This window comes from Simochromis diagramma, unplaced genomic scaffold, assembly GCF_900408965.1.
Source record: "Simochromis diagramma unplaced genomic scaffold, fSimDia1.1 OVJJ01000343.1, whole genome shotgun sequence".
Taxonomy (NCBI): Eukaryota; Metazoa; Chordata; class Actinopteri; order Cichliformes; family Cichlidae; genus Simochromis; species Simochromis diagramma.
The window spans coordinates 14,739,611-14,861,506 of NW_024386831.1; the positions used below are offsets into that span (position 1 = coordinate 14,739,611).

The 121,896-nt window shown below is 40.3% G+C and overlaps 10 protein-coding genes and 1 long non-coding RNA gene across 16 annotated transcripts; 5 read left to right on the top strand and 6 right to left on the bottom strand.

Moving 5' to 3' along the window:
• Positions 1-2,117: 2,117 nt before the first annotated feature.
• hat1 (histone acetyltransferase 1) lies at positions 2,118-21,083 on the bottom strand. Its single transcript, XM_040028112.1, has 11 exons — positions 20,974-21,083; positions 19,154-19,225; positions 18,948-19,023; positions 15,257-15,377; positions 8,329-8,505; positions 8,058-8,179; positions 7,366-7,470; positions 6,885-6,991; positions 6,174-6,325; positions 5,129-5,245; positions 2,118-2,394 (listed from the first exon to the last, which is right to left on the bottom strand). Exons 1-11 carry the CDS (start codon positions 20,978-20,980, stop codon positions 2,224-2,226), a joined length of 1,227 nt encoding a protein of 408 aa, XP_039884046.1. The 5' UTR covers positions 20,981-21,083; the 3' UTR covers positions 2,118-2,223.
• Positions 21,084-25,905: 4,822 nt separating this feature from the next.
• Positions 25,906-47,723, top strand: LOC120731209 (calcium-binding mitochondrial carrier protein Aralar1-like). 2 transcript variants are annotated; one of them, XM_040028113.1, is made up of 18 exons: positions 25,906-26,093; positions 26,601-26,654; positions 29,258-29,400; positions 29,818-29,933; positions 30,631-30,770; positions 33,767-33,913; positions 34,103-34,241; positions 35,131-35,224; positions 37,226-37,310; positions 38,533-38,614; positions 39,906-40,064; positions 41,051-41,103; positions 41,346-41,426; positions 44,584-44,724; positions 45,822-45,960; positions 46,148-46,306; positions 46,968-47,058; positions 47,144-47,723. In XM_040028113.1, the coding sequence occupies exons 1-18, from the start codon at positions 26,082-26,084 to the stop codon at positions 47,349-47,351; spliced, it is 2,043 nt and encodes a 680-aa protein (XP_039884047.1). In that variant the 5' UTR covers positions 25,906-26,081; the 3' UTR covers positions 47,352-47,723. The 2 variants fall into 2 exon arrangements, with proteins under 2 accessions (XP_039884047.1, XP_039884048.1); XM_040028114.1 differs by lacking the exon at positions 25,906-26,093 and adding an exon at positions 26,311-26,500.
• Positions 47,673-69,505, bottom strand: dync1i2a (dynein, cytoplasmic 1, intermediate chain 2a). 3 transcript variants are annotated; one of them, XM_040028115.1, is made up of 17 exons: positions 69,318-69,505; positions 67,730-67,841; positions 65,676-65,787; positions 64,423-64,510; positions 63,253-63,342; positions 62,820-62,929; positions 57,919-58,008; positions 57,577-57,739; positions 57,386-57,485; positions 56,147-56,272; positions 53,879-54,025; positions 53,681-53,794; positions 53,029-53,162; positions 51,877-52,021; positions 49,175-49,315; positions 48,886-49,011; positions 47,673-48,605 (listed from the first exon to the last, which is right to left on the bottom strand). In XM_040028115.1, the coding sequence occupies exons 2-17, from the start codon at positions 67,829-67,831 to the stop codon at positions 48,492-48,494; spliced, it is 1,902 nt and encodes a 633-aa protein (XP_039884049.1). In that variant the 5' UTR covers positions 67,832-67,841; positions 69,318-69,505; the 3' UTR covers positions 47,673-48,491. The 3 variants fall into 3 exon arrangements, with proteins under 3 accessions (XP_039884049.1, XP_039884050.1, XP_039884051.1); XM_040028116.1 differs by having other exon boundaries at positions 63,283-63,342; positions 69,318-69,503; XM_040028117.1 differs by lacking the exon at positions 63,253-63,342 and having other exon boundaries at positions 69,318-69,493.
• Positions 69,506-70,282: 777 nt separating this feature from the next.
• LOC120731216 (cytochrome b reductase 1) lies at positions 70,283-72,212 on the bottom strand. Its single transcript, XM_040028123.1, has 4 exons — positions 71,910-72,212; positions 71,183-71,391; positions 70,726-70,880; positions 70,283-70,625 (listed from the first exon to the last, which is right to left on the bottom strand). Exons 1-4 carry the CDS (start codon positions 72,094-72,096, stop codon positions 70,346-70,348), a joined length of 831 nt encoding a protein of 276 aa, XP_039884057.1. The 5' UTR covers positions 72,097-72,212; the 3' UTR covers positions 70,283-70,345.
• A 1,975-nt stretch (positions 72,213-74,187) lies between these two features.
• On the bottom strand, positions 74,188-91,853 carry dcaf17 (ddb1 and cul4 associated factor 17). The gene is made up of 14 exons (XM_040028118.1): positions 91,662-91,853; positions 91,484-91,587; positions 90,601-90,691; positions 90,371-90,507; positions 90,188-90,266; positions 89,743-89,832; positions 89,521-89,628; positions 89,074-89,176; positions 88,565-88,707; positions 76,477-76,586; positions 76,295-76,379; positions 76,008-76,091; positions 74,557-74,712; positions 74,188-74,473 (listed from the first exon to the last, which is right to left on the bottom strand). The coding sequence occupies exons 1-14, from the start codon at positions 91,830-91,832 to the stop codon at positions 74,366-74,368; spliced, it is 1,569 nt and encodes a 522-aa protein (XP_039884052.1). The 5' UTR covers positions 91,833-91,853; the 3' UTR covers positions 74,188-74,365.
• LOC120731213 (cingulin-like) lies at positions 77,759-80,296 on the top strand. The gene has a single exon (XM_040028119.1). The coding sequence runs from the start codon at positions 78,771-78,773 to the stop codon at positions 79,986-79,988; it is 1,218 nt and encodes a 405-aa protein (XP_039884053.1). The 5' UTR covers positions 77,759-78,770; the 3' UTR covers positions 79,989-80,296.
• On the bottom strand, positions 80,338-83,997 carry LOC120731217. Its single transcript, XR_005695315.1, has 2 exons — positions 83,255-83,997; positions 80,338-80,371 (listed from the first exon to the last, which is right to left on the bottom strand). It is a non-coding gene; the product is annotated as an uncharacterized LOC120731217 (long non-coding RNA).
• LOC120731215 (paramyosin-like) lies at positions 81,691-83,260 on the top strand. Its single transcript, XM_040028122.1, has one exon. The coding sequence runs from the start codon at positions 82,035-82,037 to the stop codon at positions 83,052-83,054; it is 1,020 nt and encodes a 339-aa protein (XP_039884056.1). The 5' UTR covers positions 81,691-82,034; the 3' UTR covers positions 83,055-83,260.
• Positions 91,764-98,386, top strand: mettl8 (methyltransferase like 8). The gene is made up of 10 exons (XM_040028120.1): positions 91,764-91,878; positions 93,332-93,488; positions 93,956-94,047; positions 94,142-94,503; positions 94,624-94,673; positions 94,958-95,018; positions 95,707-95,846; positions 96,253-96,359; positions 96,490-96,555; positions 96,849-98,386. Exons 2-10 carry the CDS (start codon positions 93,337-93,339, stop codon positions 97,001-97,003), a joined length of 1,185 nt encoding a protein of 394 aa, XP_039884054.1. The 5' UTR covers positions 91,764-91,878; positions 93,332-93,336; the 3' UTR covers positions 97,004-98,386.
• A 540-nt stretch (positions 98,387-98,926) lies between these two features.
• tlk1a (tousled-like kinase 1a) lies at positions 98,927-113,288 on the top strand. Of its 2 annotated transcripts, none has more exons than XM_040028124.1 (22): positions 98,927-99,258; positions 104,054-104,175; positions 104,267-104,338; positions 104,721-104,759; positions 105,200-105,275; positions 105,391-105,434; positions 105,672-105,767; positions 105,860-105,946; positions 106,038-106,130; positions 106,280-106,390; positions 106,488-106,624; positions 107,001-107,189; positions 107,381-107,447; positions 108,615-108,712; positions 110,128-110,209; positions 110,289-110,380; positions 110,478-110,567; positions 110,649-110,818; positions 110,947-111,082; positions 112,426-112,537; positions 112,615-112,722; positions 112,810-113,288. In XM_040028124.1, exons 2-22 carry the CDS (start codon positions 104,059-104,061, stop codon positions 112,978-112,980), a joined length of 2,187 nt encoding a protein of 728 aa, XP_039884058.1. In that variant the 5' UTR covers positions 98,927-99,258; positions 104,054-104,058; the 3' UTR covers positions 112,981-113,288. The 2 variants fall into 2 exon arrangements, with proteins under 2 accessions (XP_039884058.1, XP_039884059.1); XM_040028125.1 differs by having other exon boundaries at positions 98,957-98,981.
• An 849-nt stretch (positions 113,289-114,137) lies between these two features.
• On the bottom strand, positions 114,138-121,386 carry LOC120731219 (Golgi reassembly-stacking protein 2-like). 2 transcript variants are annotated; one of them, XM_040028126.1, is made up of 10 exons: positions 121,161-121,386; positions 119,557-119,637; positions 119,279-119,494; positions 119,093-119,179; positions 118,869-118,999; positions 117,654-117,786; positions 117,421-117,550; positions 117,136-117,219; positions 116,884-116,997; positions 114,138-114,859 (listed from the first exon to the last, which is right to left on the bottom strand). In XM_040028126.1, the coding sequence occupies exons 1-10, from the start codon at positions 121,347-121,349 to the stop codon at positions 114,651-114,653; spliced, it is 1,374 nt and encodes a 457-aa protein (XP_039884060.1). In that variant the 5' UTR covers positions 121,350-121,386; the 3' UTR covers positions 114,138-114,650. The 2 variants fall into 2 exon arrangements, with proteins under 2 accessions (XP_039884060.1, XP_039884061.1); XM_040028127.1 differs by having other exon boundaries at positions 119,279-119,482; positions 121,161-121,384.
• Between the last annotated feature and the right edge of the window lie 510 nt (positions 121,387-121,896).

The window sequence follows — 121,896 nt, forward strand, 5'->3', positions numbered from 1 at the left end:
TTGTGTCCTTGGGCAAGACACTTCACCCGTTGCCTACTGGTGGTGGTCAGAGGGCCTGGTGGCGCCAGTGTCTGGCAGCCTCGCCTCTGTCAGTGCGCCCCAGGGTGGCTGTGGCTACAATGTAGCTTGCCATCACCAATGGGTGGATGACTGAATGTGTAAAGTGCTTTGGGGTCCTTTGGGACTAGTAAAGCGCTATACAAATACAGGCCATTTACCATTTACTTGTGGATCTGCATGATGTCAAAGAGAAGGGATATCCTTAATGTGGTCAGGCACACGGCAAACCTAACGTTTGCCAGGGTTAGCCGATCAGAAGAAATTAAGTTTCCATCAGAGGCTGCACCAAGGTCCAAAATTACATAAATATGCATTATTTTGATCAGCAGTTCATGCAAAGCCATTCTAGTAGAGTGAAAATGTTTCAAAAACAAAAGCTACCTGACTAACAATGTGTGGGTTAGGGCATGGGCACTTATGTTACAGTGATGGAGGGCAAGTTATCTGTTAGGGGAGGTCCCAGCTGTAGGATAGTGGCATTTCCCCGTGGTAGTGGGTGTGTTGGTCTGCAGCAATGCTTAGGACTCAGGTGGGTGCTTCTGTACTTGCCTGGATCTAGGGTTTTTAAAGCAGAACATTGTATTCTAAGGATCACGAATGGTTAATAATTATAGGCTAACAATTCGGGTTTGGCTAATCATTGTAGATCAGCCATCTGGATGCTTGGAGCCAAAAGTTATCTTGTTAAGGCAGGAGTGTGGAGCACTGAATTATCAGCTAATGCTAACAAGCTTAACTAGATACCGACATCTCGTAACTAACACGTAAATAAATCACTAGACTTTTACTCACCAAAACTGCAGCACAGTTAGTACAATTAAAAACACGAGACCACTTTAGAAGGTCCAGCTCAGTTTCTTCTCTTAGCAGAGGCCACACCTAGCATACGGCTACACCTGTCAGTTAAAGTGACCACGCCCCAAGTTTGCACATATTTAAACCCTATTATTTAAATAGGCGAATTGTTTTTACTTAAGTAAATGTTAAAATCCTACTTAAGTAGCTTAATAGTACATAGATTCTACTAAATATATTTAAAGTACTTGCAGTAACTCATTCATATATTGTAAGTTAAAGACCCTACAATAATATAGAGAAAACCCCAACAATCAGAGGACCCATCTGAGGATGTGGCGATAGTGGGAAGGAAAAACTCCCCTTTAACAGGAAGAAACCTCAGGCAGAACCAGGCTCAATGAGGGGCGGGCTATCTGAAGAAACTGGTTGGGGGGGTACTTTGACATACAGAGGAGCCCGGTATAGAACCACTGATCTTCTAATTAGTAGCCCACTCTACTTCCTGTGCCACAGTTGACCAGTGAGTACAAAGTGCAATCACTGCATCCAAAACAAAGTGGAGTGAAAAAAGCAGGAGGAACAATGTAAATACATCAGTGAAGTACACTGAATCCAAATAAAGTAGTTCTAATCCTATTGGTGCTATTCATATTCTAACCTGATAATCTTAAAAAAGCCTGCAGCACTAACAGTGCTATAGACCACGTTTTAATTTGTCTTCTTAATTTGCTTTCAAAAATATTTTTTATGCTAAATTGTTTATTTCAAACAGTACATTTGTATTTCTGAGCAGAAAATCATTATATCAAATAAAGCTCTTAACGACCAAAAACAGAAACTCAGTTGCTCCATTTTATTTTCTTCTCAATGACAAGAATCACACCAAAAATACAAAAAACACTTTTCTTTTTTAACTTTCAGTATGAAGTGCTTCAAAACACACACACACACACACACACACTGGGAACTGTTTTGACAAAAGCTCTTAAAAAATGTCTATGATGGAAAAGAAGCAGGGTTTCTCTGCAGGACAGTGTACCTCTGATCACCTGTGAAATATTACGTGTCATTTCATGTCAAACGTTGTGATTTAAACACATGAAGCAAACAGGAAGCCTCTGCCCTTGGGCTGCACTACTCACCTCTACTGTATCAACACCAGCTGGGAAACAGAAAGGCCCTTTTCTACTACAGCCTATCACCAGCTACTATACATTTGTGACGCTCTTCAATTAAAACAGTGATTTCTTTTTTTTTTCTTCCTTTTTTTTGCTGCATCAAGAGGTCTTCTTCTTGGTTGCTGCAAAAAGTCTGTGGTAATGTGGGAGCGGGTACGCTCCAGGTCAGGAGCCTCTCACAGTCAGATCAGGCCTGTGATGCTAGCCTCTCAATGATTCTCCTGTAGTCCTCCACAACATCCTGGTAACTCTTCTCCAGCTCCTCGTGCTGTGTCTGAGTGTCCATCTGACTCATGTGGGACACCAGCTCCTCTGGCCGTAGGCACTTCCTCATCTTCGCCAGCTCCCTCTGATTCTTCTGCACAAAATAAATGACATAAATCAGTGGCTGAGGCCGCATGCATACAAATTCTTCTGATTTCAAATTTTGGCTCAAACGCCTTCCTGTGTCTTCAGCACATGTTGGATAAACTCCTAAAGAAGGCTCTCTTGTCTTTCCAGCATAGTAGTTGCAGTTTTTTTGTCTTGTTTTTGATTAACCACAAACTCTGTATAGAGGAAGAGTTCAAAGCTGCTGTCTGGCATAGAGAAGAAAGACTGCAGCCAAAAAGTCATCAGTTTAAAATGTTTACTTAGCATAATTTTTCTTTTAATTGGTTTATGAAAAGATTTGAGGGTTTTTTAACCCTCCAATACCAAAAAAGACTTAAACTTCAATGCACTGGAGTCTTTTTATATGAAAAACTGATTAAATATCAGAAAAATAATCTCCATTAAAGTCTTTGTATATGCTACTCTCTCATCTTTGGAGCAATCTCTTTATTCGGTCTTTATTGTGTAACACACATTCTTCTTTCAATGGCTTTAACATCATGGTTTTGACTGCATGGCTCGTTATTGGAAAGTTAGAGAATGAGTTACTCTCTAATAAAGGGTTCTTAGTGTACAGTAATCCATCAAACAGTGTCTGAAATCCTCCTCATGACAGAAGACGACGGCAGAAGTTTACAGTCGTTAAATAGCTCAAAATGTGAACAATGGAGATCCATCCATCCATTTTCTCATGATTATGTGGGTCCGAGTTGTGGGGGCTTTACCAATTTCTGTCCTTCATCTACCCAGGGGCTGCCTACAGGTAAAATACACCTGAACCATCTCACCTAGAAGAGGTCCTGCTTCTAGGTGAGATGGTTCTGCTGCAGGTTTACCTGATTGATTCAAAACCTGTGAAGCATAGACTAGAGTCTTTACTCCAGGGGTCTGGTCCTTTTTTTTGTCTCTACTCTCTGAACTGTCCTGTCTAACAAAGGAAAACAATGTTCAAAAGAAAATTAAAAACAAAAAAACATCTTAAATGCTAAGTAGCTTTTTAAGTTTAAAGATCTCTGTTACACATACTATACAACACAGAAATATACTTTAGGTTATTTTATACCTCTAGAGAATTAATAACCAGTGATTATCATTTATATGTCTTGACACCTGAAAAAGAAGTGAAATTGATCGCTGCTATTTCTGGACATGGGTGGTTAGATTAGATAATGAACATGCGACAGACACGTTGCAAACGCAGCATCAAACATAATAAATCAGACCACACACACGATGCCTTCCCCATCTCCAAACTCCAATTTAGTAATTTATTTTATTTCTGTATTTATTGGTAAATGGACTGGTTCTTATATATACCGCTTTTCTACTTGACTTTATACAACATGTGTCGTTCACATGTTCACACACACCTTAATAAAAGCACTTTTTTCTATGTCTAAGTGCTTTCTAGCTAACATTATACACACAGTCTGATTCCTGATGAAGGCATCAGGAGGAATTCTCTTCCCTTTGGCACGAAGACTAGAGCAGCAACACCCAACCTTCTAATAAGAAGATGACCTGCTTTCAGTCACCCTTGGGCAAAGGGTACACAGTGTTTGGGGATCTGTGTTATCAGCACACCTGTTAAAGGCTACAGTTTTTGTTTATCACACCGTAACGTCGTGTTGAAAAATGTTATTGTGCATTTTCTCTTACATTGTTCAGTCTAATCGGCTGTGTGAAAAGCCTGCACACACGTGCATGCACACACAGTCGCTGGGGAATTGGCGGTAAGAGCAGAAATGCAAAATCCCCCTTCACGTTCACAGAGCAGCTCTGCCATTCAGCTAACTACATGCAAAATCTCCTCAGGGAAGGAAAATCTGGCTCTGCATCTGGCCACCAGATCCTTCGTTGCCACTCTCCCAAGGAATTCCTCCTTCCCACTTCGCCGCATAGGTCTTTTCCATGTCACATTCTGCCTTTTTTGAGACATGCGGTTGCCCTGATGACAGCAAAGTCTCTAATGGATAGTATGCAAAGCCTCAGCGAGCAGATCGGACATAAAATATCACAAACCAAACAGGATGCAGGGAGTTATTCTGGTGCATAGACACAGCATTTCCCACTGACAAGAATCAAGACGCAGAATAACGGACATTTTCGATACTCTGTTCACTCAGTCTCTCAACCCCCCCTCCAAAAAAAAAAAGTCCATCAAGAAACCATTTGATAAGAATCAAATGAAAAGGAGTGAATTCTGAATAGTAGCAGCTTTCTGACAAAGTGCTTTAAACACACTTTCATGAAAATTATTTCCCTCAAAGAAATGCAAATCCCGACTAATGACATGTGCCTGAATAGCAAAAAGCTCCAGCGGCAGCAAAACCACAGACGCCTGGTGCGCCCTATTGTGGCTGTAACAATGCGGCACTAGTATTCTATCAATTTTCACAGGACTGAAGATCAATTTTTCTGCTGTTTTAAAAGGTAACATAATAAACAGTGACAATACGGGGCTGTAAGCTGATCAAGTGTGTGCAGTACACGGGCCACTTTTCTTCCTACACTGAATAGCTATAATGTTATGCTAACAAAAGGTGGAAGACTGCACACTGGATTCCTGTTTGACAGCAGCAGAGACAAGTTGACATTCAGATTTATTCGAATGCACCGAGGAATCACTTTGAATGTCACTTTGCAGGCACTTTTTTGGACCCGCTCCACACTGACATGTAAAGTACACCACGGCGAAGCTGTGAAAATTAAAACCTCACCCTGTAGGGTCCGAACAGCCTCTTCTTCACCTCTAAGCGGTACTCTCTCGCTTTGTCTTCATCGCTCATGTCTGTCGCTCTGAGGCGTAGGATTTCATAAACTCGCCTGGCATGTTTCTGCAGACAATAAAAAACAAGATAATTATTTTCATTTAATTACTTTCAAAATAAATCATTACGCCTCAACAGGAGTCAAACACACTTCCCAGCTGAATGGCTACAGGAAGTCCTAAGCAGTTACGGGCAGGTTGTAAAAGAAAAAAACTGAAAAAACAAAAAACAAAAATATGATATGATATGCAGCAGCATCAAAGAACAGAGAACTGAGTAGCATTTAGAGCAAAGGAACAAAATGAGTTGCTACTATGCTATATACTATACTAGTATAGGCAGTATTTATATATTTTTGGGAGGTAATTTCTCAGTTCGTAAATAAAGCGTGCAAACTGATTTGCTAACATTTGCTACCGCGCACATATTTAACAGCGGAAAAGAAAAAAAGCATATCTCAGTTTTTGTATTTGATACTGAAATGAACTGCCCGCGTCTGTGTTTGGAGCACTATTCAATATATTGAATATTTATCTGATACTGGACTGTGGCGCAGCCGCTTTTAAGCTCCTCCCTCTTTTTAACGCAACTGTCTTCGGATTTGCTTCCACTGGCAAATAGAAGGTTTGTGCATGTGTCTGAGGCTGCTGTGTTCCCACACAGATCTGAGAGTAGAGAAAACCCCCAGAAACGGAGCATTTAGTGCAGTCTGAAGTGATGACTTGTACAACGCTGACCACATTATTTTAATATTTTTCCCATCCATTATTGTAACAGTGCATATATGCCAGGAAACAGAGAATAGCAGGACTAAGGCACTAAACTCTGTGCTTTCAGAGACTTTTCCACACACCTCTGGTAACAACAAATAAAATCTTTTTGGATCTCTGCTCTAAAAAAAGTAATAAACATAACAAAGGTCATCAAACCTTTTCTTCCTCACTAATAAAACTCAATTTTGCAAACCTATCACAGCTGCACCCTCATACGGCACCTTGTTAATTTTCAGCTTGTCTTGCGCCTCTTTGATCATGTCAGCTGAGAAGCCGAGGTGCAGCTTGTCTACAGCGAAGGATGGCAGGCCCTGACAAAGCTTCACCAGCACGTAGTCTCTCAGCTTCACATAGTTCTCAGAGGGGTCTTCAGCTGTGAACAGACAAAAACCACAATAAGACTCAAATGAGCTGATGGTGTTAATCTCAGGATTTTTCAACACCCCTGACACAGATGGCCTGGTTCAATCCCAGTGTGTTAAGATAGAGGAGGAGTGAAAGAAACAACAATATACTTCACACCTTGGAACTTTTCAAAGTAGAAATATGGCAAAAAATACTCCTCAAAACCAGAGGAACTGTTAGCAGGAACCCTTCTTCCTATTCACTGCTAAACTTTAAAGTTCTGTCTTGAATAGGTTTTCATTCTGAAAAGAAAAGGCTGGGATGCCTCTTTAGTATTCACCCTCCATCTCCATGCAAAGCATCTATTTCGATCCAACTAGTTTCAATAGAGCACATTCTGGTATACGAGCCAGCCCTCCAAATTAACTCACCGTCTGGATCCACCAACTGCAGAGAAAAATCGTTTAAACTGTTCGTGGGTGACGCCTGGATCTTAGATTAAATGTTTATCCCACCTTCTTCAACATAGTAATTGCGTTTTAAGGGGGGGGGGGGGATAAATAAATAAAAATAAGTAAGATGCTCACCTGTGATGTCTTGCACTTTGGGCAAGCTGCAATAAAATCTGTGTACTGCCTCCAGAAGCTGAGCTCCGTGACCTTCTCCTTGGAACGGAGGCAGGATCAGCATTTGGCTGTTTAGTTAAAGGTCAGACACAGACACAAATATAAATGCCAAAAAAAGGAAAAGAAAAAAGAAAACAAGAAGAAAACAGGTTTCTTCAGAATTTGTTGTTTTTCTCAGCAGGAGCAGATTCGCTTTGATTGAAAGCAGAAAATAATACACGGATCCATCAATGCAACAAATCAAATCAAATCAAAAGCTTATCTATAAAGTTGTTTTCAGATACAAATCACCCTGGTTTGGTACTGAAACAAAATCTGGTTGAATAGTTGGCTATATAAGCCAGTAATTTGGGCTCTTTGGGAAGAGGATAAAGAAATGTATAATTTTCCACTCCTTTCTCGTACAAAAGAATGGGAAGGCACGTGCTGCCCCGGCAATTACCTTACACGTGGTCGGGTTTTGTCTGGGTATACGTAGTAATTATAAACTGTCATGTAGCCAACAGTTGCGTAGAGAGTCTCCCCATCTTTATTGTACTTTTCAAATCTGCAGATAAAACACAAAGGAAAACAGGTCAATTACAGGCACACTCCCATGCAGTGTCCATTTTAGCCTCTCTGTTCCCGTGCCCACCCCTGACCCCCCTGACATCAGCACGTTGGAGCAGCCAGCGCCGCGATTGGTACACCTGCTGCAACCTGAATACATTATGCACTTAATTGGAGTACTGCAACTTAGAGGAAGAGAAGAGGTTGGAGGACGGACTGAGCTCCTCAAACTCACTTCAGCCCATTTTCTCCATTGTAACCATTAATAGGTGCCAGGGTAAAGAAAACACTGGCAGAGGCTCTTTTTACTGTTAAGACATTGTTCAGTATTTCAAAAGACAACAGTATTCAATTCAGCTCTTGCCCCTGAAAAATCTGAAAAGGCCTTCTGGCACAAAGGAAGCTCTTGCCTGATCAACAATTCTCCTACTGGGGGGAAATATAATCAAACTGGCATGGTAATTGGTCACAAGCGCCTCAAAGGGGGGCTTTGTTTTTCAATGACACAATAAAAGCTGCGGGCTAGAGCTCTGTGTGCGTGCGTGTGTGTGCGGGGGGTTGATGTCAATTAAGGAGGGCACTCACACAAGAAAGAAGTCCCAACGATCGTCGTCTGCGTCAATGAAACTGGCAGTCTCTATGAACCACATGAGGAAGGTCTGCAAGCGCTCGTGGTACTCCCGGAATCCCGGGCAGGTAACGTCAGCCTGTGGGGGCGAATGCAGCGAAAATAAGAGGGTTTAAATCTCATCTGCATCGCTGTGATGCAAAACTATCCGCCAGATGAAAAAGCAAGCTGATTTTAAAACCTAAAAGGCTTTGCGGGTTTGCTTTGATGACTTTTTTGGTCCCCCACCTTATGAATCTGGTACGTGAGTTCTCCTGCCTCCTCGCTGTGGACCGTGTACGTGTGAAGCAGGGTGCCGAAGGGCTTGAAATTGGCCTCCTTCTCCAGCAGTGAGATGAAGTCATCGGTGTTGCAGGTGAACCCAGCAGGAATGATTTCCCGAATTTTCCCCTCGACGTCATCAGCCTGGAGAAAGAAAAAAAAAACCCAAAAACAATAAAACACAAGGTGAACCCATTTAGCGATTCAACACCTAATCTCGCCTATCTCTGCATCTTTCCCGTATTTATACATATATGTATATATTGGCGCTAAACCAGAGTGGTGTCGTTTATGTAGCTGAATACTCATAAAACTTCAGGAAAAAGTTGACGTCTACAAACACGTCGAGGGTTTCGAGTTTGATCCTAGGGGACTTTTCCGAGTGGTAATTTTTGCCGCTGAAAAAGAGTGCAATATATCCCGCAAACTCCAACCGGGAGCATACGTGTTTGGCGCCAATGAAAAGAAAACCATTAGGCAATTAAAACTGTCAGCTGAGCAGAGACCACAGCAGCACCCTCCTCCCTCCCGCCCCTCCACGATGAAAAGCCCACTTAAATCAGTACATTTACTACTTATGTTAAACCATGAATATGTGATGAAGTTGCCACAATAAACGCATTTCTGCTTCTCACTGGGAAATAAAATCTTATGAATTGATCTCAACTTAACAAACCTTTGGGCATCCATAATAGAGGCCTCTCCTCTAATCCTGCCAAGTGAACCCAATCAAATGAATTTGCCCCTGCGTTTTCAAAGAGCCTCCGAGACAAAGAGGTCCTACCCTTGGACTTTTTACTCAGTGCAACGTGTGGTTAGTTCAGCTGTAATGTTTGCATTGTATCCATTTCCACAAGGATTGACATGAGAACACTTTGCTAAGCAGCCCTTTCACACCATTTACATGTGTGATGGGCATTATTTCAGCACAGAGACCCTTGCTGCTCAGCATTGAAAACTGGGAAATGAAGAAGGTCTGAGCAAAATGCACTACAAAAGGCTAATACAACATACTGCTAATTCCCCCCTTTCAGACATCAGCTAATATCTAACTGGAAGTAATGCACCTGCAGCTGAATGCCTCTTAGCCATTGTAATTGTTCGGCCACATTTCTAGGGAACAAGGACCACACTTAAAAGGCCATGGACAAACAAGTCTCTTTGTGCTGGCCACTCTCTTACATACTAGACACTAAATTGCACAGCCTTCCAGAATAGATGCTTTAGTTTGGCATGAATATAACTTAATAATGTTCCTTTAGAACACTTTGTTAATGTCTTTGATTTCTAACAAGAAGCACAAAGGGAGCACAAACCACCTAATTTGTTGTGTCGGCATTATTCCATCTCTTTAATCCAATCCTGAGGCCGTGCCACGCTGAACATTTGCAGTCATTTTTCTGTTTACAGTCAAAGTGTTACACATTAACGTGGATTATGAGGCTAATATAAAACTATTAGAGGTATTCAGCAATTTCCTATAGTTACCAGCATGCGTGGAATAAACATCTGGTACTACATTTGTTTTTCTTCTGGGAAAAGTCCAGCAGTATGGCGGGTGGGGGGGGGGGGGGGGGGGTTGGACTGATTTAAAGGGGAGAAAGGTGAGTTTTGATCAGTCTTGTATCAGCGTGGCAGCTGCATCAACTCCATCTCAGCCTCCCCTCGTTTCTCACCAGCTGCACCGCACCCCGACCGTCCACACGCACTCAGAGACAAACACTCTTCAGATGCAGCCTGAACTCTGCTGCTCCCCTCGCACTCTGCCTCTACACCAGCTGCACTCAAACCCTTAACAAGGTGAACACTCAGGGGTCAACACCAAGTAGAGGCACACACACTGCCATCACATTTCACGTCTGAATATCGGCTTTAAAAAACAGGTAATGGCTGTCTTTTACCTTTAAAAAACGTAAATTGGTTGCCTTTTTTGGGGGGGTGGGGGATTTGCCTGAGATGAAAGAAATCATGTCTGTATATTCCATATGAGGTTATTTATAATTTCACCGCATGCACAGACACACCAAACTAAGTTATACCAGCACTTCCACTACCACCAGTTGAAGGCCACATTGTCCAGTAGCGAAGCCCCCCTGCTGCTTGCAGACAAGACAGATGTCCCCCAGTTGAATCATTTGACCTCAGTAGGGGCCCTTGCTAATTCTGGTATTCATTTTGCATGTTTGACAGCGTGAGGAAATATTCAAAGCTGTCAGTGGCCTTTTGTGAAGTCTCAGAGGAAGAAGAGAACCCAGGACAAGCATTTCGCTTTACTGTCCGCTTTTGTCCAAATACTGGCCGTTCATATGTAAATAACTCTGACTGGCAATTAAAAAAAAAAAAAGGGGGGGAAAAAAGAAAAAGAAATGGCAGGAAACTTTACATACCAAGCAGACGAGAGTTAAAATTAACTATAAAGTCATCAGCAGCCGTCGTTAGATAAAACAAGCATCTCCTTTTTTGATACGTTTACACACATTCGGCCTCAAGGAGCTCAACTGTCAATAACTCGAGCAATAATTCACTCCTACAAATACGTGTACGATACATCCAACCGGGTCACATTACTCCCCCTGCTGATTCCATTACAGAAAGCTCTAAAAATCAATGCCTCGTGTTGGACCCCCGCTTATACAACCATTCTCTTCAGAGGGAGGAGTGGGATTAGCGCAGACACACAGGGGACCGTGGTGTGATGAGATTTAGTCTAACAAAACAGGAGATCTCTAACTGGAATAATGTCACACTCTCCCCTCCGGGAGAGGCTGCGAGGACCCTCCGTTAAAGCGCCTTAGGTTTATCTGCTTCCCTTAAAGTGTAATCGATCGCACAATTAGGGAGGAAACGCCTCAGGGAAGCTGCCTCGTGTTGGTCTATGAAAATTACAGCCTGATTTGTTAAAAAGTTCAGATTAATAAGGACATCTTTTGTGCCATACTTTGATATGTTGAGCTGTTTTTTTGATATGTTTTGACAAATAAAATAAAATCCTGTTCCATTTACGCTTTACCCGTCACCTGCTGTTAGTTCAAAACACACAAATTATACGTGACACGGGGTATCGAATCTAACATTCGCAAAACTACTGTCAAAAATACAATACACGTCTCCCCCCCTTCTCAGATTAACAGAAATGCGTCGTAGGCGCTTCAGATCTTTTACACAGTTTTCTACTGTTTACCAAAGTGGATTCAGAGAGGAGCTGAGTTGACTTGTTTGTTTACAGAGGAAATTTAAGACTCTTTTAAGACTCTTGTAAGACAGCTTTAAATTTAAGACCATGTGTGATGGAAGCAGGCATCACAAATTAAACTAGAATCTAAATACAGTAAGGTGAAATCAAAGTTAACTTCGAGACGAAGTTTCAGTTTCAGCTATTTGTTTTTGCTATTTCAAAAAACGATAAACTTGTATGAATAAACTGCGAATGTGTATCCTTTTCATAAATTGAACTGAAAGAATCAGTTTGAATTTGATGACGTCATCTAGTTTTGTTCAAATAAAAATACAGTTGTTGTTCGACACGATGTCCCTGTTTTTCCGTGTGTCACACACACACACCTTCGCCCCAGAGTGCGGTTTACTTGGTACACATTTCCAAACATTGTTTTTAACCACAAAGAATAATCGCTATTCTCAAATCACTTGTCACTAAACTAGAATTTTTTTCCATTTCTATAAACTAAAGGGCAGGTTGGCTAGCAACACCTTCCTCTTTATCAGAGTTTCCATCAGTGGACTGCAAGCCTAGCTGGTCATAAAGTGACTAGGGCTGCCACAAACGATTATTTTGATAGTCGACTAGTCACCGATTATTTTTGCCATTAGTCGACTAATCAGATCATCATCCATTGGACGTACAGCTTATTGCACCAGCAGCATCTGCTCTTATATAACTATCATTAGCTTACAGCTTTAAGTGTTTAAGGTCTGTGCTAACTAAAAATAAAGACAAGATGGTAGTTTATTAAATTTTAATGAAATCTGCAGATTGTTTCGGTGAAGTTTAATAAACTCCTTGCTATCTAAAATATAACAGGACACCGGAGTAAATTCTCGAGCATCTTACACTTCTGATAATCAGCTGTCTGCTTGACGTTTATTCAGCTGTGTGAAAACTATAACTTTAATCTCAGCCAAACCGATTTACTCAGGAACAAATAAAATACTACAAAAAGCCAAACAATAACATTTTCAAGTTATCTAAGTGACTTATATATCATGTTTAACCTGAGTAGCGAAAGACGGCGGTGGGTTTGAAAACGATTTGCCGGGAGTCCGGTGTTCTCACGGCTCTAGTGAGCCTTGCCCCCGGCTAGCTATCAAGCTAGCGGGTAACAGACATCTCCGAAAACGTCGGAGCGCTTTTGAAAATATGTGGTGTCTTGATAAACTGAGCAGATATTTGAGGTTTACACAGCTACATTCCCGCCTGAAAATATGTTAAACGTTTATTTTGTGACCCAGAAAGAATAATAAGAGTAATATTAAAACTAACTAGCTGCCGCCATTATTGGAAACTGAGCTGGGCTGCGCTATGAATTCTGGGACACAGCTTCTTCTTCTTCGGGGTTTAACGGCAGCTGGTTCCTTGTACATGCAGTGCTGCCATCTTCTGTTTCAGTCCGTTATTACACTCTTAAATCCTACCACTTATTATTCCTGCGGCTTTTGTGATCTTACAAAGCTTCAAACGACGCATTGACTATTAAATCAGTCGTCGACGATTCTGATAGTCGACGTAATCGTGACTAGTCGACTAATCGTGGCAGCCCTAAAAGTGACCCAGTGAAAGCCTAACGCACAGAGGCTTTTTCTTTTATTTCTTTTTACATTTTTTTTGCATAAAATGTAACTAATGCATCTTATCAGGTAACTGTTACTGTTAAGGGACAGATCAAACTGTCCTTTCAAGCTGTAAGCAGTTTTGTACCACACCCACCCAACATGCTAAAGCGTGATTACCGCCTTAGCGTGTTCACATCCACCCAAACGAACCGGACCGATTCAAACGGTATACAGTGTTAATTTTAACAGCAAACTTTGATTTTGTTTTAGTCAAATTTTAGTCACCTAAGCTGTTCTACTTTTAGTCTCGATTTAGATGAGTGGAAGATTATAGCGGACTAAATCAACAACAATTGAGCCACATGGTTTATGAAGATTCTTATTGTAGGTGACATCAAATGCAAAACATTTCCATATGTCTACTCTCCTCCTCCCGGGTGTTGACATTGTGTCGTGCTTCCATGAAACAGGGAGCATGGGAGGTAGCAGTACCCACCCTGTTTGTGTGGGGGAAATCAAATGTGCACATCAAACCTTACTGCACAAGATTACTTCTACTCAAAGTGTTTTTGTTGAGCGATTGTGTATACAGTTTACAAAAAGGAAAAAGAATGGAAACACAAAAACTGGTTACATTGAATAGAGAGCAGAACTTCTCACGTTAGAGCATAGGCAAAAGAAAAGTTAACAAAACACCACAACCCAGAAGGGGTGATTGATACTAACAAGACCTTTCATTACAAACCACACAGAAGTTAGCTGCAACATCACTGAGCTTCACATTCCCATTAACACAGACACACATCAGACCTCTACGGAATAAGCAAATCTGTTAGTCAGCAGGAACATCCTTAAATTGAAGGTTAGAGAAGTTTGACAGAAAAAGACCCCAGATTTTATCATATGTGCCCTTTTGGTTCTGGATGGAGCAGTGGATCTTTTCAAGACTGAGACACGACATAAGATCAGCAAGCCACTGAACATGGATGGGCGGGGCAGTGGCCTTCCACCTCATCAAAATGGCACACCTAGCCAGGAGGGAACCAAAGGACAGCACCCGACATTGTGCGCCGGCAATATACTTATCATCCTCACCCACTGTACCAAAGAGAGCAAGTAGGGGGTTGAGAGCCAGTTTCAGGCCAGTAGCCTTGTTCAAAGTTTAGAAAACGGATAAGATTGGCAAGATTACTTCTGATTGGATCAATTCCAAACTTGTCCTGCCTTTCCACACAATTCAATTAGTTGTGATTGGACCTCGTCTCTCCTGAACATTTCCACCTTGCTTTTAATTCAGTGACAAAATTGTGTGTGTGTGTGTGTGTGTGTGTGTGTGTGTGTGTGTGTGTGTGTGTGTGTGTGTGTGTGTGTGTGTGTGTGTGAGAGAGAGAGAAAGACATTTATCACCTCCACACTAGACTTTCATTAGCTCAGTCGGCTTGTTTGTACACTTGAGCTGGATTAAGCTGAACATAGCGTTTGGTACCCCCCCCAAAGTTTTGGATCAGTACACTGAGCTGACTTGATTTGGACATTAAAAACATCTCTGGCTAATTGTTACTATATGTTGTGGCATGTTTGTTTACAGTGCTGTGTATTACATCGGTATGACTGGACTCCACTCACACAGTTGTACCAGACAAGCATATTCTTACGCAGACACAGGGTAACACGAGTTTCTCACTGATTATCTACCACCTGATGAATGAAATTCAAACTTTTAGCAGCTGGTATTTAGCATGTAAAAACTTTGTAACAAAAAAAATAAATAAATAAAGCAAGACTGTGTTGATGCAGGCGTCATGACTCAACAACACTTACACAATAAATGACTAAGTGAAAAATCCACTCTCGGGCTAGACTGTGTTTTACATAATTATTAAAAGCACAATAGAGCAGTTTTTGGAAAGAAAAACACTACTTTTCAGCAGGAGGCAAAGTTTTGTCATCTTTTCTTCATATTCAAGTATTATTTTTATGTTTATGTCTATACTGGCGGCCTCTGATTGTGATAAACAGTGAGCAGAACATGGGTATCTATCGTCACAACAAAGAGGCTGATGCAAGTACCGGTATGATAAAAGAACGGCATAAAGAAATGACTTACCTCCACACAGTCGAACGTCTCTGTGACTTTTGAGGTATATTTCACTTTGAAGAGGGTACTCAGGTTCCCCGCGGCGTAGAAGAGCTGAATCTGAAGACCTTTGTAGCCAAAAGCAACCTCACTGCACAGAAAGTGACTGAAATTACTAAAAATCCAAACAAGATTACAAAAAGTCGGGCAGTGATTTGTAAAAAGGACTGCTTTGTGTAATGTTCAGAGGGACAATAACAAACATCTGATTATTCCCATTACATAAAAACAAATATACACCTGGAGTTTATAATAAATGCTTATCACAGGTCACTTATTTCGCTGTGCTGCATTGTTTCTTTCATCGTTATATCACTGGCAGTTTATGACAAAATAGATTCATCATTATGCAACTGTGATTAAGGTTTACTAGCAATTACGCTTGCCGAAATAATTAATGCCCCAATTACAGAGTTCCCTTTGAGCTGATTGCAGCAAGTGCAAAAATAACCAATCCTAGTTTTGACTAATTTGGAAATGCAATTTAGAAACGTTAACGACGTGCTACTGTAAGTCTATGCGCCGACACAGGTGTCACTGCCAATAATGCAGTGTTGCTCCGGTTCAGTGCCTCTTTTGTGCATCACATTACAGTAATTTCGCAGCCCTACAATAACATGCAAGACCAATTATCATTTATGTTCGCACATTATGTTCCTTTCTGTGAATCCGACACTGGAAACATCACTGTGTGCTGTCCATCAGGAAGAATCACATAAAAAGATCACGTATATTATTTTTAAAACTTTCTGTCAGTGACGCAACAGCAAAGTTTTCTGCTAGTCATTAATAAAATCAGTTAACTGACTAAAACTAGGGGGAGTGGGGATGTGTTACCTTAAAATGCAAGTAAAAATCCTTAATCAAACCACTGGTGTGGGCAGTTTAAATGTGGAGTAACTCATGCACTCCAGGGCCACTTATCAGACCGAATCACACTTTATAAACCCTGACAGGGGCAAAGAAAATCCTGGACACCGTTCTCATAGTGCAAGGCTCAGGACCTTTACTATTACAACTGTATGGAGACACATTTGAGTCTTATAATGAAGATGCCAGAGGCTTTAAAATAAATTAGCCTATCAACATTACTAATAGGTGAAAATGATTCAAATCTTTAGCTATGTGACGACTCTGCAGTGGGCCATTTATGATTAATTGGTACTTCATTTTTGCATTGTCATAACATTTAACATCACTAATAGCATGCTTTGTTGCATTTCTGAAATGACTGAACTATTTATCATTCTTATTATCAACAAAGGAGAACCACTGTGACGTGGATGTATATACAGGCTGACTTTGAATTGGCATGTCCATGAAAATACGCAGGGCCCTCTGAGTCCTGCTGTGTTTTTGCAAATTAATCATCATAAAAGTAGCCCACTTTGATATTGATTAATACATACAGCATGTAAGACTGGATGTCTGGTAAAGTTTACTGCCACTTTTATGGCTCAGTCTTTTAAAGTATATATGGAAAGAGGTATATTTTAGTGCAGCATGTTAAGTCTGATGCTCCGAAACTTATCACCATCTGTGAAATGCCTTAGTCCAATAGCATCTCCTGAGCTGCTGTCAAACTAGCAGCAGTAGTGAAGTTGTAGATCAGATCCATTTCTTCTGCAACAGAACCACTCGCACAACCATGAACAAGCAGATGGATGGATCCAGTTCTTAACACTGGCTTTGCTCTGCTGTACTTCTGAAACTGTTCCCTTTCCTGAATTTTGGATCTAGACAGTCATGATGTAGACACTGATCCTAATGTTTAGCAGGGTTATAAACTTGCAACTTTGTTATCTGGTGTTTTGCTGCCTCTCTGCAACAATGTCCTGGATTCAGACCCACTACTGGTTGAGGCCTGTCTGTGTGGATTTTGTGCATTCTCCCTCTGCTTGCACAGGTTTCCTCAGGCACACCAGCTTCTTCCATAAGTGCTGGGTTAACTAGCAAATAAAAAAATGCCCATTGGTGTGAATACAAGCTTTAATTGTTTTCTGTCTCTATGCTTTGTGATTGATTGGTGGCTTGTCCCAGACGAACAATGTCTCTCAACTACCACGAGCTGTGATTTGCTTTAGGCCACCACTGTGTTTGCTTCCAGTCAGACTAAGAGACAAGCATGCGATATCACTCTTGTAAAAATATTTACTTTGAAAAATGGTTAAATGGCAAAGTTATTATGACTTCTAGAAGCAAAGTGTGTCAGTTTTAAATAAACTGGGATAAAGTTTTAGTAGATCTAATCTCGCCGCAGCTTGCAGAGCTTTGAACAAATCAATTCTCGGGAGGCAGCCAGTTTACACTGCTCAAAAAATATTATAGGACCACTTAATCACAGTATAACACAAACTCTGTTAAACTTCGGGGAGACTGATCTGTCCAGTTATGAAGCAGAAATGATTGTGACTCCATTTCAGCTAAATCAGTGCAAGCTGAAGGGACTGGAGAGGCAACAAGAAGACAACCCCCAAAAAGGGAAATGGTTTTCCAGGTGGTGGCCACAAAACCGCCACTCTTTTCTAAGCCAACCTGTTCGATTTATCTCTAGTTTTGCTTTTTCCTGGTGTCCTTGTCACTACTGGTAGCATGAGATGGTACCGGCATTCCATTCATGTTGCAGAAGCAGTTCAACTTCACCAGGATGGCACCTCCATGCATAAGTGGAGGAGACAGGCTGCTACAAGAGCAGAGCTGGTACGGGCTGTAGAAGAGACTGTTATCTGCTCCTTTGCATGCAGCAGAACAAAGTGTCAGAATCTGGGACGGTGACAAGACGTCCTAACGTTCTTTGGTAGGACCTGTGCTCACAGTCCAGCGCTGCGCAGCATTAGCAAGAGAACACCAGAAATCACTGATCATATGTAGCACAGTATCTGAATTTTGGACTCCCTAAAAAAACTTGTATCATCATCAGCTTCAGAACTCCAGCATCATGCTTATTATACATCTAAAAATTTGCTGATTTCTTGCAGACTCTGTGTCAGAGATCAACCAGCCACCATTCAGCTCAAACAGCAGTAAACAGTTACAAGCCATTATATCACCAATAACTTCTGTGAAAGAATTACTTGTTCAAAAGATGTTGAAGGTGAGTTTAATTTGGGTGCTGTTATTAAATGAACTTGTTGTCCTAAAATAATCCATAATTTCCTCCTCATAATGCTGCATTTGCAAGATTAATCTCCGAATTCATGCCACTTATAATTATTGCTTAAATCACAAAATGTAAACAGACAGTAACCACTACCAGTCAGCTCATGTATTGACTGTTTACTGCGTCTTAATTAAAGATTCATGAATATGTTTTCTTAAGGAGGCCAATTACTGTTAATGTCTTCAATACATCTTTATAAAGTCAACACAGGAACCCAAAAGGAACGCTAGACTTTATAGCCAAAGAAAGACAAGCTAAGGGAAATGTATAGTGAAAAACTACATTTATAGTCACACTGCTACAAGTATTGAGCCCTGTAGTTTTATTTTACTAAACTGTAAACTGACATAACACCTGAGTGATAAGAGGGCCTGAGAGCTGGATTTGAACAGACTTAGTAACTACCATTAAGGTGTCTGTCTAATTTTGTTTTTATGCATAGAAAAAACTGCATTTTTTTAAACATGATAACATTATGTTTGTATCATTATAAATACTCACTCGTCTCCAAAGACTTGGTGGCTGTACTCTGGGTGGAATGTGGTGCTGTCGTCGTCAACATCCTCTGGAAAGCGAACTGAGTGAAGGGGAAAAAACATGTTCAATTAAAGTGTGAAATTAGGAAAACGTACCACAAAATGTTGGAAATGTATACACGCATTTATTCATTAACACAACATGGGAAATGAAGAAAAAACAAAACCTACCCAGCTTCAAGGATATAGCTTCATTGGTGTCACACTTGTACTCAGCCAGTTTCTTTTCCATGGTGTTTACATCTGGGGCAACACAGAGGAAACAAAGTATGTTAAAAAATTGTTCCATTTCACCCTGAGAATAGAGTCTGAATCCATTTTGATAATTAAATGAACAATTAATGCTTTTTTCAAAAGGTTAGTAAACCAAATGCTTTTTGTTTGTTTTTTTCTACTGCCGTGCCGAAGAGTTGATTGGTCGGTTTCTGGCTGTAGTATTTTATTTCTATCCCACAGTTGACTCAAGCCATAAGTGCCTCTGGTATGAAAACTTATTTATACTCATGCAGCACTGGCTATTACTAAATGGTAAACTACTACAAATACACGAAAATTGTGATATATTTTATAGTTATTTTGGGGGGATTTTCCCCCCAAAGGCACATCAAAGAATATTTTCACATTTTTAGATGAAGGAACTGGGCTGCTCCCTTTAGGTGTTACTACAGCTGATCATCTGACCATCTGACTCCACCTCATCACATCACACCAACTCTGTCACACAAATCCACTGCATGTCCTCCTCCAGTACATCCATCAGTCTACTTTGAAGTCTTCCTCTTTATCTCCTTGCCAGGCAGCTCCATCTTCAACATCCTTTGTCCAATGTATCTACTATCCCGCCTCTGCACATGTCCAAACCATCTCAGCCTCTCCAACTTCCTCCTGCCACAATCACCCCAAACACTCATCTCCACCTCTCTCGTACAATCTCTTCCTTCACGGAGTTCATCGCAAGTATTTAAACATCCACCTTCATGACCTCCACTCCTTCCAATCCATCTAACTCTTATTCACGTACACACACACGTATTCTGATTTGCTTCCACTGACTTTCATTCCTCTTTTCTCCACAGAACACCTCCAGCCTCTCCTCCACCTGCTCCCTACTCTCACTACGGATCATAATGTCATCTGCAAACATCATAGTCAGCAGGGACTTCTGCCTGTCCTAATTTCTCAACCTGTGGGTCACTACTGCAAACAGAGTTTGCTCAGTTTATCAAGAGGGAAATAAAAAGTGACAGGTTTTAGCTCCTCGCCACTTTACACAAGGGCCACTGATGTGTAATAATGTAGTAAATTTAAATTTCATTATTACTTTTGCAGTTACAATAATGTCTAGTCGGCAGAATGAGGCTGGCCATTAGAGAGCCACTGCTCCAGCTTATGACTGATGATGTGAACAACCTCACCTGCCACCAAGAACCCTATTGTTGCAAACATCAACAGCTCTTTTAAACTCTGCCTCAAGCCCGACTTATACCTAACTGGACTATAGCTGTGCAACCCATGGACAAACAGATTTACCACGATGTAAAACTGTAGATCCTGTGCTCTGACCGGATGAGCTACTAGTGTGGTCCTATCAAATAAGCATGCCAGCCTCTTAGTTCAAAATATGTGTCAAGATGTTACATAAAGGCACGCAAACAGAATATAAACACCTGGTCAGCTACTCCACGTTACATAAAACGGTCTAAACTAACATTACATGGGCATCATCCCTCTATTCAAAGCCTATATTCAACCTGAAATCAAAGCCTTACAGAAGCACACAAGCATACAAACATTATCAGCTTGATAACGGGGTGCTAACGTTAGCAAACAGGCCAGCTGCTGCCTCCGAAATCTAACGTTGTGTTTTCGAAGACATCGCAAGCTGGTTTACAACTCCAGCGAGCTTAAAGCAGCACTGAAGTCCACCTGACAGTGAACAGCATTAAAACAAAGACAGGGAAACCCAACCTTAAAACGCTTAGCGACCTTACCCGCCATTTCTGCACACTGTGTTGTACGTAGCAGTGTTGTCCCAAAAGACCCGCGGAATTAGGAGGACTTCCGGGTCCGCGTGTTTCCGTGACAACAGGATGTGGATTTTTTTTAATTAATTTATTTTTTTAGTAAAGTGTAAAAGAAATTAAAGCATTTAAAGTTTTTCTTTCACAAAATATCAACAATGTATTATAAGTTATTACAAGATTTAAAACAGAATATCTAAAAACAGGATTAAACTAAAAGTTAAAAAAGTGAAGATTACGTCGTACGCCAAATAAAAAACAAAACACTGAACTGAGATACGTTCATCGTTTCATCAACGTGATTATCTGTTTTTTCTTTTTTTCTTAAAGGAACACTTTTCCGTTTTTTAGCTATTAACATGCTACACCGTATTGTAATTTCTCATAGCCCTTTTTTTCATAAACACTTGATGAACTTGATCAGCGAGTGTGTCCATCCCTATAAAAAATAGAACTTTTGGCATTTTGCTGGACTGGAGCATTCATGTGTGTGTTAACTCACTTCCCAGGAGTGGACATTCTATTAAATTCAAACCAATTTCAGGCTTTGCAATGCTCAGGAAAACTGCAGAAAACCCAAGAGTTCCATCTCAGACTGTACAGGACTCAGATAGTATGTAAAATGTTAAACATAAGATATTTGGCCATAATGCACAGCACCCCATTTGGCTAAAACTAAACACACATGATATACACATATTTACCTTTACCAGAAAATTATTGCTTATGTAGCTGTTTCTACAAGCTATTGTATAATGGGGGTATTCTTTTCTTTTTCACATGATTGTACCTTAGAAAAATGCAGGAGAAATACAAATGATAAGTAGTTATGCCACATATCTTTAAAATTTAGCAAATGATGATAATGAATGAAGGTAGCCTAACTTTATTATCACTAACTCCAATTATTTAAGTATGATATTAAAGCTGCATTACTCTAAGAGGCAAAGATATGATACTAATATTATTAAAATGACAAGAATGAGGTTTATTGACCAGACAGTTTTGACTTTCACCTATACAATTTCCCACTCAGATCAGTCACAAATCTTAATACTGAAATTTAAGTGGTTCAGATGTGTTATGTGATGACATATAAACAGAATTAGATGTTGATGTTTCAACATCTAAATATCTATCTAAATGTATTATGACTAAGAAAAAAAAACAAAACAAAAGAAAGTATTATCAGAGTTATACTTGTCATGTGAAATAAGAGTAAAATCCAGTGGACTTAAACACCCAGTTAAAGGCATTTTTTTACTGAGTCAAGGCAGTAATTTGCTGTGTTTAACTTAAATGTGTATTTTCACATTTTCTTTCTTCTTCAAAAAATAAAAAAAATCCAGTAAAATGAAAGCCCGAGGGGAAATCATCCCACACCACATGCACAGCTGATTACTGTCATACAAATGTGGGGAAACAGCACATTTTGGATAAAAGTCCGACATATTTGGACAGTGAAGTTGGTGAGAATAAAGAAAGTGGTTAGGTTAGACTACTGTGATATCTCAATGAAATAAACAGAAATTTACTCTCTAGGGGAAAGTGCAATTCTGAACATCCCTCTGAGCCCAGGTAATGTTGTGCTATCATCCCAGCCTAAGCTATTCTGTCCTCCAGGTGCACCAATGAATGACCTACCCAGTCATGTTTAAGCCACTGTAATTTTACCTCTACCACACTATCAGCACTAGATTATCCTTTTCCTGAACAATACTATACCTTTTACAATCCTTAGGTAACAAATTGTGTCTGCATGGAAGCAATGCATGCTGCTTGATCTCTGAACCTCAAACTACAGTCATTTGGACTTTTTTCCCCCTTTTTTTTGGAGAAGTCCTCGCTGTGGAGGATGTTAGGAAATATAACATTGCAGTATTAAAAAGGTTTTGTGCAGGAATTCCTCTTGTAGACATTTACTACTGTATTCAATAGTTTGCATTTGAATTGGCTGCGTTAGTGGCGTGGCAGTGGTTAGCAAAAGTAGCTCAGATAATAAAATGATATGGCCAAGTTGTAAGGTTATTAGTTTGAACCCTGGCATTTATTGATATGTTATAACTATGACTAAGCACAAAATAATAGGAACACTGACTAAACTATGTTAACTTATATCAGATAATACTCAGAGACTTGGGTGCGACCTACACTCGTCAGTAGTTTTCCTGTTCTAACACTGCTCTTCAGTTTATGGATGGTCTGGACATGCCTGGGCTTCACCTGCAGGTGGGGTCTCCTGTGCCTGCTGTATCAGACTCATCATCTAACTGAATTTAAGGACCAGCTCCAGCATTCCATCTCTGCCAAATTGCTGTTTTTTGTAGAGCGGTAATCAGGCTCCTTCGTGGTTTTAGTGCCCCCCTGAGTTTACGCAGTGATTACATCCTTACTTTCTTGTTTTCCAGTCGTTCTTGTACAACCTAAAAGCACACTCCCTCCAAGATACACTTACCTGTTTCCACAAAACTGGTCTATTTCATCTGGAAGATTCTGGCCAAACACTCACCTCTCTGACTCACCTGCTTGTTCGCCCTCCAGTGGTGCTGAACTCCCACAAAACCCTGACCAGTGGCTCCCCCCTTGTGTTCTCCTTCCTTCTTCCAAGTAAGAATACTGATCTGCACTACTAAGCAATCGATGACTCACAGTTTGGCCTGGACTAATTCTCTCTCCAGTCCCACCAATCCCCTACACGTTTCACTTGTCTCTCCTAATTAAATGCAAATAAAACTGTAGAACTATAAACTGTCAAGTCTCAGGTTCTGCTTCAGGGACTGCAAACTGCCATTGCCTTTCAAGGCCATGACACTTGGATAAAATAATGCATCAGTAACTGAAGGGAAATGTTGCATTTAACTGCATTTCCCTGTTGCACACGGAAATCCACCAGTCCTTTATGTGGAAAAAACTTTTTCAAAACTAAATAAACCTTATCATAGACCTTAAAACCAGAAAAACAAGACGCTGAAAGAAAAGGGCTTCTTGTGTATGTATAGGTTCTCAGTCAACCTGGTTGTGGTAGTCTCGGGTCCTTCCAAGCCTCAAGCACCAGGACTGACACATTATCATTATGAAATGGATAAATACATTCAAATTAAAGGGATCAGTTAAAGTAGTACCAATGGAAGACCACGGAGAAGGTTTATGGATGTAGTAAAGGAGGACGTGTAGAGGGTTGGTGTGATAGATGATCAGATTACCTGTTTTGGTGACCCCTAAGGTAGCCATCCAGAAGAAGAATTATAACAGCACCACAAGAAAGATAAAGACACACAATTACAGCTAAAGACTGCACTTTAAAAATCACTGTTATACTGAGTAACATTATAGAAAAACAAAACCTAGTCAGCCTATAAACCTGTGAGGAACCACCTTTCTGAACCTCCATTTTTGTCTGATTCCAAGTTGAGTCCAAAGCAGGACCTCAAACCCAACTACTAGCTACCAGCTCTCTTATCTGTGAGGGAGCTGGAGGAGGCAGCCTAACCAGAGCTGCTAAAATGATTCATGTTACAGTGAAACATGTTTGCCAGATGTTTTACCCTGAGAGTCCCAATGAGCTAGACTATAAGCAACTGTTGGCCGACCATCGATGACAGTTCAGGATGTATTAAATGTTGTTGGAACTGAAGAAGAACCAACAATAAGTGAAATGTGGTTTCATTAGTTTCTGCTGGTGACTTTTGATGTGGTTCCACCAATATCTCCTCACCCCCAGGCAGATGGCTGCCCATCCCTGAACCTTGTTTTGCCAGATGTTTCTTCCTGTTAAAAGGGTGTTTTTACTTCCCACTGTCATTTAATTCAAGTTCACAGGCAATCATGTCATTGTTGGAGTTTTCTCTCTAATACGACAGGGTCTTTATTTTACAGCGTAATATGCCTTGAGTATGGCTTGTTTGGAAGGGTTGGTGGGTTTTCCCAAAAAAGAACATGCCAGCACAGCTTAGGTTTGGAAAGCTGCATCTGAAAAACTTCTGGTAAAATGTCTTTTGGACAGACAAGACCAAAGACAAGATGTTAATAATGCAGAGCACCATGTTTGTCACAAACCAAACATAGCCTACTGACACCTCGTACTGTCAAGCACAATGGAGGAGTGACGATTTGGGCTTATTTTGCAGCCAGAGGACCTATAGAGCAGTCACTGAGACCACCTATGTGCACTAAAGTATTCTAGAGTCAAAGGCGAGGCTACGTGTTTGGCAGGTAAAGCTCGGACAAAACTGGATCATCCACCAGGATAACGATCCAATGGTCAAAGTAGAAAATTTACAACAGAATGACTGAAAAAGAGTCATAGTGCTGCAATGGCCCAGATACCAGATCCCAACCTGACTGAAAAGCTGTGGTGGGATCTAAGAGAGCTGTGCATAAAAACAGTGAACTGAAGCAATGTTCTTCAGTGATGTGAGAGACTGATAAGGATACATTTACTTAAATGTAAGTCCTGGCTTTGAATATGTTTTATGTCCTGACATATAAAACCTTAGAATTGACGTGGGGTGTAATTTTTATTTATTTTTATTTATTTTACCATGGCTACACACAAATATGATAGTTGATGTCTGAAACTGTATTTTTACGTGGAGGTTTTAAGCATATATGATCACTTTCGCCAAAATGATTCTCTCTCTTTATTTTATATTATCCTAAACCGAGTAGACTATTATTAGAATATGAACTGTGGAAAATTCTTTTGGGCATTTTTCATTTCACGATATGATTTCTTCCAATAATTAAAAAAATAACGTATTTTTTTAAAAATTAAGATATTCTCTCCCGGTTTAGAGACTTTATCCACATTTTTTCTTTACACCTCTCTGCCCTGCTGTTTGTTATGAGCAGGGCTACCACACAGTACAGCGTGTCCTCACTTGACCCCGTGCAGACCGGAAATGCTGTAACACATCTGCTGACCAAGTGTCTCTGTCCGGAGCGTCCGTCTCAGCTGCGCCTTGTTCACAGCAAAAGGACAACAATCTGGCTAAAAATAGTGCGCTGTCTCGGACCTCCGCTGTCATCCCGATGCCCAGCGCCTGCGCTAGTCCACTGCGGCTGACGTCACATCCAGCATGGCGGTCAAGGTGACTCCGTCAATATTTCTTATCAGATAATAATTTTTAAAGGCAATAAAACGGCCGCGAGCTTTGCGCTGTCGGATGCCGAGGACGACTCGTCTGCGCGGACGCTTGGGTTCAAATCCTCAGTCTGAAACGCAGCGGTGTCCTCCCCCCCTTTTATTTAAGCTCTGCATCTTTACACAGGCGCATCTCTCCCGGCCTCGCAGAGACAGCTGTAATTTCTTTTTCTCTGCTGCTTTTTTCTGATTCTGGGAGATTTGATGGGATTTTGCTGTCTGAAAGGATCGCAGCACGGCTACTTCCATATGCAGTGCCAGGCTGTTGCTGTTAGTAGCCTGCGATCGATGCGTAAAAAGGGGGGAAAAAATCAAAGCTAAACTGTGATAGACTGAACTTCAGCTTTATTGATGGTAGAGTTGCCTGCTGGAGCTCCAAAAACTACAGGCTTTAACGTGGTATGGTCAGTTTTTCAACTGCTTTTCATAACAAATTCCAACTTGTGTGTTACAGGTGCAAGCAACCAAAAGGGCAGACCCCCAAGACTTGAAGACTGTTTTTCTGAAGGTAAGGCTTGCTCCAGGATTAAAACTGTTTCTAATACTAACTCATATGAAATCAAACAAATACATTAAAAAGCCTACTGGTGCAGTGAGTGAGTAGTTAGTGTGGCGTCCACAGGGACACGTAGCTCTGTAAAGGTCACATAAATACTCTGACTAATTATGGATCAGCTACTACAGAGATTCGTCCTTGGCTTTAACTTTCTGCATTTGCAGAGTGTGTGTGCTTTTTATTTTATTTTTTTATCTTTAAAACTTAAAGAATTCCTCTTCGTTCTTCCGAGACAACCAATTCCCAGCATTAGGGTGTTAGTTTGTTTACCCCTAACAGGTCTTGTTTGGAGTGTCAACTTCTTAAGTCACCTTATGGTCCCTGAACATCTCTTCACTCTGCTAGAACAGGGCTGTGTAATTTGTGTTGCATATTCAGGTGGAAGAGTTAATTAGTGGAAGCTCATTCTGACTGCCTGTATAATTTGATTAAGAACTACTTGAGGCCTACTGCGCGGGTGAATAGATACACAATCATGTGATGGAGAAATGTGGCAATAAATTGCTCGGAATTAATATTTTCACTTAAAAAGATTAATTCAGCAGACTGCGTTGAATTGTCCTGAAAACACTTGGCGTGGAGGTCTCCTCCCACACTCTCAGCTGGGTTCATGTCGTACTCTCTCTGTCTGAGCTTGGCTCGGGCCCATGAGTGTGGCCTTTCTGTTGCCAGTTCATGTGGTGCTTGTGTTCCCAGAGCTATCTCTGCTCCAACTTGAAAACCAACCCGGGCTCTAAAAATGACCTTATGTCTTAGAGCGTGACCCAGATCTCACGTTCAGCACGGCACTGTATTGCATGCTTTGCGTCAGCAGAGTGGAGTAAAACACATTTGCAACACAAGGCTCTGTTATATGCATTTTATTAATTGCAAGTAGATGTGGAGGTTAGAATTGTATATCATGAAACAGCAAGGATTTACACCACTTAATTTTTTTTATTTTTAAAATGTTGGACAATTTTTCAATCTTTGCCGCTATAGGTTCTTGGCAGTCATCATTCCTAGAGTTTCAATCTGCATGTCAGGTGGAAGCTCTGGAATTTCTATGGAGCGTCCGAGTTGTCGTTTCTCTGGAGAAAGTTGGTGAGAGGCACTGTTGCATGGAGAGGATACTGATGGAAAGATGAGGTTCACTTTGGTTTTGGAGTAATACAGGCTATGCATCACCTTGTACTAAATCAAACTATCATGTGGTGTTGGAACACCTATGAATAAGGGATATTGCTTCTTCCCAAAACTCTGTTAACAAGCTGCTGCCCAAACTTGGACATTAAGTGTGTCTAATTTGCAGGTAATGAAAAAAAAAAAAGTAAATTTGGAAGGATGCAAACTGTCAGAGTTGCAGTATCTTTTGCTCTCCAGGCTGAACATGCCCTATTCAGCTGACTAGGTTTAAAAGGATGGTTATGCCATACTGGGGCATGTAAGGAGATACTAGAAGCCTTGCAGGCTACTTTTGTCTGAGTTGGTATTTGTGGGGACTTTAAACATAAAGTTTTGTTGAGCTAATTTGTCTCTGACTGCAAAACTGAAGAACAACAGATAGGAAAGGGGTATCTTTTTAACAGCTGAGGTCTCACGGAGTACCCACAGTGGGACAGTTCTTTATTACTTCCAACAAGCAAGGCCTCTCACATCGGCTGCCCAGTAGTATCACCTCGAGACCGGAATACCAAAGCAACCGTCCTCATTAGACTTGTGTTTAGCCCTGTAACACCATATACCCCCAAAACACATAGCATCCATAGATGTTCACGCTCAAATAAATCTCTACATAGTATACTGTGGCACAGCACGTTTCACACCACTGTACAGGATAAAACAACATAGAACATCATAGAAAAATGTATCCTGCTAACTTAAGACTTTGGATAAGCGGGCCTGTTCAAGTCCCTCACTGGTGAGATGAGTGAAACAAATATTTTCCCATCCCTGAGGAGCCCCTGAAAAAGGCCTTGAACCTCTCACACGGAGGCCACTGGAGCTGCTCAGCGGCCAGCAGATTGTACTGCAGCTTCCAGGTTTGAATGTGTGCAAGTGTGCGAGTGGGAACAGGGTGTTCCTGAAAAAGAGAGGGGCTGTCAGCAGCGTTGCTCTGAATGAGTAAGGGGTAAATCATTGTAATACAGTGTTCCTCTCACACAATAACACTTCTTTTTTTCTTTTTCTTTTTTTTTCTTTGCAATTTCAGTGGCACGGCATGCATCATTGTCTGTTATGTGTGTAGCAACATGTCTTTTGTACGAGAATGAGATTCATGGTTAGAATGAAGTCAAGAGATGACAAAGCTCAGAGATGCTTTTTCAATGCTGCCTGTCATTATGGCAAAGCTTTATATATATGCTTAAAATGCTCTATAGGGCCGATAAACTTAGATTCCTTTATGCTGTTAAAGGAAGCGGGATGCATCGTATTGTTACAGAGACAAGGGATATGTCCACACCTTCCTCTTTTTATGCACACAGTAAAATTTCAGCCTTACTGGTTCTCCGATTAAATGCACATATGGATCCACACTGAGTCTTGTTTATAGCTTGTCTGTTTCTTCTTTGCAGTATGCCAACGTGGTGCAGGATGGAGAGCATTACATGACCCCCAAGGACTTTGTGCAGCATTACCTGGGTCTGCATACACAGCCTCAACACAATCCCAAAACTGTGGAGCTGATAGCCGGAGTGGCTGACACCACCAAGGATGGGTGAGTAAGAACAAGTCGTGCGATGAAGGTTGCCATGAAGAGTTTGTTATGCTTAGATCTTTTATCTTTTATCTTTTTTTTTTGTTGTTTTTTGCTATAAGCAGATATTTATTTTAGTACATCAACAACCTGTCAAACTGTTTCTTTTCTTCACTGATAAATAAAGGATGGATGGATAGATGGATGGATAGATATGCGTGTATATATATATCAATGTATAACCAGTGTTAGTAACATTATTTCATTGGCTAGTTTGTGTTGTTGCTAAGAATGAAAACTGAAGCTCTGCTATAAAACGTATACCTTTAATGCTTTTTGTGCCTTGTCCTCAACGTCAGTCCGTGTCCTGGACACAGACTGATATTGAAGATCCATATATGTTTCATCATTCATTTTTTTTCTTTCTTCTCCAAACAGACTGATCTCTTTCCAGGAGTTTCTGGCCTTTGAGGCAGTTCTATGTGCCCCCGATGCCCTGTTCATAGTTGCCTTTCAGCTGTTTGACAAGACTGGTACAGGGAACATCTCATTTGGTATGTACATGGTAGTTAATGTCAGTGTTTCAGCACAGAGGATAATTTAAACTGGATAATATTATTATACCTACGTCTGACTTAAGATGTAGACCTGATGTAGATAATTAAAAGGAATTTAAAGTGCTTCTTGTTGAAAGAAAACATTGATGACATAATGATGAAAAACACTAAGAAACTACTGGGGTGGGGATGATTAAACACTGTAGAAGTTCTTTTTTTGTGTGTAAGCATGTATAGTCAATAAATATGGGAGTATCGGAGCTTTTGGGGGCTTCTTCTTTAGAGTATTAAATATGCTAGCAGTGAGACCTTTTTAAGGTCTCGTCTCTGGGCAGTGCTGCAATGAGCTGTGTGAAACATCACATTATACCCAGCTCCATTCGACATGAATCCAGTCTGTCATAAACCGAGAGAGTCTTACAAAGAAGCTGCTGTCGTGCTTTTTCTGTGCAATAGGCCTCCATAAAGGCAGCTGGAATTGAGAGTAGAGCTTATACAGAAAATTTCCTGGAAGGACTCACGACCCTCAAAATGTAGCAGCCTCTTCAGATTCGCCATCCAAACTGACTCTTTCATCTCCTTTAACTGGGTTCTCTGCAAAGGGAATGAGCACGCGAGATGGACATTACAGCTTCATCTTGCAGGTTTTTCCTTCTGTCTTTTGTTACTGCTCACTCGGGCCTCTCTCTTCCAGAGAATGTACGTGATATCTTCAGCCAGACTACAGTCCATCACCACATTCCCTTTAACTGGGACTGTGAGTTCATCAGGCTACACTTTGGCCATGAAAGGAACAAGAACCTCAGCTACACAGAGTTCACCCAATTTCTGCAGGTATGTATTTTTATCTTGGAGCTTCATGTCAAAACTGATGTGCAGCGTGTTAAAGGAATGAGCTAAATTTCACAGATGAGCATCGGTCCATTTTTAAAATTAAAGGAATGATTTTATATTTTGGAAATAAGTTCATTTGTTTAATCTGTGCTGTGTATGTTACGTCTACAGAAGCCAGATAACAGAAGCTGCATCTAGCCTTGTGAAATTTGTATCTCCTGCTACTGCCATCTTACTCGGAGGGGTGGGGCGGTGGGGTGGTTCATTTCATATCTCAGTTGGTAGACTGGTCCTTCTTTTTAGGCTGACTTAATATTAAATAACATTACCTTCTGTCATTTAAATTGGCTCTAACTCTGTTGGTGTTCTTCTGCAGCTTTCATTACATGTCTGACGTTCACAGTTCTGTCTTTGTAATGACGAGATTTGTTAGATCAATTTTTAATTTTTACAAACTTTTTTTTGGCAGAATATTACCGACAAGCAGATTGGTTAAATTCCTGCCAAATGTTAAGCAGTATGGCGGAGCAGTGGGTGGTAGTTTCTCATCTCACACCAAGAAGGTTTGGGGTTTGAACCTGCTGCCTGGCTTTGCACGTTCTCCCTGTGACTGTGTGGGTTCTCTCTGGGTAATCTGGCTTTGACCTCCAGTCCAAAAACATGCACGTTAGGCGTTTATTGGCTGTAGATGTGAAAGTGAAAGTGCAAGTGCGCGATTTCTCCCAGGATCACATGAGATATCGTCTAGGATAGGCTTCAGCCCCCATGTGACTCAAAGTTGACTAAGCAGTTGATGCTTAGTCAACTTTGGATGAATGGATGGAAACCAGTATTGCCAGTATTTTGTTATGGAAACAAATAATATTATTAATATTATAACAATAATATTATAAATATGGAATGGTGGACTGAAACAAAGTTGAAAACTAATGATGACCTGTGGCCTCTGTAGACATATATGCAATATATATTACGGAAAACTGCATTCCCTGTCAAACATGGCGGCCGCGTTGATGCATCTTCCAGTGAAACAGAAGTGACCCCTGCACTATCTACATGTGTACATCTGTGTTCAGAGGAGCCACTTTTCTTTTGCTTAGTCTAAAAAGTAGCATCTATCAAAAGGTTTTTAAAAAACACACAACAACGTCAGTATTATACATCTCATGCTCTTTTCATATGACATTTTTTTTAAATTTAAGAACATGTCCCCTCTAAATAAGTGCAAAAGTCTTTAAAGATAATACTTAATGAATATAATCCAACTTTCTCATCTAAATCTGATTAACCTCCTAGGACCTGTCGTCCACATATGTGGACATCACATTTTGGGTTATTTAGACCAAAATACTCAATTTTGCTCTACATGGGCCTGATACCCACTTACGAGGACATTATACTGCTGCTGTTCTATCAAAACTTTAAACAAATATCCTCATATGTGGCTCTTATTTTTCTTAAAAACAAAAATAAGGTAAAAAAAAAAAATAAATCTGGTAATTCTTTGTTTTTACATTCATCGGGCCCCAATATGCCCAAATATCAAAGAGAAATTAAAAAAGCATGTTGTGGAAGAGTTCGGGTCTTAGGAGGTTAATTTAGTATCTTCTGTATTTAAAGTAAACAGTTTGTACAGAAAAGCAGCCAAAAGTGCTTCAATAGCATCAGAAAACATGAAGTCGTTTCTCCTGTGGGGATTTCATCCCACTTGGGGTCAAATTGGACTATATGCCATGCATATAGTTGGCATGACTGAAAGGGAGGGGAGTGTAATCAGCAGTTCTGGGGGTTTGAGGGAGCCTGTTGTGCCATTAAGACAGTTAAAGTTTGGCACCAGTTTAGCCTATTTGTTGAGCAGGCGCCCATACAGTTACAGCTGACATGCAGTGGCCCAGGTTTCAATCCAGTCTGCAGCCCTTTGCTATGTGTCCTCCCTTGCTTTCTCTCTCCTTCCTAACTTCGCTTCACTGTTAAACTGTCAAAAAATGCCCAAAAATTGCTATTTTGCTTGATTGATTATTGCCCGGTGTGTGTGTGTGTGTGTGTGTGTGTGTGTGTGTGTGTGTGTGTGTGTGTGCGTGTTGTCAAAAAGAAAAAGCGGGAGCGGGGCTAGTGCAGCGACCTGGTTCAGAGTCGAGGGCTGTGGTCTGAGGCAGAAGCTGGGTGGTCCAAGAGTTATGCAGGCTGCACTCTGTCTCCACTTCAGTGTGGGATCTCTCAGAGCGCTTTGTGGTTTATCATACTTGACTGGAGCTTCCCACCGCTACACCAAACACTCCTCTGCGTGCGGAATTTCATCTATATGTATCATTTTTATTGTCTTGTTTTCTGTCATGTCCGAGCACATCACATTTCTTCTAAGCGTTACTTGAAATTGATGCAAGTAGATCCGATTGTTATTGAAAGTTAGGGCTCTTTCACAGGAATGTGAAACTTCAGTGAGTTCACAGAGTGTATGTAAGTCTAAAAAAAGTACATGTCTGTGTAATGAGTATCATGACCAGTTTTGAGCATTCTAATCAGCAAACATTGTGAGAATAAATCCACTGATTAGGTTATCAGAACAAGAATATGAGGATGAAGAAGCACCTCGGTGTTGGAGTTCCTCCACAGTCCTCTGGTTATACGCGATGAGCTTTGACAGCAGACACTGACCCGGGGTCAGCCTCCCCTGCATCCCCTTCTGATTGCACGGTTGTCATATTGAATCATCTTGTTGCAGACACACCTGCCAGCCGCCTCGGCAGCCGCTCAGCTCGAGTGCGGGATCAGACTACCCGGGACGTGGTTTTCATTAGTCTCTGGAGAAGCGACTGCTATTAACAAAAAAAAAATCTGTCTAACACGGTCACATCTCATGACTTTCACATCTGTTTAACACTGATATTATTGTACTTTCTTCTTCCAAGGTTCTGGGAACGCACTCTGCTTTTTTTTTTTTTTTTTTTTTTTTACTTTTTTAGCATCTTAACCTTGTGTGTCTGTGTGTGCAACAGGAGCTGCAGCTTGAGCACGCCCGCCAGGCATTTGCACAAAAAGACAAGAGCAAAAGCGGCACCATCACTGCCTTGGACTTCAGTGACATCATGGCCACCATCAGGCACCACATGCTGACTCCGTTTGTCGAGGAGAATCTGGTTTCAGTTGAGTTATTACATTTTCCTTTTTTAAACAGTGACACAAGAATTCACAGTTAGCATCTGTGTTAGTGATTTATGTCTTACTGAGCTGCTGTCATTTAGCTGGTTAAGGAAGATTTGAAGGAACATAATAAGATCCATCCGTAGTCCCTCCTATCCAGTAGGTCTGACAGGCTTTTGGTCTTGCTGTAGGCTGCGGGAGGGAGCACCTCCCACATGGTGAGCTTCTCCTACTTCAATGCCTTCAATGCTCTCCTCAACAACATGGAGCTGATCCGCAAGATTTACAGCACGGTGGCGGGCACGCACAAAGACACTCTCGTCACCAAAGGTACTGCCGAGCGTCTCCCGAAATAATCACGTCTGCATCGTAAATGTGATGTGAGATGTTCGATCATATTTTAACTTTCTTGACAGAGTGGTGTGAGTGAACACTCAGGAAACATTTACTGTAGCACTAAATTACTAAGGTAAATGAACATTTTCAATCTGGTAATCAGATCATCCCCTCCCCTCCCCACACATGTATACCTGAGTAACTGATAGTCGTTCTGTCAGTCACATCTGTTCCCAGTTGTGTTTCCCATTCAGATGCAAACTTTAGACTTCTGCTTCCTCTTCATTGGTATTTCGCCTTGTAGAAAAGACTTTGAGCAAACAGTATTTGCAAATAATTATTGTTATTTGTTGCCGAGCATGTCAAATATCATTAAGTTTAAAGCGAGCACTCGCATGTCTGTTGTCCTTCACCGAAAAGTATATCATTGTACACCTCGAGCATACTTGTAACTAAAGGTGTGGAGGAAGTGAATAACAAACTCTTTCCCCTCTCTCAACAACTACCATTAGGTTTCCTTTTAGAACGACCACCTGATGGCAATGGAGTTTCTCAGCAGGCAGCAGTAAAGAAGTGAATATAAATCCCATATAGCAGAGCCGTGCAGGGTGCTGCTGAGAGTGGTTCAGTTAGTGGTAGTCGAGGAAGAAGTAAAGCACACACAGGACTGGTTTTAATGGTTTTAAAGATTTTTCTGCAACAAAGAGCCACATAAAGAAAAAAATACAAGGAACATTATTTGCAAATACTATATAACACAAACCTCCAGTAGAAAATAACTAATGTTTTTATCCTCTCGGCCTCATGTCTGATGTTTGACACAGCGAAGCTTTGAAATCCAGTTTGTGTGACTGCATCGTCTCCTGTCTTTGTTAAATTGTAGAGGAGTTTGTTCATGCTGCAAATAAGTTTGGTCAAATCACTCCGATGGAAATTGACATCCTGTATCAGCTCGTTGGTCTCCACTCTCACTCTGGGTAAGATCTCCAGTTATTCTGTTGTCACCTGTGGAGTTGGTTTATTGGTCAGTGAACATATTTCAGGCTACAACACGTTTACACTAAAGAGTAACAAGACTTTACTGGACAACAGTTTATAATAAGGTGCTTGTATTTACCATTAGCTTATTTCCATGCTTATGTGAAATCTGTATTTCAAACATTTTCCAATTAGCAGGCATTTAAGAGATTACCTCTCAATAACTCAACTGCTTTATAAGTTCACTTAATATAGATTGATTAAAAACAATATGAACCCTAGTTTAGTTGTATTACGTTACACCAGTGATGCTCAAATAATAGCGCTAGTAGTACTTTCACAGTAACTAAAGGCTCAACTCATTTAAAACAAAACAACTACAAAAAAAGCAAGAAAATACAGTTAATTAAAGAACTGACTGACCTGGACAGGTTTGTATGGAAGCTTCCATAGGTTTGTGCAGAAAAGTTATTTTTAAATAAAAACAGGATTGCGTAAATGATAAAAATCGGTAAATAAACAAGTACGTAGGGAAAAAAGTTGTACACCCCACTAAAAGTGTTGTCCGCTCACTCAGACCTATCGAAAATTTAGATTTAAAAACTAGGAAATTCTTGACTAAAGGTGTAATTAGGTTGAATTTATTGAGCAAACATGAGCATATTAAGAAAAAACTAGTTAGCTAAACATAATGGAAGGAGTGGTTGAAATTAAAAGCTTGAATTTATAGATAAGCAGTTGAGACAGTTTACTAACCATAACTGATAAATGGTGAAGTGAATCTAATGGGAAAGAGTAAATGGTAACCTGGTCCAGTTCCATACTGAACACATTACAGTGCAATGACCCGGTTCTCGGGTCTGTGGGGGGACATTATTATAACAGCAACCACTGCATTTGACTGTATTTAATAAGTGTTATTAAAGAAGAATGACCGTCCCGACTCCTGAGTAAAACATACATTATAAAGAAAAACACTAGGAGGATATTGATGGAAAACCTTTAGTTAATGACCTACAAATTGAAGAATGTTTTCATGCATATGAAGCATTAATAAGTGTTTTATAATTATTCATATAGATTTACTGAAAAAGTAGTACACATGCTAATAAACAGATGTCTAATAGTGAATATTTGTACTGTAATATACAATATTTCTTTTATTTGTACCTGTTCATGTTGGACAAGCTGAAAAAGTGCTCTTGTGCATAGTGCGGCATTTAAATTTGTAACTAAATTATGAATATGTTCTCATTAAAAGGGCACAAAAAGAAACTTGGACAAACTTCCTTAATATTTTATTTTTTTTCTGTTGTGTTTATGTGTATAAATGGGGAAATAATTATTCCAGCTCCTGGATTAACTTGGGTGGTTTTTGACTGTGTAATTTTTTTAAATGTAGTTTGGATTTCTAGCAGACTAATGCTTTCCTAAATTGCCAAAGTCCGACCTGCATATATGTGAGGAATACATGAAATGGAACGAACCAAACTCGAGGTGGAGTCCAAAGAAGTGCAGAAATGTTCTTTTCCACTGTCATTAATGCAGTCGCCCAGGTAGCTTCTCCTGCTATTCCCTCAAATTTACATTTACGCAAGCTCGTGTTTTTATTCTAAGCCGACACGAATGGAATGAATATGTTATAAACATCTGTTTATTGGTTGTAAAGATAAAGTTATTGCTCATTCTGTTTAACAATGGTTGCTCCAGTGGCTGATTAACAAGACACACATAAAACATGAATGCAGTCTTTATGATGCGTCAGACCAGCGGGGGATACTTGGATCTCCAGCATTTAGTAACAAAACACTTTCATTTACTCATTGGGCCCCTTCCACCTTCGTTTGTCTGTTGTGTGTATAAGCTCGAGTAGCAGGAACTTTAAGTTATATGGCAGTAAAAGGTCTGTGGAAAATCTTACATCACTGGCTGCCGCTCAGAGTAGATGCACGGCTTTCTGCTTTTTCCTGGACTAAATCCCTTCCTCTCTCCCCCTCAAGGCGGCTGAACCACGCAGATATCGAGAGAGTTGCCCCGCTGGAGGAAGGAGACATGCCATACCACCTAGCAGAGAGCCACAGACAGGTAGCCTGAGTGACTCCTCTAATACACCTCACATCCTCCTGCCTTTCATCAAAGCCTTTCCCACTTCTTCGCCCTGCTTCCTTCTCAGAAAGAAGCGAGAAAAAGGAAGACTGTTCAGTCGCTGAATTAGCAGAGTGCCCATGTTTTTCTTCCCTTGTGAAGTGCATTTCTTTAACTCCCAGATAAAAGTACTCCAATTATAGTCATAGAGGAGGAATGGATTGTTGCGTTGCGCCTCTCCATGAAAGGCACTGCCTATTTTATTCAGTATGGCTGTACATACACATCAGCTGCAATCACACATCTGAGACGCTAATAAGAGGCTTTTATCAGTGTGGGGCTTGAGAAGTTTTAGGAGCCTTTAGCAAAGTCTGCTAATGGCAGGAGGGGAGTGGGAGTCAAGGTAGATGTGGGAGAACAAAATAGTTCCTGCCTCCACCGGATAACACGGCTCTATATCAGGCTGTGGTCAGAGCTTTCAGGCCACTCCTGGGACTCGTGCTCAGAGGTCTGGAATTTGATTCCTTTGGGGGGGATGCTGCAATTCTCAGCCTTGCCCTTCTGTGGAAGTAGGCTAATTGTTTAAACCCTTTGATCAAGACCTCGATCTTGTTAGCATGCAACTCTGGGTGGAAGCATCTGGGAAGAGGAAAAAAAATGATCTTCTCCACTCCCCGCTCATCTGGTGGCAGGAGAAGTTGCTAAATACATCGACTTGCACACACATTTGACGATGTCTCGCTTGGACCGTGTAATATTCATGTAGATTCTTATCTGGACATGGAAAAGGGTTGTGAGGCTAATCAGTTCCCAGTGAAAACAAAGGCATTTGCTTTCAACATCAAACACCAATCCTGAGATCAAGTGGATAAGGGAGAAATTATGCTTTGTTATAAAAATAAAAGAAGACCTTTTTAGCTTTTAGCGTCCCACATGTCGCATGCGTGGAAAACTCAGCCGCAGGTTCACACAGTCATTTACTGTATCCAGAGCTAGTCTGTCTGTGACATTTAATACAGGCTGATGATGAATCAGACATTATGTGACATGTCTGCATTCCATCGCCTTCCTCCGCCGTTGAGTACTCTATAGCATTTTTCTTTCCACAATGTATCTGGTTCGCTATAGTTTAATAGCCAGCCGATTCATGTTTAGTGTCTGATCCCCCCTCCTGTCTTTCTCCAGATTCATTTGACCGCTGGTGTCTTTTTCTCCTATACAGCACGCTCACGAAACGTCTCGGCCCATCTGGCTCCAGGCTGCGGAGTCTGCCTACAGGTTTTCTCTGGGCTCAATCGCTGGAGGTGAGTGACATGTCTGCGGCGGAGCCCCCGGCCCGCCCGAGCGGTAACCTTAGCCGGCTGGCTGCCGCGCCGAGGCCCCGGGGCCGACCATTGTCCTGCAGGGAGAAGGGCTGTGATGTGAGGCTCCGGCATTGTGCTGCCGTGCCACCGTGGCTCCAGGCTGTCGTTGGAGTCGAAGCTTTGGAATGACACAAATCTTCCGGAACCGCACTCCCTGGAATCTCCCTCTCTAATTACGCTGGGGGGAACTGATACAAGGAACTTCTGACATAACTGCCCCTCAGATAGGAACACGGTCTTTGTATGTGTGTGTGTGTGCACTTGTTCTCCCTAAATACGCAAAGAGTTTTCAGTCATCATTCAGCAGAAGCCAATTCAGGCCAGGTCAGAGAGAGATATACTGTAAGTCATGAGGCATACAGAGAAACCACCAGGAATGAGCTGTTTCTCACTCACTGTGCTGCTTTCTCTGTTTGCATGTTTGGGAATCATCATTACAGCAGGCCTTGATGCCAAACAAGACATGGCGAGTGTAACTGATAACAACAGTTTAGTGCAGTGTTGCTCAAACTTTTTCTGGCAAGCTTCCCTTCAGGAGTTGAGAAAGTTCACACCCGCCAAACCGCGATTTTTAACAGTTATTTACAATAACAATAAAGGCTCGAAGGTGCATTCTTTTGAAATAACAGAGAACATAAAAGCTTCAACACTCTTCTCTCCTTACTTTTCCACAAATCCTTCTCATTAAACTTGATTTCATCTTGTATTTTTCACCCAGTCGTCCACTTTGCAGGACTTCCTACTCTAAGCTTTATGATGATTTCTTTGAAGTGGTAAACCATCCCCAAATGTAGCTGCAGAATTATTGCTGTACATCTCAGTTGTGTAGGACTCTAGATAAATAAAGTGATGGCTTGTATGCACTAGAGGGCTTCCCAAGGGCTGTCCAATATCAACAGGTTATTAATTGAGTTAAAAATTAATTAAAAAGTAATAGTAATTCATTGTTAGGAGCACAAAGATCAAACATTTACTAGCTTGTCTAGATTGAAAAAAGGGGGGGTTTCTTTGTCATTTTGGGTTTTCTTGTCTGCCAGTTGCACAAATCAGAAAACAAACTGCAGCTCTTTTTGTCACATTTGTCACAAGTAAAATTTGAATTTGCTTTCTGAATTGTTTAGATGCTCAAAAAAAAATCTTTCCAAAATAGCAGAAACCCCCCCAAAACTAGTTCATTTTGTGTGTGTGTTTTTTGTTTTTTTGTTTTTTTGTTTTTTTTAAATGTTTGTAGCTGCCGGCGCTACGGCTGTGTACCCTATTGACCTGGTGAAGACGCGCATGCAGAACCAGCGCTCCACCGGCTCCTTTGTAGGAGAGCTGATGTACAAGAACAGCTTCGACTGCGCAAAGAAAGTGCTCCGTTACGAGGGCTTCTTCGGCTTTTACAGAGGTAATCAATTACAGATTTATTTTTTTCAGTAAATGAAAAGACCTGAAATCTCTGTGCAAGCCAACATGTGGGTGTCGTGCAAAACAAACCATCTGATGGGAAAGCATCAGCATTCGCCAGCGCGCTAATATCGGGAGCATGGTTCGCTAATTGATACCAGAAACCTTTGCCCTCCCTGTTCAGCAGTGAATAAAGCAACACCCAGGGGTCACGTTTTCATTATCTCAGTACCTGGGAGAGTTGCCCGAGGAGAATGACCAGCAGTATTCATGTAGCAACAGCAGCAGCGGTGTCTGATCTGCCTCTGCCTGAGTGGTGATAATGGTGCTGAAGGCTTGTGATATACAACACTTCTTTCATATGAGGGAAGTCAAGACTGCCATCTACTGCTGCCTCTACCGCTGCAGCGCTTTGTTGCTCTGATCTGCGTCCCCCTGCCCTCCTTCCTCATCTCTTGCACATGATAAGAGGGTGATTGACTCAGAGACAGACACGCTCGGCTGTTTTCTGGCTGCACACCAGCAGCAGTCACTCAGCAGCTCCTTCAGAAGTTTATCTGGCCTGATGAAGGACAGACGGTGAAACAGTATGGCAGTTATCGCCACTGTAGCACCCAGCCTCCCCCCTCGATCTTGTACGTGACCACACAGCTCTCTCTGTTCCCCACTAACAGCAGGATCAAGTCTCCGCGATGCTGATCCCATATGGAGCAGCCGTGTCATATTTTTGGGGACTTTTGTTCAATTTCAGTGGGACCTTTGTATGCTGGTGCATCAGCTGTATCAGGCACCATCTGTAAATATTTATGGGTTTGTTTTACACGCACAAGAACCCCGCAGCTTATATTGTTCTAGCTGTCAGTGAATGTATTCATTCAGCAAAGATACAAAAAAAAATGTGCATTCATTTCCAGCCAGACTGTCTCTCTTTCTCTCTCTCTGTGTGTGTCAGGTATTCTAATGGTATCTATGAATAATATTTTGCAGGTCTCCTCCCGCAGCTCATTGGCGTTGCCCCGGAGAAAGCTATCAAACTCACGGCAAGTCATTCCACTGCGTAGCTTAGAGTGCTCAAAAAGTTGTTCTGAACGATTCATTGTGAATGGGGAAAAAAAACATGCAAAGAAGAAGAGACACACTTTGCAATCAAGATGCGACTGCAACCACAAGTTAACATTAATGCCCTGCCATCAAGACTGCGATTGTGTCTCATCTGACTTTTTCTTCTTCTTCTTCTTCTTCTTTGTGTCTCCTTTCCTTTATTTTTTCTTCTTTTCTTCAGGTGAACGATTTTGTCAGAGACAAGTTCACCAACCAGGATGATACCATCCCTCTTCCTGCAGAGATTCTGGCTGGTGGATGTGTAAGCATTACTGAGGCGATCATCATTCAAATTCACTCTGTAGATGAACTCAAAACCGAGTGAAGGGACACCTTAAAGATAAGCGATGTATGCATGAGTAAAAAAAAAAAAAAATAGTGCAGTGATTGTGCGTTTTGTAGTCTTGGGTTCATAAGTAAGTACAGAAATGAAATGTGTAAGTATTTCAGATGCAAAGCTAAACTGATACTGCTCTTTTAGTGTTTTAATTTTTGTTTTAACATATGTGAAGGGTGAGAAATGTATTTAACATGCATGAAACGATCATTATATGCCGTGCGGATGAGGTATTCAACTTTACTTAAAGGTGTTATATGTAAGTACGTTGTTTTTTTTTTGTTTTTTTTTAAACATCCCTCCATCATGTCTGCCCTCAGTGTCATTTAGCTGCATCTCCAGTGAGTCTCTAAAATATCTCCAGTGGATGGATCCAGCTCCACCAGCTGCAGCTGGGAAGCCCAAGATGGGGGAGCTGGTTCTGCTCTGCATAGTAACACGGGAACCAGATCTCTTATTTGTTGCAAGTTGAGGTCGGCGTGTCAGATGAGAGACTGAATGTGGAGGCAGCTGAATGAAATCTAGGACTACCACAATATTAATCTTACCTGTCGGTAGTAAGGATGAGCATTTCAGGCGCATATTGCTTTCAGTATTCTTCATGTACTGCCTTGCTGTGCCAGGCTTTTGCCATTCTAGTTCAGTTTTTAGCTTAATGACCATTTAAATATTTGTAAATCATGACCATCCATAGCTATCAGGTAGGAAAACCCAAATATCTTTCAAAATAAAATACTAGTGTAAAGCCAATTAAAATAAGAGTATCAAAACATTCTACAAGTCCACATCCTGCATCACCATCCAGAGAGGTCAGTTAAAAGTACAAATATATAAAAAGTATATATCTTTATTGTTACTAACGAGGCCTGCAGCACTTGTTCACTTCAATCATGTATTTAAACAGACACGTATGTTAAGTTTCACTTAATGCTATTCTTTTAACTTCACTATATGAGTGTATATAGTCCATCCATTCATCAGAAACACAAAAGAAATGATAATATACACATACGTTTAAGACGAGGTAATCAATCAGACACTGTTACTATCACTGTTTGATGAACACTTATTAACAAATATGGATGACAGCACTTTCCAGTGGCCCCAAAGTGCCACTGCACTACAAATTGAGCAAAATGTATTTACAAACAATGCACACTTATCATAGATCAGCTACTGTGCATAATCTATACAAATTATTAGGATATAATTATTCCCAAAAGCTATAAACATGTTGATAATCCTGGTACCCTAGGCAGGTTGTACAGTGAGTTTCATCCAGACTGATCAATGTGTCTAAGAGGAACAGACATACATATGCCACAATCATAAAAGTAAGATATTATTGCATGATGAGTAAGTAGTTTTTGCAGGTGAGAACATTATAAATACATAGTACAGAAAGAAGTGTTTCCCTCTTTAATGTGGTGATGTGGAGTAATGAAAAGAGTAGACTACAGTCACCCTGTCTTTGCACCTAAGCAGAGTGCTTGATGCACTTTTACAGTCCCACAGAAGAAAAAAGACACTCCTGTTTTGTTGTAATGTTTTGTGCGTATGTTTCTGGTTGTAACCACACCATTTAGAGGAGAAGGTGCCCCGGCTTGTTTAAAGTTTTTGAAAGACAAGTCTTTCACCTGCGTTTGGATCTTTGTGAGGTGCCCGTTTTGGATTTGTAAACACAGGGAGACATCGTGGTTTTATTTCATTTCATTTCATTTACAGATTTTTGCTTTAAATTGAATCTGACTTCATTTGCCAGTGTGTTTACTGTTGCCATGGTGACTCTTATTAAGTGAGAGAGGTTGCTATAATTCAGCGTCTAATGTCAGCACATCGGAAGTTTCCCAAAACAGAAACTATGATTGTGAATCGTCTGAAATGGCGACTGCGGTCAGGTGTGATTCCTTTTTCTGTGTAGCAATTTGTCATTGCATCATCGGATTAAAGATGCCTCTGTGCCGGCTGTGCTGAAATAAAGCAGGAGCGCTGTGGAGCAGAGGCCGCAGGTTGGACTCAGAGGAGCTGAGGTCTGCGGGGTCGTGACCCCTGTCAGGGTGCAATTGAAGGAAGAGGCCCTGGAGGGCCCTGGATGAAGCGGGGTCTAGCTCATTGTGATTGAGTTTGACAACGCGGTACGAACCTGAGGCGTAGTCACCGTGCAGGTCTTTGCACAGGATGACGATGGTGTCCACTACAATGCTTGCTGCGAAGAAGTTATTCCATCTGTGGACCCTGATAGAAATGTATTTTATGACTTTCCCCATATTCTCGTGTTGCTTCATGAGAGTTTGAAGTCTGCTTAATCTGATAATTTGTTAAATAATTGCTTCCACCAGACAGAACTGAAGGAGATAAAAGGGAGCAGACGAGTGAATCAATCTTCAGAGAAGCGGATATTCCCCGTCCACTCTGAAGATGACTAAATATGCCTGAGCTTTTTTTAGACCTTTGCTCGGATGTTTACAGATAAGACCCCTGCCCTGAATGTCACCAGCAGGCATCCTGAGGCCTGATTAGATGTGGGGCGGGTGATAAATGTGCCTGAGTCAGAGGGTGCCGTGCCTTTAGGGCATCGCTTTCCTGGACTCTGAGCTGTCTGGGTGATTCAGCGCTCTCCCCTGGGAATAGGGGTGAATTGGGGAAGTGTGCGGGCCGAGGCCAGGCTGGGCCACTCACCCTGCCACAGGAGGTGCCTCGGGGGAGGCGAGGGGGCAGAGGGCTGGTGCCAGGGTCAGAGCCTCCCAACCATGAGCCGAGACTTCTCCTGCTCTATTGTGACCCCGGTTGTTCTTCTATCAATGCTTGCTTTTTCCTCCTCCTGTCAAGGCCACGCTCTGACAATATCACATCAGATTTAGGAGGAGGAAAAAAAAGTATTCTTTGTGCAAGAGGTTTACCGAGATGATTTTAGAATCCCTGTGGGGAAGAAATGCTTACACATCATTACCATTTCACCCAGAATTCACCCCTCACTTGTGCAGCCTCACACACCACTGAAAATCCACTTGGAGACCCTGATCCTTGCATTCTTAAGCCACAAGTCAGCTGTTTGTTTATTTTTATTTTTTTCCCGTTGCAGGCTGGAGGCTCCCAGGTGATTTTCACCAATCCTCTGGAGATTGTTAAGATCCGTCTGCAGGTGGCTGGAGAGATCACTACTGGCCCAAGGGTCAGTGCCCTGACTGTTGTGAGGGACCTGGGCTTCTTTGGCCTCTACAAGGTAGGTCAGCGCCATGACGTCTGCAGCATCAACCTCCTTTAACTGTCATACAAGGGCAGTGAAAGGTACTCCGATGATCCCGAGACACAAGCAGCCAACAACATGAGTTTATTTTTGTTTGCCATGGTGTTGTCACTTGTAAGTTTCTCATCTAACATTTTTTCCACTGATTTTTCTTGATTTGATGAATTGTTTGATACATTAAATTCACAACCAACATCCCTCTAAATAAGAAGGTGGAGACTGACATCTTTAATATTTTCTGCTTGTAATTTTAAACATTTGTTTGATTTTTTTTAACTATAATTTACATTGGGTCTGTCAGTTAATATAACTTGAGCAATGAAAGTGGCAATACAGTAATTTAACACCTAAAGGTTCTCGATGCAAAATCATATCTGTCCTAATATTCGTCTTAATTTCTAACCCTCTGTATCAAGAGTAAAAGGCACAATATTTCCCTCTTAAATTTAGGGATTTTGGTGTGAATTATAACATATGCTCTTATTTAATTTCCTGTAACAATACATAGATGAAACACTACTGTTTTTGAACAAACATCTTGTATGTGTACATAGACATAATGGAGATGGAGAAACAGAAATTTGAAGATCAAACATTGCTCTGCTGACTGTTTGCAATTTTCCAAAACAGTGTTAAACATGCAAACGGAACCGCAGCCAACAACCGACAGCAAATTACTGAGGGATTACGCTTTGCTACTGCTCCTTTCCAAATCCTTGCGGCTTTACTTACAGCTGGAGTCATGTGTTCATACTCCATATTTTAATGAGCGGCAGACAGTGTGCGGCTTGTTTGAAAAAAGAAAAGGGAAGGAGGGGGGAGAAAAAGCGGACTTCCTCTTGGTAAAAGAAGCCAGCACACTGAGGTCTGTGGTGTGATGGATTTTTCTCTGGAGGTCCAGTGCCTGGGGCTCTTTGGCTCCATCATCAACACTAAAGCCCCCCGTAGGTTAAAATAAATCAGATCCCAGACCATTTAATCCCAAAGACAAACCTGCTCCACTGCTGTCTTTGCTCATTCATCAGCCCTGTTACGTTCCTTTGATTTTTAAGATCTTCCTTTTTTTCTGTTAGGGAGCCAAAGCTTGCTTCCTGCGTGACATTCCCTTCTCCGCCATCTACTTCCCCGTTTATGCCCACACCAAGGGGAAGCTGGCAGATGACGATGGAAGGCTGGGGGCTCTGCAGCTGCTCACTGCTGGAGCTATCGCAGGTAACGAACATCTGGAAAGCTCAGAGAATCTGGACATTGAAACAGCGGCACGTTGAGTCGTTTTGTAAAGGGATCTGTCATGTTGTCTGCACAAAAAAATGCATTTAGGTTTCCTCCCGGTTTGTGCATAGCATAGCGAGAGTGCTTTATGATGTGGTTGTTTTTTTTGTTGTTTTATTTAAACAAGGTGTACCAGCAGCTTCTTTGGTGACCCCTGCTGATGTCATCAAGACCAGGCTCCAGGTGGCAGCCCGAGCAGGCCAGACGACGTATAACGGAGTCATCGACTGCTTTAGGAAGATCCTCAAGGAGGAAGGTTTTAGAGCGTTTTGGAAGGGCGCAGGAGGTAAAACACACACACACAATAAATAAATATATATATATATATATATATATCATATTTCACCTGAACTGAACAAATAGACTGTATATGAAGATAGAGATAGCCCAGTGTAAGTTTTGATGCCTTAGCTTTTTGTCTACCATCTTATTCGTATTTATATATGTGTTGGACAGTGACATAACTGATGATAGCAAACTTGGTTAGCAAAGTTTATCCATCCACAGCTGAGGTACATCAAACAGTCATGGATATCTTCTAATTAGTGAGACATAGAAATAAGCTACTGGAATTTCATTTGCCTAAACTGAGCAGAAACCTCTTGGATGGGCTGTACGAGCATACAGCAACACCACAAATGCGATCGAGGGATCCAGTGACTCAAATTAGCTGAGGTGAAGCGCAGCAGATCTGTCAGTCGTAATGACAAATGCAAGCTTTAAGCATTAATGAAAGGGTTTGTGGGGCTCAACTGTAGTGGCCTCCAGAGGAACTGAAGAAACTGCAGTTTCACGTTTCCATTAATTACCGACCCTCAGGGTTGCCGTTGAGCCCTAACAACCATAGAAGGCCTTTGATTTCTATAAATGAAACTCACACTCACATGATGCTCACCAGAGTAATGCTATTTCTCTGTAACTGTCATTTTTTAAATTTCTCCCTCTAGCTCGCGTCTTTAGATCGTCACCGCAGTTTGGCGTAACACTGGTGACCTATGAACTGTTACAGAGATGGTTCTATGTTGACTTTGGAGGACAGTAAGTACATTAATCGCGTCTCAAACAAGTCATGCCACTCATTAGTGCATCACGAGGCTCAGCATCTCCTAATCTTTCTTCTCAGTCGTCCTGCTGGATCTGAGCCCACTCACAAACCTACAATCAAGGACCTTCCCTCTGTGACTCCAGACCACCTGGGTGGTTACCGTCTGGCTGCCTCAACATTTGCTGGCGTGGAGAGAAAATTTGGCCTGCACCTGCCCAAGTTTAAGCCTTCCGGAGAGGTGACAATCACATCAGCGACGTCCAAAGCGGAGCCTCAAGCCTCATAAACAGTCACTTCTCATGAGGGCTGCATGCACTTTCAGCCCTCATTTCCTCCTTTACTTAACCACATTTCGATTCAATGCATAGAAGTGGTTGTCTTACTATAAATGCTGCATGGGTATGGCTTTAATTGCATTTTCTTTGCATAGCTTGCACAATTTTTTTGTACATCTTGTACTTCTCCACAGAGGGACATTATGGCATTACAAAGGATTGTCACTGCGCTTTTCTGGTGTGCATGTGTGACTTACATTGAAGAGACATGAGGATGTACAGATATTTTCCAAAGTATTTATTTTGAAATCACGACCAGGGGACTTGGGAAATAATTTAAATGTATTTATTGTATTTTACTGAAATAAATCATTCAAACTGTTGATTTCTATTGTGAAATGTACATTCTCTGTTTTGACACCAATCTCTATTCAGAGCCCATCACCGTACATGACAAACGTGGAAATCACCGAGCAGTTACAGCATACATAATCACCCTATTCAACATGCTGGGGTGATATTCCAACCATCCCGGATCCAACTTGAGCTGCGCTGATTAAGAGGCAAGAAGTGCAGTATAAAACAACATCTTGGTAGAAAGACTTTGACATTTCACTATTTTACAAACACGTGTTTATGTTATCCAGTCTAAAAGAACAGAGATGGCGACGTGGGCTACAGCTATGAGATGTTTACATTCCTGGGTGTTTAGAGATGTGATTGCTTTACTACAACTTTGGTGGAAATGGAGAACAGCTCTTACTGATTTTCCTGAATATGTTGAAAGTGGAGCACCGACTTAACTCATAATTAAGGCTGCCATGCTGTAAATAATGGTGGGTAAAGACGTGACAATCAAGATTTAAATTAAACTTTAAGGCATCTGGTTGAAGAAAAGATGACTGTTTTGTGAATATGGCTTTGGGTTAGTGTCTGAGGTTCGTAGCCCTGTCGCTTGGCTTATTCAGAGGAAGACAGACCACGGTGCAGCGAACTAAGAAGGCAATTGTCTAAATAAGAGGAGCGTTGGAAACCAAGCGATATCCGTACTTCTTTCTGATACAAACTTCATCTTTTCCATCTATCAAAACAGGTCTGACATTAACGAGCACATGACTGGTCCCTTAAATGCCTCGTCCAGGGAGATAAGCTCATGCGGCCAGACGCTGAGCTGCAAGCTCCTCTGCGTCATCCCTGTTCTCGTTGATTTCTGCCAGTGTGCGAACAAAACGGGTCCATTCGTCATTTCGCGGTACCGCAATTTGCTGTGGGGGAGGAACACGACAGAGGCGTGAATTTCAAACGCAGACGGGTTATGCTCTGTGCATTTTTTTACTCACAAAGAGCAGACCTAAAATGCACAAATTAGTCCTTAAGATGCTCTTCTAAAATCTCTATAAGGTAAATGCTTTACAATTAATCCCTCATTACTAAATTACACATTGTAGCAGGTGAGAGGCTGACTCATTTTTGCAAAATCCAAATTGGTTTTTTTTTTTTTAAAGGTACAGTCAGAAACTGAAAGGCTGACTCATGCTTGCTCACCTCTCCAACATCATAGACAAGGACTTGTCCATCAGAGTCTCCCACAGCGATTTCTTTGCCAGAATGAGCCCATCTGACCCTGTTCAGGGCTGGGTTACCCTGCACTGTGACGCTGGCGGTGGGGACCTGAAACAATAACAGCAATCAGGAGTGTACTTGCACGCTAAACCATGTGAAGGCACAGGATCTGATATGGTTAAAAAGGTCAAAATCAAGATGAGTATCTCGTCTACAGTAAAGTTGGTAACAGCACACAGCTGCTCTTCTGAGAAATGTCTATTAATATTACCTCTGTGTCATTGTTGAGGTTCCACAGGTCGAGATGACCGACTCCGTCCACGCAAGCAAACAGAGCAGGGTGAGTCGGGGACCACATGACATCATACACGTAATCCGAGTTATCCTCGAACGAGTACAGCGGCTTATTGTTCTGCAGGGGGGGAAAAAAACAGCTTCATTCAAAAAGGTTTCCAGTTTTAAATGTATAAATATCCATCTACACACTAATGCAACTCAGTGATGTTTTAAACTGTTAAAACGCACTGGCTTATGTTACTTAGCAAAGCCACTCAACATTATCACAAACTGCAGTGTGAAAGATCAAACATTACAAAGGTTTGTGTTTCAAAAAAAAAAGTGTATGGTTATGTTCATACAGGACACACAATAAGACACTGAACCCCAAGTTGCTCTGCAATGAGTCCATTAGAGTGTGAATTTTAAAAAGTGCTTGTGTGAATGGGTGAGTTTGAGTGCTCAAGTAGAAAAGTGCTCTATAAGAACCAGTCCATTTACAATACTGCTAAAAACATGCTTAAAGGTCACTTAGAAATGTTGTAAATGACAATTAATGATTAATGAAATCAATCAGAAGTAATTTATGATTTGTAATGGAATATGTATGCAGGCCCAATTCCAGCGACCATCATTCATGTTTTTCCCTAATGGGACACTGTGTTACCTAATGCAGCTTTATCATGTTAAAAGGCTAATTGATCATTAGAAAAAAAAGCCCTTTCCAATTATGTTAGCACAGCTGAAAACTGTTGTGCTGATTAAAGAAGTAATAAATTTGGCTACTTGAGTATCTGGAACATCAGCCTCTGTGGGTTCATTGTAGTCTTTAAATTGGGGGGGGAGAGAAAAAATAAATAAAATCAGAGTAAAATTTTTCCAAGAAAAACAAAACAAAAAAGTTATTTCATGATTAGATTTGCAGTGAACAGATTTCAATCATCTGTTCTATTCGACTCAAAGAATAGCACAAACCTCTAACCAGAATAAAATCAACAAGACTGAGACGCTGTCCCATAACAGACCAAGAAGAGACGCAGTCTCTAGTTTGAAAAACAAAAGTCTCACAAGCCTCAAGGGCACCCACAAAACACCCGATTCTACCTCGACACTGAAGTGATGACACCAGGATGGTGGGCTTCTAGACAGAGTTACTGAACACAAGGGAAAGATTAAGATGGGCGAAAGAACACGAGCGGCAAAAAAGTGCAGAGGGATCCAAATTTGAGGAGACAAAGAAGAAAATTTGACAGACGTAGAACAAACAAAAAGATAATCATTTGTCAAACTGATGGAGGGAACCTGAAAGGCCGCCTCTCTGCGATGTGCTCTTTTTAATCATAGAGTATAAAAATAAAGGCAGTCAGCTGATATCCCAGTCTGTAATGGAACGGCTGGGCAGAATCGCTGGATCTCAAACCCACTCATCTGTTGTGGGAACAGAATGACCGTATGGTTTGTAAGAAGTGTCCAGTGTGGGAGGTGAAATGTCTACAGAACAAAAAAAAAAAAAAGCCATCGGGAATTCTGTAACTGCTGCAAATGGATGAAAAAGACTTGCTTTGGGATGGGATGCAATGGGGACAGCCTGTTATGTCAGAACAGAGCTTTTACAGTTTGCCTGGCTTAAACTGGCCCTCTGGGACCTGACTGCGCAGGAGAGTGGGCCCAGAGGAGGTTCGCTAAGTCCCAGCCACCAAACACTCGCCATTGAGCCTCCCCATCCCTGGGTGTTGCTCCACAGTGGGGCCCCAGTAACCCTCGCTTGGGCAGGGCATCATATCATTCCTGTTCTCTTCAACGGGGGTTTCTGAATCACTCTTCATCTGGCCCCTCACTTAACGCTGAAATTGCCCCAGGGGACCCCACCGGGGAAGGCTGCCGCTGACAACCGAGCTTCTGGGATCACAAACCCCGTCCACGTCCATAAGCCGGCGATGCACGAAGGGGCCAAATGAAAAGAGGCTGTCTCCCAAAAGAGCTAGAGGAGGTGGCCGTGTATGTGTCTATTCATTGCCAAATAAAGACAACAGAGCGCAGGCAGGTGAGACTTTCACTTTGACAACACTTCTTATGAATTTTCATTACATGCCCTTTTCTCTCATTGTCTCTTATTTTTTTCAGTCTCCCGAGTTCAGTTCAAGAGTGTTCTGTATTATTCATTGTGATGTACAGTCAAGATGTCAAAAGTGAAAATTTTCCACTGCCACCACTAATGCATTATATCAAATGTTTTTTTTTTTAAAACAATCCTATATGTAAAAATGCAGGGTAACAACTCTCGTTTACCACAACAACTACAGATAAAAAAAAAAAAAGTAATCCATTTTTATATAAACATTTTTAAAATAAACATTAGAGCCTAACAGTCTGAGCCGACCTGTTGCTGTGGAAACCAAACTGTGGCAAATAGGAGGTGAAAAAATTAATTCTTTTGGCTAAACGGAGTCTGGTATTGACTGCTGTATCAGGACATCTGTCTACAAATTCAATCAATAGCCTTTTAACAGAAGTCTGTGACTTAAAAATCAACCTTAAAAGAATCATTAGTCCCACCTTACGGCTGAAAGTGAACAATAACTGGATTATAGTGAAGCCCAGAGAGGCACAGAAAGGGAGGAAACTTTTCCCTATGCAGAGATGGGCCAAATAAATGAATCATGGCCTTTAAAATACATCCTAGAGCTCAAGTCATACCTTGGTGCTCCACAGCTTGACAGTCCAGTCGAAAGACGAGGTAACAAACAGGTGAGAGAAGTCCAGTGGCCCAGCAGCTGTGTGGCAGTGGAGCCCCGTGATGGGGCCGTGGTGTCCCTCAAACATCTCGCTAATGCCTGCTTTGCTGTGGAGCACACAGATAAATATGGGTAAATATGCTTAAACTGACCACAAAGAATTAAATTTTACCTTCAGATCTAATGTGTGAATACACATTTATGTGCACTGTAGAAACTTTAGAAAAAAAGAAACAACAAAAATGCACAAAACTGCTGGTTGTTACCATTTACGCAATGCATTAAGCAGGTAAGTAAGCAACAGGCACAGATGGACCTCTGCTGGACGTATTCACAGTAATCATTTACTTGTATCATGTAATTACCAGCAGGGAGGCAAAAGTGACTGCATCCCTTCAACCACATGTTGCAGAGCTGTTACCCAACTGAGACTCTGATAATTAATGTAGAGAGGTAAATACTCAGCATGAGTGATGCTTATGCATTATTAACTGCGATGAGAGTATCATACCATTGTAAATGATGTGGAAAATTATTCCCCCGATTACAGAGGTGATTCTGCAGTGCAAAACCTCGCAGCTATCACCTCTCTGTGGTCTCCAGGCATACTACAGGACATTTGGTGCGAGGCTGACACGCTGCTCACTGGCAGCTCTGATTTAAGCCACATTTCTCTGCTGAGGACCATCCTAGATGAAGAGCCCCAGTCTCCTAAATGTGAACATTGTGGGATGAAGTGCAGTTTTAATTCTCCCAGGGATGACCAACTGTAAATAAACTCTCTCACCCAGAGAAACATACTGAGGGAAAAAAATTAAATAAAAATAAAAGAACAGGGGGGGAAAAAATGATTTGTTTCCCCTGCATGTGTGCCCTGTTTATGTTGAACGACCTTTACAAACACAACTGACAAGCGGAAAAGAAAAACAGGATGACTGGGCAGGAGTGAAACCTCAAACAGCAGGAGATCAAGTGTTGGATTTGCGTTGCACTGGGAAGTGAGTGGGCTATATTTATTTGACACACGGGTCTAGGTGGGCCTTACAAGTCGCCTCAGTTTCCTGCTGGTGTTCGGGAGGCGACACGGTGGGACTGCGGTTGCTTATGAACGCACCTTCCATGACGACATGACATGTAGACTGAGCCGTCCTCGCTGCCCACTACGAAATTGTTGACATCTCCAAGAGGGAAAGACATAGAGGTGACAGCTACAGCTTTGGACTGCTTGAACACCAGCTCCATGCTGTCCTGTGGAGGGGAGGAAACATGGAACAACATCTATAACAAGCTCCCCGCCCAGGCTTTAAGTTAACACACACTCTGCCAAGCAAAACCTATAAAAATCACCCGACAGTTTATTAATGTGTAATCTAAATTCGACCAGTGCTTTATATAAAAATATAAAAAAATCAGTTTGACAGCGAGGGCTTGGCAGCAGAGATGAAATGACACAGCTAGCAAGAATCATTTCCTTCAAAGTGAAAAATGAGCTGCAGAAAAAAACAAGGGTAAAGTCGAAGGAAATACCAAACTGGAATGTGAAAAGGAAAGAGTCCAGCCAAAATGTCTGACATGTAGCACGAATGCAAAGGACAGGAAGCATGTGGGCAATGTGAAAGAAGAAAAAGAGAGGAAAACAACAGAAAATATATTGTCTTTGCTAAAGTCTGATGCATTATCATTATAAAAACTTATTTTTATGGTTAATACTTTAACTTCTTTACAGCAGAGCACACATTCAGCGTCTGCCCTGTGTTATATGTTACCTGAGGCTGAGAGAGCATGTCCAGACTCCAGGAGCACATCTTGCCATCAGTAGAGATGCTGATGAGGTTGTGGGCATTCTGGGTGCCGACCACATTCACGCAATATACCGGGTGCTGCGAAGACAGTGACGGGGAAATTTTACCTTTTAGCTAAATATAAATGAAGTATACGCCCACTGTGTCAGACCTTTACTGTACCGTATGTGCTGCTGCTGACAGGGGAGTCCTCTGCACAGGGGTCCTCTTGTTGCTCCTGTTGTCCCACAGCACAATCTGCCCCGAGTAGGTGCCTCCCACCACAACGTTGGGGTGGAACTTGGCAAACGCCGCTGACATAACAGCAGACTGTCACAATGAAAGGGTGCAAGAAGGGTTGGGCAAGGAAAAATGAAATAGAGATTTATATTGAGACAGCCACAGCTAACAATGGAAGCTCAGAGACAGTTTACAAAGATACCGTGAATGTTGAGGTATCGGCTGTTAAACTAAGGTGACCGGGCTTTTGCCAACATAGCCTCTAAAGCGTGGAGCAGTCCAACTGGAGTCACATCACTACTGAAGAGTTTACCTGAAATATTCTTATCAGAACATCTTTATAATTTTTTTTAATTTTATAAAATGTTTTATTCTGAGAAGCAGTTTGTAACTTTAAGAGAAGTGCTACATATGAAGTATAACTTTTTTTTTTAATGTATTCAATTTTTTCCCCATTGCAATTTCCTAACCATTTATCCAGTTTCAACTTGTGGAGGCGGGCTGGAGACTTTCCGAACTGTCGTGGGATAAAAAGCAGGGTACCAGAGAGACAGACAGCAATTCTCCAATTAGAATTACCAATTAATCTATCAAATGTGTCTCAGGGCTGTGGAACAAAGCTGGAATACCTGGATGGAAGCCATGCACATACAGGAAGAGCTGATCATGGCGTCTGGTCAGCTTGTAGATTTTAACTCAGGACTTTCTTGCTGTGAGGCGATGATGCTAACCGCTGCACCACTGTGTAGCTAATGTTATTAATTTTAGCCCAGTCTTAATTTGCCTCTTTCGCTTAAAAAATAAGTCTAAACAGTCAACCACTTTCCAAGATAACAAGCGGCAACACTACTGTTATTTCAGAAAACAGTGACACGATTGACCAAGGGCACCAAATGACCCCGAAAGAGGAAAAAAATAGCTCATTATTTGAGGTTAGGTAACCGCACTGTGGAGCGAGTGATGAGAAGGGAAAGAGTTTTCATAGAGTAACAAGCCAATGGAAATCTACAGCAGTGAGGACATCATGCCACTTGTCGTTTCAAGGAAACTATCCCAAAACTGACGAGCTGAAAAGAAAATGGAAGTAACGAGCCCTGCAACATGAAGAGGGCACAGCAAGCATGCTGAGATTTTATGCTACTAGTTGATTTTTGCACTGCTGCTAATTTTGAATTCTTCCACACAAACATTTTTTGAGCTGTTTTAGCTAAAAAACAGATTTTTATTGAGAGCAAATGTAATTATTTCAAGCTATTTATTTGCTGAAATAGAAATACAAATTAAAAGTCACAATAACTCCCATTTCCCACTGATGTTCTCAACCACAAGTCAAACCTATGTGGGGCTGTAAAATACTGCAAAGATTTGCATCAGTAGCACTTAAAATCTCCAAAGATGCAATAATATGGACATGGAAAACACAGACTTCAATCTGCAGCTTTTTCCTTCTTCTGCGTCATCTTGCATGTTCCCTCTTTATTAAAGTACAACTAAACACATCTTGCATAACTCGAGCCTCAGTTCTCACAGTGTAAATAAACAGACCTCAAGGCTGGCCGATAAGATCAGTATATATTTTTGGATTATGGTTTAGGTGGACTACACACACTCATCACCCCACCTATAACATTCTTTTCCCCAGAAAGTCACCCTGGCAAAACTTTTAATGCATAGATAAACTGACTTGGAGGCAAAAAGAAAACTATGTTAACACTTCTGTTCAGTTTTACTCATCTGAGCAACACGCCTCCATTTACATCCGCTATGGAGGCCAAAACATGTGGTTCTACTCAACTTGTCTTGGTGAAGGAGCCTCAGGGCAAGCATTGTAATAAGGCTGGGCAGAGCGGAGGAGCTCAACTGGTCTCCCAGCTAGCTTGTCTGAACACAGGGCCCTTGTTTAGATGCACATGATAACCAGCCCTGCCCCACACGCTTAATCCTGCTGCGGTGCTCAGATTCCATCCGACTCCACAGGTCTTCTCAGGCGCCTCATGAACATGTGTTTGTGCATAGATGTGGTGGAGGTGGATGCCAGCACTGTGAACTCACAATGTGGATGAGGGTAGGGGGGGTATGGGAGCAGAGGAGGAGGCAGGGAGCCTGACAGGATGGCTGGCCGTGTTCCATGTTTGTCATGGAAGAAGCCATCCGTGAGGGTGCTGGGTTATGTTAGTAAAAGGACAGGAAAGTTAAAGTTGCTTTTAGTACCTGACAGTGGAAGACGTACTCCGGTGTAGTTTTCTTGTACTTCATGTTCCACACCAAAGCCACACCGTCTGGCTCATGAGGAGCATCCTCATTGTTGTTGTATGAAGCAACCAGCAGTTCAGGATACTGGAGACAGACCAAAAAAAAAAAAAAAAAAAAATCAGACTGAATGAATGTCAGAGGGAGGCAGGCAGACATGCCCCCCAGGCTTGGCTCCAAGTGGAAAAGCTTTGCCTGCCCCGAGTGCTGCTGCTGAATGCCTTCGAGAATGACTAACCCTTTCCTCCAAGATTTATGGCTCATTTAACTCACCCTACCCCCCGAAGAACATTGGTAAATGATGTTTTTATTCCTTTGCATAATTTTAACTAAAAGCTACAGTTCTGCAAGGGCTCAAAAGAACACGGAAGCAGACTCAGCAGCTCAGTAAGGATCTCATAAAACACAAACCCATCCCAGTGCATTTCAAAAAACACAGACTGCAGAAACACTATCCAGATGTTGACAAACGATTAACCTCTGCTGCTTTTAATACTTAAATTTAAGTACAGTGGATGCATCACTTTACATCACAAGGGTGTGGATACTGCTCTGAGCAAGAAAATACAGTGAACAAAGAGTTGGTGTTCAATCACTGTCACAAGTCATTGCACAATAATGCATTAAATGACCTTAGACACCAGAGGAAACAAATCATTACGGCCTCCGACTAAGTGACAATTTGTATGGGACGTAACTTACTTTTCCTGAGGGAGCTGAGGCTGAAAGAACATGCTGTCAAACTCAAGCTATGTAATCATAAAGCATTATGGCTGTGCAAATCTAAGTCGTTTAAACAGGCAATTACAAAACAATTATGCTCTTAGCAGAATTCCAGCACAAAGACACAAGGATTAGGATTAGCAGATGATCCATGACTGTCTCTCTGAGTTGATGTATTAAAATGCTGGTTTTAGGGCCAAACTTTTAATACCTGTCGGCCAATACTGACCATATATGAAAATCTTTAAGGGTTTTTTTATTATACTGTCTGCAGAACACCAAAGTATGCATCAAAACTGAGCATAATCAAGCAGTAGCTTCAATGGTGAGTGGCCAACGTGTTTGTGAAAGTTAATACTTAATGATTTCAATATGACTGCAAACACAACGTCTGTTTATATATGTAAACCACACAAAATCCACTATCAGCCAGGCTCTAGTTGGCTTCACCATGAAAACTTTGTTAAGAAAAATGACCTGGGGTGACCAGTCCAGGCAGGTGACAACACGATGTTTGGACCAGCGCTCATCCACGAACTGCCTGTTAAGCGAGAGCTTTGCCCCGGCCTGGATTTCACTGCGGAAAAACAAAGCACCAAAAATCAATAAAAAGCACTTCTTCAAAAACCAATTACAAGTTTTAAAAACACTAGCTGCTCAAGAATTACCCCTCTTTCTCTTCAAGGTCACGGCCGCTGTAGTCAAAGAAGAGGTCCACGTGCTCGGATAGAGCCCGCTCAATAATGCGAGTGCTGTGGTCGAAGAAATCTGCAAACTCCTCCGAGTGCAGAATCTGGAGTTTTTCCTCCTCTGTCAGCTCGTGAGGGGGTGCTAAATGGAGAAACAAAAACACAGTGAAATGTCGTGAAGATCCCTGGTGCTAGTAGCCATTATTTTATGCAATCTGATCCCCTCAATTATATAGATAATCTGTAACAATTACATATTTTAAGTGTTAACTAAACTGCCTCAATTTCAGCAGAGAATCTCAATTATCATTTCTGCAGTACCTTCCTCCTCCTCCTTTTTCTGGTCCTCTTTCTCAGCTTGAGTCTCAACTACTTGCTGAGGTGGAGCACTTTCTTCCTCTTCTTCTTCCTCTGTTGATGAAAAAGATACCCGTATTAAACATTAGAAAACAACTCTCAATCAACATAACCTGTGTAAGAAGTAGTAAACGAGTATGTTTATGATCATCATTTCCTCGGAATTTTCAAATGCTAAAAGGTATAAAAATCAAACAACAAATAAACAACTTTAACAAAATGAATGAGTATGCTTCCAAACACAGACATTTCATACCTTTTGGTCACTACATTTTCCACATTCATTATTTTTCTCTTTCAAGAAAAGCTCCACCCAGTGATTACTGGCACAGCAATAGACTGATTTTGTATCTCTCCCTTGCATTTGTTTGGTTTGTCAGCACAATGTCTCCTTTCAAAAAGAACTTGCCTCTGTAAAGCGGGGAAGTTTGTCATTTGTATTAAAGGGACACAGCGCAGCGGGTGTCTTGTTGTCATAGGGACCCCTGTCTTTCCCAACTGTTAATGAGACCCTAACCATTCAATAGACAGTCTAGCTGTCAGTGTAGCTGTTTCCTCTGTGTCCCACTAGTAGGTTGCCCCCTTCTAGGCCACGGGGCAGAGGTTGTGGAGCAGCTGCCCAGGCCCGTCCCATTGGACTGGCCAGATGACGGCATGGTGCAAAAGCAGATGGTGATGCTGGGATTGTCTTGTGCTCTTCAGAGGTGGCATGGGGATGGCACAGAGGTTTTCCGCATGGCTGCCCCGAGACAAGCTTCTCCCTGAACGGCAAGCCTGTGCAATTACCATCCTAGCAGGAGGTCCTGCAACTCCTATTCAACCTCAGAGAATGTACGACAAAATACAGGCCACACCAGCTGGCAAACTGCACACCGGCTCTACCTCAAAGAAGATGAACACATCTTTTTCAAACACATTTCCTAGAGACACTATATAGACTATGCTTAAAAAAATAATAGCAGAAGGACAAAACAGATTCATGAGGAAAGTGGAAATACTCGCCTGGTTCCTACAGGCGTTTATCTTTGTATGAACCTTACAGTTAATCTAAGATGACAGCACCACACGCCAGAGTTTCCTTCCTACTGAGATAATCTAAATGATAATGTCATCTGTCACTTTGTCCATAAAATGATTTATCCCCTTTCTCAGATGGAGGTTTGGGGGATGAAGGTTACCGGGTGCACTGATGAGTTTACAGAACTGGGTTGATGACACAAGCCATTTCAATGTGCGGCCATACTCTGCAACCAACAGGAGAAGGTTAAAATCTTTCCTTTCAAGGGCCTCAATCAGGCTTAAAGGAAAACAGTAATCACTGTCTTTCAGCTAGTCCCGGCCGTGCTCGTCAGCCCTTTCCCTGGTGAGGCAGCCAGAGCAATCAACCTGCCAGGCATTAGGAGCGGACAGACAATCTGAAAATAAAGGGTATAATGCACCTGCCAGCCAAAATGGCCATTTGGAGAAAAGCTAGTGATCCTGGTGACCCCACTGGGGATGTGCGTGTGTGTGGGGTGGGGGGGTGGGGGGGAATAGCAAGGGTGGGTGGGTTGCATTTAACAGAATTCACACGGATCAGCAATGTCCCATACGCTGACACCTCCTCTCAAAGCTGCAAAGCAGGTCCAATTATGGCTTTTGTACCACTTAAGACATAAAAGCTTTTTTTTGTATGTAGTGGTGGTGGGGGAGTAATCACAAGTCTTCCTCAATAGACAATATATTAATGCAAACATGGCGTGTGGCCAGTGGTGAGCAACTACAAAACTAAATGACCTTGCAGGTGGCATCCGCGTTCTATACGCACAGACACACCAAGGCTGTGACTTCAGCATGTGCAACTTGAAGCCCAATAATGAAACCATAGAAGACAAATTTCCACCAATTCACACGTACATCTGAACTATCATTTCTTGTATGCTGAAATAGACCTCTTCTAGCACCAGCGTACAAAAAGCCTTTCCAAAGTGTGTAGTTGCATCTAGTAGTGCAGCAAATAAAAACATCAGCAAACCCTATTACATGAACAATAACAAAAAACAAATTGCATAGGTGCTGAAATCATACACAGAAAAAAAAGGGGGAGAATATTCTCAATTTTTTTATTCCAAATGATTAGCTACTGTATGAGAGAAGGATACAACAGATATTTAAGGGTACTAATCATCAAGTGCATAAAAGCTGACCACAATTACAAGTGGCACTTCAAACAAGAAGACCATTAAGGGCTTTTGTGATTAAAAGTTTTGACCTGCCTCTGAATTCATCGTGATTAAAACAATCACATTCAATTAAATATTAGATTTACTAAACTGCTCTGCATACTTATATTCCTGACGAGCCTTTTTGAAATGCTGTATTAGACGAACCAGTCCAGCCCTCCCCCTCTACCCCACACATACTCCCAAACCTCCAACCTTCCACAATATCTTATGCCATAATTACAGCCTCTTGTTGAGGAGTGCATACTGATGCTGCATATTACCTACTAGTGAAATCTGGGAATCGTGCAGCGGTGGCATATTCGACAATCTAATGGCTTAAACTAACAAATTTTCTGAAGCTACCTACAGATGGAAAAAATTAATCTCCAATGCACTGAATGTGGGGCAGGCAGTGCTTTTAAAAATAATGTGGGTTTTTTTTATTAGGCAGAAAAAAACATTGTATAATTTCTGTCCTTTCCACTTTGTCTATGTGCACTTGGTTTTTTTTTTAGGTTTTTGCCAGGTAGTTTGGCTCAAGCATTTTGCGGAGAGCTCGCCACTGTTCTTCAGTGTGTCACTGCTTTCTCATGTAATCTCAGACTGACCCCACGATGCTGAAATCAGCTCTCTGTGGGTGCCTGATCAGCTGCATGGCTCGTTGTCATAGACGACAGAGCTGTGTAGCTGTGTGTTTGGGGTGGCTGTGATGTAGAAATATGCATGTGGGAGCCAAACAGATGTTTTCCTGAAGGTACTGTGTAATGAATAAAAATCTCAACAGCTAATATGCCTTGAAACATTTGCACAGTGCTGTTCACTGTTTAATTCCCAAAAACTGGGATTAATTATAAGAAGACAGTACATTTTCTTCTTCGGCTGCCCCCTTTAGGGCTCCCCACCGAGGATCACCTGCCTCTATTTCACCCTATCCTTTGCATCCTTGTCTTCCTTCACTATATCCAAGAACCCTCTCTCTGGGCTTCCACTTTTCCACCAGCCTGGCAGCTCCATCATCAACATCCTTTGTCCTACATATCCACTATGCCTCCTGTGCACATGTCTCTAAAATGCTGAGTCTGAGCTGTCCCTCTGATCTACTCCCTCACATACTGACCCTCCTGGTCACTCCCAACAGAATTAATAAGAAAAGGAAATCAAATATTTAAAAAATGGAAGTGATCCTTATACGAGCACAGGTATCAAGAGTTTTTTCATACACCAAGAAAACGATTATCCAGTTGTTCTTGAGTGATATACTATTCTCATTTCCAACTATTTTAAAATGTGGATGGCTTCTCCTGGACTGCTCAGAGGACATTCTTTGTGCCAATGGGGCAGGTGATCTTAAAATCTTTTACTCCTTTTTCCGAGGTGTCTCACTGACACTGTGGGAACCCTCAGTTTGGAGCAGCCAGGGCATGGCAGCCGCTACCCTCTAATGCCACCGCCTGCTGACCTTGAGAGTGCTGCGGCGTTGCCTCCTTTTGACAACATGATAAATCGCTCAATCAGAAACCAGGCCTGACGCCACCCCACACATCAGAAATGCGCCAAGGGGAGCAAGCTGGGAAGGGGATGCCGTCTCATCGAGTGCCAGAAGTGATGGTGTGAAAATGCACAATGTCACTGAGTGTGTTTTGTTATGTGCCTGCTCGGTGAAGGGAGAAGACAGGGAAGCGAGGGAGTTGATGAAATGATTACATAGTGGCAGAGAGGGGAAGGGGGGCCCCAGTGTTGAACAGCTGGCAGAAACCATCGTTGTTTAACACAGTTTTACAATGCCCAGTAGAGTCCAGCGTAAAGAGCGATGAGGAACACTGGGATGCTCTTCGTCCTTCACTAGTTCCGCTTGTAGTTTTCCACAAAATCACACAATTTTATCTTACTCGAGCTGCATGCCACCTCAGAATTTTCTACACGTCACCTGATTAGACCACACAACCGACACTCGGTACACTTTTAAAATCCTAACCAGGCTTTCAGGGATGCTTAAAACACATGTTAGCTGGTGCAAATCATTTGAGAAATCAGCTTAAAAAAAAGAAAGAAAAAAAGATAGTGGCTATGAGTGACGGTACAAAACAACTATCCTAATCAGGATTTCAGTCGAGCATATTACTCACCATCAGTCATTAGAAAAATCAACCGAGAACAAGAAGCATGACCAAAAATATTGCATATTTGATGGAACATGTGCTCACCATGTGAATTTTAGTAAAAAACCCAAATATTCTCTTCGTCCAACCACATGAAAGCTTTGCTGCAGCAATTACATACATATTGACACGCTTCAGAGGGAATGAGCCGTCCTATGCACAGCATTTCATATCTTCCCTTCCAATCTCATTTCTCCTTCCTGTCACAAGCTTTCTCATCCTGCTCATTAATTATACCAAAGCAGCATTGGCTGGAAGGTTCAGAGGAGCAGAGCTTGTCAGAATCTAATCCCTGCCCTAACTTCTTATGTTTCCTGGGCCTCATTTTTCCTTTTCTTTCATCTCAGTTAAATCGAATCTCTTGCACTTGTTCACTTCTGCTCTCAGAGAGACCCTGTTAAGAAGAATGATATGATATAATCCATGCAAGCACGCAGTTATGTACATGCGCACACATTTGACTGCGTTTTTCAACATTAACCTATAACACTTCATTAGTCACCTTCTTTCGCCTGAGTAATGGTCTGGGTCTCTTTCGTGTAGGACACAATTTCACGTGGTGGGAAGTCCACTTGTGTAACTTTGGCCATCCCCAGTTTTGGAGTTACACGCCTAAAAGGAAAGAACAACTCAAGCTTTGCACAAAATCACAGTGAAAGAGACAGTACAGACAAAAACATACAACACAGTGCTACATCTGCAACCACTCTCACCTCCTTGTAAGTGGGATCTTTTGCTGATTAAAGTGAGTAAATTAGTCGTTTATGGGATTGCAACGACTTCATATTAGTTTTTAAAACTATGTAAATAATTAAAAGGTTTTGTCTCACCATTCCTGCATGCATCCCTACATGGTTTTCCTGATCTGTCTTAACTGAATAATGACTTTGAAAGACAAAGTAATCATGCCATAGATTGAGAGAAGGGAAAATGACCAGGAAAGGAGAGAAGAGAGTGTCCAGTACCCCAGCTCAGAATCAGAGTGAAGTTGAAGAGTGGACGGGTCAGAGTCCCAATGCAGATTCCTGGTTAGTGTCACAGCAACAAGGCAGCATTAGTGAGAGAGAAACAGGCGAGCACAAATGAGGAGAGGAAATAAAGTTAGCATTATGGCACATAACAAACATGCTGATTGAATCCTAGGTCACAATTAAAATCATTCTGCATATCCAAACACCCAAAAAAATGAGTTTTCTTTATTACAAACTAAGCTTGAAGCTGTTTACATAAACCCAGAGATGGAAAAATGTATCTGCTTAAAATGCATGGGCACACAGACCCTGTGTGCGATGGCACGGGGTGTAATGTTCAGGCCGAATTGTGTCACACCAAAGCACTGAGTGCTGTGCCGACAGAAAGGGGGGAGGGGGGGGGGGGGGGGAGAGAGAGAGAGAGAGAGAGAGAGAACCCTCAGGGAGAAAACATGACCTCCATGTGTGTAGGAAATGGCCATGCTGGTGAGGGAAATGAGTCAACACGTAGGGGGAACAACTCACTGGGTCTGATGGGACACTGGGGGAGCTTGAGTTTCAGCACTGGGAAGGGGCTCTAATTAGGGGTTAAGAAGTCCCCCAGGCGTCACAGCAGCCTGCTGCTTTATTGTTAATTTAGGATTGTTCTAATTCGATGGCACACAAATGAAATAAACATGCACTCAGTTGGCACGGATTCGTCATCGTTCACTGTAATGATGTAGGACTTTGTAAAATGTTTTAACTCAGCTGCTGTTAATGCAATTGTGCTTAACAGGTATTCATAAGCTTTGTTTATAGAGTTTGAAAGTAATGCCAAGCATAAGAAAGCAGAACAGACAAGCTTCTTTATGTTGTTTTCAAAATGCTTCACAACTAATTTGCTGCAAAACAGTTCTGCAATTTAAGCTGTGACAAAGACACTGGAAACATATATTGCAGATATAAGCATAACAGTTAAAAAGAATGCTGAAGTAAAAGGCAAGGTAGAATCAACAAAGTACCAAGCATTTGATTATTATTCCTCAGGTAGAAACAGTTTTGGCCTTTTCCCCCCCTGAAATAGGGACGTCTGCACTGTTTATGCACTTTTCAAGTACTGTACAAGTGCAGATTGTTAGACAGTGTGTGTACCTGGGTCCCACAGCTCCATCAGAGTCCTGGCTCCCTGCATCACTCGGTGTGCCTGCAGATTTGGCAGTTGGAGAAATGGGAGGAGGGACTACACAGGCAGACAGACAGTAATCATCAGTAAACTGTTTATAGCAGTACAATACAATATAAATGTCTCTGTGTAAAGCAAGCAAAATGCACAAATCTAAATAATAAACGTAAACTCTTGCAAGCTCAAGCCATGTTGGGAAAGGAGATTTCAGCACAATTGTACTGTCTTCATCAATTAAATCATATGCAAGACCAAAAAAATACAATTAAAAACTAGCAGTATTAAAAATACAACCATGATTGTTTTGAATGTCTTATTTGGGTCTGAAAACTCTGATAGATTTTTATATGGATCTCTTCTGCCATCTGCTGTTAGCAATATGACAATGCTCTAAAAATCCACTGTGTGTATACTAGTATATTTTTGGAAATGTTTCATTTTTATCCATCCTTCCACTTATTATCATCATCACCATCATCATCTAGTGAGGCTCATGTTTGACAAGCTATTTACACAAAACTCATCATAGTAATAATATCATGATTAGCCTCATCTTCCAGGCAACTGGATTTAGTTTTGCCACGATTTTCATAGTCACAGCTCAGAAAATGTCTAATATAAAGCTACAAAAGAACAGTGACACATTTGTGTTACTTCAGATCTGTACTCCAGCATATTTGATACAAAATAACTGTAATGGCCACCACATGAAAATGAGACTATTATGGTGGCGTTTTCTCGCATCCATCAGCATCGAGAAGTATAACATTTCTTTCTTATTTTTAAAACGTTAATCCAATTTTAGGAGTCAGCACAACCATTACAGACAAAAATGAATGAAATGTTTATTAAGTAGTCCAAAGTATGCTGCATCTATGCACAAAATCAAGTGATTCAATATGACTATTAATGAAGATTCCAGTGCTTAGAAACTGAAATTTTATATCATTTATTTATTACCCCAAATATTCTGGTGTGAGTGATGTGGAATGAAAAATGCTGATTTCTGCACTGCTCATCCATGAACATGAACACCCAGACACCAATGTCAAAACATAGTTCTAGTACAATGACCCAACTGTATGTGTATGCAAACTAGATTCATTTTTTATCCAGCAATGCACTGGGGGTTTGAGCTCAGTTAGATATGCATGTATTTTCCTAAGGGTGTACAGTTAAAAAGTAGGTATCATAATAGAGCTCTATGTAAAATAAAACATACCAACTGTAACATCTGTGGTTATGCCCACGCTCTGTAGAAGAGCCTCAGCTTCACGTCTTTTCTTCTCCAGGTCAGAGTCATCCTGAGGAAGTACGACCTCTTTCAGTTCCGCCTAGAAATAAAAACAAACAAACATAAAAACACCAATGATAACAATATTAAATTGACTGGATCTCAGGCAATACAGTAAAGCATCCAGTCTCTTCTGCTTAACCAGTTCAGTGTCAGAGCGGGCTAAAGCCGAGCTGTCATAGACTGAGAGGTGGGGTACACTCTGGACAGGTTGCCAGTCTATCACAGGACTACACAACACATTAATATTGATTTATGACTTTTTTAGTGATTCACAGCTATGAGGAAGCCCATTCTCTAAATTAAAAATTAGTACTTAATTGTTTTATGATGCACTCTGTACAAGAATCTTATTACTGCCAAAGGACATGACAAGTGCAGCAAAGAGCTGATCTGCAGGAACACCAGCAAGGATACATAACATTAATTTGGGGTGACTCTGTGGAGAGAAGGTGATCCACTAATTTTAAGGTCAGTGACTCGATCCCTGAGCTCCTTCAGCCTACATGTCAAAGGGTCTTTGGGCAAGATGTTTAATTCTAAACTTTTCTCCAGTGTGTGATTGAGAAAGAGCTGGAGGAACAGAATAAAGTGGTGTATGCTTGCATGTTTGTAGGCTATCAAATGCTAGGAGAGATATTTTGGAGAAGAAGAAACCGAAAAGATGGATGCTATTAAATATGTCTGAACACAGAGCAAACTAGATTTTGTACATCTCCATCATTTAAGAGAAAGGCACTGCTGATTTCTGTCATTTTACCATTTACAGGCCGAATTGCAAGACGAAAAGGTCTGAGGTTTGCTTTTCCTCGTGTGCACACAAAGCTACTGTATTTTAATGTGTCAAGATAAGATTGTTATGGCCTAGTGTTTGGCTTCTTAGCCAGAAATGTAGCACTGAGCATACGTGGGCAGTGGGACAGTGTATTTACCCTTACTTAAAACAGCGACAGGTTGGTTAAGAGCACATATCTTACAAAATAAAGCTGCAGTCATGATACAGTGTTGTTTTACTTTCATCCAATCTGTGTTTCACTGAGAGGTTTTGCTCCATGACATAAGCCTTGCGACCAGGAAGTAAATGTTCTAAGTAAGAACTCATGTAAACTGGAGAATTTGGGGAAAATCCTCCTTAAAGGACAAACCTGGAGAACAAAACAACTTTCCTTTCCCATTCAATAATCTGTAGCCTTCATACCACAAAGAAATACAGCTATTATGGATAGGATGGATTATATGTTCAAAGGATGTGGAGGAAATAATCACACTAAAAGTAACAACATGCAAATATCATGTTGTTCTATATTGTCAGAACAGTATGAAACAGTCAAAACAGGAAATAATCAAATGATCTACACGTGCTTTTAAATTACAGTGGAATATCAGATTTTTTTTTTATTCCAATCACATTATAGAAGTTCAAAAAACATTATGTAATATAGCCAAGAATGGCTGGAGAGGGAGACTGACAAAGGCATCAATATAGCTATCTACCAAAACACAGCTACTCTGCTAAAAGAAAATACATACTGTACACTAGCCACCTCATATTGTTTTATCACATTAGGCCCAACTTGAGCTTGTTAATGCAATCTACTTACTATCAGTCAGTTGAGAAAAATCAATCCATGAAAAACATTTTACTTTTCTGTCTTACTTTTGCCATTCAAAACAAATGGTGTGGAATTTATTATCTATATAAACGCAGAAACCCTTAATACCTGCAGGGTTACATTTGGATTAGAAATTAAAAACGTTATCACTAAAGGAACAGGGTTGCTTATCTTAATATAAATACCTTTCTCACCTACCTTCTCAGAAGAACCTTATCTCTTTGTCAAGGGCCTTGGGATGTGTTGTGTGTATTAACCACTTTCTCCTACTCTAAACTTCATATGCAAATGGCCAAATAAGTTTGACGATTAATGTGGACCATTGTAAATGCATGTGAACTAAATATTTACAAAACATTGTTAGCATACCTTCTTGCGCTCCTCTTCCTTCCTTCTCTTCTCCTCTCTGATTTGTGCTAAGCGTTGCTTCTTCCTTTCAAGCTCTGCTTTCAGCTCACTTTTGTCAGACATGATGCCAAAGCTGTATAAAAAGATACAGCTCTGTTATATTAAGTGTCGATTAAGATTAGTCTGAAATATAAAGTATTTATCAGCTAAAATTATAGCCAAAAAGTATTTGGACAAAGACACAATGTTTGTCATTTCAATATGTGACTGAAGTGCAGGCTTTCAGCTTTAATTCAAGTTTCACAGATTTAGCCAAATGCTGCAAAACTGATCAGACAGCAAGTTCACAGTGCAAATGAGAAGTGGGATACTGTTCAATGGTCACCTGCTCTCAGCCCAATAAAGCATGCTTTTTAGATACTGAAGACAGAGACCCACAAACAAGCAGTAAAGGTCTGGCAGTGCAAGTCAAGAGAGGAAACAAAGCATTTGAAGATGTCCATGGGGTATAGACGTCATGCAGTTATTGGTTGTAAAGAATTAACAACAGTCCTGTTATGTCCGTTGGTCCAGTTTCTTCTGAGTCTCTGAAAAGTGGGAGGACTCCGTAATAAAACGGCTGTAACTCCGAAAGAGTTCATGCAAATCTTTGGTTAAACCCCTCAAATTAAATCTGAAAATCTGCACTTCAAACACATCTCAGTCTTGTGATTAAAGTCTCCATGCGATTGGGTTTTGAATAATCAGGCAAAAATACAAAAACTGTTACTTTCCAAAGATTATTTATATATCAAAGCACCAGAAGTGTCCTAGTGGTCTCGCTGTGTTTACAGGGTGTCCTATACCATAACTCAAAGCCAAGCATCTCATAACAGCTTCAGGAGCCTCTCACGACATTTCAGACAGCTTGTATCGACCCAACCTCTCACTGACCGCACAATTAAACCGACCAGTGTTTCAGCCTCCCCCCTGGGTAATTGAGTTAAATGTGTTAGCCGTGTATTATTTCTTCGCTTCATGTAAAGACTGGCTGACCAGTCATTGTCATTAGCTAGCTAACAGAGAGCCCCACCCTAGAGTCCGTTCAACCTCCCACACCCGCTAACCTCACCCGGCCTGGTGTTACGTTATCCATGTAAGTTATTCCCCGTTCATATTAGCTTAATGTACCAATGAACTCAAAGCATTATGATGCTTTGTTTATTAGTTACACTGCAGTTTAAGGGAAACCCGCTAAGCAGCAAGGGCCTCGGCTATTGCTAACAGTAGCCTTCCGTGTTATTAGTAACTACTGTACTGGCATTACAGCGCTTTTCTCTTAATAAACACCCACTACTATCTCCATTTATTATTTTTATATTTTTCTTGCTGACTTCAAGGCAATAGAATATTTCCCCCTAGAGATCAACCCAAAAATAACGGCTAGAGATACATCACTTTGATAGAAGCTAGTTAGAGCAGCTAGCTACAGCAGTTAACCGGACTCCGGTCTGCAGCGCTGTCACGCTGACCACACGGTGAATAAAGACAGTTCGCTTACGAACACAGACATACTTTTACAGCAATGTGAAGCTACGGTTATATTGATGGTGATGTGTAGAGAACTAACCTTACAGAAAGTTTTGGACCTGTCACCAAAAGGCTTTAATTAACACTGAGCCAAAACAATCGGGCTCTCGACCAAAGTACAGGTGCCGAGTAGAGCCAAAAAGAGCCGCTCCTCCTTGACGTGGCTGTGCTGCTGTCATTTCCAGGCCATGCCAAGCATGCAGAGTTTAGAGTCTGTCAACAACTCTGGTAGCGAATTAACAGCAGGAGCATTATTGCTGAAGTCAGCTGCTCGTATCCGCAATTAATTTTGCACCGTTTCTTAAGAAAAAAAAACATTATGTGAAAAAGTACATGTGATGCATGTACTTTTTTTTAATTCCTGCAGTCAACTTTTGATGTTCAGTCACATTTTACTCGAATTAAGTTGGATTTAATTAAAGCGATCCAAAATCCTGCGTTACTTATATATGAACTTTTTTTCACCCTGCTGGCAAGGAAAGAAGTGATTCTGACAACCTTGGTTTCTTTCTTTTTTTCTAATTAGTGCACCTGGTTAGTACTGTTTTAAATGTTCCACATTTTTTTCTCCACATATGCAAAATAATATATGTATATATATTAAAAAATATTAACATCTACAATAATAACAATACAATCACTATCAAGAGCATGTAGTTTCTCTCTTTCACTACTGATTTAAATTTACAATGTGAATAATGGAGACATTTTATATGTATCAAATGTTTATTATAAAATATACTGTCAGTATCAAACTAAGAAAATACAATAGAGTATTTAGTGTATAGAAAACCTGCAGTGATTAAATTGTGCAGTGTATGCCTATTTTTAAATCATTGTGTAATCTTAATACAGTAGTAGCTCACCATTATTTACATGCACTTACATAAACACTGGAGAAATGAAAAAAAAAAATCAAAATGAAGTACTTTAAGGTGCGAGAGTGAAAACTAAAAAGAAACAAAGAGTGGTACAGGAATGTAACAATTTGATGCGTTCCTTTTGATTTCCCTTGTTCGTTTAAACTGGTTGCACATACATTAATCCACTCTTTTTTTACTTTTTCTATCAGTTAACCTGTTCATCAAATTTGTTACTCCTCTTCCTGGCATCTCCAGCACCGTAAGCATCAGATCCATCCGGCAGTTGAGACAGTGCTGAAGCGACTTTACTGTTGTCCTCACCTCCCCCATTGGTATGCAGACTATGCAAGATCTGGTCACTGGGGCGTTTCCAAGACGTTCGAGTGGCAATCCAAAGAATCAGACCTCCAAAAAGCACCAGGAGGACTCCCAGTACGTTCACAAAAATTGCCTCTGGGGGAGAATCCTTATACTTTGGGTCTTTCCTTTTGTGATGTAAACAGAGGAAAGTTATTCTCACTGTTCAGCATTTACACTGTATTCATCTCATTTTTAACTACTCTCACTCTCTATTTTAATACTTACAGGCCAAAGATGAGTTTCTCTGTGATGCCCATAAGTGCCACGGCTATGACACTGGTAAAAAGTAAAAGACCGCTGTAGACGTGGAGAGGCATAAACGCTGCTCTCCAGGACGCAGGTGTAACTGGTATCAAGTACATGCCAACTCCAAGAACAAGCTGCCCATTGAAAGAGAGAGACAGATAAAACCCACTTCAGATCTGAAGACTGCTGTCCACTATGACTTAGTCTTTTAGAACCACCAGTAAGAGGTTCAGAGAAAAATGAGAAAGCTATACTGTTATACTTTAGATGTGTTAACAGTCCAGTCTAATGGTAGTAGTAGCTACAAAAACCCTGCAACAACTGTGCTTCTTAGGTAAAATGTTAGACGATACTCTTATCTTCAATATGTAACAAAAGTAGGTCTTTGTTGTAACTGCTTTAAAAAAAAAAAACCCAAATGATTGCATCTATTTACCTGCAGACCGTACAGTATAACAGCCGTGAGGCCCAGCCAGCTGTGCAGACTGTACATGTTGGGAATGTTGGCACCATTGTGGAAGTCAAAAACTGCCACCATGGCTATAACAGCAAAAACGAAGGCTAACAAATTCAGTCCTGCATGAATGAACTTCATCATGAGTTTGCTGCACTGCCAGGTCCAGGGGAGCCTGTAGACTATTATTGCTGCAAGAGAGAGTAAGACAGGCAGTTAGCAACAACTTAAGGCAACAATAAAGCTTTTTTTAAAAATAAAATAAAATAAAATAAATTTGACTACATATTTCTAAAGTTGTAGGCTTACTTGCTTTATACTATCTAGGATGTAATGTTTGGGTCTCATAGCCTCATGAAAATCATATGGGGAAAAAAAGCACACAGATGTTGTAATGCATGTAAAATCTATATGCCATGTGCCATGTCACAGTGCATGTTCAATCATAAGTTTCTCTCTTTAGATGAAGGACGAGTGTACTGCCAGCTTGTGATTCCCTCATTACGCAATGAAGGCTAGAATCAGGCAGGCAAACAATCCAAGCCAGCCCACTTTGAAAAGGTCTTTGAAAAATGTGAAGGAGGACATCAACTTTGGATTTTTATTTGCACCTTTTAATCCCGCAGATATCGTGGTATAAGAAAAAGAAGTGCACTTTCAACAGTTAGTCTCAATTATGTCTTATAAAGATAATAAAGACCCTTCTTACCTATCCCCTGCAAGAAAATAAATCCAGTGACTGTTAATACCGGATGCCAGTTGAATTCGGCGAGCCCTCCATCCCAGGCCAAACCTTCCTTAAAATACAGAACCCATCTGAAGACGAAGATTATGGAAACAAAGCCGGCGGCGGTGGCGGCACACAAAGCCAGCAAGAAGTGCTTCAGGTTCTCCATCGGCGTCTGCAGCGGGGGAGAGGCAGAGACTGGACCGGAGCGGCTGCTGTCAGGTACAATAACAACTTACAACTCAGCGCTGCCCGTTGAGGAGGGACCGCGGTCACGTGACCCCGAGCTGAGAAAACGTTTGGAGGGAGGGTGTTTTGCAACTTTTGTCGTTACAGAAGAGAGTCTGGGATCGGTTTTGTAAGATGTTTTGGGGTTTTTTGGTGCTGCGTCACCCTCTGACTCCCGTTACAACACAACTCCACGTCTACGCAGTCCTTCAAAGTCTGAGCTCCAGCGGGATTAAAGAAACAGCCATGTGGGCATGACTAGACATCTGTGGCTCTGGTTTTGCTTTGTACTGCGTTTTATGAATAGGCACTTTTCTCATTATCCCCCCTATTTATATCTTACTAATGCACCACAAGACACATTACAAAGAAAACATGAAGACAACCCTTTGCTCTTTTCTTTTAAACCTATACCTACACTGTAAATATTAACGTGCCACTTACCCACTTACCAACGTGACAGACAGCTACAACATTTAGGGTTGGAACATTAAGACACAAAATCCTACAAACAAGCTCAAAGCCACTTTTGTTACAACTGAAGATTCATTATTTAAAAACTTGTTAAAGAAGAACACTTGAGTGGTTTTGCAGCTGGTGGCCACAGATCATTGCTCTTTTCTTATCCTTCCTGGCTGATTTCTTTTCTCTTATTTTGCTTTTTGTTGGTGTCAGTACCTGCAGCCCATTTGGGTTACAGAGGTAGTCCAGCTCCTCGAGGGTGAAACATCCATATGTGCTGTTGCAAGGTTTGCTGTGACTCCAAGGATCGTTTTTTATTCAAAATATTTTTATTGAGTATTTGTGGATATAGTTTACAAAAAAAAAAAGAAAAAAAGAAGAAGACAGAAAACACAAACTGTTTACAATGAATACAAAACAGAACTTCTCATGTTGGAACATTGTTTTCCTCTCTTATTATTTACCAAACATACTCCAAGGATAGTTTCAAGAATTTAGAGGAGACACCAAGTGTGCCATTACATGAGGAGAGCTGGACAGCGCCAAAGAATGGCATCAACCCAGCAGCAGGACCAATATCTGCTTCTTCATGTAAATGACAGTGGAAACACTGCCAGTGTCACTGCCCACAAAATGACCTACTCGTGCATGTTTCTGTCAGAAGGGATACAGGAAAAGGAACAGTCCTGCTAAACCATTTCCTTTTGGGGAGGGGTTGTCTTGTTGTTAACTCTCCACCACATCCGCTGTGACTTTGTGCCAAGACAGGGGAAAAGGATTCACACTGTGACAGATTGATATCCCTAAAGTCCTCCTTTAATTTTTGAGAAGTGTCAAGATATGCAAGGGAAATTTGACTAATTCTGTGAGATAATATATGCTTTTGATAAACCTAACTTAAAGGTTAGCTAGAACACACAAACTAACTGGTTTCAATTTTGGGATCTATGCAGTAAAGAACAGACATACTTTATTGTACTGCTACTTTTAATTTCCTATGAGCATATTTAAGAGCTAAAATTAAGATATTTAATACCATCACATCTTTTTTGTAAACTGAAGTCAATCAAAATGTGTGATACTATCTCAATATGTGGGACAAGACAAACATGTGATCACCCTAACTTCCCATTGTGACATTCTATTTTCTTGTATTACATCTTATATTGAATACAGAAACTGTTAATAAAAAAATTATAGAAACTTGGTATACATAAGACTCCTGTTCCTGTTATGAGATTTTCATTTCACGTTAATTTGGAGACTTTTTGGAAAATCAAAACCTCATATCTGTAACCCATGCATGTAAATAGACCCGCAATTTGCATGCGACAATCATTTGTGAAGTGTGACACTGTCACCACATTTAATCTGCATGAGTGCACTGCAGCTGGCAAATCACTTTTCTGAAACGTACATCATTAGGATGGCGTCAGGCAATTTCATCAGCTCTGACTGTTAACATCAAGCAAACAATCGCATAACTATCTCAGATCCTGGCTCAGAGCAAATATCAATATCTTACAATCTGGATATGCATGACGGAAAAAGAGAAGGCTGAAATACAGAGCAACTTGGAAAAATAAAATATTTTATTTTTAGAATAAAGGAAAAAAGTGAGATCAAGTTTAATGGTACATACTTAGAATAATCATAACAGAAAGAAATAGTGATAACCAAGAGTAATCATATGAAGTGAGGATGCAAAGATCCAGCTTTACAGCAGCTTTGATTCAGTTTTGCACCGCTTATGTTTTGGTGGTGAACAGTTTGTAAACATGGCAGCAGAACTTGGCGTTCTTTTGTTCAATATGAACAATCGTGTCTTTGTCGAAGAACACCTCGTTTTTATTTGTCTGAAACAAAAGAGAAGAGCACACATTAATCCACATCCAGACTACTCGCCCTGATGTTTGCATACTCATGTCAAGTTACTCACCTCATCCCAGGTTTCAATCAAATCGATCGTCCGCAGTAATTGTCCGGTCTGGTTGTCATGGAGTTGGATGCACGCTCTTCCTTCTCCCTCCTCGCCATTGGTTACCACGATTGCCAAAAGGTCAAGCTCATCCTCATATTCCACCATTCGGAAAGTCTGCATAATCAAAAGGCCGTTGTGAATTAAGTGCTATGTACCATGTTCTCTTTAATGAACAGCTCTACTTGCCTGCAGTGTTTAAACCTGAAAGCTTATCAATGAAATTCTTCAGAGGACATTACCCAACACATATCTCACCTGAGGAAATGTGTAAGGACAATTAAATGTATAAAAATCAATTGAGCTGCCATCCTGAATATTCTGCACTTTAAATAAATATGCAGGTTTTTTTTTTTATTCTTCTAAAAATATTTTGGCGCACACAAAAGAGGCTTTGGCTTTCCCCCAGGAAATGGAAACTCCCACTGGCTCTCTGCCTTATGTTACATGGAGACCAATTTAGGTTACATACATACTCACCTCCAAAGGCCCATTTTGAGCCAGGAAACCTCTGAAAGGTGTTTTTAAGGACAGAGGCTCTTGTATGATGACTGAATTCGACTTAAGATCCTCATTCATTTTGAATTTTTATCACTGAGCTGTAAATCTATTTAAGCCTGGTGGGGTGTTGACAATACCTCATCAGCGTCTTACAGCTGATTGGGGAAGAAAAAACTGTTTTGCATGAAAATTCAGCTGCAAAGAGAAATAAACCCTGCATCAGTTTGCTAGTTTTAGCTGCAGATTTGCAGTATTAAGAGGTATTTACAGGAGAGGAAGTGTAGGCAGGATTGAGTCATGTCTGCCATGATGGATAAAATTGTCAACGGAATTTTTTTTTTGTTTAGGTCTATTACAGAGGAAAAACTAATATATATCGCTTTTTGAATAAATAAGAAGAAAAAGATCTTATTTATATTAAGAAACAAATATATATATATAAATATAACTAAATAAATAATAAAAATGTTGATATTGTGTTTGCTTCTTGGTTTAAATAAGAGAACAACCTAATCCGGATTTGTGGATCTGTTTTGTCATCCAAACCCTCGGGGCATGCAAGGGACTTTGGGGGATGTCTCGTGGTGTCTGGCTTCAAAAATGACGGCAGCAGACGGTCTGCTTGTTCTGGCATGCTGTGAATTCTTGATTGGGATATTGGGAGTTTTTAGATTTTGTCAACACCTTTCTGTTTTTATGGTGAGGCAAGCCACAACATCCTACAGGAGGAGCCTACCGGTGTACTCCAGAGGGGTATGTATGCTCTGTCATAGTGCATCAAGTCACTCAAGTAATTAACAAGAATGTCAGGACCCTTACTGCATTGTAAGAGGAATAAAAATATTATTCACTTCCTGTCACAATCATATATTGGTATTTAAGTTAGTAATTTAATTAGATCCTATTTTTACCTTTTGAGATGGGTCATCATCCAGTTGTTGAAATCTTTTTTTTACTGTGCGGCCTGATGAGGTCACAGTGACTTGGGAGATAGGCTACAAGAGATGGAAAGCATAAACTTTACATTTTCTGAAATTATAAACTATACGCATACAATTCACCTCTATAGGAGACTTCCATCTCTGTTGTAGCCAGGCTGATTTATTGTAAAAGGCTGATCCATCGCAGGTCAATTACATTTATTCAGAAAGCAAAGGACAGCAACTAAAAATCTCAAGCAAATAAATTTTACACTTACATTGTTTCGGTGAGTTTTCAGGGAGAAATCCTCAACGACCTTAGATGGCAGAGCACTGTTCAGTTCACCGAGGATTTTTAGGACACTGGAATATAAAAAAACCAAAACACAAATATTGTACAATAAGTATATTTGGCAAATAAGATAATATGATGATGTTAAATAAATACCGGAGCACTCACTTTATGGTGACAGGTCCCACATGGATAATTCTTCCTGAATCATCAGGATGAAAGAAGATCCCGTCGTTCTCAAGAGAGTAGGAGTCCATCTCTTGTACTCCGTTTGTTGCCTAATTTAATAAAATCAGAAAGCAAAAGATGCAGATTTCTTACAGTTTCTAATTAGCACACAACTTAAAGGCTCTTTCCATCAGGTCTGTTTTCTTGACAAAAAGGTCAAGATGCAAAGAGCAGGTGAGAAAGACAGGAAGTCAGATACAACAAAAAAAACAACAGTGCAGAACATTGTAACAGACCCACGACTAACACAATCCCAAGGTTACATTAGTGGACAGTCTAAGCCTATGTCCACACGTACATGGGTATTTTTGAAAAGATTTTATGATTCTATCCGTTTGGGCCTTTCATCCACATGTAAATGGCGTTTTGTGTCACTGAAAAAAGAGATTTTTTTAAAACTCCTGCCAGCGTGAAGATTTTCGAAAACTCACTTTTTGCATTTAGGCGACGATGAAAACGGAGATTTACTCACGCAACGTCAAAGGTGTGCACCGTTTTTGATGTCACGCTGTGCGCCACGTTATTGTTTACACGAAATTAATTTCTATAATGGCGGACATAGACAAAATACTATTGCTGTTAATCTGACTATCTGCATTTTTTACACTCTTACATATACAGGCGCAGTTTCTGTCCCTTCATTTAGAAAGACAGAGGCGTCAGAGTGAACTTCGGATGTGGTTTCTACATTTAACACAGACGCTTTCACAACCCAAATCCAGATGTTGGTTTTGAATAAATTTAACTTTCAGGGTCCATTTTTAAGCTTTTCCAGCACATTACTAGAAAAAAGAAAAAAAAGAATGCATGTTCCGCTTATCATCACCTCAGTAAGGCCAAGTAAAAATGAAAACAAATCATTTTAGCTTGACTTAAATGTCCTTTGTTCCACTTTTGTTAAAACATAGAAAACTGCACCAAAGACAAATACTGAAAAAGGAAATGGTGCACTATGCATATAGTGTACAAACTCAAAAAACAAATTTCTCTTAAAAATTAAAATTACAAATGTGAACAAATCAACTTGTTAAAGATATTCATCTCCACTTGAACAAAAACAACCCCACAAAAGAAGAAAACTGCACCAAACGCTCCAATAATACACAGCAAGGCCAAATTAATAAGTCTTCTCATCAGATATTGATGCTTCTTTCTAATGTGACACAAAAAAAGGAGACAGATGTTTGTTATTTTAACTAGTTAAGCACCTACACCCCCAAAAATGGGGGCAAAAGGGAGGAGATCACGTTTAATCGATTATAACACGAGGTCAGAAATATAAGTGCTGACATGAGTAGTGTCCACAGAAACCTCTGAATCTCAGCTAAAAACTCATGTAAACCATGTCTACAAACACCAAACAAAGCAAAGACACCAGACAGTTAAAAGAGCAGTTACGTCACCATGAATCTGTGGACAGGTAATATCCATATTTTGATTTATGATTTTCTGGAGTTAAATGTGAACCGAAGCATATTTTCAAACGTGTTATATGCTATAAAATACTTTTAAAAATTAGGTGAGGGAAATAAAAAATCATTTTTTCTATGTTTGAGTCACAGTAACTTTGACATAGTAACATCTGCAGTAATATTTACAGCTCTGATGACATCTCACCAGTGTTAGCTTTATTTTGACACCAAGACTGTTTACACAGAGTTTGTAATTGCAGAGAAATACATTTATTTTGGTCATTTCCTTTTCAAGCAGGAAGCTCACCCTTCTTGGTATACCCTTTAGATGAATACAGAGTTTTTAATTAAATACATATTCTTTAAATAATGTTCCCTTTTAGAAAAAGTAGGATAATTAAAAAAAACAAAACATTTATTATAGCTCTGTCACGTAGAAAAAAACCTGTCTTTTTTCTGTGGTCTGTTATATAACATTAGGGGTGTTCGTGGCAATTAACTTTTTAATCGACTAAGCGGGTCAAGTAAGAAACACTTAAATATTAAGTTACATTTGAAAACTGTTTAAAAAAAAACATATCCCCATTCCACATTCCAAAATGTCATGTGACAATCTGATTGGCTTAGGAGTGATGATGTCACAAGGATGTCACAAGGATGTCACAAGGATGTCACAATGATCCTTTGAAGTTTTTCTATAAATAGGGGTGAGGAACAGCAATTTTCAGTTCGTTTCTTCGCAGCCTTTGTGTTTGCAGCCTTCAAACGTTCACTACAGAAAAATTTGGAAACCTCTCAGAGTCATCGGATACAAACGCCAACATGTATCCAAGATTACGGCAACCAAGACAAAAAGATTTCGCCGCCTCTCCTTCCACGCGTGGCCGGCCAATTTCTCCAAATGGCCTCTTATCCACCCAAAGGGCATTACAGGAGAGTAGGAATGAAAACAACCATCTCCAGAACAAAATTCGACAAATTGAAGAAGAAAAACGTCACCTGGAGAAGAAGTGCTTACAGATGGAAGCACAAAACAAACACCTGGAAGAAACACTACAGCGCCAGCCCGACATCAACATTATTAATGAGGGCTGGGGGATCAAGTTTGCTCAAGCCAGAGAGCAGATTGTATCCCTCATCAAAGAAAACAAGAAAAAGAGCGCTGAAGTTAAAGAAATGTCCGAGCAGCTTCAAGGCAGGAAAGCGACGATTGATAAAATGGAGTGGGATCTGCAATACATGGACCAAATGAATCACCTGCTCCAAAGAAAGCTTGATGAAGCTGAAGAAAAAAATAAAGAAGTCCTCCAACAGAAGGAACAACAGGACACAAAGCAAAAAGACCTGCAGCGCGAGCTCCAAGGCATGCAGGAAAAGTACAGAATGGTGAAGGCAGAGTTGGAACAAACATTGGTCCAAAATAAAGACCTCCTTCAAGAGAAAGAGCAACAGAAAGAAAGACTGCCAGAAGAAAAGTGCATTATCAAGGACTTTGAGAGTAAAAATCAAAAGTTGCAAGGATTCTGTGATGAACTGAAGGTCAAAACAAGTGAGCTGGAGGGAGAAAAGGAAAGACTAGAAAAACGATGCTCACACATGCAGAAAAAGATTGATCACATGGCCAAAAACAACTCAGAGCTCATTAAGGGGATATTGTTGGAATTCAACAACTTGAAGCGGGAAAACACAGAAATGCAGGCCCAAAAGCAAAAACAAGACAAAACGCATGAGGACCTGCAGTGTACGCTCCGCGATATCCAGAAAAGAAATGAGCAGCTAGAAGGCCTGCACAAAGAAGATCAAGTGAGAAATGCAGACCTGCAGAAGGCAAAGCTGACACAGGAGGCAACATCCAAAGACCTCAAAGAAAAGCTTAAAGAAACACAAGCAACATTAGAACAGGTGGAACAAACATGCAAGAAACTTGAGAGGCAAAACACAGAAACCATCGATGAGTTGAGAACCCTCATCCTGGACAAAAAGGCGCTCGTGGAAAAGTCCATGAAAAAGAAGAAAAGATTCTTCAGCTTTTTCCGGTAGAGGGACAATACTGCTTCTTCAACTGATGTAGCCTCGTCTTGCTCCACCTCTGTTCACCCCCCCAACCAGTCCCGGCAGTTGACTGCCCCCTCCTGAGCCTGGTTCTGCCGGAGGTTTCTGCCCGTTTAAAGGCAGTTTTTCCTCCCCACTGTCGCCTAGTGCTTGCTCAGAGGGGATTGTTGGGGTTTTCTCTCCTCTACCTTGTTTCTTTATTTACTTGTTAACTTTTTGCTCTTACCTCATTTAACCTTGTTTCGTTATTTACTTGTTAACTTTTTGCTCTTACTTCATTTAACCTTGTTTCGTTATTTACTTGTTACTTTTGACTTACTCTTTACCTTGTTCGTTATTACTTGTTAACTTTTGAACTTACTTCGTTTTACCTTGTTTCGTTATTTACTTGCTTGTTTAACTTTTTTTTCAACTTATCTAACAAAATAAAACAGTTGAATTTATCCTTTGAGTATTGTTCATCTATTCTTTACAGAGTTTTTCCAAAACACTTTCAAACATTCAGATCTGTCTTTCATTTTCTTCTTGAAACCTCATGAACGGTGAACTAAAAACTCTGGAACATGGTTTGAAACACTGAAATTGTTTCAGCTGAAACTGGCAAAGTCATACGTGCGTGTGTGAGTGTCACAGGTGATATGGTGTCACTAGTCCGGTCATCATGTTTAGGCTCATTCACTCCAGAATTATTTAGGCCAAATCTTTAAAACAGTGTCACTGCACACACATTTCAATCACACAAATGCAGGATTAATTATTTGCAGTATCTTCTCTGATTTATTATGAGAATGTCACGCCTGATCATTTGCGCCCACAACATCAAAAATGGGGGCAAAAGGGAGGAGACCACGTTTAATCGATTATAACATGAGGTCAGAAATATAAGTGCTGACATGAGTAGTGTCCACAGAAACCTCTGAATCTCAGCTAAAAACTCATGTAAACCATGTCTACAAACACCAAACAAAGCAAAGACACCAGACAGTTAAAAGAGCAGTTACTGCACCATGAATCTGTGGACAGGTAATATCCATATTTTGATTTATGATTTTCTGGAGTTAAATGTGAACCGAAGCATATTTTCAAACGTGTTATATGCTATAAAATACTTTTAAAAATTAGGTGAGGGAAATAAAAAATCATTTTTTCTATGTTTGAGTCACAGTAACTTTGACATAGTAACATCTGCAGTAATATTTACAGCTCTGATGACATCTCACCAGTGTTAGCTTTATTTTGACACCAAGACTGTTTACACAGAGTTTGTAATTGCAGAGAAATACATTTATTTTGGTCATTTCCTTTTCAAGCAGGAAGCTCACCCTTCTTGGTATACCCTTTAGATGAATACAGAGTTTTTAATTAAATACATATTCTTTAAATAATGTTCCCTTTTAGAAAAAGTAGGATAATTAAAAAAAACAAAACATTTATTATAGCTCTGTCACGTAGAAAAAAACCTGTCTTTTTTCTGTGGTCTGTTATATAACATTAGGGGTGTTCGTGGCAATTAACTTTTTAATCGACTAAGCGGGTCAAGTAAGAAACACTTAAATATTAAGTTACATTTGAAAACTGTTTAAAAAAAAACATATCCCCATTCCACATTCCAAAATGTCATGTGACAATCTGATTGGCTTAGGAGTGATGATGTCACAAGGATGTCACAAGGATGTCACAAGGATGTCACAATGATCCTTTGAAGTTTTTCTATAAATAGGGGTGAGGAACAGCAATTTTCAGTTCGTTTCTTCGCAGCCTTTGTGTTTGCAGCCTTCAAACGTTCACTACAGAAAAATTTGGAAACCTCTCAGAGTCATCGGATACAAACGCCAACATGTATCCAAGATTACGGCAACCAAGACAAAAAGATTTCGCCGCCTCTCCTTCCACGCGTGGCCGGCCAATTTCTCCAAATGGCCTCTTATCCAACAAAGGGCATTACAGGAGAGTAGGAATGAAAACAACCATCTCCAGAACAAAATTCGACAAATTGAAGAAGAAAAACGTCACCTGGAGAAGAAGTGCTTACAGATGGAAGCACAAAACAAACACCTGGAAGAAACACTACAGCGCCAGCCCGACATCAACATTATTAATGAGGGCTGGGGGATCAAGTTTGCTCAAGCCAGAGAGCAGATTGTATCCCTCATCAAAGAAAACAAGAAAAAGAGCGCTGAAGTTAAAGAAATGTCCGAGCAGCTTCAAGGCAGGAAAGCGACGATTGATAAAATGGAGTGGGATCTGCAATACATGGACCAAATGAATCACCTGCTCCAAAGAAAGCTTGATGAAGCTGAAGAAAAAAATAAAGAAGTCCTCCAACAGAAGGAACAACAGGACACAAAGCAAAAAGACCTGCAGCGCGAGCTCCAAGGCATGCAGGAAAAGTACAGAATGGTGAAGGCAGAGTTGGAACAAACATTGGTCCAAAATAAAGACCTCCTTCAAGAGAAAGAGCAACAGAAAGAAAGACTGCCAGAAGAAAAGTGCATTATCAAGGACTTTGAGAGTAAAAATCAAAAGTTGCAAGGATTCTGTGATGAACTGAAGGTCAAAACAAGTGAGCTGGAGGGAGAAAAGGAAAGACTAGAAAAACGATGCTCACACATGCAGAAAAAGATTGATCACATGGCCAAAAACAACTCAGAGCTCATTAAGGGGATATTGTTGGAATTCAACAACTTGAAGCGGGAAAACACAGAAATGCAGGCCCAAAAGCAAAAACAAGACAAAACGCATGAGGACCTGCAGTGTACGCTCCGCGATATCCAGAAAAGAAATGAGCAGCTAGAAGGCCTGCACAAAGAAGATCAAGTGAGAAATGCAGACCTGCAGAAGGCAAAGCTGACACAGGAGGCAACATCCAAAGACCTCAAAGAAAAGCTTAAAGAAACACAAGCAACATTAGAACAGGTGGAACAAACATGCAAGAAACTTGAGAGGCAAAACACAGAAACCATCGATGAGTTGAGAACCCTCATCCTGGACAAAAAGGCGCTCGTGGAAAAGTCCATGAAAAAGAAGAAAAGATTCTTCAGCTTTTTCCGGTAGAGGGACAATACTGCTTCTTCAACTGATGTAGCCTCGTCTTGCTCCACCTCTGTTCACCCCCCCAACCAGTCCCGGCAGTTGACTGCCCCCTCCTGAGCCTGGTTCTGCCGGAGGTTTCTGCCCGTTTAAAGGCAGTTTTTCCTCCCCACTGTCGCCTAGTGCTTGCTCAGAGGGGATTGTTGGGGTTTTCTCTCCTCTACCTTGTTTCTTTATTTACTTGTTAACTTTTTGCTCTTACCTCATTTAACCTTGTTTCGTTATTTACTTGTTAACTTTTTGCTCTTACTTCATTTAACCTTGTTTCGTTATTTACTTGTTAACTTTTTGAACTTACTTCGTTTTACCTTGTTTCGTTATTTACTTGCTTGTTTAACTTTTTTTTCAACTTATCTAACAAAATAAAACAGTTGAATTTATCCTTTGAGTATTGTTCATCTATTCTTTACAGAGTTTTTCCAAAACACTTTCAAACATTCAGATCTGTCTTTCATTTTCTTCTTGAAACCTCATGAACGGTGAACTAAAAACTCTGGAACATGGTTTGAAACACTGAAATTGTTTCAGCTGAAACTGGCAAAGTCATACGTGCGTGTGTGAGTGTCACAGGTGATATGGTGTCACTAGTCCGGTCATCATGTTTAGGCTCATTCACTCCAGAATTATTTAGGCCAAATCTTTAAAACAGTGTCACTGCACACACATTTCAATCACACAAATGCAGGATTAATTATTTGCAGTATCTTCTCTGATTTATTATGAGAATGTCACGCCTGATCATTTGCGCCCACAACATCAAAAATGGGGGCAAAAGGGAGGAGACCACGTTTAATCGATTATAACACGAGGTCAGAAATACAGTGGGGCAAAAAAGTATTTAGTCAGCCACCGATTGTGCAAGTTCCCCCACTTAAAATGATGACAGAGGTCAGTAATTTGCACCAGAGGTACACTTCAACTGTGAGAGACAGAATGTGAAAAAAAAAAAATCCATGAATCCACATGGTAGGATTTGTAAAGAATTTATTTTCCACCCTAATTTACGAATAAGTATTTGGTCATCTCAAACAAGGAAAATCTCTGGCTCTCACAGACCTGTAACGTCTTCTGTAAGAAGCTTTTCTGTCCCCCACTCGTTACCTGTATGAATGGCACCTGTTTGAACTCATCTGTATAAAAGACACCTGTCCACAGCCTCAAACAGTCAGACTCCAAACTCCGCCATGGCCAAGACCAAAGAGCTTTCGAAGGACACCAGGAAAAGTATTGTAGACCTGCACCAGACTGGGAAGAGTGAATCTACAATAGGCAAGCAGCTTGGTGTGAAAAAAAATCAACTGTGGGAGCAATCATCAGAAAATGGAAGACATACAAGACCACTGATAATCTCCCTCGATCTGGGGCTCCACGCAAGATCTCATCCCGTGGGGTCAAGATGATCATGAGAACGGTGAGCAAAGATCCCAGAACCACACGGGGGGACCTGGTGAATGACCTGCAGAGAGCTGGGACCAAGATGATACAGCAGAGGATTGGGAGAATGTCATGTGGTCAGATGAAACCAAAGTAGAACTTTTTGGTATAAACTCAACTCGTTGTGTTTGGAGGAAGAAGAATACTGAGTTGCATCCCAAGAACACCATACCTACTGTGAAGCATGGGGGTGGAAACATCATGCTATGGGGCTGTTTTTCTGCCAAGGGGACAGGACGACTGATCTGTGTTAAGGACAGAATGAATGGGGCCATGTATCGTGAAATTTTGAGCCAAAACCTCCTTCCATCAGTGAGAACTTTGAAGATGAAACGAGGCTGGGTCTTCCAACATGACAATGATCCAAAACACACCGCCCGGGCAACAAAGGAGTGGCTCCGTAAGAAGCATTTGAAAGTCCTGGAGTGGCCTAGCCAGTCTCCAGACCTCAACCCCATAGAAAATCTGTGGCGGGAGTTGAAAGTCCGTGTTGCTCGGCAACAGCCCCAAAACATCACTGCTCTCGAGAAGATCTGCATGGAGGAATGGGCCAAAATACCAGCTACTGTGTGTGCAAACCTGGTAAAGACCTATAGTAAACATTTGACCTCTGTTATTGCCAACAAAGGTTATGTTACAAAGTATTGAGTTGTATTTTGTTATTGACCAAATACTTATTTTCCACCCTGATTTACGAATAAATTCTTTACAAATCCTACCATGTGGATTCATGGATTTTTTTTTTCACATTCTGTCTCTCACAGTTGAAGTGTACCTCTGGTGCAAATTACTGACCTCTGTCATCATTTTAGGTGGGGGAACTTGCACAATCGGTGGCTGACTAAATACTTTTTTGCCCCACTGTATAAGTGCTGACATGAGTAGTGTCCACAGAAACCTCTGAATCTCAGCTAAAAGCTCATGTAAACCATGTCTACAAACACCAAACAAAGAGCAAAGACACCAGACAGTTAAAAGAGCAGTTACTGCACCATGAATCTGTGGACAGGTAATATCCATATTTTGATTTATGATTTTCTGGAGTTAAATGGGAACCAAAGAATATTTTCAAAGGTGTTATATGCTATAAAATACTTTAAAATTAGGCAAGGGATATAAAAAAAAACAAATCTAATTTTTCTATGTTTGAGTCACAGCAACTTTGACATAGTAACATCCGCAGTATTATTCACATCTCTGATGACATCTCACAAGTGTTAGCTTTATTTTGATTTTATTTGACACCAATACTGCTTACACAGAGTTTGTAATTGCAGAGAAATACTCCAGTTTTTTGGTCATTTAATTTTCGAGCGGAAAATTTTCACTCAGAAAACCCCTGGGGGCCAAACAGCACTTGTTTGTGCTTTGGATTTTGTAAGTGTTTTGGATTTTGTAAGTGTTTTGGATTTTGTACGTGTTTTGTCTCTAGGGGCCACCGTATGCAAGGCAGCCCAGGTAGAGAAATTTTGCTTTTAGACTCATTTTATTTCTTTATCTGATAAGAAAACTATTCGGTCAGATAGTTATTTGTGGTGAAATTAATACAGTTTCATGCACATTTAAGCACCACATCTGAAATTCAAGCACTTTTCAAACCTTGAAAAGTCTATATTAAAATTAAAGGATTCCAAGCACCGATACAAACCCCGTCTACAGAACAGACAAAATACTGTCTTTAGTTATTAACATTTGAAATGATGAAGGCACTTGAAAATGTCACTTGAAAAGTAACACAAAATTATCTGCCTTTCCAGAGAAACAAAAACTTTTCAGAACTACTTAAGGTTTTGTGAGGTTACAAAACCCTGTTTAGTCTTTCCCTCCCAGGCTTCTAAATTTCTGATTGGCCAACATTTGGCTTTTAGAGTTTCCATGTGAAGGAAGATATTTTTTAAAACTGCACGTGTGGACAGGATTAAAAAAAGAAGAAGAAGAAAATCTCTGTTTTCAAAGATACCATTATACGTATGGACGCAGCCTAAACTACATTTTGGAGGCTGAACTGGAACTGGAAACCTCCCTTATCTTTACCAACTGACAATCTGATATCCATTCCACTTCATACTACAGGGAGTGCAGAATTATTAGGCAAGTTGTATTTTTAAGGAATAATTTTATTATTGAACAACAACCATGTTCTCAATGAACCCAAAAAACTCATTAATATCAAAGCTGAATGTTTTTGGAAGTAGTTTTTAGTTTGTTTTTAGTTTTAGCTATTTTAGGGGGATAGCTGTGTGTGCAGGTGACTATTACTGTGCATAATTATTAGGCAACTTAACAAAAAACAAATATATACCCATTTCAATTATTTATTTTTACCAGTGAAACCAATATAACATCTCCACATTCACAAATATACATTTCTGACATTCAAAAACAAAACAAAAACAAATCAGCGACCAATATAGCCACCTTTCTTTGCAAGGACACTCAAAAGCCTGCCATCCATGGATTCTGTCAGTGTTTGATCTGTTCACCATCAACATTGCGTGCAGCAGCAACCACAGCCTCCCAGACACTGTTCAGAGAGGTGTACTGTTTTCCCTCCTTGTAAATCTCACATTTGATGATGGACCACAGGTTCTCAATGGGGTTCAGATCAGGTGAACAAGGAGGCCATGTCATTAGTTTTTCTTCTTTTATACCCTTTCTTGCCAGAGAACGCTGTGGAGTACTTGGACGCGTGTGATGGAGCATTGTCCTGCATGAAAATCATGTTTTTCTTGAAGGATGCAGACTTCTTCCTGTACCACTGCTTGAAGAAGGTGTCTTCCAGAAACTGGCAGTAGGACTGGGAGTTGAACTTGACTCCATCCTCAACCCGAAAAGGCCCCACAAGCTCATCTTTGATGATACCAGCCCAAACCAGTACTCCACCTCCACCTTGCTGGCGTCTGAGTCGGACTGGAGCTCTCTGCCCTTTACCAATCCAGCCACGGGCCCATCCATCTGGCCCATCAAGACTCACTCTCATTTCATCAGTCCATAAAACCTTAGAAAAACCAGTCTTGAGATATTTCTTGGCCCAGTCTTGACGTTTCAGCCTGTGTGTCTTGTTCAGTGGTGGTCGTCTTTCAGCCTTTCTTACCTTGGCCATGTCTCTGAGTATTGCACACCTTGTGCTTTTGGGCACTCCAGTGATGTTGCAGCTCTGAAATATGGCCAAACTGGTGGCAAGTGGCATCTTGGCAGCTGCACGCTTGACTTTTCTCAGTTCATGGGCAGTTATTTTGCGCCTTGGTTTTCCACACGCTTCTTGCGACCCTGTTGACTATTTTGAATGAAACGCTTGATTGTTCGATGATCACGCTTCAGAAGCTTTGCAATTTTGAGACTGCTGCATCCCTCTGCAAGATATCTCACTATTTTTGACTTTTCTGAGCCTGTCAAGTCCTTCTTTTGACCCATTTTGCCAAAGGAAAGGACGTTGCCTAATAATTATGCACACCTGATATAGGGTGTTGATGTCATTAGACCACACCCCTTCTCATTACAGAGATGCACATCACCTAATATGCTTAATTGGTAGTAGGCTTTCGAGCCTATACAGCTTGGAGTAAGACAACATGCATGAAGAGGATGATGTGGACAAAATACTCATTTGCCTAATAATTATGCACTCCCTGTATAAAGAGTGTTATACCCCCCTTTGATTCTCCTGTTTTCTATTTAAGTATGTGTGGTATTTTCCACATGAACAACTCAGTGGAGAGATTATGTGAAAATAATCTGATACAATGTCATGGCTTCTCAATGGGAGAGAAGGCAGAGTTTAGAGATCAGCACAAAGGTAGTATTGTGAGGTGATTACAGGTTTAGTTCGCTCCTGCTCTGTCCACTGACTGAATAGGAAAACTGTCAAAAACATTTGGAGCCCTTCTTACAATGACAACTCACCAGGGTCTGACAAATTTAGCAACAGCTCATTCTACCACAAACTGACTTATTACTGTCATGTTTTACTCAAAGTACAACCATAACTAAAAGGTAATAATGAGGTAAATTTATAGTTGATGAGGAATTTTTAAATATACCATAGTGCCGTCCTTGAGTGAGCAGATGTGGTAGGTCCCCTCGTCTTTTTTACGAGGCGGTGTGTAAATGTAGTGCCATGGGTTTCCTCCAATCTGAACACTGTTTTCAGCACAAGAGACCTTGAAAAGTACAGGAGGGCAATCTGTGCAATGAGAAAGGAAAAACAAACATTATACTTGCTTTGTGAAGCAAAACATTCTTGATTAGAGTGGCTATCACTCTGTGACCCCTGGAACAGCAGCAGAAGAAAGCTGCTGCGGCAAATAGGGATGTTAATAAACAGAACCAAATATGTTTAATATCATGTTCATATCAAGCACCATATTTTACATGATTCACAGTTCACAGCCTTGAAGAAGTCATTTCAGGTCCCTTACAGCTCGATTTAAGACAACTTTCTTCGTATTAGCTGCCTCACAAAAATGGCTTTATTAGTTATTTGAAGCTATGCATGTACTCAACTTTAAGCACTTATACCACTGGTTCTTTAAAAAAAAACAAAACCAACCTGTGATTTGAATATTTAACGGGATACCAAACGGTGCATCTCCGACTGTTTTGCCACCAAGAAGAGGACTCTGCTTTCCAAGTGTTAGCTTCTCTGTCAGGTACTGAAAACAAAGAAAATGTTCATCATGTTCTTACATCCCAAAGACGTAAGAAGCAAGCTAAGCAGAATGATAATAAAACACTTTCTATTAAAAAAAAAATCACATCAAATTGGTAAATGGCCTGTATTTGTAAAGCGCTTTACTAGTCCTAAAGGACCCCAAAGCGTAGGCAGTAGGCAAAGGGTGAAGTGTCTTGCCCAAGGACACAACGACCGAGACTGTCCAAGCCGGGGCTCGAATCAGCAACCTTCCGATTACAAGGCGAACTCCCCACTCTTGAGCCACGATCGCCCCTGATGCAAATTCTGATGCATTCACTGATGTCTAAATAAACACAGACTTACTCTTTGGACAATGTGCTCGAAGCTGTACATTTTCACTGACTTATTGCTGTAATACAGTGCAAGGACACCTTGAACCAGATCAGCACCTATGACACCATTTCCAAACACCTACAAGAAAAACAAAACAAAAAAAAACTTTAAATGAAAAAACCTCCAAAAAATGTACATTTGAAAAAATGTAAACTGTATTTAAAAAAACAAGCAAACAAACAAAAAACTTACTTTTTTATTGATCTCCATAACACCAATAACTTCCAATGGGAAAACGTGAAAAATAGCGATGTGCATCACTGTATTCTGAGTGATACCTGCCTGTGGGATAAATCAGAAAAAAGGTCACGTCTCCATCTCCTCTCTTCATTTTTATAGGACTTACAGAAAAATAAATAATTAATAAACTTTCTAGTTGCACAAACAATAAATTACTACTACTACTACTAATAATAATAATAGTAATAATAACAACAACAACCTTCTGATTTGAAACCAACAACCACAAGATGAAAAAAAGAATAATCCTTAAATCTAAAGAATATAAAAAAAATGAAATGATAACAGGAGTCACGTATAGCTAGTGACAGCTATGTTTAATTTAAATATAACATTAACTTATTATTGACTTTCTCTTACAAGACACAAATACTTTAAATACATGTATTCACTTTACCTGTCTGGCTAAAGGTGTTTCCTTGTTTTGAACAGATTTAACATATAATGTCTCTTGAGAAACATCCCAGCCAAGATATCTACAAGATAACAACAAGCTATAAAACTAAAATGGCTTTAAAATGAACCAAATCTAAAAATACTTTCCACTCAAAGGACACTGAAATCAGAACCGTAGAGATACCTGAACTTATAGTTTGGAGAGAGGTAAACTCTCTGCAGTTCTTCTCCTGTTTCAGCTGAAAGGCGAATTAGCCAGTTATTGGCCGTCAAAGCCAAGAGGCTTGGTTTATGATCAGATGGAGAAGATAAGGATTTTTCCTTTGGATGAGAACAAAAAAAAAAAAAAAGAGGTAACACAACAGTCTGAAATTTTCTATCTGAGCAACACCCAGTTTATAAATGTTTACTTACAACTGGGCTGTGACACATCAATGTATCTTCAATTTTCTCCTGTTTGGACCTCGTTGGCAGTTTGTACAAAATCTGAGGCTCAACATGAACACTGAAACACATATACAAAATATAAAACATAAGCAGCTTGTCAGTGTTATTGGGCATACACAACACTTTCCTACTTCAATTAAAGCTCCTTAGATCATCTGCTCCTCTGTATCCTACATCACTGTTTCGCAAAAGCAACAATTTCTGACGAAGTTAAAATGACACAATGGGTTTTATTTTAATTGTACACATTTACATTAAATATCATGGCCCACCTGTTTTCACATTATTCATCAGACATCTATACTTTTCCCTGCCAGATAAGATAAGACAAAAAATATTCAATATCTTCCACTGCTTTAAATGGTTTTCCACATTTTTTTTTTAAAAAACTCATCAACTTGCTACGCTGTTACACCCATCTCCCTTTCATTCACAGGCATGTATTCTGATTTGCATTCCTCTTCTCTCCAGAGCATACCTCAACCTTTCCAGGCTCTTTCACCTGATCCCTACTCTCACTACAGACAATAATATTTAATACACTCAAGTAAAAGCTTTAAAACATTATATATCCATTACGTAAGTGATTAAAGAGGTGATGATTTTCATTTGGCTCTGGCTATATCTCTTAAGTGGGTGCCAAATAAATTTATATTACACGCCAGTGTAATATGAACACTTCATATTAAAAAAAAAAATTTTGTATAGGTAGATTTTTAACAACTCATTTTTAATAGTGTATATGACCAGTGGAGGATTACTTTAACGTACCAAAATAGTCCTGTGTATATTTTGGCATGTATACGTGTTTAAAAACTGAAGCTAATTAAAGTTAGGACCCCATACTCACCAGCTGTAGCAGTGCTGGTAGTTTTCAAAGTATAGTTTGCAATTTTCGTACATTACTGTGGATTTTGAGGTCTTGCTCCATACTTTCGTGAAAGTCCGGTTTTCCTACAATATGGCAACAATAATTAATATGGGAAAACACCAACTGAAAGCAGTAACACTACAAACTGTAACATTACCTGAAGGAGAATACCTCTCAGGATCTTCAAATTATGTCTGATTAAAGTCCCAGTATTCCCAAGACCCGTGCTCCTCCGGCTCAGCAGTTCAGCTGCGTTAGCGCTCCCCTTTCTCTGCTGTGGCGCCATCTGCAGGTGGTACGTTTTCCTACTGGGGGCTGCTAGCAGCATGACTAGATCGACTGACTGAAGTGACCACCAGCCCACCCAGAGCGAGGTAAGCACCGTATGGTTTTGTAGTCCAGCACGCTACAGCTGTTTTCTAGGCTTCATGTTTTCAACGCCGTCGCGACCTCACACGTCCAATGACTAACATGAAAAGTTAACAGCTAGCTTAGGTTAGCGTGAGCTAAGGAACCTCGACATGTCGCCAACTTCGTCCAAAAGTTTTGTTTGCTATATGACCCAGAGGAACTGCTCGGAGGTTGCATGGAGGGTTAAATATAATTGTTAGGGTTAAGTTGGCGAGCATTGCTTTCGCCTGTCGACTGGGGTTGTGTTGTTAGTTAGCCGCTAACTCTATTAGCACCCCATCCCTCTCCATGTTTTCACACGCGTCTTCTTCTACGGCACAATAGCGCGCTCGCTGTCCCGCTGTAGCGCACCCATTCGTCTGCACGTACCCTGACCAGAGATACACTTAAAAATCAGCTGCATCCTTTAGTTCCGTTTTTATTTGCAGTAATAGTCCGATTCTATATTTTAGGAATTATTATTCAAACTATATAGCTTTTTTTAAGCATTTGAGCGGTGTTAGCTAAACATATTTGTCTGTGTGTATGTGTATTTACGGTAATCATTTATTTATTTTATTTCTGTTTTGTTTTTCCTGTATTAAATTTGAGCTAATGTACTTTAAAGAGTCACGCTAACGTATTATACTAGGTTCTTTTTTAAGGATTTCGTTGCATTGTATTTAAATGTTTATGTATTCTTGACTTTTGTTTTCTTTTACTATTCTACTACTTTGAGCTCATTGTAGTTTAGTTAGCTTTGGGGATTTTTAAAAAAACCAAAATGCATGCATTTTCTATTTTCAGGACATTTCCCAGCTTTCAGGGCAAAAGAAGAGTTTATCGTATTCTGTTATTTTATTTACATGTATGTATTAACATTAAATAGACATTTAAATAGACTACAGCCTGTACATACTTATAGTTATAGAATATTCACAACATACTTCATACCGTGCACATTATAACATACCATAATAGACCCATTTCTGTAATATACTCACATATCTATATTATTGCTAATATATATTGTAATATATCTATATCACTAAAGCACTTCTGGATGGATGCAAACTGCATTTCGTTGCCCTGTACCTGTGCATGTGCAATGACAATAAAGTTGAATTCTATTCTATTCTATTCTATTCTATTCTATTTGGATGGTGTCTTTAGGGGTCACGACAGCAGCTCATTTGTCTCCATCTCACCCTATCCTTAGTATTCTCTTCTGTAACAGCAACCCTGTGCATTTCCTCCTTCACTACATTTATCAGTCTTCTTTGTGGTCTTCCTTTGTGTCAGCTCCATCTTCAGCGTCCTTCGATGCTAGTATCCCTCCCCTGCATGACATAGATATTGCTTCCACTAGTCTTTTTAGGCAGCGATGTACTGACCAGGGATTGTTGTATGTATTTAAACCTATGTGCACTTTTACAGAGTGAATGAATAAAGTGAAGAGGTTCTCTGTAGCCAAAGTGGCTGCAGTTTTCATCAGATTCTCTATGAGGTTAAAGAGCAGTGACAGTAGACCTTCAGCTCCACTGGGTTCACGGATTCTGACCAGTCCTGATGACATCTTCAAGCACAACATGTGGTAAGTGATGCGACTTTAATGAATATGTGTAAAAGTTGCGTTTATTATTCCACATAATAAGAAGACACCATGTAGCTTGTATATTGTATATGTGTTATATATAATGGTAAATGGCCTGCATTTGTATAGCGCTTTACTTAGTCCCTAAGGACCCCAAAGCGCTTCACACTACATTCAGTCATTCATACACACATTTACACACTGGTGATGGCAAACAACATTGTAGCCACAGCTGCCCTGGGGCGCATGACAGAGGCGAGGCTGCCGGACACTGGTGCCACCGGGCCCTCTGACCACCACCAGTATACTAATAATATACTATAATATATAATAATTTACAATCTAAAATATAGGTCACAGGATTTCATGACATTAAAGCTAATTATAACAAATTAAATTGTGAGTCATTATAGTTAAATTGATATATTAACATTCAGGAGTTGCTTTAGTAATGTTTTTCATGTTAGGGATCATGTGCAATGGACAGAGGAGGACAAGGAAAATGCACGGCAGAAGGCGGAGGAAAATTCCACTGTACGACTTCCTTTAAACGAACAAGGCAAGAATAAAATATTTTAACACATTTAATTAGATTTTTGGGAATTACATGGAAACAAAAATGATGAAAAAGTTCTTGAATTCTGTCCTTGCAGGTAAATTTGTTACAGCAGCTTGCCAGTACTGGGACATGTTTTATGAGATTCACCAGGACAAGTTCTTCAAAGATCGCAGGTGGCTGTTTTTAGAATTCCCAGAGCTGCTGCCTTCAGGTGAAAGAGGCCAGAGCACAAACACGTGTCACAGTCATCAGCAAGCAGCCATTCAACTATGTAGTGCATCCAGATTGGACACCGAAACCGGAAAACATCAACGGTGCAATCCCATTGACCATCACAGGAATACAGACACCTTTAACTTTCAGGAGTCCTGTCAACAAGCTGCACGAGGAACGAATGAAGCTGCTGTGGATGATTCTGTTTTTCCTGGACAACGTGCATCCTTCAGGATCCTGGAGGTTTTTAAAAGTGTTAATATACTCTGTTTTTGTTTTAATTTTTTATACAGGATGTGCATGTTATATTATTGCAACACAGATAATGTTAAATAACTGCTTTGCATTTTCTTCTGTTCACAGGTTGGATGTGGAGTTGGTAACAGTGTGTTTCCTATTGTAAATAACATCAAGTAAGTCAAAATGTTTCTCTTTAATGAATGATCATACAGATGTTTAGTATTTGATTGTCTCTATTGTCATCTCTGTTGTTGACTGAGAGCAGAGCATACACATAGAACACAGTGGAAATTTCTCTGTGAAGTAGTTGTGTTATCACCTACATTAGAAAAAACAATTAAGACACTTGTAAAAAAATATGTGTTGAGCCACAAAATCACTTTGTTAGTGTTTTACAAGTACTTGTGGTTGTAATGTGATGATTCCCAGTTGTTAAACTGTTTGTTTTCTTCCACAGAGAAACAGACTCATTTTTATACTGTTGTGACTTCTCGCCACGTGCCATTCAGCTGGTTAAGGTTAGCATCTGTTTCGTATGAAAATATAAAGTGTATACTGTATTATAATAATAATTTAGTCATCTACAAAATATTGCCGTCCCTTAAATGTTTTGGGAAATAATTTAATTTCAACAGCTGATTTTTATCTATAAATAAAATGTCTTTATCATAAATTTCTACCTAGACAGACACAGAATAGATAAATATGACATCATGTGCAGAAATATAGCAGAAGAAAAAAAAACATCACTGTTACATATCTCCACATTAAATAAATCTCACACATAGAAAACAATGTTAGTAATGTAAAGAAGATGGCATTCATATACACTCGCTAGCCAATTTGTAAGGTACACCTATTTAACTGTTTGTTAACTGATCCACTGGGATTTTCCCACACAACCATCTTTAGCTAGGATAGGCTCCAGGCTATCCTAGTCCTGAATTGGACAAGAGGAAGGATGGATGAATGGACGGATCATCTTTAGGGTTTACAGAGAGTCGTCTGAAAAGGAGAAAACATCCACTGAGTGGCAGTTATTTGGGTGAAAATGTCTTCTTGATGCTGTCAGACAAGAATGACCAGACTGCTTCAAGGCAATAAGAGGGTTCATGAGAAAATGTCTCAGAACTGTACATGAGCTGCAACACCAATGTGATAATGACATGCTTAATAGATATAATCTAACTTATTTTCCTTGTGTAGAACCACCCAGACTATGACGACTCGGTGTGCCACGCCTTCGTCCATGACATTTGTGACAAAATGGCCACCTTCCCATTTCCTCCTCAGAGCCTGGATGTTATTCTGGCAGTATTTGTGCTCTCTTCCATTCATCCAGAGCGGTAGGTGAGGTTTAGAGTACAGAGATGGGAGACCCTAATGTCATTTATCACCTGCCAGCCAGCCCCTCCCCCTCCACAACCTTCATAACCATCCCATTGCCCAGCCTTTGTCTGAATGTCATTACAAACCCCAGTTTGAAATGGAAATATTAAACCATACAGTTAAGTGCAAGATATTGAATATTCTGTGGTTTGCTTGACACTAAAAGTATAGATGAATTTGGGAAACATATGCATACATACTTGGATTAAGCTAATACAAATGCACTGCTGACTGAAGTCAGTTGTATCTCAGTGAATGCATTTCTCCTTGGCCTATATTTTACCGATGGCTGCAAGGATCACTTTATCTGCAAGCCTGCTGCATTATAACATAATTTATCCAATAACTAAATTTTATTGACAGCTTGCAAGACGTTGTGAACCATCTGTCTGCATACCTGAAACATGGTGGTGTGCTCCTTTTCCGTGATTATGGGAGATACGACTTCTCACAACTCCGTTTTAAGAAAGGTAAGCCTCCCGATATGCCCGTTGTATCATTTTACCCTAATTTCTTATATATATTCTTAATAAATCTTTGTCTGTGTGTGAGATTCTCCTTTTTAAACAAATTCTTTGTCATTTCATCTCTGACAACCAGGACGGTGTCTATCAGAAAATTTCTACACACGCGGAGATGGAACCTGTGTTTATTTTTTCACAAAAGGTATTTCTACGTATGGGTGTGGGTGTTGACACCCCTATTCTGATCAGTGCTATGATACAAGTTTGTGGTGTTTACAAAGATGGAATTTACATTTATTGGTGAATGGTTAAATATATGCATTATCTCAGATAAAACTCAATTCCAAAATTGGTAAAAAAGAAAACGAATGTATAAAAAAACAGCTTCACAGTAATGCACACAAAACCGTGTTTTCTGTTGTGATGGCTTTCTTGGCAGAAAGAGAACCTGGACTAAAATTTTGGTTCCTGACTGTTGTGTTTTATGTTTTACAGAGGAGGTTCATGATTTGTTTTCCAAAGCTGGACTGGAAGAAATTCAGAATCTAGAGGATAGACGACTGCAAGTGAACCGAGGAAAGAAAGTAGTAATGCGCCGGGTGTGGATGCAGAGCAAGTACAGAAAACCGTATCCACCTTCAACCTCTTAGCATCCCACCATGCACAGATCTAACTAGAATTGTGTATTTTTCATACTTTTATACTTAAACTGGTTTATTTGGGCCTAGTAATAACTGTTTTTTGGAGGCAGCTGGGGGTAAAATATATAAAACTCAATAAAAACCAGTAAACAGGTGTTTGGTGTTTTCTACTTTATTACTCATTATATTCATATTTAGATACTGACACAATGTTGTTAAGTCCAGGTGGGCTCGGGTACATGAACCATGCACTAGATGTTTTAAGGCCACTGTAAGAATGATTGACAGGAGATTACGTTCCATTATTCAGTAAGGCACATAAGCCACTTCAAGCCACTTTTTGTAAGAGAGAAGCAAATTAGCGGTTGCACTGATGTGTTGCCTGAATATATGCTTAGCTGTGTTTATTGATGCTGATTTATCTGCAGATAAGCTGCAAAACTGATTCGACCTCACTGCCATAAAGAACATTTCAGGAAGTCATTCCCACTGTTCTAAGACATACATTGAGCAAATTAGAACTAGTGAATCTTCTCGGACGAGAGATTTAACATCTTCAAGAATTTTAAAGGAGTCCAGTCGCTTTCTTTCCAATCGCCTTGGATTCCCATGACCTGGATGACTCTACATGGATATTCCTGTTATTCTTTATGAAATTGTACAACAGCTCTTGTTTTTGTGAGCGGAGAACACATCCGACGCACACCAGGACACATGATTACATGCATATTTCTGTTCCAAACCTCCTTGCTGCTGTTTCTTAAGTGTACAGTGCACATGTTATTTGTTATGTCATTTCCACCACTGTTTGCTACAATTTGCTTTTGCATGATCTCAGTCTTTTATCTTTTTTCTTTATATTAACTTAATTATCCGATTTCAAACTTTTTGCACTGCTTTACATATTAAAGCCTTCAGTATTGGTCTATGGTACTTTTAATATTGTTTTATTTTTTGTAGATTATGCTATTTTGATTTTTTTTTTGTTCTTTTGTAACAATAAAATCTGGCAAGCTAGCTATCAGCAGTGCTGTGAAGAAGTATTTGTCCCTTCTAATGTCTTAGTTTGCATATTAGTAGTGGTTAAAATTAGCAAGAAAGAAATTGTTTTAAAACATGTAATCGTTACTAAACTGAAATACTCAAATTTATGATCAAATATATGGAATTTATTTACCAGCAGTGGAGAAAAAATGTGAGGGGGAGCTAAGTTAAAATTTCAAGTTATTATCTCAAAATTTCAACTTACAAAGTATCTAAAAGTTTTGCCTTACTTCTGACTAACTGGAAATGTCAAGATACTTTACTCAAAAGTTTGAGATAACTAAAAATGTCAAAATATTAACTCGGAGTTTTGAATTACAAGTTGATTTTTAATAACATAAACAAGCTTCCATATCAACCCATTAACCCTTCCAAAAGTAAGCTTTTTTTCTTAATTACTATTTCAGAATTTTTAGTTTCCATCATAATTTTGACGGAATAAATTTTTTTTAATTTGATTTCTTGAAACTTTTTTTGTTTTGGACGTCAGAATCACAACTTAACCCTTACTCTAATTTATGCCTGAGAGTAGAAAATAAAAATTATTGCATTGTATCTAACTATTAATCTGAGTATTTTTATAATTATTATGTTAACTTTCAAGCGTTTTATGTATTTATTTATTTTAATTCTTAATTAAATGAAATAGTTTATGTATTTATTGAAAAGAGATTTTTTTGATATGCCATGTTATGACAGTTTAATACGAGGAAATCGATCATTTCATTCGTTTAAAAGTCATGTCTCGACCCTTTGAGCATCGTAACCTGTAAAAATAAAACATATGGTTGTCATGTTTTCGTATGTTGTCGCTGACGCTGGGGGGGAAATGTTTCGCCCTCGCGATAAGAATTTTGCACACGATGCGTGACGTTTCATAGCCAACCACTTGAAGACGGAGAGGTGGGCCCGGAGCCCGGACTCGCTACTGAGGTGTGAAGAGGTTTGTGTCCTTAAAACACAATAATTAGACATTTTCACCTACTGGCAGTCACCGAGCCCTTCTAAAGTCACACAGGGCACGCCAGTCGGTCAGTTTTTCAGTCAGTGTTAAAGCCTACCCATGTGCGCTGCAGCACCTACACACGAAAAGTAGCTTGATGAGTATCCAAAGTAGTGGAAGTTTGGAGGGGACGCCATCTTTGGTCCCAGCTCTCCACGTCCCCAACACGGACTGTGTTTTCAGCTACATACCACGGCAGTGGTGAAGGTCCAGAAAGGTATCGTGAAACATTTTAAGCCGCACGTCTTTTCTACTTGTTCGTGTTGTTCTTTTTGTGCATATAGAAGGGAAATTCTATTAAAATGACCGAGCAAATCTTGGTGGCGAAATCTGCTCGCTAGCTAACGTTACTGTAACGCGTCAGCTCCAAAGTCCATTGAGCCTGTTTGGCTAGCTACTAGCACCGAAGACACAGGACCGTCTTTCTGTGCCCAGGCCAGTGCAGTAACCTTAAGACTAGTGCAACGGCGATTAAGCTTTGTTTTGAGCAGAAATGTAACTGTTGTAGTCGATGCATCCTCCATTAGGCATGCTGCCTGTTTAAGAGCACACATTAGCCAGGTTACCGATAATCATGTGCAAATGGAGATAATCAAGCAAATTCTAGTAATGCTTAGTGGATTGGCAGCAGCCAGTGCAAAGGTGTGCATCGCATCGTTAGCAATCCTTTGTGTGTTAACTGCTGTTTTCCTTCCATCAGTGTCCACATCATCTACATGTGTAAGTGGTATTGTTTGTCATCTTTACGGTACACAGGGGTCTTGCATCGGCTTTTATCCTGGAAGTATTTGTGGTCTGTAACTAAAGCTAATGCACTGGATGCTTGGTAGCCTTGCTTGACCTTAGCTTTTCACTCTAAGTAATACTCAGTGTTTGTGTAGAGATGACAAGCAAAACTGAAGGAGAACTTATGGCTGGGCTATGCAGCATGCCAATCATAACGCCATAAAATACATCTGTAGTTGGCACTTAATGTTAATATTGCTTCCTGGACGTTAGTTTTCATTGGCTGTTGTAATGATGGAGGACTTTACCCAGCCTAGGACACTGATGAATCTCCCCACTTCGTTTTGTAAACACAGATTGACATAAATTAGTAATAGCTGACTACATGAGAATGATACTATAATTTATTTTGTTCATTTTGTTTTCAAGTTTTCAATGAATGGACTCAGACTGAAATGGCCTGTTCATCTAATGTCAGTTTTTTTTTTATTTTTTAAAACGACTTTCCAAATGTCTGCCATAAACAGGTGGTCAGCTTGTCTGCTGAGCAGCATGGAGTTAAAACACATCCACACCATGAGCTGTAAGGGTTCAACCGCTAGCTCCCGCAGGGGCTTGAATATAGATAATATTTATGCTCTGAGGCCTTCATGTTTGAAACAAAAGCAAATCCTTGAGAAACAATACGCAGCTCATGTGTATTTATGACGTGAAACTGGCATAAACATTTGGGGAGATGTGGTTATGGATCCGTCTCAGCAAAACCAAGTCATAAAAATGCAAAAGTATTGGTTGATCGTCTACAACTTTGGACATTTCAGAGCTTATGCAGAAATGATAATCATCACTGAACGTAGAAGCCAGTTATTCCCTGCATGTGTTAGATTTTCTAATTAAGCGGTAGTGAGGTGAAAATGGTGCTAATCATTTGAATGAGTTGAAAATGAAGCCGATGTATTAAGGCGCATGCGATATTTAGTTACTATATACAGTGTTGTGTAAAATCAAAGGGCTTCTTTTTTTGCTTATTTTTCCACACATGTTTCAAATCACCCAAAAAAATGGGTAAAGGTAACCCAATTAAAAACAAAATGCAGTTTTTAAATGATTATATTTTTTAAGGGGGAAAAAAATTATCCAAATCTGCCTGGTTTGTTAATCACAGTTAATTTATTATTTAACTTTGGTTCTTTGGTTCTGTTTAATTTCGATAGCCACACCCATATCTGATTACTACCAGACCTGTTGAATCAAGAAATTGCTTAAAAACAACCTGTCTGACGAAATGAATTAGGCTGAAAGATCTCATCTAAAAGACACTTAAGAACAGGAGAGAAACAAAGTCGTTGACATCTATCAGTATGGAAAGGGTTATAAAACCATTTCTAAGGCTTTGGGACTCCAGCAAACCATGGTCAGAGCCACGAAAACCTGGAACAGTGGTGAACCTTCCCAGAAGTGGCCACCTACCAAAATTACTCCAACACCGTATCTACTTATCCAGGAGGTCACAAAAGCACCCAGAATAATATCTGAAGAACTGCAGGCCTCACCTGCCTCAGTTAAGGTCAGAGTTTGATTTGATTTAACAACAGGAAAGCGACTGGGCAAATAAGGCATCCATGGGAGAGCTCCAAGGTGAAAATCACTGCTCACCAAAATGAACACAAAGGCTCATCTAATGTTTGTCAAAAATTTCTTTGGGCTCCCTCAGGACCTGGATGACTTGGCATAATTGATAGAACTATGAAATCCAGAAAATCCTGAAGGGGAATGTCCAACCATCAGATTGAATGGGTTAAAACAAAACACACAAATAAAATCAAGGTTTTGGAGCGGCCTGAAAGTCAAAGTCTGGAGATGTTTGGCATGACCTTAAACAGGCCGTCAGTGCTAGAAACCATCCTGTGTGGCTGAATTAAAACAATTCTGCAAAGAAGATAATAAATGTGAAAGACTCATTGCCAGTTATCACAAATGCTCAATTGCAGTTCTTGCTTATTAGGTTTAGTGGACAATTACTTTTTCACACATGGTGAGGGTTTGGATACCTTTTTTTTCTCTCTCGCTCTTTCCCTTAATAAATTAAGTCACTGTTTAAAGACTGCTTGGTACAGATAGTTTTCACAGTGCTATTTAGAGGAAAAAAGCAAATATAGGGGGGAAAAAGCAAATATTCTCCATAAGGTTATTTTATTTTTTTTTGCTCTTAAATTGATAAAGCTGCCACATGCAGAAAAACATGGTTAGCTGTGTTAGGTACGTGACCTGCAGTAAATGATTTCTCGAGCAGAATTTAATTGGGAAATTACAGATGTGCAGGTTGCCTAATTTTTATTTATTTATTTATTTTTTAATAAGGTATTTCTCAGTAAAAAAACAAGGTCTATCGGGTGGTTGCAAAGGGTAGTTAACATTATCAGATTCATGACAGTTTGACCTTTTTATTAAGTCTTAATCAAGAGGTTAGGGCAAAGTAGTGATTATAATAAGCTAAGCAGATGCATCAGTGTAATCATTGTTATTTTATATCTTGCTTGCAGAGCATAAATATGACAGTATTATGCACGTATTGCTCAAATTTCAGTGAGGCAAATGCTGATTGTGGCTTACAGTTCCATGGCTTCTGTGGTGCTAGACTTGATGCATAGCACCACAAATACTTCACTAAGTGTAACTATCGATCACAATATAGTGTTAGTAAATGTAAATTAGAAGACTACATTAATAACAGGTCTCTTTTCAGTTTAAATGTGTTACTGAATACACATGAAGATAGCAAATACATCAGTTAAAAGTTTTCAGATAGAATTTGCCTAAAGCGATCACCGTGGTGGTTATTTAAAAAAAGGTAACGGACGCTTCTCTGTGGAGGTGTTGATAGCATGCTGGAAGTAAAAATATCCTAGCCTGGTTAATTCTTAAAAGTAGCTATTGACTTTTCAGAAAATTAATGTATAACAGCATGTTGGAGCTGTTTTTGTGAATGACACCGATTGGTAAAGAAGGGATTTTAATTAACGACAGGACACGTGATTCTTTTTACGTTAGACACACTTCTTTTTTTGTGTGCTTATCTGGGAAATGGCTTCATGTCAGTATCGTTTGGCGAGCCAGCTGTATTCTGTCTGTTACAACCCATTTGTTAAGTTGCTTTGTGTTTGCAGATGTATTGCAAATCATACCATAATAGGAGACAGGGTTTGGTTTGAGAGGATGTAATAAATTACTTTTTGTTTAGCTGTGTGCGCAAACTGTTATGTGAAGTCCTCAGGGTCTAAATGAAGTGCAGATTTAGTCCTGAGATCATTGAAGATTTTATTTTTCATGTGAAACTGTGTGTGGTTTAATTTGTATTTGTTATCTGGGATAATCGGGGCAATCACGTTTGAAGTGTAACTATTTTTTCACTCCGTTTAGAGAGACTTTTTAAATTTTTTTTTTTATTTCTGTAAGTTTGTTGTTGCACTGCTGAAATATTTTAAGCAAAAGTACATGTATTTTGGTTTCAGTGGTTTGTAATACATATCCTCCAACAATTCATGTCGCTGAATGCTACAAGATGACTTTTTATCCTCGATCTTTAGTTCACATTTATAATCCTAGCTGGTATAATTTTAAACATATTCAGTGCGTTCTTGTCTTTCCTACTCTTAAATGGATTTTGAAAATCCCTACCTACTGTACTAAGCTTGGATGCAGTGCCAAACCTCCATAGCCCTTTCAAAATGGTTGTCTCATTACAGCACAGATTTAGTGAGCAGGCACCTCTGAGTCTGCAGCAACACCAAAGCCCATGGTGCTCCTGCATCATTCCCGCAGGAGCGCTGTGAGCAGCATTGCCTAGCATTTGAAACGTTGCCCTTGGATTCTCATGATTTAAAGAAAAGAACAAAACAGAAAATTTCTGAATGTGGCCTCTGCATTTGGAGAATATAACGCGTTCTTTTGAATATTTTTGTTATTTAAGTATTAGGCTTTTACCTGTAGAGTTGGTGTAACCATAATCACAACTAGCTTATCTCTTCAGTACTTGATGAATAAATATAGCAAAACCTGCCTTGGGGATGCCACTAGGGAGCGGGCAGAAATTTGGTCTCGGCCTACATTCTGATCTAGACTCAAATCCACTCACCTCTCAGAGTTTTAGTCACATTAATCATGACTCTGCTCATAAGCTTACTGCTGCTGTGTCATTTGCCCACTCGAGTGGGCAGTAAATGGGTTCAATTAAGCTGATCGTTGAATAACGGAGACACACTGTGATTTGTTGCTAATCCTCCCAGGCACCATGGAGGAGCTGCACAGCCTGGACCCCCGGAGACAGGAGCTGCTGGAGGCTCGTTTTATGGGCGGAGTCAGTGGCAGCACAGGGGGCAGCACTGGCAGCGCAAGCGGGGGAACCAAAGTGAGTCAGAAATGAGGATGTATTTATTTATTGTTTAAGTGTTTCCTATTGTAGTGTTGACTCAGTTATTAATTGTCTCTCTTTATTTCAGGGCTTGACCAATAATGAATGTTCAAATCACAGTTTTGGAAGTCTAGGATCTTCAAGTGACAAGGAGTCGGAGGTAAATATCTTTAATCCTATGTGGGAACTACTCTGACCACATTTACACTGTCCAGATTAATCATGCTTGACACAAGTATTTGTGTCCTTTGCACGCTAATCTTAAGCATTCCATTATTATATAACCTTTATTCTGGAAATGATACCAATATTTCCAGTATCAATATTGTTAAATTAAACAATATATTTTTAATGTAGTCTTGAACTGTCATTTACTTGCATACTGGTGGTTATTTTATACTCTTAATTAATAATTTTTTAAATAAAGATTTTATTTAATAATGAAGTACACTTGCAATAAATGCTTTTCACTGTTAGTCTGGTCACTTATTATCCATGGGTAATAAGTTTTGGTCTAAAGCTTTCCTTTCTTGTCATTATAGGGGTCTGATGTGAAAAGAGGGAGCTCTCCTGCTTATTCGGTGGGTAATTTATCAGATCTGAAAATGAATATTTTGCATTTAAAGGCTGGAGATTTGTCTGGTCAACACTGGTGTTTGCAGTGATCCCTCTAGGTTCAACATGACCGAAACAATGCTATTTATTTATATTTTTCAAAAGACCAATATTTATAATGGAAATATTTTTCAGATATTAGGAAAGTACTTTTATTATTCCAGAACTTGTTGCATTTCTTGACTGTTGTTAACCTGGACTATTGGGGACTTAAAAAAAGGCCGTTACAGCTCCAAACATCTATTGTAATTTTACTCATTCTGTATATAAAGCATGGATATCTATAAATACCCATTGGAAACAAAGCTGTCACTATATAGAGAATACAGCAGCAGTTCAGGTTCAGAGTGTCCGTTGTGCAGTAATCGTACTGTAAAATTATACCAAATTAAATTTAATGTTTCAGACCCCAGAGAAGAAACAGACTGAAACAACTAGAGGCAGAAAAAGGAAACCTGAGATCCAGTCAGAGAGCAGCCAAGGTAAGTGTTGTTCTGTTATACTGGTTATAATTATTTTACTCCTGTTGTTTGTGTTATTCCAATAAAATATGTTTGATAAATCACAACACTCATCCCTGCTTTCTCTTCATTTTAGGAAAATCAACTGTGCGGGGACCCAAAATAAGTGATTATTTCGATGTAAGTTTTGTGTCAGATATTTCATATATGAAGTATGAACAGTATACTTCATGGCACTATAGATGAATATATAGTGCCCAGAAAATAATGTGTGCTATATCAGCCTGTTGAAGATCTGAGGCGTAATCCATTTCCTGTCTGTAACCACATTACAGTAAAATAAAAGGAACCACTGGCTGTCTGCTGTTACCAGATCTTAGGCAGCGGTGCTACTTATCCTCTCTTTTCATCTTGTAGTTCCAGGGAGGAAATGGGTCCAGTCCTGTGAGAGGTCCCCCTCCAGTGATTCGTTCGCCCCAGAATTCACATTCCCACTCGACTCAGGGCACTTCTGTAAGCTGTGATAATAACAAAATAACTCTTTTGTAGCTCACCATAGTGTTGACCTGTTTTTAAATAAAATATCATCACTCTCTGTGTTCCAGGTTAGACAAAATAGCTCATCTCCTACTAGTCTGTCTTTTGGGGACCATATGGCACATCCAAAGCAACTAGCAGTCAAATTTGTTCAGGTGAGGAGGTTGTAACCAAAGCCTTTCTGCATTCACTCTTAAAACATGTTTGATATGACAAGTGTTTAACTCCTTTTGTTTTTCACTCCAGACTGACCTGACAGTGTTAAAATTGGCTGCCCTTGAAAGCACCAAGAATCTAGACCTTGAGAAGAAGGAGGGCAGGATAGATGACCTGTTAAGGGTAAGAGGGACATCTTACTGTTTTATTGACTGAACTAGTTTAAAAACAAGGTGGATAAAACTTCCCGGAGTTCAGTTTTATAGTAAATGTGTTTAGTAAAGCATTTTGTTTCTATGTCTGCTTATCCAGTGTCATTTTCTGCTTCACAGGCAAACTGTGATCTCAGGAGACAGATAGATGAACAGCAAAAGTTACTTGAGAAATACAAGGAACGCTTGAATAAGTGCATCACCATGAGCAAGAAGTTACTTATAGAAAAGGTAAACAAGTGTTTTTTCTGTAGCCTGCGTTATTAAAATCAGGAATGTTTGTGTGGCTGTGAACCTGCATGCTGTATTTTATGTTGTTGTTGTTCAGAGCACCCAGGAGAAGCAGGCCTGTCGGGAGAAGAGCATGCAGGATAGACTACGTTTAGGCCACTTTACTACAGTGAGACATGGGGCCTCATTCACAGAGCAGTGGACAGATGGCTATGCCTTCCAAAACCTTGTCAAGTGAGAAGCTTTTAAATTGTTTATCTCCCATTTATTTATTAAGCTTTGCATATTTTAAGTTTAGCTCTCCACGCACACCTTAAAGCTGCACATTACATGCACATTTAATTCCCCTGCTACTGAAAAGTTGGGGGTTGTAAGCTCAGCTCCAGGGCTTCATTTCCTAGGACAGCTGCCACGTCACTTCTTAACATTATTCGCTTAAGAGTAGATTTAACCTCATGTTGTCAAAACAGACTTAGTGTTTTTAGTATAATTTCACCGAGTTTTGCATTGCAGCCTTCATCTGCAGTATTTCCATCGTCAGATTCAAGTTGAAAATTCTAAAATGTAGTTGTACCTCTAAAATTAACAGCTTTAATATGTCCTTCGGCAGGCAGCAGGAGTGGATAAACCAACAGAGAGAAGACATTGAGAGGCAGAGGAAACTTCTTGCCAAGAGGAAACCTCCATCTTCCAACAACTCCCAAACACCAACCACAAACTCTGAGCCAAAGCAACGGAAAACCAAGGCGGTGAATGGAGCAGAAAACGATCCCTTTCTAAAACCCAGCCTACCTCAGCTGTAAGTCCACACCCTTGTGTATGTGTTGTTTAGGATCCTCCCCCCCGTGTTTTGCTTTATTACCTCATCTTTACCAGGAAAGCAGATTTTTAACAGCCTGTAGCACAGTATTAACTGAAAGTGTTAAATTTAAGACACACTGTTAGATTAGGCTCATGCTTTGTTTCTATATGCTTTCTTATCCTTGAAAGGCTGACATTAGCAGAATACCATGAACAGGAAGAGATCTTCAAACTGCGACTTGGACATCTGAAAAAGGTTTGTGGAAATATGAAGCCTGGTAAACAGAATTGTGACGTTTTGTTTGATTGTTCAATCAAGTTAATATAGTTCAGAGTGCCTGACAGATAATTGACAAAGTAAAAGAACAAAATAAATATGCAACAGTAAGAAATTTAAACAGACAAAACATTAATGGCCTAAAAGTAGGATGAATCAATTAAAAAAAGATAAAATATTAATAAAACTGTAGATTATAATGGAATAAAATGTATGACAAAAGGCAAAAAATAGAAAAATTGAACATTGCAGTGCTGGGTTTTAGGTCCAATGTCTTCCTTTTTGAGTGCTATACACTTAAACGTATGGCCCTTATTGCTTAGTAACACCCCCTTTGGTGAGAGTGGTTACTTTTAAAAGCCACCTAAATACTTGTTTGAGGAACTTGTTTCCTTCTTCCTGCAAAAGGGTTCTAGTTTTGTCAGATTCTTGGGCTATCTTGCATTCACTGCTCTTTTTAGGTATGACTACAGATTTTTGATGAGGTTTAGGCTGGGGAACTGCGTGGGGCCGAGGCATAACTGTTAGCGTGCACCTCTCAATGTGGCCAACTGTACCGAGCCTTCCATGAACATCCAATTTGAGCAGATGTGGCTGTACAGCAGAGGCATATCCTTCTCCTACTTTTTGGGCTATGGCTGCATATTTTTGGGCTAAAGGTTGACTTGGTATATTCATAAACCTTTGAAATTTGCATCACCTGACCTTTCCCAGTGGTTGTAAACAAGCCTTAGAAATTGCAATGACCGACGTCTTTGTAAAAGGGGTAAAAAAATGCTAATGCTATTTAAAATAACAATAAAGAACTGTAACTTTGACTTTTTAAATCTGTTCATCTATTTAGATTTTAGCTTGTGGCCAAACTTTCTGCATTTATCTCTTCCACCTTTTTCCTCAGTTTCCTGATTGAAAATCCTGTTCCATTAGTAAAGATTGTGCAAAGAATGTAAGGTCAATTTACTTATTGTTTTCATGGGAAAAAAGCTTCACTGAAAAGCCCTAACGGACTCTGCACCAAGTCAGATGTTAATATTTAATTGCGAGCTCGTCATGTGTATGAGTGGGTTTTGATGAACTCTCCTTGTAGTCGGTGCTCTGAAGTTCCTTCTGTGCATTTGTGTGTTTGTGTGTTTGAATCATTTATAGGAAGAAGCTGAGATCCAGGCAGAGCTCGAGCGTCTGGAGAGAGTGCGCAACCTTCACATTCGGGAACTGAAGAGAATAAATAACGAAGACAGCTCACAGTGAGTCTAAATCACTTTCCTTGACATTTGCTGCATTGACATTGGAACACGATGTACAATCAAGGCTACAGTCCTCGTCCACAGTCGAATAATAAAGGGTTGTATTATGTGAAATTAAGCTTCTCGTCGTTTTTCAACATTACGTCTTGTCTCCAGTGTGTTGTGAGACCCACAAAATGAGGGGGGGGGGGGGGGAAGCCCGTCTCTTTTTGTCTATTCCTTTCTCTGTCACATTCAGTGTGTCTGAACTTGCTGTTCTGATTTATAGACCATTGTGGTGTCAGAATGGGTTAACGCCACCCCCCCACCCCACCCCAGCTGGCAAACAGATTCATCCTCTTGAATTCTGAATGAACAGCTCACAGTCTGCCATTATTTCCCTGCTAGAGCCATGTCTGCTAACTCAGAGATGCATTAGCTATGAGCAAACTGAACAAAATGTCTGTTCTGTGTTTGCTCCTGCAGCCCATAAGTCTTTATGTACTCCAGTATCCGGGGGGAATGAAGACCCAGTGGATTACTTGTATTTGCAATGTCCTTAGAGGAATAGCAAATGTCCTGTCGTTGGCACATCATGCTGCTAAATATGGTTGGCAGTATTACATTAATTCTGATTGTATTCACACAGACTACAGCTGCGTTAAAAGTGAAATTAAAAATTATGGGAGCTTTGAGACCGAAAATTAAATAAGAGGTTGCTGTTTTGTGCTTCGGTTTATTGATCACATCAGATTTCTCTCTCCTTATATTGTGTGCTTGCCTGCACTTTTATTTTTATATAGCAAGTTCTTCAGTAAAGGGATTATCATGTATTTATTTTTGCTTCTTTTGAGAGTGATTGGAGTTTGAAATGTGACTGAAATGTTTTCATAAAATCTGCACGTTAACATCTAAACAGTGTTTGAGCAGCTAAAATTTGGACTTTTATAACCAAAACATCTTACTTGTCTTACACAGACGGCCATAGCTAAAATGAGAAGGTGCTAGAAGCAACAGAATTTCTTTGTTTTTTTTCCCCTCATTTATTCATGTCTGTATATCAGCTATAATGCAGTATGCTGCTCCTTTATCTCACTCGCTGAACTCTACTGTAAACCGTCGTGTGCAGCAGTTCATGATTACACCTGTAGTCAGAAAAATGACCTCTTAAAACGTTGCAGAAGCTGGGTGAAATTATTTATCTGTGCAGTATTTGGAGCTGAAATTTGACACTTTAAACTGTTATGCAAGACTTGCCGTTAAGTTTTTAATAAGCAGCATAATGTGACTTTTTGCTCGTCTTTGTAGTACTGAACCTAAAATAAATTGATCTAGCAAAGCTAATTTTTTATTAATTTGTGATTCACATATAGGTCCAAATTTTAATTTTACTCCTCCCTCCCTTTTATTATTATTATTTTTTCTCCAATCTAAAGATTTAAAGATCACCCAACGTTGAATGAAAGATACCTGCTCCTGCATCTTCTAGGCAGAGGAGGCTTTAGTGAAGTTTACAAGGTAAGTCATTAAACATGGAAAAATACTCTCAATAAGTGTTGCTGTGCAGGTTTATCCTAACTGTCGCTGTGTCGTTCAGGCTTTTGACTTGATTGAACAACGATACGCTGCTGTGAAAATCCACCAACTTAACAAAAACTGGAGAGAAGAAAAAAAAGAGAACTATCACAAGTATGTTAGTCTGTGTGAATATGTTTGTATTATAAGGGAGCACAGCACCTTCCTGCTTTGGTTGCTAATGGTATGATAAATATCATCCTCTCTACAGGCATGCATGTCGAGAGTACAGAATACACAAGGAGTTGGACCATCCCAGGATTGTGAAACTTTATGATTACTTCTCACTGGACACAGACACGTCAGTCACTCAGTGCATTTTTTTGACACCTTTCACATGCTATAAAATGTGCAAAGTAATTCTTACTTATCCGTCCAACAGGTTTTGCACCGTTATGGAGTACTGCGAGGGCAACGACCTGGATTTCTACTTGAAGCAGCATAAATTAATGTCTGAGAAGGAGGCACGGTCCATAGTCATGCAGATTGTAAATGCACTAAAATACCTGAATGAAATCAAACCTCCCATCATCCATTATGACCTTAAACCAGGTAAACACCCCCTTCTGAACAACGGATCAGTCTTAAACAGTTTCCCCCCCTGGAATTAATAAAGTATTCTGATTCTGATTGAGCGTGATTACTGCTGTAGTTCTGACCTAATGTGTTTTGATTTGAAGGTAATATCTTGTTGGTGGATGGCACAGCCTGTGGGGAAATTAAAATCACTGACTTTGGTCTTTCCAAAATTATGGATGATGACAACTACGGCGTAGATGGGATGGACCTGACATCACAGGGTGCAGGAACCTACTGGTGAGAAGAAATGCTCCCTAAATCACATTCAGACATTTAAAATTGTCTTTAAATGTTGATTGATGATTACCTAAAAGTAGCAGTAACATATTATAGGCGTACTTCTTTATAAACAAAGATCCCGCATTTAGTTTTGTGCTCTTGTGACAGTGTCAAAAGCTGTTTGTGAAGTAGACGCTTACATTGAGTGTTTAACATCGTTACAGTCCTGAAACGCCTTAAATGTCGATGATGGTCCTGGTGGAACCAAGTTTAAGAGTGCGTTAAGTGCTTTTAAGTACTCATTTTCAGTTTCTCTCCTTGTAACTCATATTTTTAGAGGAATACTTTTATGTCAGCTTCTTCATACCAGTCATTGAATCGCTCAAGCATAAAGGCATTAACTCCTGGGATAAATTTTGAATTTGGTGTCTTTCAGTGGCAGTGTTGTGTCAACGCATTAAGAGATAATTCTGTTGGCTATTAACAAAGAGAATAGAGCTATATTTTAGCTGTAGCTGAAAACTTGGCATATTTTGACATGCTGTGTAGAGCATCCTTTGAGGAAACTGGACAAAACGCTACAGGTTAGCCAGTGTACCCTGACTGCTGTTAGGCATCAGGATGAAATTCTTGGACCCAGTGTCAGACTGTATGCTTGCGCAATGGGTCCTGGGCTCTTCCTGGTGCGTGACAATGACCGGCCTCATGTGGCGAGAGTATGCAGCCAGTTCCTGGAAAATGAAGGAACCGATACCACTGGCTGGTTTTCATACTTGCCAGACCTAAATCTAATAGAACACCTCTAGGACATTGTTTCCATCCATCCAACACCACCAGGTTGCATCTCATACTGTCCAGGAGCTCAGTGATGCCCTGGTCCAGATCTGGGAGGATATTCCCCAGGATAGCATCCCATTAGGAGCATCCCCGACTTTGCCAGACATGCATACAAGCACATAGGACCATACAAACTACGGAGTGTCATTTTGAGTTGTGATGTGTGATGAAATTTTGGACTAGCCTGCTGCATCAGTTTTTCACTTTGATTTTGGGCTGTCTTTGAATTCTCTGTATTGTTAATAATTTTCATTTCCATCAAAGGATGTGGCGTCCTTTTGTTCCTAACATATTACCCAGTCCATATCAGTATAGATACCTGGCATGATTTTATTTATTTCAGCAAGGTATAATGGAAAGAAAAAAGTAGCATAAAATAGGCATTCATTTGTAGTAACAGTACTATTACTACTACTATTTGTAGTTGTAGTAATCTATAAGTAACTTAAAATTGTAAAAAGGTACTGACCATAAATGTATGTGTGCCAACCTTGTCCTTTGATTTATGCATATTGTGATATCAGGTACTTGCCTCCTGAGTGTTTTGTGGTTGGTAAAGAACCTCCAAAGATCTCCAACAAGGTGGATGTGTGGTCTGTGGGTGTCATCTTTTTCCAGTGTCTGTATGGAAGGAAGGTAAGGACGATGGCTGGTCTTCTAGCAGTGTTTATGTTAATTTATGCCTGATGATAAAGCTCTGTCCTTCTTTCCAGCCTTTTGGCCACAATCAGTCACAACAAGATATCCTGCAGGAGAACACCATACTCAAAGCTACCGACGTTCAGTTCCCTGTGAAGCCAGTTTCCAGTAACGAAGCAAAGGTAGCAGAACTTGCACACGGTTGCTGTCTTTTAAATATCATCACGCATTATGACTTGTTAATTTTGAATACATTCTTTAACTTTCAGGCTTTCATACGGCGGTGCCTGGCATACAGGAAGGAGGACCGGATCGACGTTCACCAGCTGGGAAGTGACCCCTACTTGCTCCCTCACATCCGGAGATCAAGCTCCTCTGGAAATCTGCAAATGAGTGCTGCGGTCTCAAGTCCAGCCTCCTCCAGCAACATCTCATATTGACAATTTTGAATTGTGACAAAAAAACAAAAACACACATAAAAATTTAAAACTTGATGACTGAAGTTGCACCTGCAGAGCTCTTCAGAGGCTTGGGCTCGTAAGAGGAGGAACAGCCAGCGATGGAAGGAACAGGCTCAGGTGGGGGGCATCACCTGGCCTCCTCTGACCTGTGCCAGGCTTCTACTTGTTTACCAGGGCTTGATCAGTTGGAGGGACAGTAAAGGGACGGGTAAAGGACATGGGTAAATGGATCTCGTTGAAGGTCTAACAAAAAAAAAAAAAAAAGCACTGAAACTGACTACATACCTTGAAGAAAATGTGACTGGACACTCGGTTCGGATCTTGCTGATGGACACAGCCTTAAAGGGCCGAAGGGAGACTTTGGCAGGCCACCATTTAGATTAAATAATGTGGTCCTGCCAGGGTGCAAATGATTCAGCTGCTAGAAGTTAATTTACTGTGAGGAGAGACAGTCATTGTTAAGTAGAACTACAAAGATTTCACCATTGATTTGGGTAATTGTTTTGGTTTTGTTTTTCCACAAATTTTAGGCTTTAATTTGAGTTACTTAGCCATGAGAATGTAATGTGTAGCATACAAGTGGCAACTAGTGTCATGTAGATTGGGGCAGCATACTTACGTTTAATGCACAAAATAACCAAATGTAGAAAAATTAAATTGTATAAAAAAAAAAAACCCTATGCAGGAATATTAACAGATAAATTGGAAACTGTATATGCTGTACAGGTGAATTTTCAAATTTTGAGCTGCAGCAGTAATGTGTACAAAGAGTTCAAATTTTTCCCAATTTAAGAGTAGTTTCCTGGAGTGGTTTCATTTTGCTGCTTTGTTGCTCTTACTTTTCAAGGGCTTTATGTTCCACTTCGGGTACAAATTGTACAGTTCTGCTAAGAGTGAATAAATACCAGGAAACTTTTTTTTTTTCTCCCCATTGATCTTAGTGCACATAATCCACTCTCATTGCATCTATAAAAAGATAATTTAGTGCTTATTCACTGTAAATTTTCAGGTGTGCTCTACCTACTATTATGTCTGTGATTATACTGACACCCTCTGGCTATGTTTAGTATTACATAGTATTACATTACATACTAGGATGCAGGTAAGATTCACAACAGATGAGAAAAACCAGAGGCTAACATTGAGAAAATACATCAGTTTAATCAAGGTAACAATATTTCACTTTACAAATAATTTCATACAATACAAGAAAACAATGTCTGCAATCCTGCAGCCAGCAAGCCTTTTCTAATGGAAGATCCCCAGTAGTATAAGTTATAGTTGAGCCCTCCCATTAAGTAGTGTAATCCTTGAAGATGCTAATTTGCACAATTTGAATAACCCATGTTCCATATTTTAAAAAGAATTTAAATGTCCTCTATCAGAGAACAACTTAAACTCCAAAATGCTCTCAAAGTTCCTTTAACTGCCTTCAGACGCAGGGCTTTTCTTCTGACACACCATTTCCACGACAAACTGGATGTCCTGCATTTAATACCAGTTCCATTCTTGCAGCTGAGCTCGCACAACAATCCTGATGGTCTGTTTGCACCTGGAATTTGTCAGCCGAGTGCTGGGGTGAATGGGCAGATTACACTGTGTAAAGACTCTACAGAGAGCATGCCAACAGCTTCAATTTTTGCTTTCTGTTAAGATGAGTCTGCAGACATTGTAATATTTATTGATCCAGAGGTGGTCACTGATGGGGAGTTGGGGGTTTTGGCATGAAAACTGTTCATTAGGATAGTGGAAGCAGGAGAAGTACTGGCAAAGACTGGGGGTGAAACAAAGTTGGATAGGGGAGAAGTTGCACTGGGGGCTACACCTGGCAGGTTAATTGCTGAAAGAGGTGGAAGACCTGCAGAAGATGACACAAAACCCTTCAGTTAGCAAAATTGTAATTTTACTTTAACAACATTAGCTCTTGGACACTACACTTCTACTTTTCCTGCCTGGAGACGACACTCAGTATTAAAGAAAAGGCTCAGACTGTGTTTGCTTCCATTTCAACCAATCCTGGAAAGATGCCTTTGTAAAGCGCTTTCAAAGAGGTGTGAGTCAGAATCCAGTTTCTGTGCAACAATGTATTCAAATATTAAAGGTAAGTTACTCTTCCACAACTTTAGTTTAAATATAAACACTAAGCAAATTTCACATGATTTCAAATGATCGACTTGGTAATTGGTTTAACCCTTTCACCCTTGGACGCCTACCAGGGGTAACCCTTTTCTGAACCGAACACTTTCTGTCATTTCAGGTTTGCTTCCAAAAACAAATTTCTTGGTGTGCATCAGAAGTTGGTGAGGGTGATTTCTGCCTTGGTTGTCAAACCACATCTTAATGGATATATACTGTGGTGTCAACTCATCATTAAGGATACAGGGTGGTTATCAGATGTCATCTTTACAATAAGTGGATTTATTCTCAGTAAATCTTGAGAATAACTTTGAGTTCGGTATCTTGTCCAAGGATACTATGGCTTACAGATCGAGCCACCAACCCTCAGATTAGTTGATGATCTGCTACACTGATCTACAACTATCCCTTTTATAAGGTAAAAGAGTTAAAGGTCCTTTAGACTGCAGCTACAAACATGTGGATGGGAGGAAAAGTAAAGGAAATGTTTGACCCTTTCAGTTATGGATTCTAGTATGCCACGGGGGACAATTAAAAAGATTGATCACGATGGTAGTAGACTCTTCTATGATGACATTATCCATCTACATGGCTCAAGGGGTCAATAACATGCTTATGGAAATGATAACTATGAGAATTGTATCCTCACATTTCAAACTAATTGGACACCTCGGGGAGATTTTTAATTGACTTTAGTTCTCTATCATGAGTCCCAAATGAGGGAATATCTTTTGGGAGAATAGTATTCTAAAGACTAAACATTCAATGCAAAGGCTAGTTGAAGCTTTTCTAGGAGGATGTCTTATACTCACTATACTCAGTTTTACTTTTGTCATCTGTCGAGTCTCGAAAACATTTTGGCTAGTTCAAACAGTTTACACAGGGGTCAGAGGTGAAGCCGGTTGTCTGCCAATCAGATGTTTGGTGGCTCGATCCCTGGCTCTTCCAGTCCACTTGTCAGTTTATCCTTGGGCAAGATACTGAATCCAGACTTGACCCTGATGCTGTGTTTGAATGTTATAACCACGTAGACATAGATAACCCACATTTACTAACCAATTAATCAGAGGATCCAGTAAAATGACATAATACACTAGTCAACATGACACATCTGAAGTATGTGTCAAAGCCTAGAGGAAAAATATGAATGGACACAAACAATGGAGGCAAAAATAGAAATGTTTACAGAACTGTAAAAGAAGAAAACCTGTTTTTCTTTTTTTTAAATACTTTTTTCCAACCGTTAGAATTTACCAGGTTGAACTGTTGGATACATCTTTGCACAATGTCTCTGTCACTTAACTGTGTTATGAAAAGATCATGTCAAGACTAGAAATGGGAGAAGGAGTGATGTTAATAAGTCAAACCTGTTCCAGAATTTTCAAGGACACTTAAAAGTCAGTCAATCTAAATCCTATAGCCAAGTTTCACTAAATCGCTGCTATCTCAATATTAAAAATAAACCCTTAAACATTTGTTTCTATAAACAAATGTTGGGAACACCAAAAACAGCGAGCCTGCCATCACACTTTTAAAAGCTAAAATGTTACCAAGCTGGGCGTGTTCCATCAAAGTCACTCAGTAGTGATAAACTGTATTTAGCTGGACTATTCTCAGCTGCCTGTGGTCGTTACACTGTACGTCTTTACAATACATTTCTAATTTGCATTGGATAGTAAGAAAGCAAAATATCCGCGTTAGCCTTTACATCTGAACCCAAGCATGCTTGACAGAACACATTTATACCTGCGGGCTGTATTCCAACTCCCGGTGGCAATGCATGACTCACATCTGGCAATGAGACATTTAGGTTTGGTAGATTAGGAAAAGGTGAAAGACCTCCAGGTAGGGGCATTACGCCTATGCAACAAAAAGAAAAGGGAGAAAAAACAGACAGGTGTAGCAGACTCGCATCATGGATCATAAAGTATGAATTTTACAGACTGTACTTGGCACAAAAACTGGGGAGCTATGAACACCCAATGTAATTTAACCAACCTGGTAGCGTTGGAGCAGGACTGACAGACAGTGGAACAGTTTGTGAGAGGGGTACTTGGTTGTGCAGCGGGACAGCAGGAACTCCTGAAATTATATAATCATATGTTTTATTACATGAGAAAGCGACAACAAGGAGGAGATATTATAGGTTTCTAAATGCCTTTAACTCTTGTTGTTCTGTTATTCCACTTAGGTTTCATTTGAACTACTAATTAATTTCCGTGAGATTTCATCCTCAGATCAGCTCAAATTGTAAATGCTAAAGAGTCAGAGAGGACAGTGTACCTGTATGACTGCTCAGGACTGATGTTGGGTTTGAGCTGACGGACAAGCTAGCGAGACCTTGCTCCAATCCCGTCGAAGCAGAAGACGACACAGCAATTGGAACAGTTGGAACGACGGCAGAGAGGTGGACCTGGTAACCAACAGTGTTTTGTACATTTTAACAAAAGCTGGAAGCCAGACAGCATCAAAATGAGATTTACTTCTGGATGCAGTTATTAAAGATGCCAACTTACCTCTGTGAAGCCATCTTTTGGTGAAGGAGGTGGTTCGTAATGAGTCTGTACTGGTAAACTGATCTTCTTACCCTCAGCAAATGGCAGGGTAGGTATCCTGTGCAGGTAACCGTAGCCAATCCCACAGCCTAGACTGCATGGCAGAAATAGAGCAATACTGTGAAGGGGCAGCATCAGAAACATTGTAAAAGAAAAACCTGACACTCAAATTACAGTAGAACTTTTTCAACAATCAAACCCACTGAAACTCAAGATACACCTCCTAAACGTAGGGGTATCATTTTTCTTGATGGAATGATTCATAACTTTCTACATGTGTAGCAGAAGTATACTCCATCACTTTCTTAGTACTGGGTTGAACCCACTTCTGCCTTTATAATTGCCTTAAATCTTCATGGCACAGATTCAAAAAAAAGTGCTGAAAACATTCCTCAGACACTCTGCTCCATATTAACATGACAGCACCAAACAGTTGCTGTAGATTTGCTGCATAACCATGATGAGAATCTCCCGTTCCACCACCTTGGATTGAGCTCTGAAACGCTGGAGGTCATTTAAGTGCGGGGAACTCATTGTCATGTTCAAGAAACCAGTTTAAGATGATGTGAGCTTTGTTACGTGTCACAGAGGATGGGTAGACTTACAGGGATGGATGTGGTCAACAACGACAGGCCATAGCATTAACGAAAAAAAAAAAAAAAAAGGTTCGTTGGTACTTAAAGTGTGCCAAACGGCAGGATGAATCCATGCTTTTGTGTTGTTTACACCAAGTTTTGACCCTACCATCTGAATGTTGCAGCAGAACTCTGACTCAACAATGGGAATCTTTTTCAAATCATATAGTGTCTAATGTCTAAAGAGTTTGTGTTCTTAGCTTATTTGAGTTATTGATGCCTTGCTATCAGCTTGAAGCAGGCTGACCATTCTCCTCTGACCTCTGGCATCAACAGCAGTTTCAGAAATACTCAATAGTCCATCTGGCACCAACAACCACACCAACAAAGGTAGCATATGGCTTTGCATTCAGCACTTATATATCAAACACAGTTTTTAAATCCAGAAATGAAAATAAAAACATAGCCTAGAACAAATTCTGCATTTAAATAAACTAGCAGGATTAACTGTAAACTCCCCTCTTACGTAATATCAAGAAAGCTCACAGATTTTAACCAGCAACAGAAACTGGGTGGATCATTTTTTTAGTGACTGTCATACCTGCCTTCTCCACCCCAGTCAGAGTTTGGGGTGATGACCACCTCGCGGCAGTTGTCTGCGTCTGTGTTGTAAACGTAGAGCTTTAGCTCCTTCCCTTCATGCGTTTCAATGAGGGAAAACAGATCTTCGCTCTGCTTAAAAACCACAAAAATACACATCAGGTTAACTTGTTCCTGGTTTAATTCCTGCATTAAAACAATAAAAATAAAATCTTAAGCAGGCACCTCAGTCATGGCGGTGTCCACTCCTATAATGTAGTCTGCATGCGGCCTCAAACCTGCCAGGGATGCAGGAGAATTCGGCTCCACTTCCTGGACTCAAAAACATGCAGCTATCAACACATGAGATCACAGAAATAAATAAGAACACCCCCCCAAAAAAAGCAGCCTCAGACAGAACCTAACACTCACCAAGACATGCCAAACATTTTCATTGGCTCCCTCGAAGCTGCAGAAGCGAATGCTGACTCCCAGAAGCCCCTGGCCGCCCCACATGTTGCTGGGCGTGACCGTCGTCTCCCGCACTGCCAGCGTCTTGCTGCTATACAACAACATCTTGACGGGCTTCTCCACGTTCATCTTCAGCAGCTCTTTCAGGGTGTCATTGTCCCTGTTCTGTAAAGAAACCAGTATATCCAAATGATTCCTAGGAATATCCGTGACTAATACTGACCTAACCGGAAACTCACCAGCCGAGTGTCGCAGATTGAGATGATAAAATCAAAGAATGGCTCCAGTCCCGCACGGCGACCGGGAGAATTCTCTTGCACCTACAGATTAGAAGGCGGTCAGAAGGTTTTCAAGTAAAGCAGGTTAATGCCAGTCTTTTAAATATCTGCACACAGGTCCTTGTCACAAAGGACGAGCAGCATTCAATGAAAACCTGTACATCTCTGTTTTGGCACACACTCCTGTGTAGTTTAACATTCCTCTCACTGGTTTAAGACTAGTGTGTCAAGTGAGGTTTCCAAGAAGACTCATTAGTCTCCTTCTTGGAAACTAGCCTTAACTGGTTATTTTACTCCTTCTCACGTACAAAGTCTTGAATCTTCAGGGCATATTGTCTTTTAAGGACCTCATATTACCATAATAACCTAACAGAGCACTTCACTCTCAGATGGCAGGGTTACTTCTGATACCAAAAGTTTCCAAAGTAGAACAGGAGGCCGAGCCTTCAGGTATCAGGCCGAGCCTTCAGGTATCAGGCCGCTCTCTTTCTTTTCACGGTTTGGATTTAGGAGACAGGCATCCTCTCTACATTTAACATTAGCTTCAAACTGGCCTTTTTTGATAAAACCACCAAAACCATCCCTTTGCTATGCTGCTATAGGTTCAGGGCTGGTGTGGGACTGCCTGTGATGCACTCTTTCTTATCTCCACTCCCCAGGTGTTTATTTTCCTTCCTCCCTTTCTTAGTATCCTTCCCACCATCATCTAGGTACGCCTAGAGCTGATCACCTGTTTGTTGGGGCAAGTGTTTTTATGAGTTGTTGTTGTCTCATTGCAACTTCGTGTCCCTGAATTGTATTTAAAGTATCTTTTTAAGAATTTTTAAAGGCTTTTCTAAAACAAACTGAGCTAATGACCCACTGTGAATGAGTTATGTTCAAAGTGATCCTTTTTTCTTAATGATCCTTGATCAGTGGGTCTTTAGATTGGACACAGATCTTTGAAGCACAAAATGCAAACATTTAGCATTTTACTTTTAGTGTGGCCCATTTTCCCTGCGTGTAACCTGGTGATGAAACTCTTTAAAAGCTTGGACTGACTGGTGGAGTATAACGTTTTCAAATGAAAACAGTCACACACACCCATTTCCATAAATCACGTATAGCAGCCACACCGGTTATTCTGGCATCATCCAGTCTGCTGGGGAGTGAGGGGACATCTGCTGATTGTCTCACAAACTGCACGTCTGAATGACAATTAACCGTGTCCAGTTTCTAATATGGATATATATCATTTAAACAGTGTAGACCGAGAGGCTATTAGCAGGCTCACACATCAGCGGTTGGTGGTACAGAGTGGGCGTAGCAGGAGCTTCCATTCAAAGGCGGGGACAGCTAGCCGTTTACAATAAAGACAACGAGCTATGTGAAGAGATTTCTGGGTGTGTCTGAGTCCTCCTCGGGGTCTGTGTCAAACACAAGTCTCTACTAGCATCAGCATTTAGCCAGTAGTAGAGGTCGCTTCCTCTAAAGGAAAAATAACCCTTCTATCCTATCGTTAGCTGCTCCTCCGCGGGCTAACAGGAGGTCACAGTCCGTACGTCCACATTAAAATGTTCTCTTACCCTGAGGACGTGGTATCCCTCTTTGCCTCCACCTGGTATCTCGACGCTCGGAGAGCCTCCCATGCTTCCCCGAGTGCGACAGTCAGGGTGGGACTGACACCTGTGCTGGTTAGTTAGGTGATTAGTTAGCAGGCGGCTCGGATCATGCCGTGTTTCCTGTGGCTTTGGTTTCCCAGGACTTCCGCTCATGAGGATGATGATGATAGTGAAGAGGAGGAGGAGCGGGAGGTGCATCCCTCTGTGGTAGCAGGGTTTCATCATCTGTGTCTTTTGAGGTCTGATTATTTGTAAAGTAATAAGATTATGGGCGGAGAGGCTTTAAGCTTTAAATCTGGGTGCTTCAGGGCAGGGGGACCTAATGAGGACGATATTTTGGTGTAATTTCAAATAAGATGTTTCCTGCCTGTGAGCTTTTGCAAAATATGTTTGTTGGCCTTCATTATTTTAGCATAATATTAAATATTCTTAAATAACCGGGTTTATTAAGGGCGCAAAACCCAGGGGCAAGTAGTCTGAATCCATGGTGGTTATAAAATATAAATCATGACATATGCGATGCATTGTGGGGAAGCAGGTTAAGCACATGAAGGGGGAAAAGTCTCCCAGCAGATATATACTTTTAACTTAATCTAACCACTTTCTTGTGAGGCAAGTCAAACAAGAGAAGCCCAGGTCATGTCTCAACATGAGCAGTGTGACTGGTAACACCTCCATGAGCCAGCTGGTTGTGAAAACA

Bases quoted from the DNA above. Each gene is read 5' to 3' on its own strand.
- hat1 (XM_040028112.1), bottom strand. The intron at 19,024-19,153 runs GTAGGTTTTGTT...CCCTTCACTCAG, and splicing joins AGCTATATCCTTGAAGCTGG to TTCGCTTTCCAGAGGATGTT. The intron at 8,180-8,328 runs GTGGGGGACCAA...TCGCCCCCACAG, and splicing joins TCACGTACCAGATTCATAAG to GCTGACGTTACCTGCCCGGG.
- LOC120731209 (XM_040028113.1), top strand. The intron at 30,771-33,766 runs GTATGTATTTTT...TGTGTGCAACAG, and splicing joins AGTTCACCCAATTTCTGCAG to GAGCTGCAGCTTGAGCACGC. The intron at 35,225-37,225 runs GTAAGATCTCCA...CTCCCCCTCAAG, and splicing joins GGTCTCCACTCTCACTCTGG to GCGGCTGAACCACGCAGATA.
- dync1i2a (XM_040028115.1), bottom strand. From the start codon at position 67,831: ATGTCTGACAAAAGTGAGCTGAAAGCAGAGCTTGAAAGGAAGAAGCAA. The intron at 65,788-67,729 runs GTATGCTAACAA...TTTTATTTCTAG, and splicing joins AGGAAGAGGAGCGCAAGAAG to GCGGAACTGAAAGAGGTCGT. The intron at 58,009-62,819 runs GTGACTAATGAA...TTTCATCAACAG, and splicing joins CATTACTCAGGCGAAAGAAG to AGGAAGAAGAAGAGGAAGAA.
- LOC120731216 (XM_040028123.1), bottom strand. From the start codon at position 72,096: ATGGAGAACCTGAAGCACTTCTTGCTGGCTTTGTGTGCCGCCACCGCC. The intron at 71,392-71,909 runs GTAAGAAGGGTC...TCTCTCTTGCAG, and splicing joins TATTTTCTTGCAGGGGATAG to CAATAATAGTCTACAGGCTC. The intron at 70,626-70,725 runs GTAAGTATTAAA...ACATCACAAAAG, and splicing joins GAGAAACTCATCTTTGGCCT to GAAAGACCCAAAGTATAAGG.
- LOC120731213 (XM_040028119.1), top strand. From the start codon at position 78,771: ATGTATCCAAGATTACGGCAACCAAGACAAAAAGATTTCGCCGCCTCT.
- LOC120731215 (XM_040028122.1), top strand. From the start codon at position 82,035: ATGGAAGCACAAAACAAACACCTGGAAGAAACACTACAGCGCCAGCCC.
- dcaf17 (XM_040028118.1), bottom strand. From the start codon at position 91,832: ATGCTGCTAGCAGCCCCCAGTAGGAAAACGTACCACCTGCAGATGGCG. The intron at 90,692-91,483 runs GTGAGTATGGGG...TATGTGTTTCAG, and splicing joins TACCAGCACTGCTACAGCTG to TGTTCATGTTGAGCCTCAGA. The intron at 89,177-89,520 runs GTAAGTCTGTGT...CTTTGTTTTCAG, and splicing joins TCGAGCACATTGTCCAAAGA to TACCTGACAGAGAAGCTAAC.
- mettl8 (XM_040028120.1), top strand. From the start codon at position 93,337: ATGAATAAAGTGAAGAGGTTCTCTGTAGCCAAAGTGGCTGCAGTTTTC. The intron at 94,674-94,957 runs GTAAGTCAAAAT...TTTCTTCCACAG, and splicing joins CCTATTGTAAATAACATCAA to AGAAACAGACTCATTTTTAT. The intron at 96,360-96,489 runs GTAAGCCTCCCG...TCTGACAACCAG, and splicing joins ACAACTCCGTTTTAAGAAAG to GACGGTGTCTATCAGAAAAT.
- tlk1a (XM_040028124.1), top strand. From the start codon at position 104,059: ATGGAGGAGCTGCACAGCCTGGACCCCCGGAGACAGGAGCTGCTGGAG. The intron at 105,947-106,037 runs GTGAGGAGGTTG...TTTTCACTCCAG, and splicing joins TAGCAGTCAAATTTGTTCAG to ACTGACCTGACAGTGTTAAA. The intron at 107,448-108,614 runs GTTTGTGGAAAT...AATCATTTATAG, and splicing joins GACTTGGACATCTGAAAAAG to GAAGAAGCTGAGATCCAGGC.
- LOC120731219 (XM_040028126.1), bottom strand. From the start codon at position 121,349: ATGAGCGGAAGTCCTGGGAAACCAAAGCCACAGGAAACACGGCATGAT. The intron at 119,000-119,092 runs GTGCCTGCTTAA...GTTTTTAAGCAG, and splicing joins TGGACACCGCCATGACTGAG to AGCGAAGATCTGTTTTCCCT. The intron at 116,998-117,135 runs GTTGGTTAAATT...TTTGTTGCATAG, and splicing joins TCCTGCTCCAACGCTACCAG to GCGTAATGCCCCTACCTGGA.